The sequence below is a fragment of the Lupinus angustifolius genome, chromosome LG09 (assembly GCF_001865875.1).
Source record: "Lupinus angustifolius cultivar Tanjil chromosome LG09, LupAngTanjil_v1.0, whole genome shotgun sequence".
NCBI classification, from domain to species: domain Eukaryota; kingdom Viridiplantae; phylum Streptophyta; class Magnoliopsida; order Fabales; family Fabaceae; genus Lupinus; species Lupinus angustifolius.
Genome location: NC_032017.1, coordinates 2,300,431 through 2,444,609, shown reverse-complemented (window position 1 = coordinate 2,444,609; position 144,179 = coordinate 2,300,431). Strand labels below are relative to the sequence as shown.

Genomic DNA, 144,179 nt, shown 5'->3' with positions numbered 1-144,179 from the left:
GTAACTATGAGGCTATTATTGATGGTCAGTATCTTGAAGTTTTATGGGTTTGAACCAAAAGTTGGCCTTTATTATGAAATCTTTGAACTTGAACCAATAATTTTATAACCTATAGTTTTCAAGCTTAATTTGCTTCACTTCACCCTCATGCTTCTCAAGGGAGCTATGGTAACTGCCCTTTTAATGGCCTTATTAGGGTTTGCTTGCGAATTGGATTATGAAGGATAATGAATGAAAATGGAAGGCTTGAGAGATATGAAATACACTTTTAAGGTGACTCTGAAACCTTCTATTTCCTTTCATTCTCCTCCAAAACTCAACTCGCAAATGAATTTTTGGAGAAGTGCATCCGATGTGGTTAAGTTTGAGGGTGATCATAGAGGACTATTCCTCCTAAGTTAGGGTCACTAGTACACTCTGCATTTTATCAAGACTTGCATAAACATATGTCTATGGGATACAAATAATATTAACCATTAGATTCATTAGTAGTTGAGAGATGTTATGATGTCCATTGTGTTTGGTAAATGCTTTTCTCATTCTCCTAAAGTGAAATCAGCAGCATAGTGGGGAGGGTGGGTATATGCACATTGTTAAGAACTTAAACAACAAAACTCACAAAAGTAAGACAGCAGTAGTATATTTAAGAAGGTAAACAGGGAATAGTGTATTATTTAATGGAAAGATGATAAAAATGTTTACAATAGAAGGTTCTATTGCCACCGAGCAAGGCTCCTAATAGAGAGTAGTACTCTCTATTCCATTCTTAACAGAATGATCTATTCCCAAAAAGATACCCCTCCTTCTCTCTCTTGCCTGTAAGTAACATAAAAGTGTGCACTCAATTACCCCCTCACATTTTGTCCCATTGCTCTTGCCATCTAGCATTTTCATATGTCCCTTTCTTCGCTTGTCTAGTATAGACTTTCTAAATCTTGGGCCCATTTTCCTCATGTGCCAATCTGTTCTGGATGTTAGCCGAGTCCACCTCTGTATTTGCGATTCTAACACACACTGATAGTTTTTGTGCCCATGAACCCTATTGACATTTAGCATGGAAAAGATTAGTCATGGTTATTACCTAGCCTATAACGAGCTAGATTTTTTCTTCTTAATAATAGATTCTTTAGAGAGATGATAGAATGTAAGTTAGAATAATAAAAGTTGAATAATAATCGATGTGTAATCTTATTATTGTTGCAGCAAAAACAATCATTTTACAGAGATCAATATTTGTAATTTAATAAAACGTTGTCCTAATATCATTTTCATGAAGGTATAGGAATGGTAACAAGGCGGGTTGGGATCGGGTTTGTGCTTATCCAACCCTGAACCCGAAAGTCAAAACCCGAATCTGAATTAATTGGGGTTAAAATTAATGCTACTTTACCCAAAACCCGACGGAACCCCACACGAAAATATCAAGATACAAGGATAGAGAAAAAGGGTCGCTGTTCTTGTGTGTTTAGACTGCACATGCAAACCTTTTGAAGTGAACAACTTTCCATCATTGTCATTTTAAGTGCTCAAAATAATATGCACGTTCATTAACTTATATCTTAACAGTAAGACTTTTTTCTTTATAAAGTTTGTCATCAAAGTAAAGAATAAAGATCAATGTGTGTTATTAAAATGGAAGAGTAAGTCTGTGGTCAACTGGTCATAAGTATACCGTCCAAGGTTTAATTAGTCACTTAATTGAACCCAATAACATTAGTTTCTTTTTTTATCAAATGTAACATGTAACAAAAAAATATAGGCTATATATATATATATATATTAAATTTTTATGTTCTCTCTATATATATAGGTTTTATATATATATTTATGTTTGATTTTTTAATTTTACATTAATTAATCGGGTTTGGGGTAGGGTATCAACTGTACCAAACTCGAATCCGAACTCAAAAATTGAATCCGGGTAAAACCTGAACCCGAACTCAGTCACATCGGGTTTTTCCCGTTAATTTCGGTTTAGATTTGAGCGGGTATCCACGGGTTCAGTTTTTATTGTCATCCTTATGAAGGTAAACTTACAACACTAATTGTAAGATTGCATGGGGCATTGTTTTGGCATATATGTTAAATTAATATTTGTTTTATAATGAGTGTTAGCTTTGTATTATATTATTAGATTTAATATGTATGTATTAATAATATAAATATTTTTTTACACTGTTGACATATTATTAACATATTAATTATTATTGATTTTTAAATAATAATAATACAAATGGAATGAATAATAAATAATGTAATGATCATGGCGTAAAAAACTATGCTAATATCACATAGGAGGGGTTCACCTAAATCATAAGAGTTTACCAATTGTCATTGACAATTCAATTGCTTAAATATGTAAATTTATAATACAAGTAGATAAGAATATTGGACTGGGTAATATGGAATCTCAATCACAATGAAGAATTGGGCGAATAGATCCATCTAATTAACATGATGGAATCTCAATCATTCTTTAGCTTTAATTGATGTTTAAGTTTTTTAATATAAGTAAAGCTTTTTATGGGGATGGGAATTGTGTAGCTACTGGATTTTATATTTAAGTGCACATACTTTATGTCCCACAATTTTACCAATTGAACTGATTCTCTAAGAAATATATATGAATCAAGACGATCATTGAATAATGTGTCAATTGTGAATATAAAATGACACATTCTGATCAAAATAATTAATAAAGTTAAAGACTAAAACAAACAACAACAATCACGTCTTTATTTCACTAGGTGAGATCGACTACATAGATCGAATGATGTCATAATGATAAAAGAGTTCTATACATATTGGATTGGGATTCTATTTTGAAAGAGTTCTATACAAAAGCTGATATCATATAAGGAAGATAGAGTACATATGACCAAAATCTATTTTGTAACTGGCTGCCACTTACACATGACCAAAATGAAAGAAAGAAATAAGTATAAATATAAGAATAGGGAACAAACCAGAAGAACATGGTTGGTCCAATTCCTCCTTAATCATGTCAATTTTGTCCAAACCTCTCAAGGTCTGATTCAGAATAGCCTGCTTCTCGAAGGATCGGTTTCTATCACTGTTGCTGTCATCCAACAGCAATGAAACTGAAAACACTTACTAAACCAAAACAAAATGATAGGAATCAAGAAATACTACCCTAACTCAAGTAAAATGATCATGTTGTGAAATCCAAGTTGAACATCAAATTGGAAGATATCATATTTTAAGTTTAAATAATTAAGTTATCTGGATTAAGTGATTTATATATAATTATATATAAATGTGATGAACTCTCGATATTGTCCAACCTATTTATAGAATAAAAAAACATATATGTTGTCTCACAAAATATGTGAATCCATGTGTCATTTGTAATTGGTTAAAACATTATTTTTAAATTAAAAGTTTAATAATTAAATATTATTTTAATCTATCACATTAAATAACATATGAAGTGACATATGTATGACAGATGTGGTTCCAATTTGAATGTTGCTCATTATTCACATAGTAACATAGACCAACAAGACATTAATCTAGTATTGTAAAACTCCACTAGATCCTAAAATGACTAAAAAGTCAATAGTTCAATTCCTAAGACGAACACTTATTGGGAAGGGATACACTTGGTAGTACCAAAAAATCATAGTAACAAAATGCCAAGGGGGTGCAAAAATGACTGAATATGATCAATGACAAGAAAAACAACTACAAATTTGATCCCAAAGCCAATAATAATCATGATGCATTTAACTTAACCAGCAAGACTTAAAATAATATAGATAAGGAGCAATCAGAATAATAAAAGGAAGAGAGAAAATGAATAGAGATATTCAATAGAGTCATGCCCTATCATATATTCAAACAAGGTAGGTTTGTTTGGGTATAGTGATTAATTTAGAAAAGGACTATTTGAAGGCCTTGTACAAGATCAGCTCACAAATTTATCAGTGCCTTTGCAAGTCTTCATCTAAGCTATCCGTCTCGAAATTCGATTAAAACTTAACTGTCAAACAAACACCAACTTCAGGAACATAAAGGATTTCTTCATTGCACATTACTCTACTTCACCCAAGTAATCATCAATCTCAGCTGGTGTCAATACCCTGCAAAATGATTAACATGTTATCAAGCCACCCAATTAAGTAATCCTAGCATGTAAGGATGATTTTTTTAGTTTGAAGCAGGTAATTTGTGCTTGTGTCATGTTCACTGATTCATGTGATCTAATGGGCCAAAGATAAAGAGTGGACGTTGAAAAGTGTGTATGAGCAAAAGAAAAACTCTGCTTCTTATAAAATGTATTGAAAAGCATTTTTTTTCTTTTGCCTTCATGAAAATGCAAAACATACACAATAGACACTATAGTTAGGGGTGGAAATGAAAGTCAAGCTCGGCTAGGCTCCACTCGCTAAGGATTGGCTCGAGTCGAGTTCAATGCGAACTATTTTTCCAGCTTATGGTCGGCTGAATTAAAGTTCACAACTTTCAAGTGAATTACTAAGTTCAAATTTATGCCTCATGATGATCATTCTTATACACACAAATATATGTGTGTGTATACATATATAACGAGAAATGAAACTTTTAAATCAATTTATATGAAAATATTGATTTTAATATATATTATATTCATATATTAATATAAAAAGTATACTTATATGATTTTGAAATATTTGTGACTTAAAGCCTATTCCTCAAGTACTACTCGTTTGGTTCATGAACCAAGTTTATCGAACAAATGTCGAGATGGTTCAGTTCATTGTCAGCCTTAACTACACTCTTAATTCAAGTTGCTAATTTTCATTCCTAGTCCCCACCCATCCACTTCACAACAGCATTCCTCTTGGCCGCACCTTTTTCTTTTGCTCTAATTTTTTGAGATGCAACTTATTTTGTATTTCAAAATAAAAGAATTTGATAAAGTCACAGATTGGACAATCCAAAAATCAGCTCAGATTGGACAGAAAGCAGGAAGCAAGGTTCTAAAATTAAATATGGAAAGTTGAAAAACAAGACAAAAAGGCAACCAAACTATGTAACAAGCATCATAGGATAAAGATTTTAAGGAAATAGATATGCACCTGAACTTTTTGTCAGCACCAATAATGCCAATTTCAATATTTTTCCCTGAGATCTGTCCCTCAAATCTGGAAAACACACATAGGATAAACAGAATAGTTCCATAGACCAATACAAGGTAGGTTACAAAATACAGTATAGACTATAGAGTGAACAAGAATAAAGGGAACAATACAATTATCAAAAATGGGGTGTGCCTATTGCCACTTCTATACTTAATTTTAATTAGTAATAAGCTTAGAAGAAAAAAATGTTAAAAATTTAGATAAAGCAATGTAAGTAGCGTAGAAGTGGCCAAAAAAATTCTTAAATTGCTTTAAAATGTTGGGAGCTTGGAAGTGGCAAAAGAAACTTACTGTGGTCATTTTCAAAATTTTCAATGTAAGAAGCTTGGAAACTTCCAATAATAAAGCCAGCTCATGCCTCAGAAAAATATGTCATCAGTAATTGTTAAGATCATTACTTAAAAAATTGTTTTGTCAACCTTAGATAGAATTAAGATTCAGTATTTCCTCACTAAACCTAACAAGGAAATCTTTTAAAATAAATTACTTCTCCAAACCATAGTTTTGAAACGCTAGGGCGGCCTAGTGCATGAGGCTACAACCAAGTGGGTCTGGGAGGGTAGATGCACGGAGCCTTACCCTTGCAAGAGAATAGGCGTTTCCAGGATTTGAATTCATGATCTCCAATGACAAGGAAAATAACTTTATCGTTCGCCAAACCATAGTTTTGAAACGCTAAAGCTATCAACTATCATGCACTGCTATATTCATCACATGAGAAACATATTTTTGCCAAACAAAAGGGAAACAACCAAATGAAATAAAATGACTTTTGGGCCTCCTAATGGATAGTAGTAATAAAAAAATATACTTCCATTAATGTTTTACTAGCACATAAACATGAGAGGGCATGATCCTACCCTTCCTTTAGTGTCAATATTGCTGTGTGGACTGCATCATCAAGCTCCATATCATCTGTATACCTGCAAGTGGACAATCAAGCCAATCACTAAAATTATAGGGAAAATAAGGTTTGACTGTACCAATAAATATGTCAAAAATAATCACTACAGTCTTTAAAAAAAGTGGCATACCACCAACTGAAAACTTGTGAAAACGACACCACAGTTATAGATACACGACATCTACTTATAATTTCTGAAGCACAAATAGTGAATCAGCCACTTCTAATTCCATGAACATGTGTACCAGTGTATCAAAACACCGTCTTTAAGAGGAAACAGCAAGATAAAGACCTTAATCAACTAGGCCTCCCATAAGAATTTGGCTAACGATCAGGTTTGCAGTTTTCTCATGACAATCAATTACAATACGTATTTAATTTTATCTAGTCAAGCCACTGAAGCCAGAGACAAAAGATGTAACTATTCCAGAAAGGAGAACTAACATTTGCAAGCTAAGACAAATTAACTTTTTCACTTTCCATCAGAGTTCAGGATTAATATTTTTTTAGAAAAAATAAATTATCAGATAATATTTTTCCATTCAATATAATATAAAACAGGTCTATTTTAGGAAATGAAAAACATAATGAAAAGTTTCAACGATATAATGTCAAAAATCGTTGCATTTCTTGGATAACAGAAATCATGAAATAATTCAATCATGATAAAATACCTATATGAATGAGGTTAGTTTACATAATCGACAGAACATACATACACATGCATATTTTGATACACCCCATATTTTACCTACAGCACTGCCATTGATGTCAAAGCATACCTCTTCTCAAGAAATGTCTTTGCATTAGAAACATTTTTCCCCATAGCTGAAGCTTTCCATGAAAAGTATGAACCTGACGGATCCACCTACACAAGACACAAATCACACCAAACCAAAACCTTCAATTGTCTCCTCTCATTCTACTGACTCTGCAGTAGAAATTTTAATAAATTCCAAGTGCAAGGACAGATATCCCAGTACAATCTCATCAAACACAGAAATATGCAGAAGCGTAGAGACAAAGACCACCAATTCTCTAAGAAAACATTTAAAATTAAAGTAATTAAATAACCAAAGAGCATTTTTACTCTGAAGCGAACAAATTCAAGCAAAGAACATTATATGTAATAAAAATATTAGCTTTTTAAGTTTTCAATTTTTCATAGGATACAACATCATCTTCAGAGAATCAAAGGAGCACTGATTCATTTCACCAATGAGTGAATGTTTGTTTTGAAATCTAGAATTGTTACATGAACAGGTAGTATATGTCACAGTTAAACTTATAGACTATAGAGTTCAATTTCCCATCAAAGAGTAGAGGTGATTTTAATAAAAGTAACAGTAGCAAAACATGCATGATAAAAAGCATATTAGCATACCTGATATAATTGTGGTCCCTTATCATCAAACCCAGCAACCAGCAGGGACACTCCAAAAGGCCTAACACCACTGTCAGAAAAAAATATATAAGAATTCAAAAGATAATGAAGGGGAAAAAGAATGTGAATAAAACAGATTTGTGTTAGTACAAAAATAGGCAAAGGATCCTCAATTGAGTTCTAGACATTTTAGGTTCAGGTTGTTATCAAGGATTTGTTCACCATAAAGATATGCCTAATTTGATGTATAGAATTTCTATAGGAATCTTTATGATTATCTAACATAAACCTTCAAAAGCAAAAGCAAAAACCATCAGACTCTAACTGCTGCATAAAAAATAGCCCACGCTGAAAATGGCTTCATGAAAACTAGTTCATTGAGAAAGATATTGCCATGATTTTAGGCAACACCTTATTTTGGACATATTCCAAACTGCTGACATCCCCAGAATTAAAAATTAGTTCAAGTTTCCGGCAGCAAATGATGATCGAGGCTTTGGCAAATCAATGCTCAAAATATAATTACAACAGTTAATCTCCCACAAATTTGAAAAGCATCTCAAATGGGTACTTCATGCTCATTTAAATGGTTAATTTTGACAACTTTAATTTCTTAGCAGTTAGCAAAAACTCGTGAAAAAGTTAACCGGTTAATGGTAGTTCAAAAATTCATGAATGGGGAGGAAGACAAGTGATGATATAAATGCATAAAATAAAATTCTAAAAGCATGAATAGATAAGGTAAAGGCCTGCACTCAAAATATATATAAAACAGATAACTATTAACGAAGTAATTAATAATCACCCAGACTGAGTAAATTCCTGCATAACAGCGGCAACTTCCCTTACAAGTTGAGTGACAGGGATTGGTTCCTGCACTTACATTTTAAAAATATCAGATATCGCCTATATTTAACAAAACAAATCATGCTAGAATACCAAAAGCAAACAGAAAGGAGAGAACAATAAGGCCAGGTGTTTATTTATAAAGATTATCAATACTACATAATAATTATTCTATTTTTTTAATAATGACAGTCTCCATAGAAAGTACACGAGACTCCAGGTAAAAAAATAACTCTGAAGGAAACATCCTATCCATAAGCAACAACCAACATTCATAAGAAATTCATGATACAACAATAAAAGCAAGGTGGTATAATGAAAATGGTAAATGTGACTCAGAGCAATGGAAAACATTCGACATAAATTGACTATTTTCTCTCATAAATAAAAATAATACATTGGCTGAGTTGTAATCTCTGTTACACCAACACGGGTACGTATAGGCATAGTAGTTAAACTCGCAATTTAACTCGTAGGATTGGTAGATCTTATGAGTTTTCAAGAGGTAATGAGTCGCGTGCCAACTTTGAATGCGATGTCACCACTGCTGGTGAGATTGTCGGGGAAGAGCATAGGATCGTAAAATCGCCCAAGATCTTGATATCCACTTGCGTGATTTGATTTATTGATTTAGATATTAAGTTCTGATACTTGCTGGTCTTTTTTCTTGTCAAATACTTTAATTGATTGTGTTGACATGTTAGTTTTGCAATTATGTGAGACATAATATTTTAATATGCATATATTTTGATGTTGAAGTTTAAGTTTTATCAAGTGCTATTGTTAATTTTGTTATTTATAACAATTAAGAAAGCTGAAGTTTTTATTATTTTGTGTATATGTATATATATAAAAAATCAATATTTGGTAGGATCTTACGATCTGTGTTACGATCACACATTTTACATTTTCATCTATCCCTTCCGATCTTACGTAAGATCTCGATCTTGCCAACTAGGCGTGTAGGGTTCACCTTCTTTGAAGTACCTAGGCAACATAGGTTGTGATGTTCAGAAGAAAAAAGAAAAGAGTTTGAAGTTGAAACCCATTAATAAATCCTTGTAAACATGATTAGCACTCCAATGGCAGGTACTTCATCAGAGATATTAAATCTAGAACGTCTTATCTATTCTTTTTTAAAATACTTCCTTCTCCCCTCCAAATGAGCAACAAAAACTGACAGTTCGTAGAATATAGGTGACTTGAGCATGAAGTATTTTTCATATTTGGAGGGAATAGGTAAATTCTCCAGGCAGATGGTAACACCCAGAAGGCCAGAACAGCAATTTATGATACTACGGATAAGCTTTGCATGAGAAATAATGAACACTACATTTAGACGTGTTACCCAGTGACAAAATCGAAACCATGGAAATAAATAAAATCCCAATTTCGAAATTCAAAAGTAATGCTGACGACATTATAACTGAATCCTATTTACCAAGTATATGCAGAATTCAAGTAAGAAAAAGATATAGGAATGGAAAATGAAGATATACTGTACTTGATATAGTTGCTGATACTGCACAGCCTGTTTCCTGCTTTTTCGAACCAAAACTCTGAAATCGGGACCCATGCCACTAAACAGAAAAGACAGAAATTAGGTTTAAAGCAATAAGATACTTGGTAAGGAGGCATAAGCACATCTATTTACAAAAAAAACCCGAAATCAATGAGAAAGGTACGCTGGCTAAGAGCCTGTTATATGAAGTTTGAAATAAAAAATAAACATAAGGAAATAATTTAGTTTGATGGTTAATTTCATACGAAAGTTTAAAAAGAAAACAGAAAGAAAGTGACTTATTTCATAATGTGAAGCAAACATCGAACTACAAGGAACTAATGATGTCATGGATATATATCTTAAAATGATTCAAACATGTGGAAAGAAACAAACCTGTAAACAACGCCTATATTTGGTGTTAATAACTGAATTTTTTGGACCTGCAACCAAATATAGCAAAGACCCAGAACCAGTAAAATTTCTAATTTATTGAAGTAACATTTAACCAAATAACTTGGAAGTTTTCTTACAAAGGAAAAATGACAAAACATGAGTACTTGCAAAAACTGCATAGTTTTATCAACCGCCATGTACCAACACATCCTTAACTCCAAAAAACATAATAAGAACCTAGGTTGTATGGGTATGGATATAGTACCGGAATCCAGTACAGGGAGCAGAAGTTATTCCAGGATCTAGGATGCAGGTATGGCACACGGATATATATACATATGTATGTATGTGTGATTGTGTGTATGTATCTTTAGTTAATTAGTTAAACAAATCTCTAACAGAATCAGTTTTGTTTATTTTTATAGAAGGAATGTTCAAGATGGTGTGATTGAAGTAAAGCGGGTGTGTTAAGATCATGGCTCAGAGTTGAGTGGATAATGGAGGGTTTAGGGAAGTTAAGCTCATATTTTTCAATCTTTTTATGTCTTTCCTGGTACCTGAGTTCTATAAATTTATTTCTAATTTTCCATGTCTACAAGCTCATGGAAATTGTCCATTCCACAAAATTGGCTCTGCCATTTCAAAACCAAAATAAAGCAGACCCAACCAAAATAAAACTACATCTTCACAATAATATTTCTTCATATAAGCAAGTAAAAGTCATTAGAAACAGACAAGACAGATTTAATTCAAAGTGTAAGAATGATGAACTAAGGGAGAGAACAGAGAATAAAAATAGTAACTGGATTCTGTAACCGGATATGAATCTATTGATAATAATGATCAATCTGATTACAAGGGAAGCTAGTCTATATATAGGCTGTTAGTTAATACAGCTGCCAACAAAGCCTAACTGCCTCTGCTGACTCAGCAGAAGCATGTGCAGAAATACTACACACTAGAAATTACATGATTCCCTTTTCACTGCAAGCTTAAACTAAAGTTCTAAACCCCTGGCTCTGTTACAAAGGCATGCATCCTTCACCCTGGGAAAAATGATGGCTTTGCCAGTGCAATGACAACCAAGTAATTTTAGCAAAATCTATTATTTCTTGGGGATGGGAAAGGGGCACTAACGCAAGACGAAAAAGATAGCAGAACTAAGGTGAGCAGGACCTCAGATAGTAAAAGTTTATAAATTTATGACATCAATGATGATTGTAAAACAACCCAAAGAAAAGGAAACTCACTGATGCTTCATCAACCAAAATAGATGGTAGTTTCTTCTCTGTTGCAATAACAACTCCATTTGCAGCTGCAACAACCAAACAGACAATTGCAATAAACAAAAGCCATAGCAAATACATTACAAGATCCAGATTATGTACATGACATGAGGCCACAGGAACAATGAGTAAACAGTACAAACAACAGCTGAAAATAAGATTCACATCTTGCCAAAACTTTACCAAAAAACATGATAGTGTCCTCCAAAACATATTCTTACCCATAGCTTGACTTACCCTCTACATGTTGCCAAAATCAATTATAGGTTATAAGGCCTCATAAGAACAGTAAGCCTTTCCACACCAGCTAGACAGGACACAACCCCACACTGTAAGAAATCAACCTTTCGCCCATCTATTAGATAACAATCATTTAATCTGACCCTGCCTTTATAAAAAACCCTCCAAGACAACTGAGATGTCTACTTAGCATTTCTCAAACTTGATATATAATTACACCATTTCCCAAGTCACAAATGCTAACTAGTTACCAGCATCCACAACCATCTTACTCTTGCTAAATTTCCTGAAATGTAGTATTGTTGTGAAATTAAGGCATCCAATTTGAAACGTGTGGTTCAAGTATTCTATGTATCTGATTGAACAAGCCAAATATTGAAACTCAGCTCCCCTATAGCCCATTAATTTCAAGTTAGAGAAAACTACCCGAAATTCAAAAACAACTTTCCCAATCAAGAGTCATTTATTTCACTTTCTCACCACCTATCAGCAGGAATAAAAACCTCACCAATCAACAAATAAAACATCTACCATTCCTATCCTAACCATATGGCATTTAAGTATCCCATAAACCATGAGCTGTTTAATTTTAAAACCAATTACATAGAATCATTTAACAACTAAAAGCCAGAGGCAACATGAACACTAAGGAGTAAAGGTTATAGCCAGATGCCCAGATCAATAGGTAAAGATAAACTCACCTTTAATTCCCAGAGAGGTTTGTCCGGACCCAACAGCTGTCAAAGCATGTTCAATCTGAACAAGCTTCCCAGAAGGACTGTTGAACAACACACAAGAAAATAAGTTAACACATACATGATAAACCCTCACATTATATTCTTTTGTAAACAAACCAATAAAAGTTATCAACAGTAAGCATACCTAAATGTGGTAAGAGAAAAGGAGTATTGACTATCACCCATGATAACCTACAAATCCTGCACACAACTTCATTTACAATCACACAAAATATTGTAGTAAAAAGGCATCCCACTGGAAAGATTGTTTCGGTATTTGAACCAGTTACATAGTTCGGATATCAGTTCCGCTACATTGCACCCAGTTCCATGCAGTTTATCACTTTTTACATTGCTATTATGAAACTTATTTTATAAGGAACCTAATACGTAGTAAACAGTACACCGAATCCGGTACCCAGTATACAGGATAAATGAGGAGACCATGGACTATGATTTGAACTCATGACCTCATTAAGCAACTAACATTGCACAAAAAATTGAACAAAATAAAGTACTAAAACTAACATTGCACAAAAAATTGAATATAAGTGAAGTTATGTACAAAAAATATTTCAATCAAGGAACATAAAAAACTTCAAGTTATGAACAAACCAGCCCAATGAACAAAATAAAGTACTAAACTTCTCCCTTTGCAACCAAATTAAACACAATTTTTTAAATGAAAAAAGTCACAAATTTTAAATCGGAGTTCAAAATGATACTGGTAACATTTAAACAATTTGATAAGTCAAAAAATGGAAAATGGTGAGAGAGAATCGACAATTTTCAAATCAAAGTGTATATCAGGAAAAAATGCAGAAAATAAATCAAACCCTTTTGTTTAACAAGGAACAGTTAAAAATAAAAATAAAAAGGATTGAAATTTTTCATCAGAAGAATTGATTCTTATTACCTTAACGCAAAAACAATGTTATTGGTAGAGAGAAGAAATCAGAAGTGAGAGATTTTGCAGAATGAATGTTTTTGTATTCTATTTGGTATTCGTCGCGAACAAGAAAACTACTTCAATTGGGCTTGTGGGCCTTCAAGTTTTAATTCGGCCCAAATTCAATATGAACCTTGCTTGTTTTAGAGGAGACACTAGGTCAAGAGTACCACTTGGGTTTTTTTATTTTGGAAAAAAAGAATATATACTTATACTATAAGAAATTTTTATAAGTTTATTATATCATTCATATTTTATTATCATTGACTCTAAAATAAAAATAAAAGTAACATAAATGAATGATAGATGATACACTGATTGTATATAAATCTTTACACTATTAGTACATAGATATTACACTCATTTATTTATTTTTTAAGAACTTTGTATGTAGTTGAAGAAATATATTTTATGATTCTATATACACTAGACAAGAGTTTATATACACCTTGGGTTAAAAATATTTTCACTCATTTGATTTGTTAATCATTTGCTATGAGTTACTTTAGGAGTAATTACTCCTTGAAGTAGAAGTATAAACAAACATCACAAGTAGCGTGCACATTTACAAGCTTTAAGAAAAGAGTTTGAAATTCTTTATATGAAGGAAGGAGAATCTCTAAATGATTATTTTGCTCCGATACTTACCATAGCCAACAAAATGAAGGCTAATGGTGAAAACTAGGGAGATGGTGTGGTTGAAAATTTTTGAGATCCATGACTCCCAAATTTAGTTATATTATATGTTCCATTGAGAAATCTAAAGATACAAACACTTTGTCCATTGATGAATTGCAAAGCAATTTGCTTGTTCATGAACAACACATGATTTCTAATATTGAAGAAGAACATGCTTTGAAGATTACTCACGTGAATTCATATGTAGATGGAGGTCGAGGACGTGGAGGTTTTGGACGACAAGGACGAGGGCGTGACAAACAAAGATTTGACAAATCCATAGTAGAGTGCTATAATTGTCATCAACTTCAGCAATTTAGATGGGAATGCTCAAACCAAAAGAATGAGGCCAGCTATATAGAGACTCGATAAGAAATGTTGTTGATGACTTACACAGATAAGAAAAAATTCATTGAACAACTTGTGTGGTATATTGATTCTGGATGTAGCAATCACATGTGCTAGAGGAAGAATACCTTGCCAATCTTGATGAAATTACAACGATTTTGTTAATTTGAGCAATAATTCCACCATGGTTGTACATTGAAAAATGTAACATAAGGTTAAACTTGAATAGTATAATATATATTGTTATTGGCGTCTTCTTTGTGCCCGAAATGAAAACTAATTTGCTAAGTATTGGGCAATTTCAAGAAAAATGGCTTGGTATTTTGTTTCAATATGGAAAGTGTAAAGTTTTCCATCCTGAAGGTGGAATAATCATGGTGACCAGAATAACTTTAAATTGAATGTTCATGTTATATGTCATATCTCAACCTAAAAAGTCGAATTACTTTCACACGGTTATAGAATATATAATGCATCTTTGACACTATATATATGGGTACCTGAGTTTTCAAGGTTTAAATAAACTTATGCATAAGAGTATCATAAATGGCTTACCAAAATTGAAGTCAACAACAAGGTTGTGCAAGGATAATGTTCAATTTAAGGTGAGATATGTGGTTAATTAATGTGTTGATGGTGATTACTTAGAATTATATAGTTTTTTGTAAAAAATTAAATAATATGAAGGATAAAATAGGAAATGAAAATTACACCATGATAAAAATTACACAATTTTTTGTATTTATATAGTATAAAAGTATAGATATAAATGTAAATAAATTACATAGTTAAACTATCCTATCAAAACATATGATTTCATATATAATTAATAATTATTTATAAATATATAAATGCAAATTTTTATACAATTATTAAAGAGAAAAATGTATAAACTATAACTATATGTCAAATATTGTCACTACATCATCACCATTTATATTTATCATAATTGACACTTTAAAAAATATAATTCAAATGAATGATGAATAATATAATAACAATGTATAAATCTTGACACTGCGTAAATATTACACCCATTAATAACTATGTATAATTACATTAAAGTAATATATTTTCATCTTTTTTGGACCAAATTAAAAGAAAACGTTAGACTAATGTTTTATTTTATTTTTTAATTTTAAGTAAACCATTTGACTCACTTTACCGGTTAAGACTATAATCAAAATCATTTTCAAGTCCGGTGGTAAGTCGAGGATACAACCTTTGGGTGTACCTAAACTTGGTGAAAAGTAAAAACTAAAAAAAAAGGTTAAAAATTGTAGCTGATCAATTCCTTGAAAATAAACCCATTAAAAAGGGTACCCAACACAATATTTTTCTCAAATTAGTAAATTTTCCGCAAAAGAGAGTGTAGGATCAACACACTTTTGTCTGGTTTTGATCATTCGAGTTAACAAAGGCCACTCCTTTTATTATTATAAGGTAGCTCAGTACAATGGCCTCAACTATTTTCACAAAGACTCAATTGGGTCATCGTTTCATTCACTCTTTCTCCTCACTCACCCTTAAGCCACACTTTTTCTCATCTTTCTTCAATGTAAGTATCACCTTTTATGTATCTAGGATTCTGTATTTTTCTTCACTTTTTGTTTTGATTTAATGTATTAGTTTTCTCCTTATGACACTAGTTTTTGTAAAAAAAAAATTGTTATTTGGGTTGTTTCTCTTTGTGGGTATCTGGGTTATGGTTTTTTTTTCAATTAAAGTTTTGATTTTTCACTGGTTTGTTGACTGTGGAAATTAGGGTATGTGGTGGTTCACTTTTTTTCTTTTTGTTCTGGATTCTAGATCAGTAGAGTGATATCATATGCTATTGTGGTAGTTTTCCATGGCATATTTTTCAATCAAGTCCAATTTTTTGTGTTTGGTCTTGAAGTATAAGTGTATCAACTGAAGTGGCATTAGAAAGTTAATAACAAATTAGCTTATATTGCAATCATGCCCCTTCCAGACAATGGATACTGTTATTACAAGTAATTCAAGGGTCAACATTTTTTAGGTTCACTTATATGACTTATAAGTTAGTGATATTGTAAATTAAGTTTCATTGCATTGGTTTTATGAGTGAATCATTGATAATTTGATATAGTTGGTAGTCTCTGCGATACAAATGTGTGCAATTGCTTATTTCTTTTAGGATGCATTGGTCGGATCTGATGTTTTTTTATTCTTATGTATGGAAATTTGATAGAAGCATTGGAATAAGTAATTTATTTAACTTATAGTGTACGTCACATTTCCTTTTGGAGTCTAAATTCTTTAATTTGTTCATGTATTTAATGTATAAAATTAATCTCGATGAGTAGAACTCATTAATTTATTTATGCATTATGTTGTTGACCTTAAGCTGCTTGTTGATCCTCGGTTTTTATTTTTGTCAAGATCTTATTGTATAGTTATTTCTCATTGCGCAGAAACAGCTATTTTGTACACGAGCGGTCCCAGCCTACACAGCCCAAAGCACAAAAAGGACCGGTTGGGCTCCTCATATGGCTTCTTCCATAGTTGGTACAAGAGCTACATACTCGACAAAATCTGCATCCACAAATGAACCAGTTGTTTCTGTGGATTGGCTTTATGAGAACTTGAAGTATCCTGATATTAAGGTACTTGTCTAGTCGTTATTGTTGACGTGAAGGTGCACTCACATAGTTTTTATTTGTTATTTTGTTGCAGCAGCTGCTACTGTTGTTCTTGTTGCTGTTCCCCCAGCACTTTCCATGCACGACAAAAAATATTTATTCATTTCCGATTGCAATTTCCTTTACATTAAATGCAAGGGTATAAGCATTGCTACAAATAGCGGTCATAGTGGTCGCTATAGTGGCAGACATAGCAAAGCATAGTGGTCACCACATTGTATGGGTGTGATAGGGTTGGCATAGGGTAGTAGAAAAGAGGTTAGTTGTTAGGAGTTGTTTGAATTAAATAAAGAGGGAATTCCTAGAATACCCTTATTAGTTAGTTAGACTAGGGTATTATTTGTATAAATAGAGAAGGGGAAGCTTGTAAGAAGGAAGTTTTTTGGGACATTTTGTAAATGTGGAATAACTGAATTGGAGCAATTCGGTTGGGAGGGAAACTGCTGGCAGTTTCCATTTCATTCTTGTACTCTTGTATCTCTTTCTTTCAATACAATTTCATAGATTCAAGATCAAATTGATCTTGGATACATTCTTTCTTCAATCTTTCTACTCTTTCTTTTCGTGATTAATACCAGTTCTAACAGGGTGTCAAAATCCTTAAGTTAATCCCACTTGAAGCCTATCAATCAGCACCGAATTAGGACTTTAGGCATCCGCTTAGGGCTTAGAGCTTCATTTGCACACACAGCCTAATGAATTTCAAGTCTTTAACACTGCACAACCATATTTTCAAACCGAAGACTGATGACCTATCTTTGTTTTGTACTAAATCATCCTAGCCCATGATTACATATCATTCTTGCACTAGAAGCCAATGTTTCACATTTGCATGGCAGTTTCTTCTAGTGTTTTCACAGCTCCCACTCTTGTTTGTACTAGTTCATGTTTCACGCATCTGCAGCCTTGGTTTTGAAACAACTCCTATCCAGAACTGCGGCATCATTCTAGGCAGTCACGGTTACAGCAGTTGGCCACCCTCTATATTTGTTTTACAATTTATTCAAGTCTTCATTGTAATTACTATCTTTTTTATATTGGCTGATCTGCGATGTATTATGCGGCTATTTTGTATTTGGGAATGGGCTCCGTGCCGCAATCTGCTATTAAATACCTTGGGTAAAAGCTGAGAATTAAGCAAACACCCTCCAATAGAAGTGCTAGGTTAAGCAATTTGATCAGAATTGGGAAAATGAACTTCTTTCTGATCTCTTATTGATTGAAACTGCTAATGAATAAGTATTTGTATAATTAAAACTAAAAAACCGTCTCTTTCAATCCACCAACTTGATAATATGAAGATCTGGTCGCTTGTTCAGTCACAATATATCAGGTTTGAGAATATCATTCGTTATTTCATTACTATGTATATTTGAATGGAATCTATAGTAAAATTAGAAAAGACCACACTTCTTGTCACTTAGTGCCCCCCAACTTTTTTATGGATGACTTTCAATATATTGTTTAGGTGATTTTGAAGCTGCCTAGGCAACGCAATACCGCATCAATTGTTATAAATTGAATATGCTTCTATGGTCTTTTTATTTTCTTTTAAATTGGATATTCCATTTAATACCAACTCTCTTAATTGTCTTTTCTATTCAGGTGCTGGATGCATCCTGGTACATGCCGGATGACCAGAGGAATCCAATTCAAGAATATCAGGTATGGACATTATATTGTATGACTTAACTATGTTCTCTTGTACATGCTTAGTTTTATGATTTACTTTTTTATCCTACCATTTTCTGTCAATATTTACTTTGTGTTATGTAACATAACATGGAACAGGTTGCTCACATTCCTGGGGCCCTTTTCTTTGACGTAGATGGAATTTCAGATCGATCTACAAATGTGAGTTGATCCTCTCTTCATTTATCCATGCTGACGATGTTTAATTGATATCTTAGATGCTATATGTACTTTTACGTTGAAGGCCTGAAGCTTTTCTTGTATAAGAATCTTCGCTTTCATGTTTATTATTAGTAATCTGCTAAACTTCTGATCTTGCACTACTATGTTATGCATATATTATAAACAAGATGGAGGGGATAAAAACGGAAAAAAACTACTGAGTTATTTAATCACTTTTCTGGCATGGAAGTGCAAGAGGATAATTTGCTGCTCAAGGGGTCATTAGAAGAATGATGGCTGATATTCCTTCTTCCTTTTGCTGGATACTAGTTTAGTATTTGGATGCTTGTGACTCTTTCATTGCTGGTTATATGCTTTTTAGGAGTCTTATTTTGTTGGCTGTCTTATTTGTTATGTGATTGTTTTGTAGATTTTTTTCGCTTGAATTTCTTTTGTTCTTGTCAATAATTTTTGCTATATCTCTTGTCTTTCAATGCTATTCACTTTCTCATCATAGCTAAAATGTGAATGCTAACTTGTATTTCTTGACCAGTTACCACACATGCTGCCATCAGAAGAAGCTTTTGCTGCTGCTGTTTCAGCTCTTGGTATACAGAATAAAGATGACTTGGTTGTTTATGATGGCAAAGGACTATTTAGTGCTGCTCGTGTTTGGTGGTAAGCAGCGGTGATGTGTACAAAATACATATAATGAGTGAATTGTGGGATCATAGATCTTTGCTAAGTAGTTTAACTAATAGTTCTTTTCTCTGTTCATTGATTAAAAGGATGTTCCGAGTGTTTGGTCATAACAGAGTTTGGGTATTAGATGGTGGCCTGCCAAGATGGCGTGCATCGGGTTATGATGTTGAATCTAGTGCTTCAAGTGATGCTATTCTTAAAGCCAGTGCTGCAACTGAGGCAATCGAGAAAACATATCAGGGACTATCAGTGCGTTTGGAACCTGTCCATCTAGATTAATTCAATTCCTTTTTTTCCTCGAGTTGCTTTTATGTTACTTGGATTAAATGTGGTGAACTTGAATTTGACATTTGCATTTTGTTCTAAAGTCTTGCTTCTGTCACGTGCATATTTTTGTTGTCAGGTTGGCCCAATCACATTTCAGACTAAATTTCAGCCACACCTTGTTTGGACCCTCAATCAGGTTGGTTTCGCTTTTATCATTGTCATTTGAAAGGCAAACTCTGAATATGCATGTCTTAATTGCTGAAAGAAGTAAATGTACTATGACACGAGAAGTTCCATTTTAGATATGTGTCTGTTGATACTCAGATAATGCTAACATTACTTAAGCAATTCATTAAATTATAGTGACAATGTTGGTGGTTGTTGAACCATCAAAGGTTGCTTGCTAGAGTTCCCAAAATCAACTTCTGCCTGGTTTGAAGTAGTTGCTGCATTATTCGGCAAGACCCTTGAGTAGATTGAACCTCTGTGCCCATTTTTTTAACTAACCAGTTTTCTTGATTGTGCCGTATAATATTTTAACATTTTAATCACTAGTTAGCTGGTGTTGTATGTCAGCATGCTATCGATAATTGAGTAGATACTAGGGTCTAGACCCTAGAAAACATTTTATAGAAACAATTGAAGTAGTGACAAAATCACATGGGCCTATTTTGTCATTTTGAAGAAATATTTAGCTTAAAATGACATTTTCATGATGTATATTGGAAAGCTCTATATGAATGTCGGTGCTTATAATGACCAAGGCCCTAGTACATAAACTTCGATAACAACTCTTCTTTTGGTACAAAAATGAGAAAAAAAGTATTGAACCTGTTTTATGGAACTGAGCTCTGTATATAACAAACAACTTCAATAATGGTCATAACTCAAAACTTTGACATCTTCATGTAGTTAGAGAATAATGATATAGAATAAAATTGGAAGTTTATAACCAAAAAATATTCATATAAGTTAGAGCTCCATGGTTCATGCAGACATTATTACGAAGTAGAACAAATTTATGAAATATTGTTCCTAGTATCGTGTTTGAATACTATAGTCTCATGAAATTTTTGGTTTATTCTATCAACTATCAATATGAACCAGAAGAGGTATCATATGTAACTTAGACACCTGCAATATATTGTAAGTTAAAAGTTCCCTTATTTCTTTTGTTTCTTTCTTCTCTAAGGTAAAGAGAAACATTGAGGAAAAAAGACACCAACATATAGATGCTCGATCAAAGCCCAGGTAATTTACATTCCTTTTGTACTGCTTGTATACGTCATCACATTATTGCATGCATTGAAAATCTATGCCTCGGCATTATGAATATATAAGTTTAATATGTGAGCAGTTAATTGTAAGCATGTTACTTTGTTTTATGGATGTTGTCTTCCAACTTGAATAACATCAGTTATAAGCATGTTACTTGGCTTTTTTCTATTTTCTTCGGGCTTTGAAAACCTTGGTTCAATTGCTAAAGATGGGAAATGATTTTGGGATATACTGTAAGCTTAATGTGTCATCATTCTGCATGGCATCTCTCCTATGTCGCAGTTGCTCCCTACAGACAAGGTTTTTCAATGACATGCAATCATCTTAACCACTAACCGGCTACCAAGCATTCTATTCTTCTTATGGCTAGATTCAATCTCCCGGTCCCTGCAGAAAGGAAAGATAATTTCACGTTCTTCCTTTTGAGAATGGAGGATTAGGAAAATCCTATTGATTGCAATTTTCTCCCGACCCTTGGGAAACGCATGAAAAAAGGCTCGAATGGTAGGATCCCGCCATCACCCCAAAATGAAATAACTAAACGGGTTGTTGTAAAAGAAGTATAAAAAGTATCATATCCACATAGACTTGGTTGATATTAAGTTAATTAATTGGAAAACTCAATTAAATTGGGTAATAAGAAGGTTGCTTTGGTACTTACCATGAGGTGAAAATTTGTCCATTTAGTTTTTATTGGATTGGGCGTCTAGTTAGGAGGCCAAGTGCACGAAGCTCCCACCTAGTGGGGTTTGGAGAAGGTAGATGCATGCAACATTACCCCTGCAAGCAGAGAGGTTGTTCCCAGGATTTTAACTCTTGACCACTTGGTCACTAAGCAACAACCTTTCTATTATGCTGAGGCTCACCCTCATATGTAGCCGACCCCACCTGGTAGGATTAAGGCTTAATTTTTTTTTGTTCTTGGGTGTGTGGTTGTTAACATTCTAAGTAAACTTACACCTTTGGGTGTTCAAAGTGATTGAAAGTTCTTATGGACTGAGTCATGTTGGTTTGATCTTCCATAACTGGTCACGTCACATGCACATTCTAAAAAGTTGTGTGAATTTTTGAAATAAAATGGTAATGGTTGTTTAAGTTTTTATTTAGACAATCATATATGATGGGCATGCAATCAATAAGTGATACTTTAATTTTGACCTTTCATGCAAGATCCATATGTTATGATCACTTCTATCTGAGATTAATCCTTTCCACTCTGGATATTTTCTTTTTTTGTTGTCTTGGTAGATTTCTTACTAATTGACTTTATTTTCCATGGATTTATAAGTTTCCTCTTTAAATATAATTTTTTTTTACTAAAGTGACTGTTTTATATGTGCCATTCTTGGATTTATGGAGATTTTATCCTTTGCCAGGTTTGATGGAGCTGCACCGGAGCCCCGAAAGGGAATAAGAAGTGGCCATGTACCTGGCAGCAAATGTATTCCTTTTGGCCAGGTACAGCATATATGGTCATGTCCATTTTATCATGATTACCCAGAGAAGCAATTTATATTTCCTGCATATAGTACCGTCTTTTGCTAGCTACTCTTAGCTTTATGCCTATGTATCATCTTTCATCACGCGTTGGCTTCCTAAATTCAATCTATTCTTATACTTTTCTCTAGGGAGATAGCAGTTTTCCCACTATTTTTTGTAAAATCACAAGCATGTCTATGCGTGTGTGTGCTCGACTATTTTACCAATGCTTGATGTATTTACCTGCAGTTGTTAGATGGTGATTCTCATACACTATTACCGGAAGATGAGCTAAAGAAGCGATTTGATCAAGAAGGTATGAACCTCTTGTTATGGACATTTTTTATAAAGCTGAAATCAGTTGCATTACTTTGTTCTTGACGCCTTTAATATCATATGTGCTTATTGATCTGCAGGCATCTCTTTGGAAAGCCCAGTTGTGACTTCTTGTGGGACTGGAGTAACTGCTTGCATTCTTGCATTGGTACTTCTCTCTCTATATCATATAGTTTTGATGAATCTAATGATATTCCTTGCTTTGGGAAAAGGAAAATCGCTATAATTACATCCTTTACGGATCGAGCATATGACCTATTTCTCCAAGGAGATGAAAAGGAAAACAAATTGCTTAGACATGGTAGTCACTAACAAGTACTTTTGCTTTGAGGGTAGTCAAAGTGATAGTTTCCCCCCCATTTTTCTGATTATAAGTCATATAGCTTTTCCAATTCTTTCATCTGTTACTCACTTTTCAATATCCTTTATTTTCTGAAAGTGAAACATATAAGTGCAATGCATCATATTATTCTTTTGTTTTATTCAAAGTAAATTGTTACATAGGATAAGGTTGCACTTAATTTAATCTTCTATTGAGCAGTAGTTTTTGCTGCTTCTGAATGAGCCTACTACTGCTCAATAGAAAAAAGGGTGGTCCAGTGCACGAGGTTCTCACCTAGTGAGATTTACCCTCCCCAAATTCCATTAAGTAGGAGCCTCGTACACTGAGCTGCCCTTTTTCTTTTGAGCAATAGTAGGCTTACTCAGAAACAGTACAAACATGTTATTAGTTAACTTAATGTCATGGAAATTACTTTTTGATTATTCACCACCTCATTTTCATTTTCAGGGTCTGCATCGTCTTGGAAAGTCTGATGTTGCAGTTTATGATGGTTCTTGGACTGAATGGGGAGCACAATCTGATACACCTGTGGAAACTTCAGAAACTTAAAAGTAACTACATTACCATGGCACCATTTACCACATTCAGCTTTGCCCAAAAACTATCAGCAACATGACAGGCTGTACCAGATTTTTCTGTCTTTTTACTCTCTTTTAATTTATTGTTTAGAGGGTGAGTTTGGCGCAACAATAATACTGTTTCTTAGTGATCATGAGCTCATAGATTCAAATCATGAAAACAACTTCTTTGCTTGTGGGGATAAGGCTGTACACATTTATCCTCCTCTAACCAGTGGGAGCCTCATGCACTAAGCCACCCTTTTAAATTATGGTTTAATTGTGATTGAATTACCAATGTGATCCATGTGAAATATTATTATAATTAAACCTTTCACGTGGCTCATATAAAATAATGATAGGATGGTGCCAAGGTTTTAGTTTGTGTCATGAATAAAAATCATAAAAAGGTAAATCTAACATATTTTATTCATTCCTAATAAACATTAAAGATTCAAGACATATAGTTAGTTACATAGAAAATCATAACTGTTTTTAAAGATGTTAAGTAGATCACTTTTCAAAGCAAAGTTTTTGTCTTTGACCATGTTTTTAGGACACTATTTAACATTTTCATTTTCCTTGTATATCCATTTCCATTTGTTTCTTCTCTTTTCTTTCTGCAATCTTCTTTCCCCTTATGCTAGATTCTGTTTCACCAACTTGTAAACGGAAAACATATGATCATAAGGCTTTTATGGTCTAAAGGGAATGCCATTTCTACATAAAGCAGTTTATGATGTAAGGCTTTTCACTTGAGTGTAAACTTGGTTGGCTATAAGAGCTTTGGTTTAGTTGACATAACTTTCTCCATTTTCTTCTTCCAAATTTGATTCAAAGCCTTTTCCTATTCTAGAGTCATCAGAAATTTCTCAAGAATACATATTTCGATAACATGGATACTAGAGTTGTGAACTCCAAAATTTCTTAATCATGGTGAGAAAGATAAGTGGAGGTGGCACTATGCTTCAATTGTAAATAGAAGTGCCACAACACAATTTAAAGAAGCTAGTGTCCCAAGATCTAGAATTTGTGAGCAATATCTTAAAAGATTTGGAGATAAAGATGAAACATTGATTTTGTTAGCAATTTTATATTAATTTATTTGTAGCCATATTATGAATTTGGTAACTATTGATTCTATCTTCTCTATCTTTTTAATTTATTTATGTTGTTTGAATGGTGTCACACCTCGATTTTTAACTGCACAACCTTATTTAGAGTCGCCACTATATTGGGCTTTGGATTTTTGATATTCAGGATCGGGAGTTGGTTACAGGATAGAGAATGTATTAACACCCTATCCGTCTGCATTAGACAGTACCCTTCACTAAAATATGTGACTTTTTATTATTATTTTTTATTATTAAATTATCTGGTTAATTAATTAATTTAAATGAGCAAAAATATTTATTTTTTTAGTTATGCCTTACAAGATGTACCTTGGTCCTACGTATCCCCATTAAGGGAATCAAGACTTACATAGTTTTTTAGTAGAAAAACATTTGTTGGTTGAGTGTATTTTAATTAAATAAAATATATATTTAGTCAAAATGTTTATTTTGCATGTTTATTTATTCGTGAAAAAAGTTTTTATTTGATTAATTTTTGTTATTTATTTAATTAAGAAAATAAAATTTAATCGATTTTGTGATTTAATTGATTGAAAAGAAGTGGCGTAGCGCGACTTTTCGAAGATGATTTGAGAAGAAAGAGGCCTCCAGGGTTACATTATCTCAATCTTTGATTAATTCTCAAAATTATTTTATAAGCATATATAATTAATATTCTTAAGTATACCTATTTGTAAAAAAAATATTTTTTATGAATGATAATTTTAATTAGAGCAAAAACATTTTGGTTATTTTTAGTTGCCAAAATTTCTATTTGAATTTCAAAAAAAAGAAAAGGAGTTTGTTGATTATTTGCTATATAAAAGAGATTTTTATTTTTTAGTCAATTGTTATTACTATTTATCCACAAAAAGATTTAATATTTATTTTTATTTTATTTATTGAATTTATGTTTGTTATTATAAAGAATATTACAATATAGTTATATGTTATTTATTAAATGGTTATGTTTAATCGTGTAGTATTAACATATACAAAAAAAACAAAAAACATCAATAAAATAAAAAAAAAACCTGATAGATATTGTGATCCATTGCGGGTAAGACTAGATAAGCTGACACATGATGTAGCAAGGAAGACGCCATGTGGCAGTCTCCTGTTAGATATATAGGTAGGCGTACTGTGTCTACAATACATGAATTATTCACCAGTAGAAGGAGCATGGATCCGGTGCAATCAGGTGCAGTATAATTGGCGAAGTTTCGCAGCCTGATTAGCTCTTCTTGAAGTCAACACTTGGAAAAAAAAATATGTGCATCAAATGGCAGATGAGAGCATGAAACTGAAATATGATATATGTTATAACATTCAAGTTAGAGAAAATTTCATAAATACAATTTCCACATTTAGTTTTTTTCACTCTTCTTAAAAGATATTATGTAAAAATATTTTCAATATAATTTCCTATTTTCAATAAAGATGAAGTCATTTTGGTAGTTTTATTTTTTTCTATTTAAAAAGTTCCTTCTAAACTAAAAGTTCCCTTTTTTTACAAAAAAAACTTATTTATCTATATAAGGAGAGTTCAACAATATCTTAAATTGTATTAAATTTTAAAAAAGCAGATGGTTAAAACAAAGCCATGGGGTTGACAAAGCCATGGTCTTGATGGTATCTTCCATTCGGGCGTGAGTTTTGAAGTGAGGTCCATGAGTTTATGCTTTAAATCCACAAGCCTATCTGCTGTTATTATTTGGTCAGAAGATTAGGTTATGTTTGAGAGAAGTGAGATTGGGGAACACGATGAAGAAAAGAGTTATGAGGAGGGAGACTCATTTCCTCACGACTCCAAAACTCACGTAAGAATGCTTCTTTCTTTCTTTCTTTCTTTCTTTCTTTTCTAATTAGGATTTTATTAATTGATGATAATAAACTATGGCAGAAGCGTGCATCTCGTAATCGTGGGTTTTATCTTTCATTTGTTAGAGTTAGCTTTTGCATTTCATTAGTTTTTTATGATCATTGAATAATATTAGGGTTGCAGTCGATTTCGTACCGGCGCTTCTGGATTTGTTGCTAAAAAGCTGAGTTTGATGTGGATTTACTTTATTCAACAAAACTTCTAATCATTTGATGTTGTTATGAACTTTTGAGGTCAAAGGTATAAGTACTGTTTCTGTTAAGCTTGAATGATTCTGTCCAGTAGCGATTGTTAGAAGCTAGTTATTATGTACTTCTATATAAACAATTTTACTGTTGTTATTAAATATATGTATGTGTTTAAGTAATAGTTTACAGTCTTTGCCGGGAGGTTATTATTTCCAACGTTTTTGAAATATATAATAGACCTTTTGTTTGATTTAAGGAGACAATTGTGGTGGATCCATGGTCAAGTAATCTTGTCTCAGCTCATTTATTGTTCAACATATTCAACTCTGCCTATTTGCCTCTAGATTTCCTACGGGTTAGAATTGTGTTTATGATTTGACCCTGTAGATTTGCTCATGATTGTTTCAAGGGAGTTTTAATTTCCTTTGGGTTAGATTTACCACATTTTTGAATTTTTTGTTTTGATGTATATTATATTGACCCACAATTGTATTTTCTTCTTTTCGCTTGCATAATTTTTTTATATCTATCCTTTTAGTTATATGTTTTGTACTTATGAGAAATTAAGTAATTATTCTTGTGTTATATTGGATAAAGACCAAGCTGTGGTTCCCTGGGTGAAGTTCTTGTTGATTTTGAAGACAACGGGTCTTCAAAAATTGGAGTTAGGTTTGACAAATCAATCCAGGATGGAATGATCTTGGAGGTCTTTGTGAAGATGATCAGGGATTCTTTTGTTGAGAAATATTGATCTGGTAGTATGAATTGGGTTTTGAGTCACACATCAACATGAAGAGCTTTTCATATGCATACCTTTGTCCAATTGTTTTTCATGTTTATCAATAGTTTTTAGTAGCTTTCTCTGACATCACCTAAAACACTTTTCCCCCTATGTAATTCATAATGAGAAATAACAATTACATCCATATTGTACAAACACCTAGTGTGATAGTAAAAATATGCTTAGACTATTTTACCACTCTACTTTACACCATAAAGAAAGTAAGAACAAGCACATAGAAGCAAAATTTGCACACAAATCCTTTTGTAATAGAAGTTGCATTGTTTGCTGCATTATTGTTTTGTCTTATTCTTTTCCATCACCATCCAACTTGCATTTCAATATTTCACTCTTTTACTTTATTAGATCTTCAGCCTTGATAGGTTATGGTACCTTCACACAAGACAACCAAACCCATGTGTCATTGTTGTATTATGTTGCTTTGTAGTGTTCAAGATAATGATCCTTTTCAATGACTTTTGTTCTACTCTAAAATGCATTAGTGCCTAAAGTGTATCTATAGTTGACAATATTATCCTAGATTTCATGCCAATGACATGCCTCTGATTTTATATGATTGGTACGTGGTTCTCAACTAATGCCATGCATCTTTTTCGTTGATCACTATTAATATGTTTGGTACTTGGTCCTCAACTAACGCTCTGCATCTTTTTTGTTGTGCAGAGACCATAAATCAAGAAGAATCTAAGTTCGAATAAAAAAAGGTTGAAAATCATCAATTTTTGGTCCAGGTTAGTGTTTCGGTGAACTTTACATTTTTCTGCAATTAAATTGTTGACTTAAGACGATTATTGATGTATGAATTTGACTAGGATTGATGTTCTTAATTTCCATCACAACACCATTAATTTTATATATTATATGAGTCGAGTTTATTTATGGCAAAATCTAATTTCACCTGTTTCTACTAGTAGTATCCTCATGCTTAATACTCTTTATGCCTCCGAGAAACAACACGTTCAAACACTAAAGAATGGTTTGTGTTGCTTTCTCTTTTGTATTGCAATTTAGAGTTTTATGACTGAGGGTTATTCATTAGCCTATCATATCCAAATTATCTGCTTTATCTTATGTCTATTAATATTAATCATAGTGTAAAGATCTATACATAAATAATATATAATCCATCATTCATTTGTATTACTTATATTTTAAAGTTAATAATAATTAAATATGAATAATAAATGATGCAATGACAGTGTATACACATTTTTATCTTAGTGAATAAGTAATATAACACATTTTTATATTACTCTAAGCCATATGTTTTGGATTTTCCTCCATCATGCTATTCTATTATTTTAATATATTCCATATGCATATGATATATTTTATTATTTTAATATTACAGTTTAGGTGTGAAATGTGTCAATGTTTCCTTGCTGTCTCATTTTATTTTACTTATTCAGGTTGAATAGGAGTTAAGTCAACTCTCAATTAATGCACTTCCGGGAATAGAGCATGTTTTACAGCAGATGTTGAAGAAACAGAAAGTTCACACTTGTGGGCAATTGCAAATGATTTCCAAGGTTGTACTATCTACTCACTTACTATATAGTTTCTTTGATTAGTTATGCTATTCTTAAAGTTCAGTTGCTATTTCTTCTAAAATTTGTGCTTTTTGCTTTCAGTCTGTTATCAGTGTTCTTGTTTTGGTCTCAACTAAAGAGAATACACACATAGAAGAAAATATTTGACTTGTTGAAATTTTGGAAACTACTTAGAAGTTAGAAGACAATAATCATTGAAAATGAGAAGCTCATTGAAGCAATAAAATATAAAGGTAGAATGTACGAAAAAAAAAACCTTGGAAGTGCTTCAACCAATTATATTGCTACTGAGTTGATTTAGAGATCAATGCTTTGTCAATGGACATGATTCATGATAGAGCATAACGACATCGTTCGGCCCATGTAACCGATTCCACTTATTAGGACTAAAGTTTGGTTGTTGTAAAAGCTCATTTACTTGCATACTCTGTAGTTATGTCCCACTTTCATTTTGGGCATGTAGTTGAATAACATTTGTAATATTCAAGGTTTAGGGTTTCGGTTTCAGGGTTCTGCGTTGAGATGGATGTAGGGTTTTGGCGTTTTGCAGTTTTGTCTTTTAGTGGCGTTTTTGGTTTTTTTTTTGCGTTTTTTGTGTTGTAGCGGTTTTAGGGTCCAGGGTAGTTATTGGACTTGTATTTTGGCTATTGAGCAATGTCCGTTGGCCTTTGCTTCGGTGCGTCAATTTCAGGCATCAAACTTGTCATGATATGTTTTATAATTCCGTCAAGCAACTTCATTGATTCACATCATAGAGTTGGGCTGTTGATATTATAATGAACATGCTTACTTCGAAGCCACAAAAAAATAAAAGCAGATCTATCGCGCTCAGCGTCTATTGCCACAACCTTCAATCAAATAAAAGCAAAAAAATATGAATATGGACCTTATTGCCGTTCCCAGCTTAAGCGTTTGCACTTCACAATAAAGTGAATGTAGGTTAACAGATAATTGAGCCTGCCATGATATTGTTAGGATCTCTTACAAACCTTTATGACCTTGACCTGTAATTGAACCTTTATGGACTTCTGAAATATCTTTTATACATTGACCAATACCCCAGTTGGTCCTATACATGTGATCAAACAAATATAATCTGATCGTGAATAAATCTTGATCAATTTATTCACATTCAATTCAAGGCTTTTAATTTCAAGTTCAACCAAGTCATTTTTTAGATATCAATATCAATTGGCAGAAATCTTTCAAAAGTCTTTATGGTTTTGGGGTCGTCTAGGGCTTGTATAGGTCTTGTCAAGGGCTTGTCTAGGACATGTCTGGGACATGCCGGAGACACGTCGAGGACACACGGGGGACATGTCTTCGACATGTCTGGGACATGTCTTCGACATGTCTGGGACATGTCTGCGACTTGTCTGCGACTTGTCTGCGACATGTCTTGGGCATGTCTGGGGCATGTCTGGGGCTTGTCTGGGGCTTGTCTGGGGCTTGTCTGGGGCATGTCTTGGGCATGTCTGCGACATGTCTGGGACCAAAATACCTCAGAGCTAATTTTTGGTTGATCCGTCGTGCAACTGTTTGTTGCCTATGAGGTCTCAAATTCAGGAATACCCACTCTCTGACTTCAAACGACACATTTCTTCGCTTGCGATCAACATATTTCTTCATTTGTTGTTGTGCATGGAGTAAATGATGTTTCAATTGTCACAAGGCCTCATCTCTATCAATTAATTCTACTGCCACGACCTCAACTCTTGTTCCAATGGACCCATGGTAAGAAGAATTATACCACAATTCCGCCCAAGACACCCAGTAAGACCAATTCTGGGGCTGTTCTGATGCGAGACATCGTAAATAGGATTCAATATAGCGATTCACTACCTCCGTCTATCCATCCGTTTCTGGATGATAAGACGAACTCATCTTCAATACTGTCCCTTGCAATCGAAACAATTCTTTCCAGAATAGGCTTATGAACAAAGGATCACGATCACTAACAATGGATTGAGGCACCCCATGTAAACGAACAATTTCCTTGGTGAACACCTCTGCTATTTTTCTGGAAGTATAAAGGTGTTTCAAGGGAATGAAATGCCCATACTTAGACAATCTGTCCACAACGACGAAAACAGCTTCAAATCCTTTTGATTTAGGGAGGCCCGTGATGAAATCAAGTGAAATATCTTCCCATATTTGACCAAGAATAGGAAGTGGTTGCAATAGGCCTGCTGACGAGGTTGCAGAATATTTATGTCTTTGACACGCATCACAACTTCTCACAAAATTCTGCACTGTTTTCTTCATTCTTATCCAGTACAAATTGCCTGCCATTCGTCGGTAAGTGCGGAAGAAACCAGAATGACCTCCTGCTGGAGAAGAGTGAAATTCGTGCAGCAACAAAGGTATCCAAATTGAGTTTGAAGCGAGAACGCCTTACTAAACAAAGGTGTCCATCAATTCTTTTTCATAAGCTGATTTGGCCAAATTATTTTTGGACAACGCCTTACTAAAAAAAGCAATTGGTCGCTTCTTTTGCATCAATACAGCTCCTACTCCTCTTCTTGATGCGTCATACTCGACCTCAAATGGTTGAGTAAAATCCGGGAGAACCAAAATTGGAGATGTAGTCATCACTCTTTTCAATTCTTCTAATGCTTGCAATGCCTCATCACCCCACTTCAATCCTTCCTTCTTTGTGAGTTCAATCAAGGGTTTTGCGATCTTTCCATAGCCCTTAAAAAAATTTATGTAGTACCTTGTCAATCCCAAAAAACCCCTAACGCCCTTCACATTTCGGGGAATTGGCCAATCCACCACACTCCTTATTTTGGCGGGATCAACCTCTACTCCATCTTCGTAAATGATATGTCCGAGGTATTCTACCTGTTTGCTGCCAAAGGTACATTTTTTTTAATAGCCACAAACCCCTTGTCTTGTAAAACCGCAAGGACTTGGCTCAAATGCTCTACATGTTCCTTCCATTCCTTACTATAGATCAATATATCGTCAAAAAAGACTAAGACAAATCTCCTTAAAAATGGTTTGAACACTTGATTCATTGTTGCTTGGAATGTGGCCGGTGCATTAGTTAATCCGAATGGCATCAATAAAAATTAATAGTGACCTTCGTGCATTCAGAAAGCAGTTTTATGCACATCACGTTCCTTCACCCTTATCTGATGGTAACCCGATTTCAAATAAGTGGAGAGTTGATGATGGGCTTTTCGTCGGTTTCTAGTCAGATAAGTGGTCCTTCTCAGGGTAATTCTAAGGGAGGTTGTAACATCCTTTATCTCTCATATTGAGGAGCTCAGACAAGTTGTAAATATCTATAATCATAACAACTTTATGTGGAACTTAATTTCATCCATTTATTGCCTGCTCATTTTGCAACAGAGATACTTTCCATGCCCCCTCTTGATCCAGATATAGGTCCTCACACTATTACTTGGGATTTTTCGAGTAATGGGCATTTCACATCCAAATCGATTTCTGTGTCTCTTCCACAACCCTATGTTAGGGATTCATGCATTGTTTAGAGTAAGCTTTGGAAATTGGTAAAAAAACAAGGAGATATAAAACTATTCCAAATTTCTTATTTTGACAATCAAGATTGAAAATTAAGTGCACGAATGTTTAGACCTCGATTGTAATATGACTATATTAATATTACAATCTTAGTGCGAGTGCATATATTAATTTATATATGGTGTATACCTATGTACTACGAGAATAATTGAATCGTAAAAATCATAAAAAAAACATTATACATATTTATAAGAAAAGAGACGATGAATAAAGAAAAGAGCACACTAGTTACGGTCCATCTTCAATGTTCTGTAGCTTTCACATAGTGATAAATTGAAACAATACATTTAGAGTTGGATACCACAACAGGAAAGGGGAAAAAATAGACGAACAAACTCGTCACTCTTTTATAAAGAAACATGTCTTGCATCTATTATTGGAATGTCAAGTTTGATTTCAATATTAAGCAAAACTTATCAATTGAGTTGTACATGTTTTAGATATGTGGAAACTGCTATTTGAATAGACTTACTTTCTAAACCCATACTACATCAATTACTCAATCAATTTGTATTTGTTGGGTTTCTTTTCTTTGCAAAAGTCAAACAATAACGATCTTATGAGTTCAACTCATCACAATGTTATAAATGTAATGAATACTTAAAGACCAAATTTTTAGTGTTTGCATTTTCTTCTTCCAATACTCACATAGAAAACAAGTAGGAGGATATAAAAAGACCTACGAATGGAGAAGCATAAAAGAAGCTCATTTTCATTATAAGACTTTTTTTTTAGAATTAAACACTTTCACAAAAGTTAATATTATTAAAAAGATATTAGATTGATAATTGGATAAATGATTGCAATCAGTGTAATCTCTTTTCTTTATATGTGGGTCGAGAAGCGACCTTGTTCATTAGTATTGCCTCTACCATCTCCCAAATTAGGAAGGAGATCTAGAATTTACTTATTATCTTCTAATATCACTTAATTAAAATTAAACCAACTCATTAGCCAATTTTCAACCACAAAATGTATAGTCTTGATTATCCTATTGCATCTAAGATGTAATGCCCCAAAAATTACTCCATAAATATAATCCCCAAAATTGGGTATTTTTTTTTGAATAATGTAACATAAACTTATCATCTTTATATTCGTTGTTTAAATATGGATGTTTTGGGTGCTAATACGTTGTTCGATGCATAATGAACTCCCAAACTTAGATCTCTAGTCCTATGACCGTATTTTCCAAGTTGGACATAAAGATAGTTTCATAAGCCCCAAAATTATGTAGCAGCAACCCTAAATCATTTGGAATAAGGTTGAGTTGCTTTCTGCATCCTCCTAAGTCGTGTTATAAATGATCCATTGAAAATAAGGTTACGATACTCGCAACGCTTCTCAAACCCATTTTTGCGATTTTCAATGTGTTCCCTTGCCACTCACATGCACCCTTTATGACCTACAAATTTCAACCACCAACATGTGACTCATGTTGAGTTTCGTGCATCACCTCCTTTGCTCCTACCATCGACAACTTGCCCTCTTCCTACGACTGCATCATGATTTTTCCTTACCAATTCTTACACGACTATGGTGCCTATATAACCCTCCATTTATGTGCAATGGGGTGAAATTAAACATCTTCTTTCATTAATTTCTAATTTCCATGTTTATTATTAATAGTTATTAGTATAATAATAAATCAATGATAAAATTTGTATAAATAATAATTGTAATATAACAACAATCATAATTTTTAATTATAATACTAAGGTCAATATAAATTAATTAATATATGTTAATAATTAATGACGATTATTAAATAATTAGGTAAAGCATAATTCGTAATTCGTTTATTTATGTGATACTTTTTCATTAAAAAAAGTTCTTACCAATATATAATAAATGATGAAATAAATAATAAAAAGAATCCGTTATAATTTCTCATGCATGATAATTAAAGGATAAATTTTTTAAAATAAATTATAATAAAGATGTAGGAAATATCATGATTTCAATTATTTTTCCTGTACCATTTTTTGAATGATCACGATACACCGCAACTAATAATCAAGACTAAAATCCCAAATTAAGTAAAAAAATAATAATAAATAAAATCTTTTTGTATAATATAAAATTTTTAATATTTAGAAAAGTAATAAGTTTAAAATATTTGGAATAATATTAACAATATTGATACTAAAAATATTTCTTTTCCACAACTCAATATTCGAACATTCTTGATATATCGTTTCTGTTTTTAAAACAATTAAAATATACTCAATCAATCAAACAATTTTCTACCAAAAATTACGTAAGTCTGCAATCTTGATTGCATAAAATCGAGACATGTGAATATTATAAGAACAAACAATAATGTGCATATGATTACAATTAGAATTTAGGTATATAAACTTATGAAAATATTTCATTTCACAATTATGTATGAAAGGACATCAGAAAGTAGTACCATTAAATAAATAATTTTGACAATTAAGATAAATCAATCTTTCAACATTAGGTTTTGGAAACAATAATATTCCACACAAAAAAAATCTAATTAAATGAAATCTTGTATCTTTCCTTTAAGGTTGAAGAAGGATAACAAGTAATCTTGTATCATTCCGATGGACATATACCTTGTATATCCACTATCAATGTCATATCAATGTCATATATATTGCAACCAATGAGAAACAAACACCTCATATACTCTAATAACCTTTGGTTACTTTAATTTATCACGAGCTAGTTGTTTTTATTGGTTGCAATGAAAACATATAATATTGGTTATAGAAGATTGTTTTTCTATTTCGACCTAGCAACATTATTGTTTGTTAGGTTTTCACATTCTATCTAATCCAAAACAACTATCTAATATACTTTTGGGCCCATATTATTCCCAAAGTCAAACTTAATATTAATGCACAACTCAAAGAAAGGTTTTTATGAAATCTTGCATGTTTCGAGCAGGGTGAGTCTCATGTGAAAACTAAATTTACCAAGATGATTGGTATATGTTAAATGGTAAATAAGAAAACTATAAAATGGAAAGCATTTGAATTTTTAAGAGCATAATGAAAATGGGGTCTCTACTTGTCTCAGGTTCTGTTTGTCTTGCATTGGCCATAATATTCTTCAGTTTACCATCTAAAGCAAATGACGTTTACCTTCCATCAAAGTCAAGTCGCAAGAACCCCTATAAACCGCACCCCTCATTCCAATCTCAGTGATCGTCTCACCACCATCATCTCCAGGACAAGATCCTGAGCCCCACTCTCCACCACAACCATCCGAAGCAAATGACATTTACCTTCCATCAAAGTCAAGTCACAAGAGACCCTATAAACCACCCGTCATTCCTATCCTGGTGATCGTCACTCCACCATCATCTCCAGTACAAGAGCACGAGCCCCACTCTCCACCACAACCATCCGAAGAAAATGGCATTTACCTTCCATCAAAGTCAAGTCGCAAGAAACCCTATAAACCTCCCCTCACTCCTATCCCGGTGATCACCTCTCCGCCATCACCTCCAGGACAAGATCCTGAGCCCCACACTCCACCACAACCATCCGAAGCAAATGACATTTACCTTCCATCAAAGTCAAGTCACAAGAGACCCTATAAACCACCCGTCATTCCTATCCCGGTGATCGTCACTCCACCATCATCTCCAGTACAAGAGCACGAGCCCCACTCTCCACCACAACCATCTGAAGCAAATGACATTTACCTTCCAACAAAGTCAAGTCGCATTAAACCCTATAAACCACCCCTCATTCCTATCCCAGTGATCGTCTCTCCACCATCATCTCCAGTACAAGAGCATGAGCCCCACTCTCCACCACAAACATCTGAAGCAAATGTCATTTACCTTCCATCAAAGTCAAGTCGCAAGAAACCATAGAAACCACCCCTCATTCCTATCCCGGTGATTGTCTCTCCACCATCATCTCGAGGAAAAGAGCAGGAGCCCCAATCTCCACCACAACCATCCAAAGCAAATGACGCTTACTTTCCCTCAAAGTCAAGTCTCAAGAAACCCTATATACCACCCCTCATTCCTATCCCGGTGATTGTCCCTCCACCATCATCTCCAGGGTAAAAATATTTTGTACTCTCATCTAATTATTATACTAACTATATGAAAATTAAACTCTAATCCTAATTTGAAACAAAAATTCATGTTATGAGACATCCTTTTAGTATTAAATACTTTAAGTAGTCTACATTTCATGTAAAATCTTTGTAATATTATATTTTATCAACGGATTAGTCATGAAATAAATATTAATATATGTGTCTAATAATACAGGGTCAAGTAGAAAGTGTGAAGATAATGCCATCATCGATTAGCGTCCTTGGGAAAGTTCATCAAAGTATTTGATTATTGTTTAGAGGAACTAAACGTCTGGTTTTGTTTCTGTATTGTGGAATTTTAATAAAGGGCTTAGCCCCCTCTTATGTATATGCACTTGCTTTCATGCATTGTAATTTTGAGTGTGTGGCAGACAAAGCAATATATAAAATAATAATAAATATATAGTCTTTCATACTTGGAACAAGTCCCTCTTTATTTTGTTATGTTGAGTGAGAGTCTTTTTTGTCATTATTTAACTAGTTGAAGGGTGAACATAGTTTTAATTCATCAATAAATATAAAAAAGATGTTGGTGGATATGATATCGAATTTGAAGGTCATGTAATTGTAATAATAATTGTTCTAAATAATGGTTACGATGGGTTGTGGTTATGTAGAATTTTGCGTCATAGCAGAAAGATTATGGGAAATGTAACAAATATGGTCATAATGGTGTTGATGATAATTTTTGCAAACTCCAAAACCGGGATATAACAACCACAATTACATGGTACAACTTTAAACATTTGTTGGCTCATTTAAGTAGCTCTAAAATGTGATATTGTCAAAATTAATGTGAAATTACCATTCCTATTTTGAGATAATACACATACAAGACACTAACTAGTAGTTTAATGATAACACATGATTGTAAAGCAGAAATACTAAGGCCTCTTGGGGAAGGTATTCCCAAAAACTATATGTAATATCATAGATAAAGTTGCCACTAGTTTATAAATAAATATCCAAGGTCAAGGTACAATTTTTTTTGAAACTTTCTAATTTATAAAATTTCCATGTTGAGTTATGCTAATTACAAATATTTAATTTATAGCTTCATGAAGTAACATGCAAAAAGCCAATAGAATGGTTTTTTATGTTTAAGAAGCTGAAGATAATTCTTTTTTTCTAATCTTACCTTTTACTTAAATTGAGACTTAGGTTTTAAACATACAGTGAGAGATGCAGCTAATGAAAGAGCTTTCTGAATTATGAATATTATCATTAATCATATACAAAATTACAGAAGAGATGAATGATGAAATGAATGATTTATTAATGATATATACATTGATATTCTTCATATTATTTAAATTGATAACAACATTGGATATTTCCAAAACATGGAAATTTTGTAGGATCAATTATGAAAATCTATTCTAGATTTTATTCTATATTAAACTTTCATTACTGTGGTACATTATTATTATTGTATAATATTTTATGGACTTTACCTATAGTAAGGGTTGTGTGCCTCTTATACTAACGGTGATGTGAACCTCTTGGATAAAATGCTCTTGAACGATCTATCTTGGTTGGTGTTTGGCCCAAGCTCACGGTTGAGGAGAGCTTCTGAGAGTAAAGTAAGCAGCGAAAATATGAAATTGTATAAAAGAAAATGGAATAGATTTAAGGTGAAGGCGCCACAACACTTGAGGTTTTGACAAGCCAAAGTGATGCTCCCCAAAGAACTTGGTTCTTGATAAGAACTTCCAATCTTGGTTCAGCCAAGAAGGTTTGGACAATACTCTCACAAGGATACAATCCTTTAATTCACAAAGAATTCAACTTAATTTAACTAGTTTATTCCATTGCAAAAGACTTACATTTATAGGCAAGCCACTAGGCTCCCACGGTTGGCTAATAAGGCTAATGCATGGTAATCTTAACATAGGATACCATAAGCCAAATGAATCCACTCCTAAACTAGACTACATTCGGATGGTAAAGATATGATTACATGTATTTCGTGTGCTTTATTACAATTGAAAGACAAACTCAATGACTTAGGCATAGGATGCCTTGGATGTCACAGTTGGATTGTGATGTGCATGGGATTCCATTCTTCCTTAAGTGCACGACTCACAATTAAATCACATGATGAATGAGACTTGATGACTCCATAATTCCCATGGCTAAGCTTTGATGAGCTCCATTGGATTCTTGTTTGGCTTCTAATTCGGCACATGGAATTTGTTTGAAGTTAATGCCTTCTTAATAGTCCTCAGGTGCACTTGTGCATGGCATAGGATTCCTTTTGTCAAGGAATGAAATTCCCTCAGCTTAGTGATGATTAATCATGCACTAAATAGCTTAGGATGCCGTTGGTGCAAGTTGGTAGGCTGCCAACGGCTAGAACATATGCATAATGCACCATTAAGGTCTCCAACGGCCACATGCTAATTCCACACGAGCATCTTTGCTCCAACAACTCTGAAAGTGACTTAGGATTCCTCTAGATGAAATGTGCTCAAATGAATTTAGCTCCAATGGTCCAGACAAGGTGTTTAAGCACCATAAATGCTTCATTAAACTCCTCCACGATCATATTTTGATTCCCCTCGAGCAATTCTCCTCCAACGGCTACAATAGTCTATATTTACCTGCCAAATAATATTATACTAAGTTAGAATAACTATGGTTCACGAAAAATACAAGTTGGTCCAAGCATTAAAGTGTCGGTTACACTTTCAGGCTTGGCTTGTTCATCCACGAGCCATTTTTCAATGTGGACTTTATTTATGGGCAGAAATATGACTAAAAGACTTAAAGTAAATTAAACAAGTGTTGGACAAAAGTTAGCCCACACATTTATTATCAAAATTAGACATGTTCAATGCTAACTAAATTGGCTAAACCTGACTCGGTCAGGCTACACCTAGTGCCTGATGCTGCACGCTAGGTGCATGCGCCTCAGACAGATTTCCTGGCCAGGCCAGTTTGGCCCAGCGCCTGGTTCAACACTTGGTGCGCCAGGGACCCCAACACGGTCAGATTTGTCTCGGTCAGGATTCACGCCTATTGCGTCTAGTTCCGTGCCAGTGCCAATTTTGGCGCCTGAGTCAGACCCGTGGGTTGTCTCGTGCGCATGGCCTGGTCCATCTTTGGCTCGGTCAGAACCATGGACCAAAATGCTAGTGATCATCTTTAGAACCCTTTGGACTATCTTTGGCTCACCATCATGGATCAACATTATGAGTTGTCCAAGGGCATTTTGAGCCCTTTTTGCCCTAGCCCTCGTCATAGGACCACTTATGCTTTCAAGGCCATCAAAATCAAGGTTAATCTCTTTGGGGTTCACATCAAACACTAGTAGTTATCATGTTCGTTATAAAAACTTATTATATTTGTAAGGAAATTTCTAATTTGTGCCATGTGGCACATGTTAAGGAATAGAACTTATTACCCATTATTTAATAAACTGTGGTAGCATACTAGAGGAATGTATCTATCCATTTATATTTGTCTGTTTATTTATTATTTATATTATGTCATGTTAATAAATGTCAATATTAGTTAAGATATCAACTTTGAAATTAAATAATAGAAACCAATACATGAAAACGCGACTTTAAGTTTTGCAACACTAAATTCATGCTTTGTTTTCATAAGTCGGTGTAAGGGGTTTCATTCAATTTATATTTACACTCATTTAGTTAAGAATTTTATCTTTCCAATTAATAAATAGGCTTATATTTCTAATTCAAAATTAGTTCATGTATATAAAATTTTGAAAAAGTCATATAAGAAGAACTTAACTAAACCTTCAAAAGATTTATATAAAATGGATCAGACATTTATTTTATAATATACTACTTTTACTTTTAAATCCTTCCGATTTTTAGGATATTAGTTAACATTTCTCTTTTAATTTTATAGCTATTTTTTTATGAATATCAAGTATACCTCAAAAGTGCAATGTTTTTCCTGACCGGTAGTATTACTCTGAGACACAAAGGTCTTGTGGAAAAATATTTAATGTAGCTATATGAAGTTGAAGTCAACTGTGATGGTTAGGTCCACCTCATCTCATATTTATTTAATCCTTTGACTACATGTATTTATTTTTGTTAATTTTTTATTTATATATGTGCATAGTAAAGATTACTGAGTCTGTAATACAAAAAGAAAGTTAACTAAGTCTCTCAAAAAATTCTTTAATGTTTGTTTAATGACTTTTTTTACACATACAAGATGATTTTAAACTTATAATGTAATTAATAAAATTTGAAATAATTCCGATATCTACAAATAGTATAGAAATTAGTAATTATTAGAAAATAAATTAATATGCATAAGGGTATACACTATGAAAAACATAAAGTTGCTGTCATAAAATTTAGAGTATTACAATTGCCAATAACAAAACTCAATAGCATTATTAGTCTAGCACACCACACTAGAAGTACTCAATAGCATTATTAGTCTAGCACACCACACTAGAAGTTCGCATTTTAAAAACATTCTAAGATTAATTAAATGTAAACTTGTTTCATGATATCTATTTGAAAACATTTTCTACTACCATATGCAAGTTGCGCATCTTCTTGGAAAACATTTGGTAAATTGTGAATTTCGGATGAATCACATAAATTAATTTCCATTTTCAAAAATAGTTTATATAGATTTTAGATGTATGATATCCATATTCAAAAATAGTTTTTCTTCTGTAAAATATTTATTTAACCTTGCGAACATATGTCAATTAATTTAAAAGTAAAGACAAAAAAAAAGATAACATTTTCAAAATTATTATCCTTGAAAATACCTTAGTTGCATAAATGATCCAGGACGAAAAAGGTTGTGGCATTTTTAAAATTATTTTTACATAAAAGACCTTAGTTTTAAAAACAAGGAGATATAAAACTATTCCAAATTTCTTATTTTGACGATCAAGATTGAAAATTAAGTGCACCAATGTTTAGACCTCGATTGTAATATGACTATATTAATATTACAATCTTAGTACGAGTGCATATATTAATTTATATATGGTGTATACGTATGTACTACGAGAATAATTGAATCGTAAAAATCATAAAAAAAGAAATTCCCTCACAAAATAATTGAATCATAAATCTCACAGTTGGATTGTGATGAGCATGGGATTCCATTCTTCCTTAAGTGCAAACTCACAATTAAGTCACATGATGAATGAGACTTGATGACTCCATAATTCCCATGCCTAAGCTTTGATGAGCTCCATTGGATTCTTGTTTGGCTTCTAGTTCGGCACATGGAATTTGTTTGAAGTTAATGCCTTCTTAATAGTCCTCGAGTGCACTTGTGCATGGCATAGGATTCCTTTTGTCAAGGAATGAAATTCCCTCGGCTTAGTGATGATTAATCGTGCACTAAATAGCTTAGGATGTCGTTGGTGCAAGTTGGTAGGCTGCCAACGGCTAGAACATATGCATAATGCACCATTAAGGTCTCCAACGGCCACATGCTAATTCCACACGAGCATCTTTGCTCCAACAGCTCTGAAAGTGACTTAGGATTCCTCTAGATGAAATATTCTCAAATGAATTTAGCTTCAATGGTCCAGACAAGGTGTTTAAGCACCATAAATGCTTCATTAAACTCCTCCACGATCATATTTTGATTCCCCTCGAGCAATTCTCCTCCAACGGCTACAATAATCTATATTTACATGCCAAATAATATTATACTAAGTTAGAATGACTATGGTTCACAAAAAATACAAGTTGGTCCAAGGATTAAAGTGTCGGTTACACTTTCAAGCTTGGCTTGGTCATCCACGAGCCATTTTTCAATGTGGACTTTATTTATGGGCAAATTTATGACTAAAAGACTTAAAATAAATTAAATAAGTGTTGGACAAAAGTTAGCCCACACATTTATTATCAAAATTAGAAATGTTCAATGCTAACTAAATTGGCTAAACCTGACTCGGTCAGGCTACACCTAGTGCCTGATGCTGCACGCTAGGTGCATACGCTTCGGTCAGATTTCTTGGCCAGGCTAGTTTGGTCCAGCGCCTGGTTCAACACTTGGTGCGCTAGGGACCCCAACTCGGTGAGATTTGTCTCAGTCAGGATTCACGCCTGTTGCGTCTGGCTCTGTGCCAGGGCCAATTTTGGCGCCTGAGTCAGACCCGTGGCTTGTCTCGTGCGCATGGTCTGGTCCATCCTTGGCTCGGTCAGAACCATGGACCAAGATGCTAGTGAGCATCTTTAGACCCCCTTGGGCTATCTTTGGCTCACCATCATGGATCAACGTTATGAGTTGTCCAAGGGCATTTTGAGCCCTATTTGCCCTAGCCCTCGTCATAGGACAACTTATGCCTTCAAGGCCATCAAAATCAAGGTTAGTCTCTTTGGAGTTCACATCAAACAATAGTAGTCATCATGTTCGTTATAAAAACTTCTTATATTTGAAAGGAAAATTCTAATTCGTGCCATGTGGCACATGTTAAGGAATAGAACTTATTATCCATTATTTAATAAACTGTGGTAGCATACTAGAGGAATGTATCTATCCATTTATATTTGTCTGTTTATTAATTATTTATATTATGTCATGTTAATAAATGTCAATATTAGTTAAGATATTAGCTTTGAAATTAAATAATAGAAACCAATACATGAAAACGCGACTTTAAGTTTTGTAACACTAAGTTCATGCTTTGTTTTCATAAGACGGTGTTAGGGGCTTCATTCAATTTATATTTACACTCAAAATTAGTTCATGTATATAAAATTTTCAAAAAGCCATATAAGAAGAACTTGACTAAACCTTCAAAAGATTTATATAAAATGGATCATACATTTATTTTATTATATACTATTTTTACTTTTAAATCGTTCCTATTTTTAGGATATTAGTTAACACTTCTCTTTTAATTTTATAGCTATTTTTTTATGAATATCAAGTATACCTCAAAAGTGCAATGTTTTTCCTAACCGGTAGTATTACTTTGAGACACATAGGTCTTGTGGAAAAATATTTAATGTGGTTATATGAAGTTAAAGTCAACTGTGATGGTTAGGTCCACCTCATCTCATATTTATTTAGTCCTTTGACTACATGTATTTATTTTTGTTAATTTTTTATTTATATATGTGCATACTAAAGATTACTCAGTCTCTAATACAAAAAGAAAGTTAACTAAGTCTCCCAAAAAATTCTTTAATGTTTGTTGAATGATTTGTTTTACACATACAAGATGATTTTAAACTTATAATGAAATTAATAAAACTTGAAATAATTCTTATATCTATAAATAGTATAGAAATTAGTAATTATTAGAAAATAAATTAATATGCATAAGGACATACACTATGAAAAATAAGGAGATATAAAACTATTCCAAATTTCTTATTTTGACAATTAAGATTGAAAATTAAGTCCACGAATGTTTAGACCTCGATTGTAATATGACTATACTAATATTACAATCTTAGTACGAGTGCATATATTAATTTATATATGGTGTATACCTATGTACTACGAGAATAATTGAATCCTAAAAATCATAAAAAAAAACATTATACATATTTATAAGAAAAGAGACGATGAATAAAGAAAAGAGCACACTAGTTACGGTCCATCTACAATGTTCTGTAGCTTTCACATAGCGATAAATTGAAACAATACATTTAGAGTTGGATACCATAACAGGAAAGGGGGGAAATAGACAAACAAACTCGTCACTCTTTTATAAAGAAACATGTCTTGCATCTATTATTGGAATGTCAAATTTGATTTCAATATTAAGCAAAACTTATCAATCGAGTTGTATATGTTTTAGATATGTGGAAACTGCTAAGAATATATGTAATATAGTTAGCATGTCTAAAATGTTATTTGAATAGACTTACTTGCTAACCCCATACTACATCGATTACTCAATCAATCTGTATTTGTTAGGTTTCTTTTCTTTGCAAAAGTCAAACAATAACTATCTTATGAGATCAACTCATCACAATGTTATAAATGTAATGAATACTTAAAGACCAAATTTTTAGTGTTTGCATTTTCTTCATCCAATACTCACATACAAAAAAAGTAGGAGGATATAAAAAGACCTACAAATTGAGAAGCATAAAACAAGCTCAGTTTCATTATAAGACATTTTTTTTAGAATTAAACACTTTCACAAAAGTTAATATTATTAAAACGATATTAGACTGAGAATTGGATAAATGATTGCGATCAGTGTAATCTCTTTTCTTTATATGTGGGTCGAGAAGTGGCCTTGTTCATTAGTATTGCCTCTACCATCTCCCAAATTAGGGAAGGAGATCTACAATTTACTTATAAAATAATAAATAAAATCATTTTGTATAATATAAAATTCTTAATATTTAGAAAAGTAATAAGTTTAAAATATTTGAAATAATATTAACAACATTGATACTAAAAATATATTTTTTAACTATACATAATGAATACCAAATCAAATAAGCATAATTCTTTTCTTAATTAATTTCACAAATACGAAAAATATTATCACATCAAGGATGAAGGAAAGGCTGTGGGTACTCACTTCTTTTCTACAACTCATCATTTGTTTTTAAAACAATTAAAATACACTCAATCATTCAAACAATTTTCTACCAAGAACTACGTAAGTCTGCATTCTTGATTGCATAAAATCGAGACATGTGAATACTATAAGAACAAACAATAATGTGCATATGATAAAAATTAGAATTTAGGTATATAAACTTAGGAAAATATTTCATTTCACAATTATGTATGAAAGGAAATCAGAAAGTAGAACCATTAAATAAATAATTTTGACCATTAAGATAAATCAATCGTTCAACATTAGGTTTTGCAAACAATATATATATTCCAAATAAACAAAACAAAATCTAATTAAATGAAATCTCGTGTCTTTTCTTTATGGTTGAAGAAGAATAACAAGTAATCTAGTACCATTCCGATGGACATATACCCTGTATATCCACTATTAATGTCATATATTTGCCACCAATGAGAAACAAACACCTCCTATACTCTTATAACCTTTTTGTTAACTTAATTTATCACGAGCTAGTTGTTTTTATTGGTGGCAATGAAAATATATAATATTGGTTATAGAAGATTTTTTTTCTATTTCGATCTAGCAACATTATTGTTTGCTAGGTTTTCACATTCTATCTAATCTAAAACAACTATCTAAAATACTTTTGGGCCCATACTATTCCTAAAGTCAAACATAATATTAATGCACAACTCAAAGAATTGTTTTAATGAAATCTTGCATGTTTCGAGCAGGGTGAGTCTCATATGAAAACTAAATTTACCAAGATGATTGGTATTTGTTAAATGGTAAATAAGAAAACTATAAAATAGATAGCATTTGAATTGTTAATAGCACAATGAAAATCCACTCTCAATTGAAGTTGGGGAAAATGGGGTCTCTACTTGTCTCAGGTTTTGTTTATCTTGTATTGGCCATAATATTCTTCAGTTTACCATCTGAAGCAAATGATGTTTACCTTCCATCAAAGTCAAGTCGCAAGAAACCCTATAAACCACCCCTCATTCCTATTCCAGTGATCATCTTTCCACCGTTATCTCCAGGACAAGATCCCGAGCCCCACGTTCCACCACAACCATCTGAAGCAAATGACATTTACCTTCCATCAAAGTCAAGTCACAAGAAACCCTATATACCACCCCTCATTCCTATCCCGGTGATCATCACTCCACCGTCATCTCTAGTAGAACAGCACGAATCCCACTCTCCACCACAACCATCCGAAGCAAATGACATTTACCTTCCCTCAAAGTCAAGTCGCAAGAAACCCTATAAACTACCCCTCATTCCTATCCCAGTGATCGACTCTCCACCATCATCTCCAGGACAAGAGTAGGAGCCCTAATCTCCACCACAACCATCCGAAACAAATGACGTTTACCTTCCATCAAATTCAAGTCGCACGAAACCCTATAAACCACCCCTCATTCCTATCCCGGTGATCGTCTCTCCACTATCATCTCCAGGACAAGAGCAGGAGCCCCACTCTCCACCACAACCATCCGAAGCAAATGGCGTTTACCTTCCATCAAAGTCAAGTCGCAAGAAACCCTATATACCACCCCTAATTCCTATCCCGGTGATCGTCACTCCACTATAATCTCCAGAACAAGAGCAGGAGCCCCAATCTCCACCACAACCATCTGAAGCAAATGATGTTTACCTTCCATCAAAGTCAAGTCGCAAGAAACCCTATATATCACCCCTCATTCCTATCCAGGTGATCGTCACTCCACCATCATCTCCGGGGTAAAAATATTTTGTATTGTCATATAATTATTATACTAACTATATGAAAATTAAACTCTAATCATAATTTGAAACAAAAATTAATGTTATGAGACATCCGTTTTGTATTAAATACTTTAAGTAGTCTACATTTCATGTAAAATCTTTGTAATATTATATTTTACCAACGGATTAGTCATGAAATAAATATTAATGTATGTGTCTAATAATGCAGGGTCTAAGTAGAAAGTGTGAAGATAATGTCATTATCGATTAGCGGTCTTGGGAAAGTTCATCAAAGTATTTGATTATTGTTTATAGGAACTAAACATGTGGTTTTGTGTCTATGTTGTGGAGTTTTAATAAAGGGAATTGCCCCCTCTTATGTATCTCCACTTGCTTTCATGCATTGTAATTTTGAGTGTGTGACAAACAAAGCAATATATAAAATAATAATAAATATATAGTCTTAAATATGGAACACTACAAACCATCCCATAATAGCAGTCAGCAACAGATACTAGTACTACGTTTACTAAACTTTAGTAGTTGAAATTTGCATGTTATTGCTACATGATCAAAGGATAAAATGAACTCAGTTTTATAGGTCAGAGATACACAAGTGAAGGAAGTTGCATGCTTCGAATGACTAACTGTACCGAATACTTAAACTTGGATTTTTACGCAATATATGTACGACATCCACTTTGTTATTGCTTTAATCTTTGTAATATCTATCCACTATCAGTGTAAAGATTTATAAATAATTGATAAATTATCTACTATTCATTTATATTAATATTTTTGAGATTCAATAATAATTAAATATGAATGATAAACTAATAGTGTATAAAATTCTTACACCATCAGTATATACATATTTTTTCACTACTTTTTTTGAATCCTTAGCAATTAATACGATCAACATCAAATATGGCTATAATATATATCACAAGGTCGGATATGGTGTTGCAAGTGACTCCGTACCACTCACAACAATGTATACCATTTTTTCATAATAAGATATTTGGAGGACAAATATGGCGAGTTGAAGTGTTGATGAGAGTATGGTTTATTGAAAATCATTAGTGGAAACTTTTGAGTCTGAAATCTAAAAAATTCTCAAGTCCCACATAGAAAATTGTGAAAAAACAACTTTCAAGTCCCACATTGGAGAGATGAGGAACATGGAAAAAATCTCAGGTTATATATAGAGACTTTCTCCCCTCATTATAATTTACCCCAAGTTGAATGCATTTTCATTCAACTTTTTCTTTCTCCCTCATGTTTTTCGCTGATGCATTTCCGAAAAATTTCTCCAGCCATATTCTGCACATTTCGAGAACTGGCACTGGTAGATAGTTAATAATTATTAATTATATTGATAAAATAGGTAAGTAGAAATTATGCTACGTAGATAGTTACAATATGTTTTGGTTTAATATATAATATAAAAGATATATATTACAATATAAGTTCTCCCCATTACATCAGTATGGTCATGATCATAGTTTAGTTGTTGCTCAACACCGTCAAATAAAATCTCCATCTGATTAGGATGTGATGCTCAGATAAAGTCGACATATACAACTTTATTTCATATATAAATTATATCATTATAATTATGCTTACTTCTTTGGTTTAATTGGGAAATGGGGTGTTTGGTGTTTTGTGACTATATTTGCATGAAATCTTCTTTGATTTTAGAGTGGACCTAATTGGCATGTGGGCTAATAATATTGTGCTATAGACAATGAAGAGATAACATAAAAAATGTCCCAATTAAAAAAGTTAGATAACTTTTAAGTTGCTTGGAGTTGTCCATTCTTAAATATGAAGTTAATGTAGTGTGGACTTATGGGTAGTTTATAATTATATTGTCGGTAAGATGTAAAACATTAATTGGGAATTGTTATGGGATTCCCGTAGATATGCAGCATTATGTGGTTAAGCACGCTCTCAGCTCATATTTTGTATAGCAATATTATATCTTCTAACTAATTTTATACTCACAATAAAGTGATATATGTCACTTATAAATCAATCATTAATAATAAATAAGGTATCATTTTATGACATATGTCATTTTTTAATAGGTATAAGAATTAGTAGGAGAATATATTATTTTCCTCTTTTATAACATGCTTTGGTTATTTTAGATGTAGTTCTTTAAATTATCTTTTATTAATTGATTGGGTTCTTTTTTCATTTCATTCAATCAAGTATTGTAAAAATGGTTTCATTCCGGCCAATTCAACTAGTAAACTGGTCCTAATATCAGTACGGTACAATAATTATATCGGTCATATAATCATATTGATCAAAATTGGCCAAAAATGATCATACCGACTGGTTTTTAATTGAACCGTACCACTCATATTGACCGGCTTTTATTTAAAATTAATTTTTAATGAAAATAAAAAAAATTATTGGTTTTTATTGATTTTTCAACTTTAATGTTAATATATTATATAGGCATATCTAATTTTACGGGTATACAATTTAATTGATGAATCACCAGTTGAACTAATATACTATTATATTAATACTTTAACCATTTTGATAACTAGTATCTTATTAATAAGACTGCATTCAATTAATAAATTTCTCTTTCCAATAAATTAATGTAAATGTACTGGTAATTTTTTTAATGAATATACATAAAATGATCAAACTAATTATATGCTAGTGTAAAAAAAATAATTTAATCGGTGATTCATTAATTATTGATGAAATTAAATTTTAATATATATATATAATAAGATTGATGTGGGAAGTTGACCAATTTTCACCTTTTCTAATTATATGGGAAATTTGATTGTATATCATAATGTCAGCAAAATACAAACGGAAAATTGTACGTATAATCAATTTTGATTAAAATGATTATATGGTTGATATAGTGATTACATTATATAATTCTCAGAATGATAAGAAAAAGGAAACATTTTTAAAATTTCTCTGGCATTTGATTTTAAAACCTTACCACAAATGATGAAATTGATTATAAATTGAGTTAATTTGAGCAAATATACTATTTTTCATTAATAATTACTTTTAATTTCAATTATTTAAACACAGGAAAGCTTTTTTTTTATACATTTACAATTACTTATTATTAATTATTTTTGGATTACACCAGTTTTTAAATACTATCTATGTTCGAAAATCACTATAAACATTAATTAATTCCAAGAAAACTTATTTAATAAAAAGAGAAATTCTCTCGAAACCATTTTTACTTATAAAACTTCAGAATTAGATCCTCTTTGAATGTGAAATATTAGAAATCAACGATTATGTTTACCACATCTCCATATTTTTGTAAATATGTAAAAATATATCATCATAATCTGCATTCTACCTTCCAATAAGACTAAGAATTCGACTTTAAACAAATCTAATGTTAGAATTACATTTATGCAATTCACATATAAAATAATATATATTTTAAAATTAATAATATTTCAAATATGATTTGATCATAAAATAAATAGGTCATGCTTATCATAATTCATTGTTAATATTTTCGAGTCTAATTTTTGAATTAACTTCAACCTTAGACTCGATGAAGCCATATTATATTCGGCCTGATCATGATCAAACAAAATCGAATGAATGAATTTGATTGAGTCCTATTCAGCCCTGATAAGATTACGATTTTGTCTGGTTTGACTAAAAATACAGAAATAAAAAATGATTAAAGCTATTTTGGGAAGAAAAGAAAACGGAAAGGACGGTGCAACTGGTAGAGAGAGAGAGAAGTAGCAGAAAAGATTGAACTTGAAGCACAAGTTGATGTTGATTTCATACACTCGTTGTGTAACAAATGTTAATGTGATACTCATTTCACAAAGAAGAAAGAAAAGATAAGGGTTCATTTGGTGTAACCTTAGTGCTTTCTATTTCTGTATAAAAAGTGGTTCTTTCTTTGATCCCTTCATCAGCCATGGCTTCAATTTTTGATCTGAGAACAATGGGTATGATAAAGTTCGTTTCTTTTCTTCATTGGGTAGCTAGATTCATTTTCTATATTTTCTGTCTTTTATTTTTGGTTTTGTATGCTTTATTGTGAAGTTTTATAGTAGGAAATGTTGAACCCTAGATTGGTATTTTTGGGTTTTGTATGTTTTTTCTTTATTTTTTGTAATTGGGGTCTCATATTTTGTGTTGTTAATGCTCTTTTTTTGTACTACCAAGGGGATCGCCGATGCATGGCTATCCCACTCAACAAGTGTCACTCTAGTGGGGCCTTACACTATTAGACCAAGGCCTTGTTGGATAATTTAACCCTGTTGTTAATGCCTTTGATTTGCTGCCACTTGAAACTGTCTTTGTGAATTGGATAATTTAACTCTGAGGGTGATGGCTTGTAAAGTTTCTTTCTTTTATTATCATTGATTTCAATAGATTAAAAATATCCATGTGATTAGTTAAGTGCTCCCAAGTTTCCATAAATTTATTTGCTGGGCTAGATATGTGTTATTAATTTGAGAAATTACCGAGACATTCACGACCTTGTATATCTCAGTGATTTATACTCATTCTACTGATTCTAGCCATGGGAGGTTAGTTAGAGTTGTCCACTACATAGCATCGCTCCACTGCTCCATATCCATTATTCGTTTTCAAAGTTGTTTATTATATTAAAACTTTTAATTTTTTATAGTTACTCCGACGTAGTCTTGGAGTCCATGAAGGACCAAGCCGGTCATAAGAGGAAGAGGTTCCTCCTGTGTTAATATAGGATGTGGGTTCTGGAGAATCACTGATATGGTCTGTTTTGATGATTTGTATATGGAAAAAAGGGTTTCAGGGTTAGAAAAAGTAGCTGACCTCTTATGTCACGTGCCATCCTTCCATTATAAGCGTTTACACTTAGCGTGTGTCCAACACCTTCTCTCAACCGTTCTGCGTGAGTTAGTTAGCTTGGTGGGTCCATATTTCTTGTGCCGTTAGCAAGATCCTTGGGATAGCCTGATTCATTGCTTCTGCAGGTGTACCAATGTCTCCCTCTTCGTGATCTTTCCTGAGGTCTAAATAGCTTCATCCCTTAATGAGCCGTTAATTACTTTGGTCCAGGGATCCGATACCATCTGTGTGTGAGTCGGCCTCAGTTTTTATTTGGCCTCTAGCACTTTCAGTAAGGGCCGAGTTGGGCTTATGGTGATAACGGAAGTCCTCCCAGATTCATGTTAAGGGTGGCAGAAGTTTATAAGAAATATCCTGAATTCTGGTAGATCTCTCTATTTACTCAGTCTGGGCCGGGACGGCCCTTTGGTGATAACTATAGTCAGAGGCCCATGCTGCCATTATCGTTGTCTTTATAGTTTTCTTTTTGTAGCTCAACCTTTATAGTTGTCTGCAATTATATTGTACATATTTTTCCATCTATGGTGACATTTTATTGCATCCTAATTTGTTGCTCTTGATTCCATCATTTTGACAGGGAAATCACTTCACATTTAAGTTGCATTTTGGAAAAGAGGAAAAAGTCAATTGGTCTTGAGGCTTCCCAAGATTGCTTATGTTTCATCAAATTTCTTTAGGGTGACTAAATTTGGTTAGTTACTGAAAGTTCAGAACTGTTTGACTCAGACCTTTAACGAGTTCATTATAATTTTGAAAAACAATGTTGTGATGGAACAATCAAGATTCCAAAGAACGCTCCCATTCAACAGCATGGAACCTGGAAATGAAAAGTTTCAGCCTGGATCACAGTCAGTAATGCAAGACCATCTCGATGCCATGCATGCTAGTAGAAGACTGCCTGACCTTGGTACATCAGAAGTTAAACCTGTACTTAATTACTCCATGAACACAGGTGAGGAATTTGCCCTCGAATTTTTGAGAGATAGGGTGAATCTCAGGAAGCCTGTATTTTCTAATGTTGGCGATACCAATTATACAACGGGTTATATGGATCTTAAAGGCATTTTAGGCATCGGTCATCCAGGATCCGAAACTGGATCAGACATTTCTGTGCTCTCAATGGTTGATAAATATCCAAAAGAGTATGATAGAATGAATGCACCCTTACATGGCGACAGAGGCAATTATGGGTCAGTTCGATCAATACCAGAATCTTCATTGGATCATGACAATAGACAATATGTGCATGGGTATGGCTCTTCCCGAGGTTATGATAGCTTATCAACAATGATGAAGTTTCTTTGCAGCTTTGGTGGTAGGATATTACCACGACCCTGTGATGGAAAGCTCAGGTATGTTGGAGGCCAAACACGTATTCTTCGTATAAGAAAGGACATATCTTGGCAGGAATTCATGCAGAAAGCATTATTGATCTATAATGAGGTTCATGTAATCAAGTATCAGCTTCCTGGGGAAGATCTTGATGCTTTGGTATCTGTATCATCTGACGAGGATTTACAGAATATGATGGAGGAATGCAATCCTCTAGAAGATAGAGAAGGATCACAAAAGCTTCGGATATTTTTGTTCTCAATGAGTGATTTGGAGGATGCTCAGTTCGGTCTTGGCAGCGTCGGTGATGATTCTGAAATCCAGTATGTTGTTGCCGTTAATGGCATGGACTTGGGGTCAAGGAAAAACTCAACCATATTTGGTGTCAGTTCTTCAGCAAATGATATCCATGAGTTAGACAGGCAAAATATTGAGAGGGAGACAAGTAGAGTTGCTGTGGAATCTATAGGTGTTAGCAATGCTCCCCTGACTAACAAATTCGACTCATCAATGAATACTCAGTCTTTGCAACCAGTGCTACCAACTTCCTCAAATTCTTATGAAACCCATCCACTGTTTTACGGTGACCAAATGATGCGCCATGGGGATCCTAGTGGTCAATATCTTATTAATCATGGCTTTAATCCTTCTCATGTACCTGTTATTGGAGAGATTCCTTATACAATGGCTCCTCATATGCCGATTAATCAACAAGGGATTTTACATGAGGGCTATCCACATTGTGGTTTACAAATGCAAAATTCAGAAATACCGGCAATGCTGGCTAAAAAGACGGAGGATAGTTCAATTCAACAAGGAGGTGACCCTGGGAAAGTTGTATCCTTCCAAACATCGTCCCCAGCTCCTGCACAACTGTTTGATGATTACTATAAAAGTAATTTCCCCGAGGCATCAGTTGTTATTACTGTGCCAGAGGGGCATTCAATGCCTCCAACAAAAAAGAACCAGCTTCCGGATTATGAAGAAGCTTCTTCCACATCTAGCAGTGCATTAGGTCCTGCTTATGTTGATTCCCAATCCAATGCAGTTGACTTGAGTTCTCTTCACCCTCCTCCTCTTCCCAAAAGGGTTTACTATTCAGAAAGAATTCCCAGGGAGCAAGTAGAGTTTTTGAATCGATCCTCGAAGTCAGATGATGCACACAATTCGCAGATTCATGTTTCAGATTTAATTTCTGATGTCAACCCGCCGGATTCAGTTAGAGAATTTGGTGACAACTTGCAAGATGGAAATATGTCTAATCTAGCTGAGGAATCGAGCATCACAGCCAAGCCCTTGCATGCAGATGGCTATGCCATTGAGAATGGGGCTGTCAAAAATCAGATACACCAACAGTTGCCTGATGCTAGCAATCCGATCAAGTCAAAGCCTATTGAGCATTTGAATCCTGAGGCACGCAGTAACGATGTCATAAATAAGGACAATGCTGTTAGTTTGGAAACTGAAATTTATAGTAAAAATAATCATAATAAACCACTGCTTGATGAGTCAAAAGACGGAAAATCCGAGTTTCCTACTTCACACCAGGTTCCCTCTGTTAAGCACCATGATGATCCAGCATGCAATCTTCCAGAGATTGATTGGGGTGATACTGCTGCAATGGAATCTAATGACTATTATAGTGTACAAGCACTACCTGTTACTTTAAATGGGAACACAACTATGAAAGATGATTCTCAAGATTTTCCTTCAAATGTTGTTTCCAAAGAAGCACAGGGTGACATTCTTATTGATATCAATGATCGGTTTCCGCGTCAATTGCTCAGTGATATATTCTCTAAAGCAATACTTGAAGAAGACCCCTCTAGCCTTCATCCATTAACCTCAGATGGAGTAGGTCTAAGTGTAAACATGGAAAATCATGACCCTAAACGATGGTCGTATTTTCAGAAATTGGCCCAAGGGCTCGATAATGTGTCTCTTATTGACCAGGATCATCCTGGTTTTTCACCCACACTAAGAGAAGAGGACAATAGAACTCAACATGTCACACCTCTAACAACTGATGAAGAAAATCAGAAAGGTTTGTATGGAAGGAATGGGACCGAAACCACTGCTCTGAAGTCAAACTATGATCAATCCGAAGTTAAGGACACTGAAAGAATGCAGTTTGATGCTATGATAGAAAATGTAAGAGCACATGAGTCAGAATATGAGGTATGATTTTATGAACTCTTTGGTTTTAGAATCTGTATAAATATCCTGATCTGCTGACAAAGGTTCTTATCGATTTAACTTAGGATGGGAATTTCGAAACAAGAAATAATGGTGTACCTCCAGTTGATCCTTCCTTAGGAGAATTTGATATGAGTACCTTGCAGGTAAGATGATCATTCTTGCACGTGCAATATTTTTTCGCCTTTGGTGCTATATGCTATGATATTTGTTATGGGTGGAGGGGAATTAACGGATTTCTTTCAAAAGGAAAATCTGTTACCTATATTGCTGTCTTAAGCATCAATGAATCTAATAAGCTTAGGTTTGAGAATGACATGTTTTTTCAGTCCCATTTTTAATTTATTACTTTATAATGGATGCTTGTTTAAGTTGGCATTAGATTGGGGTGCTTGCAGAATAGTGATGAACATGACACAGTGTTAGTTTATTCCGCCCACATATTTTCATTTAAAGCACACCAATGCTGTTGATGTTGCTACGACAAGAATTTGCCTCCCTCAACACTCAATGTTCTAACTCTGCCTTTCTCCGACATTTGAAAGAATGTAACTCTAAAAGTTCCTTTAAGGCTTAACACTCCATGGACCATTCCTTTCTGTTCCGTCATTGGATGGACATGTGTTAATTTCTTCTTTTTTGAAAATGTTTTGAAGTTTTCTTAACAAAACAAGATGTATAAGCATCAAATTTGACTGATAATAGGTTTAGAAATACTTCATATTTTGCAATCTGGTGCAAGTTGTGTCACGTAGAAGCAAAAAGGTGGATGAAATCTGGTCACTGGGTCAGTCAAATTGCCTTTGGAAGTGGGCTCAAATGTAGTATCACAATGAAAAAATTGTAATGATGTGAAGCAAGACATAGACAATGCATGAAGCCTCGTGCATTGCATCATTTTCAAGAGAAATTGGCTCTCACTTTTCTTTACTTCATCGTGATGCAACAAAGAATGTTAGAGATCGTATGCAAGGCACATATCTCTTTAAATTATTTTATCAAAAACAAAATCTCTTTTAGTTAAAGACTTAATACTTGGTTGTGCTGAGACTTCAAAATCCATAACAACATCTTAACATTTTTAGGAGCGCTTGAAAGGAAAAGTATATTTATGGAGAATTTTGGAAATCGGTTGCTGTCTCTCTCTAACTCATTTATTTGAAATTGAAATAGGAGGTTTGCTTTATAGGACCAAAAATCAAACAAATGGAAATTAGGGTTGTATCTGGACTAATACTGTATTCAAATACATTGTCAATTATCTTTCTTTTGTTTTCACTACTAACTGGTGCACCTTAAAAGTTCCTTTTGACAAATTTTGTCTTCTGGAAATTAATTCGAAATAAATTTTTAAGGTGGGGGTAGGAAGTAGAAGTTACGAAAATCGTTGGTGTCCTCTGTCTGTTAAAATTCTTTGGTCAGGCATTTCTTTTAAATATTTTGTATCTCTGATATTTTGGTTAACAATACATTTTATGGACAACTTAACAACTCTATAAGTTCTTTGTTATGGTATGGTGTCTTCGATTATTTTCCTCTCATTTTATTTGACCTTGTTAAGTATAAGCATGTCTGATCATTTAGCTGTTTTTTTATCTTTACACGTATTCAGAGACTTCACCTGTGCATTCACTGTCTTGCTTGAACACTAGCTTGAAAATCTTCACTGTTTTTTTTCATTATTCTGATGCATTTTGTAGGTCATTATGAATGAAGATCTCGAAGAGCTGAGGGAACTGGGTTCTGGCACCTTTGGGACTGTGTATCATGGAAAATGGCGAGGAACGGATGTTGCTATTAAAAGAATAAAGAAAAGCTGCTTCACTGGTCGATCATCTGAGCAAGAGAGACTGGTAACTTATAATTGATTTTTCTCTCTTACTTTTTCCTTTCTACTACGCTTATTGTGAAGTGCAAGGGCTTCAATGATAGTGATAGATTTTGAGGCATGTGAAATGATATTTGTTTCTTCTCTCAGACTATAGAATTCTGGCGGGAAGCAGATATTCTTTCCAAGCTTCATCATCCAAATGTGGTGGCATTTTATGGTGTGGTGCAGAATGGACCGGGAGGAACAATGGCCACTGTTACTGAATTCATGGTTGATGGTTCTCTTAGGCACGTTTTACTTCGCAAGGACAGGTAATGCACCTAGAAAGAGATTTAAATTTCTATTATTTAGTTTCTTTATTCAAACCATGTCCTGTAAAATTACTTTGTTTTTTTCAGATGGTTGTTAATTCAAACCAAACTAGTAGATGTTATTTATATGATGCAGGCTTAATGTTGCCCTTTATTTGATGAAACACTTCCTCTCTCATATTAATTATATTTGTTAACTTTTATAGTTCTGTAGCACGGCTAAAATTTATCGAGTCATAATGAGTGTTCAGTGATAAATCTCATGTTTTCGTCATGGATTTCGCTCTAAAGATCCTAGCATGGTTTCTTATTGCAGGTATCTTGATCGTCGCAAGAGACTGATAATTGCAATGGATGCAGCTTTTGGGATGGAATATTTACACTCAAAAAACATTGTGCATTTTGACTTAAAATGTGACAATTTGCTTGTGAACTTAAAAGATCCTTTACGGCCAATATGCAAGGTATTTATGCCGGATTTTTTGTTCAATGTTAAATGTTCTCAATTTATTTAAGCCTTGAGAAGACTAAGGAATTTGCTTTCCCAGGTTGGTGATTTTGGCCTGTCAAAAATTAAACGGAATACCTTGGTTTCTGGCGGTGTGCGGGGGACTTTGCCATGGATGGCACCAGAACTGCTAAATGGTAGCAGCAATAAGGTCTCGGAGAAGGTAAGATTAAGTTGTATCTACTAAAAAATGCTTTTTTCTGTAGTCAAATGATGAAGAAATAAATTTTAACCAAGAAGCTGATTCGTATTGATCTATCCTCTAGATGTTAAAACTGCCTTATCTCACTCGGCAAAACTCTGTTTTCTAGTTGAAACTGCTCCTTCGCATCACTTTTGGAACAGAAATTCCTATAAAATGTAATTTTTTTAGCATGTTAAACATGCAAAATCTCCTATTTATTTATTTTTCTACTTTTGAAAATCTTCTATTCATAAGGGATGTTTGTAACTTTGACCTCAATAATTTTTTGGTTTGTCGTATTATGGCATCGTTCGATCCATGTAGCTGACCTCGCCTAGTGATAAAGGCTTGGTTGTTGTTGTTGATGTATTATATCTCTTTTTTACTTTGTCATTTGTTGTTTTCAGTTATTGGTTGCTGAAGTTGAATTTTGATTTTGTAGGTTGATGTGTTCTCTTTTGGCATTGTATTGTGGGAGATTCTCACTGGTGAGGAGCCCTATGCCAATATGCACTATGGTGCAATCATAGGTGTGATCCTTTTCTTGTAATCTCTTTTTATCTTATCAATGGTTGAGCCAGTTTTCAATTACATTTTCTTGTTTTTACCATTTCCGTCACAAATTTGAAGAAAGAAACATAATAAATACAATGCCGCATTTTTGTAATTATCTACGAAAACATAACAACTGAAAATGAAAGAACATAAAGGATACACGATCAATGTTTTAGGTACATCGGTACGAGATTAAGAACATGACAATGGAATTTTGCAGTATTTGGTCACTTCGCTATTTGAAGTTTGTGATTAGTTATTTATTTATCATACAAGTCCTTATGTTCTTCCATCTTCTCATGCAGGTGGGATTGTTAATAATACTTTAAGGCCAACAATCCCAAGTTATTGTGATCATGAATGGAGAACACTAATGGAGGAATGTTGGGCACCCAATCCTTCAGCTAGGCCTTCCTTCACCGAGATTGCCAGTCGGTTGCGCGTAATGTCTGCTGCGGCTCTCCCAACCAAAACACAGGGTCACAAGGCTTCTAAGTGAATTATGATTCATATAAAAACTGCTTTTGGATTTTCCATCTCTTATACTAATACTCAAACAACTATATTATACCAATGGCTTTGCTCTATATTTATAGTCTTTTTTGTTGTTGAGAATCCAAAACTAGCTCATGCATAAGTTTTGTTGCACATTAAGCTGCTTTTAGTGGATCTTCCAAATAGTCATTTTCGTTTTCTCATTTTGTTGGTTTCGAATTCATTATCACTCTTGGAATTGATAACTTAGTTGGTATATGTTAATTCCGTATTGCTCATCAAAACGGTTAGGGTATTGGTATTATGGTTCAACTTTATTGCTTAATCGGAAAGTGCATTGAGTTTCACAAGTAATGGAATGTGTGAATAAGAATTGTCCTAAAGGATTATGGTTATCATATACCAAATTCACCATGCCAACAATTAACGCAACCAAATGTGCCATAAAATTGTACACAAAAAAATGTGCCATAAAAGCAAAAATTACTTAATGTTAACATTGAAAACAATAACAAGAACCCGTTACAACGAAGTAAAAGTATAATTCTTATGTCACTAATAATGTTTGAACAATATAAAATTAATCGAATTGGGGGCGAGTCTAGTATAACAGTGAGGATTATGCTTATTTCCAAAAGGCAATATTTTCAAATTTTAAAACAGATATTATGCACATTTAACCTCTTCAAACCTACAAGTTGGAACCTCAATTAATCCGTCATGGTTGGATTAGCCCACTTCTCTGTAGGTTATATATTTACTTATGCAGCTTTCTTGATTGCCTCTACATATATAAAGAATTCTTCCAATAATTTTTCTGAACCTAATCTTTTCAAAAAAAGCATGTACAGTACTTTTGTGTTTACAAGCCAAAGTTTTAATACATGAAAGCCGAAGTATATATTTTACTCGATACAAACTCTTTTTTTTTGAAGATCCATTGTAATAATGAGAAAGATTTCTACATATACATTGTAAACCTATATATATATATCATCTTTGAATCAAAAAAATTTCCGTCATCATTCCATCCCGGTAATCACAGAAATGCCTCGAATGATTAAATAAATCAAACTAACTATTGGATTAAAACTTCATTATGTAAGATTAATATAATATATGTTTTTAAATTATACCAAAATTGGAAGTCAGTAATATAATATATGTTTTTAAAGTATACAACTACATGAAGAGCTTTTTCACTTTTAACGATTCTACCCAACTCAAGTAAAATTACTTTATATATGGACAATACATGTGATCCAACCCAAAAACACAAGCTACAAGAACATGAAGATATGTGCAAAAGAAATATAAAATGCTTTAAAATATGATTAGAAGTGTTCAAAAATAACTAATACCAATACATGGGTGGCCATGTTTCTTTGGTTTTATTTTACAATGTTACATCTCACAATAGGTTACATGGGTACAATATCTTAAACATAGAGTTATTAAAAATACCAAAGAAACACAGAGTTATTAAAACTAGAACTATTTTCAAATTTGGGTTGATATAGGATTTTGATTAAAAATGCATAGAATGTCCAAAAACATATATCAAAACACAAATAGTTACTTACAAACCATTTTCCAGAATCATGATTGATTTCAACTCTGGGCAATAATGCAGGCATATACAAAAACTTTTGCAATGTTCAGAGTTACTCAGAATATGCTACCATTTTCACAATCACTTTGTCTCCACTGGTATTTAGTATCAGAAAATGATCATCTCCCACCTTTTTTCCAACATTTTTTACACCTATTTTATATCTGTTGATCATTCTATCTATTGCTACTTCCTAATATTTTGATCTATAGACAAAGTAGGTCTAAAAAGGGATGTGAGGGGAAAATTATGTAAGAATAATATCATTGTTGGTAAGTATTATTCATGTGGAGTGTATCTTGAGACCAGGTCATGTCTGAACAAAAAGGTCACTTGTTGAAGCAGAAACCATTCATTTGATTGCTGTTTCCTATGGTAGGCAAGGTGCAATAGATTAGCATCTGCAAAATATGCAATAGTACATAAATAAAATTTTCAGATCCATTGACATAACCCTGTTCCGGAGAAAATGAACATAGCGAAATACTTGAAAGATGGGAAAAATACAGCACACTCAACTCCATAACAAACAAAGGAGCAAACAAGATGCTAACCTGTAAGGAACTTCAAGAAAGAAATTTATCTTCCATATAAACTTTTAAGGCTCACTTTTCGAAATACAAAGTCTCCTCGATGCTCCTAATTACAACACTCAGACTGCCTCCACTTTCCAATGCTTTAACGGCAGCTCGGTGGGCAGCCCTATGCCACTTGAGCAAATTATAAGATTGCAAAACTGACCATCTTGCTTGATTAGACATCTGCTCAATGCAAGAATATGAAGGCTCAAATTTTAATATAACAGAATAAAAAAGAGAAAATCAAATCAGAGGCATCAGTTATGAAGAGACCTGAGCTACAGATAACGGAGGCTCAAGAAGAAGACATATGCTTCTAAATAGATTTTCATCATTTTCTCCACCCTCTGCCTCACCATAAACAAGAGCTTCGGCTGCAATGCCAGAAAAGAGTACCATGCAGTACCTAAAGCGTGGATTACACAAAGCATCATTATTACTTGAATGGCCCGCACAGAGAAAAGAATAGCAGATGATCACTTGGTTTTTCAGATAGGTACATCAAGACCGTAATTTCTCAGATATGTGAAAACAGAGATACTGACAATAATTGAAAGCACCAGCTTAAACTTTTAGCAATTCTAACACATACAATTGAAAAAATTAATTGGTAAGTGAAGCTAGATCTAAGAGTAAATTCATTCAAATTCACTTATAGTTCTACTAACATAGGAAATTGTTCTGGAAGATGTACAGGCACAGGCCACACCTTCACTTAAAACCAGGCCATAATCTCTCCTCTAGCTACAGTGGATATCAAACTTTGAAAGGAAGAGACGAAGGATGAATTGGAAACTGTGCTTTCTACGTTCTAGAGGCCAAAGAGCATTGTACTACTCAAGTGTCATAGAAATTGAGCTCAATTTGTTTGACTAATTTTATCTAAACATCTATAACAAAGTAAATCCACCGTAATCAGTGCACCATTCAGTCATACAAATAACTCATTCAACACGTATCTTTGGGGAGCACATCTTCTGTCCCAAAGTTTGTGCCACTCCATATACCATGTGTCTCTCATTGGTCAGAAAAGTAAAATATGAATTAAATATATATTAATTTTATATTTTCTGACCAATGAGGAACACATGGTACATGAAGTGGTACAAACTTTAGGACAGAAGATGTGTACCCATATCTTTGTAACTAGTGTTACACTTGTGTTCACCTGTCAAAAGCTGTGCCATCAAGTCGTCCTTCGGCAAGGTCGTTGGCAACTTTCTCATCCCAAAATTGAGTCCCTGCCTAAAAAGCAAGAATTTACTGCAACTAAAATTATGTTAAATACTTAATGGTAAAACAATACTGTTGAAAATAAGGAGGCTTGTAGTGCAACAAAGTAAAATAAAAAGTAAACAAGAATTAATGGTTAATAGAAATAGTCCATTACTGATGAGATCACTGCTTGGCCATGGAATTCATCCATGAACCACTAAATTTCTAAAATACTGTTTTACGAGGCACAAACACGTCCATTTGATGTCATTGTTCTGTACAACATATCGACAATAGCTATCTGATGCACACCAATACATTTCTAACTTCAAAGCAAAAAAATCCAACTAAAACATGGACACTGCATGGATGCAGCCAATCTCTTCTAGTATTATTATTTTTCAACGTACATGTACTTGTACAAGACTAGTTCTGCTAGGACAAGTTAATTTAGGATTTTTAGCCAAGCGTCAATAGAAATGACACTCAATGTTTTCGGAGAGGGGCTTATAATATAGGCTATATTGGCCCATGAGATATATATCAAGATATTAAAGACCTTGAAGCTTATAATTTTTTATCTATAACTTTTAATCCTAACCATCCATGTATGATTATACAGTCCATATTTTTATTGTTCTCAAAATTTTTATGAGAACTTTTCTCACTTGAGTCATTCCCTATATACATATATATGATATTATGAATCTTTTTTCTTAAATTTATTTATGTGTGTGTGATGTGTCTGTGTCACGTGTTAGTGTCCATACTTCAATTTTCAAGAATCAAGGCATTATGTCCTGCTTAAAATAAAAAGGACATTTTTTATCTCTTCTCTCTCTTTAGTCAAATCCAAGGCCTCACTTTACTTGCAGACATATCTTCAAAACTATATTTTGTATTTAAGCTTTAAATCAACAATGTCTCTCTTCCTCTCTCCCCATAAATAAATAGAGAGAGAAAGGAATTTTTTTGGCATAATGGCATATTAAATAAGCGAAGTGTTTTTGTACCATTAGAGATGAGAGCGGTAAGGATTTGGTTCATCTGAAGTGAGATTTTCTCTAAGGGTGTATGTGTCGTAGATTTCTTAATGTGTATTCTGATCTTAATCTTAATTAACTAAATAGTCCAAGAATGGATAATGATATACCCTTACTCACTTTAGAGACAATCTTGCTTTAGAAGAGCTATATCCTTGCAGTACATATAAAAAAGATGAAAATTGACTGTTCACTACTTCAATTAAAAACATCATGTGACAGCATATCACACAATGCCTTTCTTCTCCTTTTCATTTTAATTTCTCCTTTCTCCTCTTTTCTCCCTCCACTCCAGAACATTGTGAACAACAAGTTTTACATCATTGCCTTCAATCTGAAAGAGAATTGGTGAAATGAGTATCTCAGGCTTCCTCGTTGAAGTATACCCATCAGCGACTTCCAGATGATGACTTGCCTTTTACCCACAGCAGAAAAATCAAAGGAAACAACAGCAGCAAGCAGTGTTTTAAATTGTACTCTACAACAGCAATTCCAGCTATAATGTTGTGGTTTTGGGAGTCTCCACAATGGCATCGTAATTGCAATAGTGACTGCATCGGCCACATTTTGCCGCAATTCTCTGCAATTGCGGTAGACACAACGTAACGCAACATTGACTACAATTTAAAACATTAGCTACAAGTACCATTACTACAGTTGACATCATTGTTTCAGTGACGAATCCAGACAGTATTGACTATCGTTCTCCTTCCATGGAACATTCATCAGCCAAAGCTTGGTTAGACATTAAGTTAAATAATCTCATCCATAGTTGCAACAGCATCTCAATCTCAACCCCTCAGGTCATCAACAACCTCATTGCCATTGTCGGCATTAATGGTGATAATATTGTTGTTGCTAGCAGTCGAAACACCATTGGGATTTTGGCTATCTATTAAGCTTTTCCATTTTGGCAATTCAATGGTTGCGTCACATTTAAGCTAATCCATATGTTGGAGAACATTTTACTGAAACAGAACTGTCTAGAGAGAGAGAGAAGAAAAAAGAAGGTGGCCCAGTGCACAAGGCGTTCACCTGGTTGTATGTGGCCTTACCCGCAGGCAGAGAAGTTGTGTCTAGGTTTTGAACCAGTGAGGCAGTGACATCCATATCACAATGTAGCAACTTTACTATTGTGCCCAGGCTCGCCCTTAGAGAGAAGGAGAAATTAAAGTAGAAAAAAAACAATACCGTAAAGAAAGCAATGCACATGAAAAAGACACATATGCTATCACGTGATGTTTTTAACTGGGGCGTGATCTGAATCGAAAATTGTCATCCAATGGTTGATATTAACTCCTCTCATCCTCACCACGAGGGCTGCTAGTGAAGCGGTAAACAAACTTCGCTCAAAATTATGTCTTGCATCACCAAAAGTATTTTAGGGGGTGTTTATTATAATAGATTTAAGGTAATTGAGATTTGAGATTTTTATTATTAAACAAATGTAGGATGAATGGAAAAAAGTGCAAGGGAAGAAGTGAAAAGGGAGAAAGAAAGGAGGGAAAGATCTAGAAATAGGCAGGGCGAGAGGGGAAAAATAGGGAGAAAATAGATAACAACTCAATGGCTCAATAGTCAATAAAAAATATCAAGTGTCACCAAGGGTCAGCTTAATTGGTAAAACTGCGGGACATAAAGGGTTAGCATCTAAGTTCAAACCCCGACAACGGTACAATTCACCCCTCTCCGTACAAAACTTTGTATAAAAAATATCATGGATTTCACTTGAAATTACAAGTGGAAATTGTATTCTAAGATACCACCAATAGGAACCACTGAATCAATAAAATGTTATATTATGAACAAAAGAGTAAACATACCTGTCCTTGAATGCCCATTTGCATTGCAACTATTGGGTCTAAAACCACTCCTCGAATTGGGCAGCCCATCAGGTAAGCTGGAATTTCATTAGAATGGTCCTTGTAACATGTTATAAATGACAGCTACCAATGAAAGGGAATCAAACATGACCCATACAGACCATCCCCAATATGTAACCTCTAAAGTACATAAAAAACAATAGGATTTTGTTAAATACAAGCAAGAAGATATCTAGTCTCTCCCTCTCTTTTCTCTTCTAGGAGGTGCTCTGACCTCGAACTTGAGTTTGTCCCGATCCTTGAAGAGAAAAGAGAGGGAGAGACTAGATAATTTCTTGCTTGTATGTAACAGAATTACCTGTTAGGAGATGTCCTGCTTCATGAATGAGGATTCGGCGTCTATATGGTGGCCAGTAACTCGAGATTTGAGCTAAGCAAGTACCGCCAAGGAATATAGAATCTACAGTGGCTAAACCTAATATAACTGCAAGGTTGGGTCTTAGATCAACTCCTTGTGAAATAAGAAAGGACACCGTGCCAAGAAAAGCAACCAAGACAGTGCTTGAACTGTCTGAAAGACCCCACTTCTTTGGAGCCAATTTAGTTACTGTACAAAAGAAGGAAAAATTATATTTGTATACCCATTTTGCAGCAGCTTAGAATTAGATCGTATAAAATTCTCTTAATTCCAATGTAACATGGCTAAAATAGAGACTTTGAGTAATTTAAGATAAGGGGGAAATATTCTATCAGAAATTCATGTGCACCTTCCAAACCAGTTGAGGCAGTCAAGACATCTGGTGTTACATTCCTCGGCCCCTCCAAAACTACAGAAGATAGACATAAAAAATAAAAATGAAAAGGGAAAAGGAAAAGGGTAAAAATACCAGTTATTGTGAGTAAAAAGTTCATTAAAGTTTACACTATCTATGCTATAACAATTAATGATTGTGGGAAACAAACAACTAAAGAGAACAAAGCCTAACAAAAAACATCAATGCGGTTAAAGTCAAAGCACACATACCAATACCATAAAAGATTGCTTTGATTTATACGTAGAACAGAAAATGCAGTCTGATTGGCCAAACCCAATAAATGAGGTTTTGCCAGGGGAAAACTATGGTTCAAAGACCTGGAGGGTTCATGTGCAGAAAAGGGAAAAAAATAACACTGCTGAGAGTCAGTTGCAGGCAGTTACGACTAGTTATGTTAAACTCTAATGGTTGCAGCCAGTTACCACAAGTTGTATGTTGGATTCTGATGAAGAGAGAGTTACTAAGGAGGTTACCACAAGTTGTGTATTGAGTTCTGATGTAGGGGTAGTTATTAGATTGTGTAGCCATAGTTGGAGTTTCACTGTCAGTTTGAGTGTTTTGTGACTGAGATCATGTTCTCAGTGTTAGGAGCAGTGCCCTGTGTTTGGTGTGTTTGTTCTGTGTGTCATTTGTGTTTTCTGCTGTATTCTCGGCTTACATACACCATTTTAATTGTGACCAATTCAATAAAGTATTGGCAATTTCAGTTCTTACCTGGGTTTCATTATTGCATTCTATTCTATCACAATCCTATTAGATACTGAGAAAAGAAACTCGCATTTTTCGCAATACATAGCATATGTAAAAGACAGCTATGACACTAAAAATATAAGTCAACTGGTCAAGAGAATCCATGAACTCCATATTCACAATAGGTGCAATCAGCTAATAGATCAAATGAAGGTACCATGTCCTATCAAAAACCAAACCTTCCAATGAGCCATTTAAGTTTAAACTCTTTCTAATGGTTTCACCTACAGTTTTTTTAGTTACTATCACTGGGTGGTGCTTTTAATGGTCTTCTTCTCATATGGTCAAACCATCTTAGGTGCAATTCTACCATCTTTCCTCAATAGGTGTCACTCCTACTTTTCCACTAATACATTAATTCTTGACCTTATCTCTTCTTGTATGCTCACAAATCCAACAAAGCAATCTCATCTCTAGTACATTAATCTTATGCTCTTGATTTAAATTTCTCTATTTCTCGATCACTTTGTACGACAGATCCAAGGTATCTAAATTGTGTGACTTGCAGGTTGACGTGTGAAGGACAATTCACAATATAGCAATTATAGAAAATTGAAAATTGACAGATGGTGGTAAACTAGTAATAATAGCAGCACCAGTAGGAAATGCACCAATATAGTAACGGGCATATACACATAACCAAGACTAAGTTATGCACTTTCAAAATATATAAGCTCTTGCATAAACTGGTAAATTAATTAGACGTTGATTTACTGCTGTAGTTAATCATTCATTAATAATGCATTCATACTTTATTCCCCAGGTGCACTAAAACTAGGAAATCAAAATCATGTGATTGAAGCCATGATGATTGCCTTAATCTATGTGCCTATGCAAGGTTTTAAATAGTGGCTGTGGTTTACTCCCAAAACCTTGACATCACGGTTAATTTTGGGAAAATGTGACCGATCAAGCCTCAATTGCGGTCATGATGCAATTTCGAGAACTCACAAAATCTTAACATATCGGCATCTATAGCTCGCAGACCCAGATTAGAAACCTTGTGCCTATGTATATTAAGCAACCCAGGCAACAATCTTTTGACAGGCGTTGATATTTAAATGTTCCAAATTTTGATTTTAGTCACTCTCATAAGTTAAGTTGTGATGCCACTAACATCACAACTCTCACATGTCCTGCTAATTACTAACATGTTCAATTGTGATATTGACACATCATAAAAAAAACAGGTGGCGCGTGAACATCCTACTCAGTAGAGTCTGAGGAGAGTATATATACACAGTCTTACTCCACAAGCAAAGATGATATCTTATGTCCCACGATATTGTGTCACTCCATGTGTCGTGAGAACATGTGATTGGTCAGAAAAATAGTTAATAATTAAAATTTTAACTTAAATATATATTTTTCAAACAATTATAACCGAAGGCACTTACATGGAGTGGTAGAAACTATGGGACAGAAGATGTGTTCCCTAAAACACATCTACTGAATTAAATTCAACTTGCAGAACTGAAAAAGCCTATATTTTAATTCCAAAAAATCATCATAAGCAATAAATAGTTTCTGGAATTTTTATCTCTTGAGCTTAAAAGATGAAGAATATATTAAAACTCACCCATATTCCTACATTTACCAAAATTGGGAAGAAAACCTCTATCCCTAAGGAACTTATAAGCATTCCCAACAAGCTTCATATCATCAGCATTCAAACACGTATCAAGAATCTCCCAATCCTTCTGCGGTCCAAACCGCTCCAACTCGCGGAACCGGGACCGAGTCGACTCAGCGAGTGAAGATAAATAATCTTCGCCGAATGATTCTAGTGTTTTTTGTTCGGTTTCGAGGGATTTGAGGAAGCTGAGAGCTCCAGAGAGGTCTTTGCGCTTCACGGCATCTTCGTATTCTCGCCATTCTCGGAAGGCTCTGAGTTGGTGGAAAGGTTTTCGAGGGTTTTGAGAGAAAGTGGGAGGAAATTGGAGAGAAAATTGAGGGGAGTGAGAGAGAAAGTGAGGGGGAAAGTGGAAGATGGGGGAAATGATGTGAAGAGCCATGAAGGAAAGAAAAATTACATGAAAGGGTTTGCGCTACTGATTCAAGCAAGCCTCACAAAAACACTATTTTTTATGGATGTAATATTTATGCCTTTCCTACCAAAGTAATTTAGATAAAGGAGTAAGAATGACAATGAAAATTGAATTACTCGTTCGAATTAAACCCGAAATTAATGGGGAAAATTCAATGTGATTGGGTTTGGATTCGGATTTTAGTCGGGTTTAATTTTCAGGTTTAGATTTTAGTCGGATTTAATTTTCGAGTTCAGGTTCAGGTTTGGTAGAGCAAAGTCTCTAGTCCAAACTCAGCCCGAAGTAATGTAATTCAATTTAAATTTGAAATTTATATCATGGGTTCATTGCTTTTAATTTTAATTTTACTTTACATACTATTGAATCTTCAAACATAAAAGAAATGAAATAATACAAAAGAAAATAGAAATGATAGAGAAAAATGAAATATATCATATTTTCCTTAGTACATATATAATTTTCGGGTTTTTTTGGGTTTTTTCGGGTTCGGGGATGTTATCTTTATTTTCAACCTCGTTGAGTTCGAGTTTTGAATTTCGGGTTCGGGTTTTGGTATGTGCAAACATGGCCACGACCCATCTCATTGTCATTCCTAGAGGTGGGATCCTCTCGAGGCAAGTATAACCAAAACTTGCCTAGATCAGGCATTTCAAATTCAGACTTGAGGCCTAGCTTTATTTCTTCAATCCTATCTGAGCTGCTACCTGTGATTAATAAATCATCCACATAAAGGCAGATAATCAGGATGTCATGCTTACTCAAATTCTTCACATACACACCATGCTCTACTTCACACTTCTTGTCCTGAACTCAGAAAAAAAATGCATCTATTCTTTTGTTCCAAGCTCTTGGAGCTTGTCTTAATCCATACAAGGCCTTTTTCAGTCTATACACCTTATCCTCATTGCCTTTGATTTCAAATCCTGGTGGCTGCTTGACATATACTTTCTCCTCAAGAGGGCCATTGAGAAAAGCTGACTTAACATCCAACTGCCATATGTCCTAATTGTTCCAATTTGCTGAGGCAACCAACATTCTTACAGTTTCTAGCCTTGCAACTGGAGCAAAGATTTTAGAGAAGTCAACTCCTTCTTTCTGCATAAATCCCTTAGCCACGAGTTTTGCTTTGTGCTTGGTAGTGGTTCCATCTGGATTGAGTTTAGTCTTGAACAGCCACTTTACTGCAATGGGTTTCTTGTCAGTTGGGAATTGTACTAGTTCCCATGTTTCATTCTTGGCAATTGACTTTAATTCTTCCAGCATTGTTTCCTTCCAAACCTTACTATTCATTGCTTCATCAATTGAGATTGGTTCAACATATGCAAATAGTGCAATATATTGAACCAATTCTCCTTCATAAGTTATGCTATCATCAAGAACAATTTGATACTCCCTGAGTCTGGTGGGCAAGTTTCTAGTTCTGTTGGGCCTTCCTGACTCACTCCTATCAGCAAGTGTTTCTACTTGATGCTCATCCCATCTGGATCATTAGTCTCAGTGCGTTGTTCTTGTGCATTTCATTCTAGCTGAATTTGAGTGGTTGGTTCTGATGCTGAATTTACTTCCTTCCAAGAGCTTGACTCAACAAAGTGCACATCTCTACTGAACATGACTTTGAGTGTCTTTGGATTTAGAAGTTTGTAGGATCCTGTTGGATTGTATCCTATAAAAATCATTTGTTCACTTTTATCATCCAGTTTTCTCCTTTTTTGATCAGGGATATGCATATAGCATAGTGACCCAAAGATCTTAAAGTGCTTGATGGAGGGTTTCCTTCCTGGCCAGATTTCTTTAGGTACCTTGAGTTCTAGCCTTTTTGTAGGACAATGGTTTAGAACATAGGCTGCAGTTGTTACAGCCTCACCCCATAGGTTTTGTGGCAGATTTCTTGTCTTGAGCATACTTCTTATCATGTTCAAAATGGTTCTATTCCTTCTTTCAGCAACTCCATTATGCTGATAATTGGTTCTCTAGATAGACTAAAAAGTCAAATATTTGATTTTTACGAACGATGTTTGTTGGAAGGGATAACTACACATCCCAAAAAGATTAATTCATTACTTATAGAATAATCAAATACTTTTCATTATACCAAAAAAGTGAGAATGAAATTCACATTTTTGTAAAGATATGGATGAAAATAAAGCTAACTATAATTATGTAAAGTAATAATAATTTAATAATGTAAACGAAACATAAATAGAAGAAATATTGAAGAGAGAAGAAGAGAAAACTAAAATTCTTGTTATTGAAAGGTTAGTTACAAATATGAGTGGAAGAGATATTTATAAGAATAATTAACTAATCCTCAGGTAACTAATTAATAACTAATTCATCTTCTTCTCAATGTTTTGGATTCTTCTAACGTACCTAGTCCTCATTCCATTTCAATTAGTAAATATGTACCTAGCAATTATTCCACTATTCCTAAATCCTATGTATCTTCTTCTCTCATAAATAAAATAACTCAAGTCTAAAGTTATATAAAGTAACTATTAATTAACAAAGTAACTAAAGTAAAAGCTTATTGCACGGGCCATAAGTAAGACTCCTCTCCATTAATGGAGATGCAAGTTATATTTTGTAGTGTATTTTTAAGGTCAAAATTGTAATTTCAATAAAAAGTAAAGGTTATAAATATCATTGTCTTTTGAGTTTTTAGTGTATTTTCTCACTACTTGTCTCTCCATTAACTAACTCGGCCATATTACATTATTGTAAAAAAAAAGGTACAAGTTTTATTTTTTTTCATATTCTCAAACAAATGGTAGATTACAACTAAGATATGATAAATTGAACTCCTTTTGAGTATTTAAAGTGGATCTTGAATATTATGATTTTATGATTTTGTTTAACCAATTATTAAACCCACATGCTTTATATAAGGTAAATGTATTTGACTTAAGCCTTTCTATATGAAACCAGAAGAGATTGCGTGAAATTATCTTATCATTCATATGTTGATTATAATTATTATTAACTATCAAATAAAAGTGATGCAAACCAATAATAATTAATATGTTGATATTGTAAAAACCTTTACACTGATGATATGTATATTTTAAAATTTTAAACTCTTCTTAATTATGTTAGAAAAATTCCATGCATGGAAAAATGTAGAGTTCTTTCTACAAGGTAGAGTTGTCTAAAACTTCATTATCGACGCCTTAATCTATATTATTAGTATGTACATATACTTCATTTATAAACCTATAACATAACATTTATGTTTAAGAACCAGTTCCAAATAATATATACATATATTAGCCATTGCAAACTAAAGAATAAAATAGCGAGAATGGGTGTTATGCTTTATTCGAATATCCTTATGTGAGATTCTCTCATTTTTTTAAGCTTTATTTTCTTCATTGTTTACCATTAAAGACTAGTAGTATTATTTTGCTTTCTTATTTTCCAAAATAGTAAGATTGTACTATTCCACTAGGTAACAAATGAACTACAAATTCAATAAACTAAATTGGCTAAAAAATGTTCAATTAAAATTAATTGTTTAGTTGAAATTAAGATATTATGGAAAAAATATAAATACTAAAGAAACATGTAAGTTCAATGAAGTATTTTTTATTTTCTCTCTCTATTTTTGTTTCTCACAGGTGCATTTTAATTATTTACAAGCTCTCATATAGTCATATTTATAACATTTACAAGTTGGTTAAATGATATTTTTTATTAAAATCATCAAAAGAGGAATGTAATGGACTTTTAATAAATTTAACATTTGACCAACTAAATTAAAACATATATATAGATACAACTTAAAAATAGTTGTTCACAACTCCTTCTAACTAATAGATAAAAATAAAACAACCAATAACAAAAAAAACAACAACCTGCATAGTCTAAAACCATGGACATAACAAATACTACTTAATTCTTCACATTCTGGACCACAGATTCTGGTTCAGTTGCACCCACAGTCTCCCCCAACTAACTTTCCCAAGATGTGTAATCAATTTTAATGTATTCTACATAAAATTAACTTTTTTCTGTTATAATCAAAGTATATAACTAATTTTTTTTTGAAACCATTAAGTAGTGTTCATAATCAAACTCTTGGACTTTAAGATATACATGACTTCAAAAATACCATTAAACCAATATTTTGTTAACAAATAAACTTATTTATGATTATCATTTATATTACTTTTATTTAATATTGATTAATAATTAAATATAAATGATAAATATGAAGTGATATAAAAATCTTTTCATTGCATAGACTTTTTTCTCATGTTTTTTATAGGACCAAAGATATATTTTCAGCCTTTTAAGTAAGAAACTAATAGAACGTATCACTATCATCTGAATAAGTATTGCTTATAGAAATTGAAACTTATTTTTTTGTATTACAAAAAATATTTCATCATATTTTTAGATAATAAACTAATCTCTTTTTAGGTTTATGAAATTGAACCTAAATTATTAATACATGAAATTGAACCTAAATTATTAATACATGAAATTTTTTCGTGAACTGTTTAAAAAAAAGCCACACACGTGTACTACGAACCAGCGCCACCCTTCAGTCTATAAATATTATAGAACGTTTCTTCACTTTCATTATCTTACAATCATCGATTTCCAATCCCAGATTCACATTGTTAGTTTTTTCACCAAAGTTTGAATCTTTATCCCATTCCCTTTCTTGGGTTCTTAATATTTTTGTTGTTTTTGTATTCAGATTCGATTTGATTTCTTCCAATGGCTACAAAGAGAAGCGTTGGAACATTGAAGGAGGCTGAGTTGAAAGGGAAAAGAGTGTTCGTAAGGGTTGATTTGAATGTTCCTTTGGATGATAATCAGAAAATCACTGATGATACTAGAATTCGTGCTGCTGTTCCAACCATCAAATATTTGACTGGTTATGGTGCTAAAGTTATCTTAGCTAGCCATTTGGTATGATGTTTTTTCGATCTATTTCATTCATTTGGGTTTGAGTTTTTCTTTGATTTTCATGTTTATCATTTCATATATAATCAAGTTTTGTTTTTTCATTGACCTTTGGTTTGTGTTTTTTGCTCAAAGGAAGAAGTATTTTTTATGATCTAAGGTTTGGGAACTATTGATCTAATTTGTGGTTACATTTTTCTTTTAATTTTGAAATGATTTTGTTGTTTTAATCACCAAGTTGTGGTTTTTCATTTTCAGCTAGTAAATTAGGATGTACAATTGTGGATTTTGTTTTTTCTTGTCATTATCAAAGAGTTCCAATTGCATGAAACTGCAATGTGATGTGAATGGCACTGAGTTGAAAATTGATTTTTTCTTGAATATGTTTCTAGGGTCGTCCAAAGGGTGTAACACCTAAATACAGCTTGAAGCCCCTTGTACCAAGATTATCTGAACTTCTTGGAACTGAGGTATACCTTTTACACTTCAATGTGCTTTGTTTTGGCATGACCCTCTTGTTTTAGTATTGAATCATGTTATTGTTTTTTTCATTGATTATAGGTTAAGATAGCAAATGATTCTATTGGTGAGGAAGTTGAGAAATTGGTTGCACAACTTCCGGAAGGTGGTGTCTTGCTTCTAGAGAATGTAAGATTCTACAAAGAAGAGGAGAAGAATGACCCCGAGTTTGCAAAGAAGCTAGCTGCTCTTGCTGATGTCTATGTGAATGATGCATTTGGCACTGCCCACAGAGCTCATGCTTCTACAGAAGGAGTGGCTAAATACTTGAAGCCTGCTGTTGCTGGATTCCTCTTGCAAAAGGTATGTATAGGAAGTAATTTTGAGTTCTGTTAAATGTTGGGTCCAGTGTTTGAAATTGTGGACCGAATTACGTGATATGACCGCAATATTATGGTTGTGGTGACTGCCGCAACTGTATCACACTGCAATTGTAGTATGACTCTAAATCACAATGTGGTCGTATTGGATTACATTTGGCCTGCACCTGACCACATTGAATTCCAAATATCTTTTCAATCACAAGACGTTTACATCACAACAACCAAAATTTGCATCGCAATGGCCACAATCAAAGTAATCTCAATCGTGATCGCAATTGTGACCACCTACACAATTTAAAGCACTTCAGTTGAGTCATTTATGCTGTCGATTGATCTTGTTTTTACCTTTTTTCAGGAGCTCGATTATCTTGTGGGAGCTGTGGCAAACCCGAAGAGGCCATTTGCTGCTATTGTTGGTGGATCAAAGGTGTCCACAAAGATTGGTGTTATCGAATCCTTGTTATCAAGTGTTAATGTTCTTGTGCTTGGTGGAGGTATGATCTTTACCTTTTACAAGGCCCAAGGTTATTCAGTTGGATCATCTCTTGTAGAGGAAGACAAGCTTGATCTTGCAACTTCACTTCTTGAAAAGGCCAAAGCCAAAGGGGTTTCTCTATTGCTTCCAACTGATGTTGTCATTGCTGACAAGTTTGCTGCTGATGCTAACACTAAGGTAGTATCTATTTCTTGGAGTTGCTTAGACAATATTGTTTTCTTTATAATTACACATATTCTTTTATGGTATATTTGGTTTGGATAAAATTAAGGATGAAAGGGAGGGGAATGAAAATATTGTTTTTTTCATTTTGGTTGCATTTAATGAAAGGAAGGACCAAGTCTTTTTGTTTTCTCTCCAATATTAGGAGGAAAATTCAAATGGAGAAGATTAGTGATGGATTTTCCATAACTCCCTATAACTTAAAACATTTGTATTTCGTGTTAGCCACACTTATATGCATTGGCAATTTTCTAAAATTTCAAACAAAGTAAAATACACTACATGTCAAAGTCATTATTAAAAATAATCTTTTCTCTCTACTTCCTTATTATTTTCTCTTATACCAAATAACTAAAAAATCGCCCTATTTTCTACTTTTTTCTATTCTCAACTTTTCTTTCCTCGATTTTTTTTATTTAACTTTATTTTGTAAAGCAAACAAGTGTTAGAGTGCAAACTTGTGAAAGCCTAGATTCATGAATTCTGTGGAATTGCACAATTTATACATTTTAGTACTAATGAAATATATTATTGAGTTAATGGCTATTTTTATAGTTTTATGACCATAGATTTTAATAGTATTTAGAATGTTGGGATATGCATAAAGCTCTTTTCTTATATGTTCACAGATTGTGCCAGCATCAGGCATCCCTGATGGATGGTTGGGATTGGATATTGGACCTGATTCCATCAAATCATTTAGTGAAGCATTGGATAAGACTCAGACCATAATTTGGAATGGACCAATGGGTGTTTTTGAGTTTGAAAAGTTTGCAGCAGGAACTGAGGTATGGAGATTAAACTTATTTAAAGTTCTGAAAGTTCTTGCATGATACTTTACTAGTGTCAATCCATTTTTCTGTTTTGTCGATTAGTGAATGGTCAAATTTTTGTTCCCTTGTACGTACCCTGCATTAGTTCCTTACTCGTAGGGTGAAAGTGTACCGTTGGTTATACCAAAAAAGCTTTGATCGTAGGGAGGGGCTTGAAGATGTTCATTAAGGATCCTAAAAATGAACAATACTTTATTTATGAAGGTTAAGTAATGAAGATTTATATTTTTTATAAAGAAATTACATAACAAAAATTTGACTTCAACCCTGGTCACATATAGTCATAAAATGCTCTTAGAAGCTTATAAATATACAACAACAATCGAGATGTTATCTTATTAGGTGAGGTAGGTTATGCAGATCGAACCATGCCATAATGCGGATTGAACAATGCTATAATGTCGAAGCTTAAAAATATGCTCTACTTAATTTTTTTTATGTTTGATAAGTTTTAAGATTGATGATTATTATTCTCTTTTGTGTATAGACTATTGCTAAGAAACTGGCAGAATTGAGTGGCAATGGAGTAACAACCATCATCGGAGGCGGCGACTCCGTTGCTGCTGTGGAGAAGGTCGGCCTTGCTGACAAGATGAGCCACATCTCGACTGGTGGTGGTGCCAGCTTAGAGCTTCTTGAGGGGAAACCACTCCCTGGAGTCCTTGCTCTTGATGAGGCTTGAACAAAGGACAAACAAACTTGACATTATTTGTATTTTGTGCTATCTTATGGTTGGGTTTCAACCAATGTTAGGTTTTGAGGTACAATAGTAGTGCTCTTTAAGAGGCTTAATGTATGATAGATTTCAGAATAAGATGTTTTTGTGGCTTCCTTGGTGATGCATTGTGATGTATCATTGTTGTTTTATTGTTCATTTCTAAAGGAAGTGTTTGCCTAATTAATCATGTTCTTTTGGTCTTTTTTCGGTTTTCTTTTTCTTTTGTTAGTATTAGTGTTCATTTGATACGTTACTCATTTTTCCCCTCAGGTAATGCAAATCTTCTTGAAAAAGGGTGAGTTTTTTATTAGGTACTGGATAAATAAGGAAGTGTTGGAGAATATCTCCATCCGAAATTCATAGATGAAACACGGAAGTTCTTATGACCATGGCTTTGTTCCCATAACCTAATGTTTATGCCCATACATAAACCCAAATGGAACAACCATGGTCTAGACCGAAGAAACCCCAAATGAGTTCAAGAACATACCTTGTTGAGTCATTTTCGGAATCTCGAAGGTATGAAGGTGAGATGGTCTTCCAGATGATAGAGTGTCGAATGATTTTCCTTAGTTTCTCTCTAGAGGGGAATGAGAGAATTTCTTAGTTCTTCAGTGTTTTTTATTATGGTGAGGATTGTGCCTTATGTGAGGAGAGATGCCTTATATCTTTTATGTGGATGATTAAGATAGTGTTTTATCCATATGGATAATACACTATCTTCATCCACTCTTATCCTCCTCAACCCTACACCCTAAAATTTGTTGCTCTATAAATGGGGACCATTACCCATTTGGGAAAGCAAGAAAGAAAAGAGAAAAGAGAATTACAGGAAACTTACCTTCACTATTGCAGGGAAGGAGAGGAAGAACGGATTTAGGGTTTTTTTTTTGTTTTTTCAATTAAAATTTGAATTATTTTTTGCTACAGAAACATAACCATTGATATGTTTTTCCTGCCACATATCACTATCCTAAAAGGTACTGACCTCTCCATTACTGGATAGGATCCAGACTCCATTAAAACCTATTTGAGATCTCAAGTTATAGGTTCAAAATACTCATTTAAGAGTACATTTGTGAAATTTGAAATTATATACTTCAATCATCTAAATTATTGGATATTTATTCATGTTGAATCATTCTAAAATATGAGAATCCTTTCCCAACATTCATTTATATATTATTATCCAATCAGCCATATAAATTATAAAATATTTGACACTAACAATGAAAATATGTTAGAGTAGACAAGGAATCTGGATTCTCTCTATTACTTGAGAGTCCAATACTGGAAGAAATGATGACACATGACACTTAAGAAATTTCAATAGTTCAGATTTTAAATTATTTTTGATTAAAATATATTTTTAAAACAACACATGAATCTGGGCCTTATATTCTAGTACTAGAGAGGATCCTAACTCGTAAACAACACTAGGCCTCAACTAACATATCACAACCAGATTTATATGTTTGTTTAATTTTTTTCCAATCCTAAACCCAACCTATGTAAAAGCATGACCTTGCTTGTTATCTTATTTAAAAATTTGATATAATTTAAAACATTTAAATAAGTTAATATGTCTTTAAATAAGCTAATAATCTTTAAATAGATTAATAGGTCAACCTTAGTTGACAAATCTAACATCACAAAATTCCAATTCCAAATTGCATATAGGATATTTATTTATTTATTTCATGTATATATTATATGAATGCAATACTTATAGACTATTGGTATAAAGATTTATACACAATCAATATATCATTCATCATTCACTTATATTACTTATCTTTGAGAGATAACGATTATATTACTTATCTTCAAGAGATAACGATGATTAAATATAAATAATATAAGATATTAGGACAATATAAAAGTTCTTACATTATTATTGCATATATATTTTCTCATTAATTAATATAAATATATAATAAATTTATATAGGTCAATATCATATGATTGTTAAGAGGCATGTGTCTAACCTTAGATTAAATAGATTTTTAAAAAAAAATATGAGTCTAATTTATTTACTTAAAAAAAATATAGTAAACCATATACTAATCCCCTAATAGACAATCTAGCATTAAAAATTGTCCAAGTAGTTGAACTCATTGGTTGGCAACTTTATATGACTAGATTAATAGTCCAAACATGTTTGGATAATAAAGATAGCTATACTTCCATTACTTCTTTATATTTTGGACAATCAATTTGAAGTTGACATTCTTCTACTACTTTATCTTTATGCAAATTAATAAGTTCATAAACATATGCAAATATGTTATCAACAACTCCATATTTTTCAGTTACATTTCTATATCAACAACTCCACTTTATCAAAACCTGTCGATGTCATTCTTTTCGGTATTGTAGACAAAAATTTGGGTTTTTGATCTATATTTTTTTCATTTCTTTTAAAGTTTTTTTGTACTACTAATGGTATCTCATCACCTATTCTATCATTTCAACTTTCAGGTAAAAGTTGGTTGGAGTTTTTTTTTTTTTTTAAATGTTATATGAATCTTCGAATGTTTTAAAAACTTAAAATACTATAAGCTTTATTTTCTAATTATGCACGTATTCATTATTCATCATTTTCACTCATATTTATCTATTTACTTTTAATTCTGTTTGGAATGTATATTAAGTAAGATTATTTTAGTCAATTCTTGAGTATATGCATAAATTTAAACGTAAAAAAAGATATGGAAGGGGGTATTTGTTTTGCAAGAGAAATTAAAGAGATTGAAGCTGTGTTTGAAAAGTTGGAACATGGAATGTTTTGGGTAATAATTTGATAAAAACAAATTGAAATGGTCTCGGGTGAAATTGATAGGCTAAATTTGAAGGGGGAATTAGGTTCCTTGTGTGATAAATATTTGCTTAAAAGGAATGAACGTTGTTCTCATTTCTTATAATATTTTATTAGTTTCTAAAACTATGACTTATCACATAGTCAATTAACTTCCAATTTTTGTTCGTATATCTAATCACCTCAAGAAAAATTATTACAAGTAATTGGCCCCTTGTTTGTATCTAATCACCTGAATTTATTTGTTTATGAGTAAATAACCCCTCCAAACTTAAGATCAAATTCTATCCATGTTCCTATTCTAAACTTTCACAAATAATGAGGGAATTTGTACTTCACTAAAAAATCATATCTTCTATACCTGCATCTTAATTTACAGAATTTTCCAAATTTAATGATTCCTTATCCATAAAATGAGAAGATATCATTGGTTATACAAGAGAATTTTGAAATATAAACAAGAACATAAAAACATTTCTCCCACAACACCACCTCCTTTTTTTTCTCTTTATCATTTCATAAATGTTTTAACAATTGGTGCCCCATATATTACAAGATAATAAGAATGGGAAATAAACAAGGACAATCAGACACAATCTTAAGTCTTCTTATCTAACAAAGCATTATACAATAATTGATTATTAAATACATAACACTATGGAATCAGTAAGGTCTCACTACTAATCCCACACAACATAATCTCACAAGTAAATGATGCTAGTGTTTGTCATCAACAATGAGTTTTATATAAGCTTATCAGCCATGTCCTCTTCATTTTTTTGCATTTGGAGTAAACCCCCAATTATTGGTGTGGGAGTTCAATCACATGATAGCACAATTTACATATCACAAGAGAACAGGAACAAGTTTTTTTAAATAGCATTTTAGTGAATGCATCACCATTTTTTACTAGAGTCACTGATCTGATCATTTTTGGATGATGCCAGTTTCATTCAGATACTCAACAAATTCATCAATAAGATATGGCCAAGCACCTTCAGCATCATAATCAGATAAATTTGGGCCCACAGTCTGCATAATGAGCATGACAAATTTAGAGATGGAAAACAATGTGAAAACAATGACACTTTTTATCGATTACGATATAACCATGGCCCTTGGATCCAAAAAAGGATCAATTTTATTGAGGGTAATGCATTTAATTAATAGAAAGTGATGTATTTAATTTTCCAGGAGAAACTCTCCTTTCTTAGTTTCTTAAGGGCAGTTGTTAGCATAGGGTATGTTTTTAATTTTTTTAGTGAAAACTTATCAGCTAAAACTAAAGCAGAAAACAAACCAAATACCTCCTATAACATTTCACATTCAATATCACTTTTTTTGCTACGAATAACAGAAATGCCTTCATTTAAACTGAAGACTGATTAGGAAACCCTACGAACAACAAATGAAATATAAAATTTAAAACCACATTTTTATGCTCCAATAACCCACCATTTTGGAGACAGACAAACACACTTGATGAAAATAACAGCAGAAAAGAAACATGGTCAGATTTCCATTTCCTTATTATCATTACAGATACTGAGTTTATTCATAGATATATTTATGCAACAATAAATCCACATCAAGAAGGGATTATGATGGAAGACCTATTGAACTTTATTATAATGTTTAATAGTTTACCTTTGCAAACTCCAAAAGCTGAGCCCATGTGTCCCTAGAGATTGCTTTATTGTGCCGAGCCTGAGTAAGTAGCACCAAGGTTTCCAACATAAGTTAAATAATCAAGCATTAGGAGATATCTGACCTCCAAGTTAAAGTTATCCTAATAAGGAAGCTTCAAAGTTCAAACAAACTCAAAATGAAAGCTAAAAAGGTGTATAAAGATAACAATTCATATATTACCTGTAAAAACTGGCACCAGTGATCAACCAATGGCCACTGCTTTTCAGCAAATAATAATTGCCACATTCCAATAGCTGTATCCAAGGCTAGAGATTTTTGACCCTGCAGTAGGTAACTTGGCCTCATATTTTATCTTAAAATTACATTATGTAACAATTTTACTATTGCATGATAAATTACATTGCTCAAAAATCAAAGAATCAATGCAATACTAAAATCCACAAATAACTCGTACCCATCCTCAAAATGCTAACATATACAAGACAAATTAGCATCAAATCATTCACCAGAGGAACATCACATGCATCCTACTTTGATTAATTGATGATCTCAAATCCTTACTTTAAAGGTTATAACTATAACCCTCATTGCAGAGAGCACCCAAATTTATAATACTGATTAACACCACCCAAATAAGAACTAAATTCATTATCAGTGCCTTCACATCTCACATGCAAATACAGAAACAAAAAGTAGTGTGTAGTTATACTCTAATCAGGATTACCACAGAACAATCCCAAGCTTATTTTGGGTATGAGTAGCTAAAGAAGAGTGTAGGAAAAAAACTCCAAAATAAGCTGAATGTTGCGTGTTTCAATGCAAACCACATGATCCTCATACAGACTTTTAAGTCATGAATATAAAATATAATACTCTTGTCAGCACATGATAGTAACCAGTGTTCAAATTAATAGAGTGAAAGAAATTTAGTGAGCAGAAAAAGAAGTTCTGCTGGAAAAACAAAATTATTTCTAAAACAAGTTGGCTACTGATTGAACACTAGCTCAGATCCTAATAACAGATGCTTGAGGATTGCACTATGATTAAGAAATCATTAAATAGTGTTAATTGGTAATTTCAAAAAACATCAATTAGTAATAAAATCACATTACTTCACGAAAGTTTCCTTATTGGGAACTGTTGTTTCATAAATGCTGCAAATAATGGGAGCTGTTGCATCATAAATGCTCAAGAGTAGTCGTGATAATGTATTAAATATTCATTGATCTTTCAAAATGGAACAAGACTAAATTCCCAAAGAGTTGGTTACTTAGGAACGAGTAGTACATACTGAACCTCGGAAGCAAGAAAGAACTAGGAATACTCAATGACTACAGTTAACTAGAGGAAAAGGAAGATCCAAAGCCCTCTGTTACAAACTTTCAATATAATCCAACACCGCAAAGTTGAAATTTTAGTCCAAAAAATCCAGGACAAAGAATCCTGTTCAACAAAATTTAAGAATAACTTGAATTTAGTAATTAGTGAGTCAGATTAGCTATGACTTGATCACTCCTGAGAGTTCCCCTGTTCCGTCAAGAGGTGGCCAATTGCATCTTAACTCTTAAGCATGAATAATTAGATTGCATTAGGTATAAATGCATTACTTAAATTGGGCTATGGCCATAGGTCATCACAAATTACCATCCAAATTAGTAAAATTATACAACAGGAGAGAGGATCAACCAGAAGACATCAAGACCTACCTTCTCTTTTGCCCAGCCAAAAGCAAAGTTATATATCTCACGGAACTTCTCTGGACAATAAAAAAAGTGAATATCATTTCAGGGAGCTTCTTCAATAATTGATGGAGATAATTCTTCGTAATAAATGAATTATGAAGTGTATGGTTAAAACTAATATGGAGCTATAATTTGAATGCTACTATCCATACGTTCATCTTTCAGCTCAGAGCGCATGTACGGTATCTTTTCACGGAACTTCTCCAGCGAATCAACCCTGCAATAATTTTATGGCCTTCATGTGGGGTTTAGTCATTATTAGAGAAACAGCATCCTTTAAAAACACTAAAAATTGCATACCCCAGAGACTGTAAACCGTCAATGAATTCCTTCTTGGAAAACTCACACATGGTGCCAGCCTTCATGTGCCATGAAATAACTAACTGCAAAAATTTCAACATCCGATGTTACCTAAAGCATTCCTATTTCATCCACAAGCATTCCCATCGTACAACCAAGTTATCAGCAGGAATTAACAGACATAAACTCCATAGCCAACCATTCTTCATTTAAAATTATAAACATGAAATCTTCATTCACAAATATTATGTATTTCACCATATAGAGAGCAATAATCATAACCCATGTGCATGGAGGAATGAATGCACTATTATTTTGTTTATTTGTTTTTATCTGAACAAGAAGGATTTCATCCTGCTATCTTAATATCCTTTGGAATTAATGAATTTAGAACTTCTATCGAGAAAATGGCTGATTGTGAAACTAATGTCAACATTTTAGTACCTTAGAGAGAAAGAGGAAGAGATATTGTCCTTCCATGTTTAATGTCTTTTGCAGTTCATACAAATTTAGAACTTTTACAATGAGAAAAATGACCGAATTATTTCTGAAATTTAATTACCATGAGCTAATATCTAGGCAGTCAATTGCGGATAGCACAGCATAGCGGACAACCCAAAAACACTATAGTGAGAGAGCGGAATGGCCGCTACAACTATGGGAAAAGATACAAGTAATTTATACTCCAGTAACCTACACATATAAATACACAACAATACTAAAATACATCAAATTAAGGATATAACCAAAATAAATTGGAGGTTGAGTTGAAGCCATGGTTGTGCCTGGGGAAGAAGCTTTGCCAGAGAAGTGGGAATGGGAGAATGGCCGGAAAATACTTCACTGGATAGTGCAGCAGCAGATATTGCTTTGCCTGCTGCTTCTAAACGGGTTTTTTTGCTGCTACTGAATGTCTTCTGCTTCCCAACGTGTTTTATAGAAGGGAAAGAAGGGGATGGTTAATTTAGAAAAAAAACCCTTGCCTCGTATTAAACAATGGCAAAAAAGGCTTTTCCCCTTTAAAATTAGGGTTCCAGTTGCAGCAAAACACGGAGCGGATACTGACCCGCAATTTGGCTGCTATTTGACCCACGATGGCTGTATGTGCTGCTATCCATGGTTTCATCGCGAAGAACGGCCAAAAACCACCACTCCTCAGTTATGACAGCGCTATAATCCACAGTTGACTACACAGGGTAATATAGTTTAACTATGGCTAAAACGTAGCCTAATTACAAAAGCACAATTTTCTTGATTCTTATTATTCCATAGTTTATTTTCTAAGCTCAGTGCTTATTGATGCTCGTCATGCTTTTAAATGTCTGATCAGCATTCAATTGTTTTGATGTTCATAATGAAACTGAAAACAAATATATGATATTTTCTAAAGCTAGAGATAGGTGCGTGTGATTTGTGGGACCTAGTGGGAAACCGTAGAGCTTAATAAACCTCCATTTCTCAAGACTGCAGTAAGAGATTCAGCAAATTAGTAGGTAAAGATAGTTTGGCATAACTTGAGAAAGAATGTTGAACCAAATAGGGTTTTTTGTCTTCATTCAAGAAAATTAAATTGTAATGGCAAAAACCAGAAGTTGGAATTGGTTAATTAGGTGAAGTCGAATGCTCTAGTGTGTACTCTCTTAGGTAAACCTAAATTTACTTTTCAGCATTAATTTGTTTTGATCGTTTACTTTTACTAAGTTATCTTAATTCATTTATTTTAATTATAGAATTTAATTTAACATTTGGCAATTAATTCCACAAAAAAATGATTCTTCGGGTAGTGCTTAAGTCAGTAATTGAAGAATGAGTATGCTTGTGGTATTGACACGCTATTAGTTCACTTGCAACAATTTGCATCACTAACTCAAGCAAAAAATAAACACCTTCGACTTCTATATCATTAGGAAAACATGTAATTACTTCAAAATGAAGTTTTCATCTCATGTACCTACTTTATATATTCTACAATATCTACGTTATTTGCAGTTATTAGATATTTTTCACTGAGATGAACACCATTAAAACAGCAGGTTTTCTAAAATATAATGCATAGGACTAGATTGAAGGAAGAAATAAATAGTCCAAACAATAACAAATGATCAAGAAATGAAAAATAATTTGAAATGCAAAATCATACCATCACTATATCTTGAGGATCCACCTGCATAGGAAAAGAAGACTCGAGTATCAATTACACTATGAACAAGAATGACCTTAACTTTCTAAATGAGTCAAAACAAAGACATGGAAAAATAAATAGGATGATAAAAAAAGATGGCCCATTGCACGAGGCTCCCACCTAGTAAAGTATAGGGAGGGTAGATGTACGAAGTCTAACCCCCACAAGCGGAGAGAATGTTTCCAGGATTTGAACCTGTGACATCTTGGTCACTAAGCAACAACTTTACCGTTGCGTCAAGGTTGACCCTCTTAATAAATAAGATGATGTTAAAAAATATGAATTCCAAATGATGTCATCACTCAAAACTTGCAGATCCCTTCAGCAAAATTCATTTTCATTCTCCATAAACTCTTTCACTGCCCATGCCAGTATTATTTCCTACCATCTTGTTAACACAATAAACTTGGTCTTAAGTTTTAGACTAAATGGCCACCATGTTTTGACTAATAATAGAGTGTAAGCAATTACCCAAGAATAAATGGTATGTTTATTTTTAAGGCAAACTCTAGTTGTCAAAACCTGTCCTGCATATCTAAAGTGTTATGGTGTCGAACCTAGGTTGTATTCTTCCTCTCTTTTTATCTTCACTATCTAATTCTGATAGACTCCCAACAGATTCATAACTCAGCCATATGCCTTAAAATAATCTAGTAAAAAAAACCTAAAGCATTTGACTGCAATAATGCAATTCTACTCCACATCTGATCAAATTCTCTAGAATTATTGTTTGCAAGTACTGCTCACGTCCTTATAAAAGCTTCCATAATAAAAAATAGAGTAAATTATACTGATACCCCCTGAGTTTTAGTGAAATTACACAAACCACCCCTCACTTTACACCTATACAAACTTCCCCTAGTTTTTTATATTTTCGTTACACTGACCACCCCTGCATAAGGGATAAGTGTAATCTTTTAAACAAAAAATGTGATAAATGCAATTAAGTTAAACAAAACATGATATATTGTGTAGACAAGTCCAAATAATATACAAATCAATGTATCTTTGTTATTTTTTGTTACATAATGCATCAACATTTCTAAGGAAATATTGTTTAAATTGCTCTTATAATATAGTATAACGAACCAAAAATAATAAAGAAATATTGCCTCATATTATTTGGACTTGTCTCCATAATATATCATGAGTTGTTTAACTTAATTGCATTTATCACATTTTTTTGTTTAAAAGATTACACTTATTTCTTATGCAGGGGTGGTCGATGTAATGAAAGTATTGGTGTAGGTGTAAAAAAGTTAGGAGTAGTTTGTGTAATTTCATTAAAACTCAGGGGGTGTCAGTGTAATTTACTTTAAAAAAATATAACGACACACATAAAGAATGTAATTAATTTGGGTTCAGAAAAAGCAACCTGTATATCATTGCAAAGGAGAGTGATACCATCTGCCATAATCATATCAACATATGGATCTGCATGGAAATTAGTGCACTAAATAATTAGAACATGGGCATTACGAACCAAGTTTTAATATATGATAGGCATTTATCAAAGGGTAAAGGATTATGCAAATACCGCATATTTAAACTTCATATAAACATCTCAGGGAAAAAATAAAGAAAACACATCATTAACATCTTTAATGTAAGTTTCACATGCAATACGTTATTCGACTTTGAATCCAGCATATCTTCTACACCCCTTATCCTCAAATAAATGAAACTTCCATTCAGTTTACATTGTCCTTTTAAGTACTGTCGCAGTGAGAAAACACAAACTGTGGACAATGCTATGTTAAAGATTCAGAATATCAAGATTTGATATGCATAAAAGCCATGAAGAGGCTCATTCATCAAAAGAATGCTACATAGATACTTAATACCTATCTATTCTATTGTTTCCATAATCATGACTTCATCCAACCACATAAGGTAATCAGTTCTAAAATGTGCAGCCCAGTGCATAGATATAGGGAGGGAAGATGTATGCAACGTTACTCCCACTCATGGAGAGGCTATTTCCAGGACTTGAACCCATGACCTCCAGGTTATAAGGCAAGCAATCATACAGTTGCGCCAAGGCTCACCTGCCTCACCTTCAAGGTAATCAATTCTAATTCCATGATAAAATGCTTCTGTTTAGTTGACAATCCATAATTAATTTGAAATGGGAAAATGAACATCTATGCTCTATCAAAAATAACAATAAAAAATCATGCAGCCAAATTAACTTTTTTTGTGCCAGCTGGTGGATAGAAAAGTTAGTCCAGTGCTGTCACGTGTCAACCATACAATGAACATAATAACAATATTGTTATTGCAATCTTTTCTTTTTTTCATTTCTGCGGACAAACTAATTGTTGTGTTCATTGACTGGTACAATTTACAACTTACTAATATTGTGAAAGCTATCGGTGTCTCAAAAACATTCATCTTTGTAGCTAACCTTTATATCTGTTATATAGTTCCTCCAAGTGTCTAGAATCAGTAAATGTCCTCAGCTGAGGATGGCTGTAAAAAAAATCAAATGCTCCTTCAAGATGCCAATCGCTTGCCTTCAGAGCTTGCAGTGCTGCTTTATCACTGAAAATACAAGATAAGATTTTCAAATTGATAACAGAAGTGACAGCTGCGAGTGATGGGAATTCACAAGTTCCAATAATAACCCACGCAAAATAAATTTGAATATGATAGACCTAAAATTAAGCATGTGTATAACAGAAGAGTGTAAAGAGGCATTATTGGGCAGCAATTACAGCTACTGAGTGGAGAGAGTGAAGAAGGCAATAATTACAGCTAATGGAGATGGGAAGAATAAAAAGGCAAAATGAACAGGCAGTCAGTGTGGATAAATAAACAGGAAATGGGAGGGTTGATTTCGGAACATGGAGCGTATGGGGTGGTTTAGGCCATTTGGAGTTTTGGACAGAGAAAGCATTTTGCTTCCTTAACACTCTTCTTACACCTTCTACTGTTACTTATGTTCCAACATTTTCTGATTTCTATTAGCAAGATTGGAGCTAGGTTCATTGGTTTCCTTGCTTTTTAATACTATTAATACCAGTTCCTATCACTTTGCCTTCCCAACTATCTTCTTAAAACAATAAATAAAAATATATGCAATAAAAGTAGAATACTTAAGCTTCACAAGCAAATAACTCGAATCATTTCGGGCACATAGTGAAAAAACAAATCGATCAAATGTGATAATACCTAGCTCCTGTTATTGTCATGAACTGCTGGATTTTGTCACGATGACCTCTCCCCAATTTGTGCTGTTATAGCAAAATTCAAAACATGCAGTTAGTATTTAGTATATATAATAAGAGTATAATATGACTAATATCTATGCAATGACAGTGTAAAGGTTTATATACAATCAGTGCATCATCCACCACTCATTTGTATTACTTTTATCAAGAGTCAATCATGATTGAAAATGAATGGTGACTTGTAAGTAAGATTAGAAATCTTACTGTGTAAGTACATACATCTTTTTCTCATACAATAATGGAGATAACACATAAAAACATAAATACATTAAATAACACATCTCAACTTGATTTAAATCATCAATCATAAGAAGCAAGTCGTTCAATTCAACAAATACAACAAAAAATCATTCAACCGATTCAATCGGAGGCTCAGAATTATAACAGCAAGCAACCTTTCTTACATATATAAATAACGAAAAGGATACATACTATGAAGAATTGAAAGAAACAAAGCGAGGAACAATTGAATATAAGAAGTTGAAATTTGAGCTAAAAAAACAGGGAAAACCCAACGAAAACGGGGTAGAAGATAAAGCAACTAACCATGGTAAAAGGCGGAGAAGGAAAACCCTAAAATTGGAGAGAGGTTGAAGATTTGGATTGGAAGGGTTGAGAGAGAAAAGGGAAATTAGGGTTTTGGTTGGAATTGAATGAATTTTGATTCGGTTTTGGTTTTGTTTCTACTCTCACTGTAGTGTGGACCCGATAGACCTTTGATGCAGATAGAACAAAGACACAACTTTTGTTAGACATATGTTGTTTTTTTCAAATATTTATGTAATGACAGTATAAAAATATATACAACCATATCATCTATTTTTTTCATTTTGATTATTTTGTACCAAGAGTTAATAATGATAGAGAATGAATGATGGATAGTATAAAACTCTTACACTATTAGTTTATATATGTTTTCTTTATTTTTATTAAGAAGATTTCTAAATTAGAGAAAAAGTTAGGTAGTGATACATTGAAAGTTATATATATTTTGAGTGGATTATTCATTATTTATATTTAAATGAATGGTAAATAATACAATAAATATATATAAATCTTAATCAACAATATATAGATAATATTTATAAATTTGTGAGTGGATATTTCTTTCTTTTTTTATTTTCTACACCAATGTGTTGTAGTTGAATTTTGGGATTTTGCTCTTTATTCCTTTTAAGTAGTCACCGATGGATTAAGTGTTGTACATGAAATTAGAAATTGAAAGTTGAACTTTTAATTAATATGATTGGAAGTTTTTTATAATTGAAATTATCATACTAATTTTTATAGAATTATAATCTAATTAAGAATATATGATTGGTGGATAATATAGTGACAGTATATAAAACTCATAAACTATCAGTTTTAGACTTTTAGTACATATATTTTTTTTATCTAAAATGATTAAGTCATATGTTATTTGAAAACTTATAAGGTAGTTGTATGTTTATAAGTTATGAAGAGAAGTTTGATAAGGTAGTTAATTTAATTTAATATATGATTGGTATGATTGACTAATAAAGTACTTGATAAGTGTAAAATAACATAAATATTTATCTTATAAGTCATAAGTTATTTCAATAACTTTATATATAAGTATATAGCATCTTAACTCTTAGAATAAATCTCATATGCTAAGATTTGGAATCTTTAACTTTGAAACTTGTTGATTTTTCTACTATATGAATATAAATGATTAATCTTGAAGTGTACTAACCAAATGTAGATTCAATATATTTGCAATTTGTTTTATAATTAGTAAATCATATGCAAAATTATTCTCACACAATGATTTCAAGATTACGTTAATTTTTGTGTTAATCAGATGTTACCACTAATAATGTGACAACTCAGTTTATGTGCAACATTTTTCCTCTCCCCTATACAATATCTATAAGCTCTTAGGATATTTAGTTGGTTAATTTTAATAAATAATCATAATTTACCAATTCAGTAATTTAAAATAACTTTTTAATATAAAATCTCTTTCATGAGTAGTTAATTATTTTTTTACGAATCAATAATATTGGGGAATCCCCTTATTAATTGAAAACAATTTTAATATTTAATTGTTAAAAACTTTAATAAAGTAATTAATTAACGACTATGGAAAATTTATAAAAAAAATTTAATTATTAGTGATTAATAAGAAATCTATAATTAAATGAACAGAAAATACTTTTAATAAGTTAAAATATATGTAATGAGTCACTTCACTTATCAAATCTTCCTTTAAAGATAATAATGTATCATTTGTATTCTTTAAATTTTGTTTATTTATAAAAAATAATGATATTTTACCATAAAGATTAAGAAGTACCATGATGAGTGGCAGGTGTATTTGTTTTGATCATTTTTTGTTTTCATTTACAAAAAATGAGGATAAAAACATGTTTGAATTGTTATTTTCATTTCATATTTCCGAAAATATGAGTTTTATTTATGTAAATTTTGAAAAATGAAAAAATATCATTTCCAATATTTTAAATAATGAAGAAATGATATTTTATTGAAAATTTAAAACTTGTGTTGCTCCAATCATTTAATATCTTTTGATGTTTTAATTTTTCCGTTTTATTCCATATTTTTTAATATTTTTGAAACCTGATACACATTTATATTTTACTTTCTCATTATGCTATTAGTTATTACTCATCTTTTCACCACATGTTTCTTGATTTCTTTTTCACTCTAGTTTTCAATGTGCATTAAATGTGTTATTTAATCGAATTGTGTCAAATTTTTATATCATTTAATAATTTATTAAATTATGTGTATACCCTAAAATATCAAAAGATGTAAAATAAGGGGAATGTATTTTTCAATTACTCTATACACTAATCAAAAAAACTCCAAAATCAATTGATGAGTGCATCCCTCATTTAGATCACCACATACATTCATAATGTAATTTATTTACTTATTTATCAACTTAATAACTTTACGTTACCTCTCATATGATATTGCTAAGACAATTCAGCAATGACTATGATAAAATATGATTTTGGGATTAAAAGTCGATGTTTTTGAAGTTATTGTAACCTTAATTAAATAATAGAATACTTGCATGTGAGTTTTTTATTTTAACTTTAACTTTTCTGGAGAGCGTCTGGAAGTGTATAATACTTGTTATGACATTCCTCACGTTTTTGTGATAGCTAATGACCAACTCCAGCAATTAAAGTTGTTCAGTATATTAATAACATAAACTTTGTTGAAATTATTGGTATTACTATTCTAGTGATTAAAATTTAGAATTGAATTAATTACAATGTTATCATAGAATGTGAAGCTTAGAATGAATATTTTAAAAAATGAAAATGATAATAACACGGAGGAAATGAAAACATGAAAATGAAAATGGTTTTTTGAAAATGAAAATAGGAAATAGAAATAGAAAATATTTATTCGTCCCAATTTTTTGATATTTTAGAAATTTAATACACATTTATATTTTATTTTCCAACAATAACCCTATTCACTATTCATTTTTTCATGTCTATTTTTCATGTCTTCTAAATCCAGTTTTCAATGTGCATTAAATTTGATTATTTTAATCAAATGATATCAAATTTTTATATCATTTAATAATTTCTTAAATTATGTGTATACCCTTAAACATCAAAAGGTATAGAATGGGGAGAATATATTTTTCAATTACTCTCTTCATAATAAAAAATATCAAAATCAATCAATGAATGTCTGACTCGTTTAATAATAAATTTTTTCTTTCTCTCTAAACATAACAATTTTTTTTTGTTACTTTAATATTAATGTCAAAATAGTGGCATGTTGAAAATTATGTGGTAATATAAGACTTTATGATGTAAATTGTCACCACTTAAAGTTACTGCAGCCTAAATTAAAAAATAGAGTCGTTGTATGTTATTAATGTTTTTCAATTTTAACATTTTGGTGAGCACTTGCAAGTGCATGATACTCGTTATAAAATTTAACATGTCTTTGTGATAACTAATAACCATGTCCAACAATTAAAGATGTTCAATATATATCATAAAATTTGTTGGAAAAGAAAATACAATTATAGAATATGAAGACATCCTATAAAATTAGTGGCTTGATTATTTTAGTGATTAAAATTTAGAATTGAATTATTTATAAGAATAATTATAACGAATTTCAATGAATAATACCTCTTCTTCTTTCTTATTAACAATGGAAGCCAAAGGCTTAATATATATACAAAACTTTGGATAACCAGATCCTAACTAACTAACTAGATAATAGATTATTAACTGAATAATCGATTATCAAATATTAAATTGAATTTGGATAACTGGATGCTAACTAACTAACATAACCAACCAGATAATCGATTATCAAATGAATAATCGATTATCGAATACAAAAAGAAACAGATCAACAAAACCCAAAAAACTTCCCATCAAACACGATAATTGATTAACTTATTGAATAATCGATTATCGTATATTGGACTTTGAGATTTCAGCAACAATTGAAGTCTACATAACAACATAATATGCAATACCCCCTTCAAGCTGGAGAATGGATATTCAGAATTCCCAGCTTGGATAGTAGGTGATGAAAAGGTACAAGATCAAGAGGCTTTATAAGAATATCTGCATGCTGGTCACCAGTGGAAACATGTGACAAATGGAAGAGTTTATGTTGAAGCCTTTCACGCACAACATGACAATTTATATCTATACGCTTTGTCTTTTCATGAAAAACAACATTGTTAGCAATATGACAAGCAGAAGCACTATCACAGTAAAGAAGGGCAGAAGTGATAAATGAAATAAAGAATGAGTCACGTAGAAAAGTTAACCACTGAATTTCACATGAAGTAGCAGCCAAGGCTCTATATTCAGCCTCAGATGAAGACCTGGCCACAGTTTGTTGTTTCTTGCACCTCCAAGCAATGAGAGAATCACCTAGAAAAACACAATAACTAGAAATGGATTTCCTAGTATCTACACAGTTTCCCCAATCAGAATCAGAGAAGGCTTTAAGCTGCATAGGGGAAGTAGCATGGTAAAATAATCCTGACTAGGTGAAGACTTGATATATATTAGAACTCTTGTTAAATCCTTGTAATGAGTTTGAGTATGATTGGCCATGAACTGACTAAGTTGTTGAACAACATAGGTTATATCATGCCTACTATTAGTTAGATATAGCAATCTCCCAACCAATCTCCTGTAAAGGGTAGGGTCATGGTAAGGCTCCCCATCATTTTGATGAAGTCTTGTGGTTTTCACCATATGAGTAGATAAAGGTTTTGAGGAAAGGAATCTAGTATTAGATAAAATGTCAAGGGTGTATTTTCTTTGGCAAAGACTAATCCCTTGATGGGATCTAAACACTTCCAGGCCAAGAAAATACTTTAAAGGTCCAAGGTATTTTATTTTGAAAAGCTTATGCGAATGATTTTTAACATGAATGATTCCAGCATGATCAGTACCTCCTAAGATGAGGTCATCAACATAAATCAACATAATGGTATACTTATTTTCATTCTTCTTAGTAAAAAGAGAATGATCATGAGGGCATTGTTTGTAGTTTAAATCAAAGAGAGTAGATGACAGCTTGGTGTACCACTGTCTGCTTGCTTACTTTAAACCATAGATAGATTTATGTAATTTTCAAACCTGATTTGGTTTAGGAGGAATCGCACCAGGTGAGAATTCCATGTAAACTTCCTCATGGAGATCACCATGAAGAAACGCATTATTAACATCTAATTGGTGTAATAACCAATCCCGTGAGGATGCAATAGCAAGAAGGAGCCTAACAATGGTTAGCTTAACAACAAGGGCAAACGTATCAAAATAATCCAAACCCTTTGTTTGAGTATACCCTTTGGCCACTAATCTGGCCTTGTATCTCTCTATACTCCCATCTGAGTTATACTTAATTTTATAGACCCATTTGGCCTCTATAGTAGTCTTATCAGGTGAGAGATCAACAGTAGACCAAGTGTTGTTTAAAGTGAGGGCATCTAATTCAGCTGACATGGCCTAAACCCAATGGTGGCATTTGCTAGCTTGCTTGTAGGTTTTAGGCTCATTATTGATAACTATAGGTATAACATAATGTAGTTGTTTGGGAGATAATCTATGATAGCCCAATACTTTAGAAAGAGGTTGATTGATACCTGAAGATGAAGCAAGATCAGTGGAACTTATGAGGCTGCAATGAAAATCCTTTAAATATGATGGGGCATGCCTGGTTCTAGTAGATCTTCTCAGAGTATCAGATGTAGTGAGGTTTGGACCAACAGGATCAAAAGGTTGGGTTGTAGGATCATGGTTTGGTGAATAAGAAATAACATCCCTAGTCTTGTGACTAGTTGTGTGATAGTCAAGAAAGTTGAGATCATTATTGTCCTCTACATTGTGCTGCAGATTGATACATTGTCCAGCAAGGTGAGAATGACCTGCATCAGATGAAGTATATGGCAGAATATGTTCATGAAAGACAATATTTCTTGAAATAAAAGTCTCCCTTTTATGTAGGTCAAGGAGAACGAACCATTTTGTTCCATTTTTGAAGCCCAGAAAAACACATTTTCTGGCTCGAGGATCAAGTTCAAACCTATGTTCAACAAGGCTAGAGGCAAAACATAAACTGCCGAAGACTCTAAGCTCTTGCAGGTTAGGTTCTTGATTGTACAGAAATTAATAAGGAGTCTTGCCAGGGGTAGTGGTGTTAGGCAATCTATTTATCATATATGCATCATGTTTTGTTGCATAACACCAAAAACTTTTGGTTAGTTTGGATTGGAACAGTAGGGATCTAGTGACATTCAACAAATGCCTATACTTTCTCTCAACAATAGAGTTTTGTTGAAGTGTTTCAATACAAGAAGTTTGGTGTATGATGCCAAACTCTTGGTAGAAGGAGGGCATAAGGAACTCAGCACTATTGTAACTTCTAATAACTTTAACCCCTTTGTGGAACTGAGTTTGTGTCATTTTTATAAAATTGTCTATAAAAGAACAGGTTTCAGATTTATTTTTCATCAAGACTATCCATGTATACCTACTGAAGTCATCAATATTTGTAAGGAAATACTTGTAACCATGAATGTAATTGATAGAAATAGGGCCTCAAATATCCATATGCAACATGTCAAAAGGAAAGCTACTTTTATGTTCATTGTTAGTAAATGGCAATTTAGTTTGCTTAGCCATATAACAATAATCACATACCTTTGCGGAATAAAAATTGACATAAGGAAAAAGTTTGCATACATTATGTAAAACTAAATGTGAGGGATGTCCTAGCCTAAAGTGCCGAAGATCAAAGAAAGGTATACTAGGTTCTTTGGTTACAAGTAAACTAGCATTTTGTAGAGTTAAGCATCATAATTGAGGAGTCATGTTGAGTGCATAAAGTCCATTAGAAGCTTTAGCGTGTCCAATTGTCCTCAAGGTAATCATATCATGGATTAAACAATGTGAAGCATCAAAAGTTAAGCTACAATTAAGAGATTTAGCAAGTTTGTTACAAGAAACAAGGTTGTACTTGAAGTTTGGCACAATTAAAACATCATATAAAATCAATTCAGCAGATAGCTTAATAGTGCCACAATGTTTGGTAATCGTAGTTGATATATTTGGCATCCTTATAGTAATAGGCTTAATATGCCTAAAATTGATGAAATTGAAGGCATGTGGACTTATATGGTCAGTAGCCCTAGTATCTAGGATCCATGGCTAGTTTTTACCTGAAATATGATCATTGTCATCCCCATTAGTGGAGCTATCTATGGTGGCCAAGCTTAATTGATTCATAGTGTGTAAGTGGTGAGGTCCCAACATGTTGGAGTATGGATGTCAGCTGAGCATATTGCTCAGAGCTCAGATGTATCTTAGATTCCTTGGCCTTCATGTTAGGTTTGATGATTTCATTGGTATTGCCATCTGCACATATATTGTTGACTGCCTCAGTGGAAGACTTGGAATTATTATAATGTGGAGGGAATCCATATGGTAAGGCTCCCCATCATTTTGATGAAGTCTTGTGGTTTTCACCATATGAGTAGATAAAGGTTTTGAGGAAAGGAATCTAGTATTAGATAAAATGTCAAGGGTGTATTTTCTTTGGCAAAGACTAATCCCTTGATGGGATCTAAACACTTCCAGGCCAAGAAAATACTTTAAAGGTCCAAGGTATTTTATTTTGAAAAGCTTATGCGAATGATTTTTAACATGAATGATTCCAGCATGATCAGTACCTCCTAAGATGAGGTCATCAACATAAATCAACATAATGGTATACTTATTTTCATTCTTCTTAGTAAAAAGAGAATGATCATGAGGGCATTGTTTGTAGTTTAAATCAAAGAGAGTAGATGACAGCTTGGTGTACCACTGTCTGCTTGCTTACTTTAAACCATAGATAGATTTATGTAATTTTCAAACCTGATTTGGTTTAGGAGGAATCGCACCAGGTGAGAATTCCATGTAAACTTCCTCATGGAGATCACCATGAAGAAACGCATTATTAACATCTAATTGGTGTAATAACCAATCCCGTGAGGATGCAATAGCAAGAAGGAGCCTAACAATGGTTAGCTTAACAACAAGGGCAAACGTATCAAAATAATCCAAACCCTTTGTTTGAGTATACCCTTTGGCCACTAATCTGGCCTTGTATCTCTCTATACTCCCATCTGAGTTATACTTAATTTTATAGACCCATTTGGCCTCTATAGTAGTCTTATCAGGTGAGAGATCAACAGTAGACCAAGTGTTGTTTAAAGTGAGGGCATCTAATTCAGCTGACATGGCCTAAACCCAATGGTGGCATTTGCTAGCTTGCTTGTAGGTTTTAGGCTCATTATTGATAACTATAGGTATAACATAATGTAGTTGTTTGGGAGATAATCTATGATAGCCCAATACTTTAGAAAGAGGTTGATTGATACCTGAAGATGAAGCAAGATCAGTGGAACTTATGAGGCTGCAATGAAAATCCTTTAAATATGATGGGGCATGCCTGGTTCTAGTAGATCTTCTCAGAGTATCAGATGTAGTGAGGTTTGGACCAACAGGATCAAAAGGTTGGGTTGTAGGATCATGGTTTGGTGAATAAGAAATAACATCCCTAGTCTTGTGACTAGTTGTGTGATAGTCAAGAAAGTTGAGATCATTATTGTCCTCTACATTGTGCTGCAGATTGATACATTGTCCAGCAAGGTGAGAATGACCTGCATCAGATGAAGTATATGGCAGAATATGTTCATGAAAGACAATATTTCTTGAAATAAAAGTCTCCCTTTTATGTAGGTCAAGGAGAACGAACCATTTTGTTCCATTTTTGAAGCCCAGAAAAACACATTTTCTGGCTCGAGGATCAAGTTCAAACCTATGTTCAACAAGGCTAGAGGCAAAACATAAACTGCCGAAGACTCTAAGCTCTTGCAGGTTAGGTTCTTGATTGTACAGAAATTAATAAGGAGTCTTGCCAGGGGTAGTGGTGTTAGGCAATCTATTTATCATATATGCATCATGTTTTGTTGCATAACACCAAAAACTTTTGGTTAGTTTGGATTGGAACAGTAGGGATCTAGTGACATTCAACAAATGCCTATACTTTCTCTCAACAATAGAGTTTTGTTGAAGTGTTTCAATACAAGAAGTTTGGTGTATGATGCCAAACTCTTGGTAGAAGGAGGGCATAAGGAACTCAGCACTATTGTAACTTCTAATAACTTTAACCCCTTTGTGGAACTGAGTTTGTGTCATTTTTATAAAATTGTCTATAAAAGAACAGGTTTCAGATTTATTTTTCATCAAGACTATCCATGTATACCTACTGAAGTCATCAATATTTGTAAGGAAATACTTGTAACCATGAATGTAATTGATAGAAATAGGGCCTCAAATATCCATATGCAACATGTCAAAAGGAAAGCTACTTTTATGTTCATTGTTAGTAAATGGCAATTTAGTTTGCTTAGCCATATAACAATAATCACATACCTTTGCGGAATAAAAATTGACATAAGGAAAAAGTTTGCATACATTATGTAAAACTAAATGTGAGGGATGTCCTAGCCTAAAGTGCCGAAGATCAAAGAAAGGTATACTAGGTTCTTTGGTTACAAGTAAACTAGCATTTTGTAGAGTTAAGCATCATAATTGAGGAGTCATGTTGAGTGCATAAAGTCCATTAGAAGCTTTAGCGTGTCCAATTGTCCTCAAGGTAATCATATCATGGATTAAACAATGTGAAGCATCAAAAGTTAAGCTACAATTAAGAGATTTAGCAAGTTTGTTACAAGAAACAAGGTTGTACTTGAAGTTTGGCACAATTAAAACATCATATAAAATCAATTCAGCAGATAGCTTAATAGTGCCACAATGTTTGGTAATCGTAGTTGATATATTTGGCATCCTTATAGTAATAGGCTTAATATGCCTAAAATTGATGAAATTGAAGGCATGTGGACTTATATGGTCAGTAGCCCTAGTATCTAGGATCCATGGCTAGTTTTTACCTGAAATATGATCATTGTCATCCCCATTAGTGGAGCTATCTATGGTGGCCAAGCTTAATTGATTCATAGTGTGTAAGTGGTGAGGTCCCAACATGTTGGAGTATGGATGTCAGCTGAGCATATTGCTCAGAGCTCAGATGTATCTTAGATTCCTTGGCCTTCATGTTAGGTTTGATGATTTCATTGGTATTGCCATCTGCACATATATTGTTGACTGCCTCAGTGGAAGACTTGGAATTATTATAATGTGGAGGGAATCCATGTTTGAAGTAACATGATTCAACAATGTGTCCTTCTTTTCTATAGTAGGTGCAGACCTTAGTAGAACCATTTCTTGAGGTTGTTGGCCTATTTTTCTTGTTGAATCTCCATTTGTTCGTCTTGTTTGTGTAATTCATTCTGGTCATTGAGGGCTTCATGCCTTGGCTTTGTTCATTGAAATTGAGTAGCATCCTTGATTCACTACTACTTATTCTTGTAACTTATCCTTCAGCTTGGGCTACAAGATAGAATACCTTATTGATGGAGGGTAGAGGCTCCATCAATAAAATTTGAGATCTTGTGATTTGATAAATGTCACTTAGCTCTTTTAGGAAGCATACGATATACTCAGCTTCTTTGTAGTTCTTTACATTTTACATCAGGTCACATCCACATTGCACTTCACATTTGCAATGAGGTGTTGGCCTCAGGGATTCCAACTCATCCCATAGAGTTTTCAAAGCAGTGAAATATTCACTTATGTCTCTTTCACCTCGCCTTATTGAGTGAATTTCTTGTAAGAGATCAGAGAATCTAAAGTAGTCCTTTTTGGCGAACCTTTCTTTCAAGTCTTGCCACAAATCATGAGCATTATCTATGTAAATTATGCTTTGGACAATTTGAGGGAAAATGGACCTTGTAATCCAAGAAACAACCATGTTGTTGCATCTTTCATAAATGTCATACCCAAGATCATTAAGCTTTGGGACAACAATGAAGTCATCAACAAATTTGATCTTATTCTTGGATGAAAGAGCTCTTCTCATAGCTTTGCTCCAATAATGGTAATTCATTCCTTCAAGAGGTTGGGATACAAGAACTGCCCCTAGACTTTCTCTAGGGTGTAGATAGTAGAGGCTAGAGAGATTTTGAGAATCACCTCTTAAAAGTAATGCTCCTTGATTTTTTGATTCATTGTTAGCCATTTGGAGTTGCTTTGTAGAAGATGATGAATTTGTTGGCTGCAAGGATGTCGAGAAAGAACACGACAATACCTCTAAAAGAGTTTTGGTATTTTCGTGAAGAAGAAGAGTATAGGTGGAAGATTTCTTGATTGCTAGCTCTTGATACCATATAACGAATTTCAATGAATAATACATCTTCTTCTTTCTTATTAACAATGGAAGCCAACGGCTTAATATATATACAAGACTTTGGATAACCAGATCCTAACTAACTAACTAACCATATAATCGATTATTAACTGAATAATCGATTATCGAATATAAAACTGAATTTGGATTACTAGATGCTAACTAGCTAACATAACCAACCAGATAATCTATTATCAAATGAATAATCGATTATCGAATACAAAAAGAAACATATCAACAGAACCTAACAAATCTCCCATCAAAGAAGATAATAGATTAACTAATTGAAGAATTGATTATCTTATATTGGACTTTGAGATTTCAGCAACAATGAAAGTCTGCATAGCAACATAATCTGCAATAATAATCCTCGTTTGTGAAGTTTAGGGTGAAGAGTTTTGAGAATGAAAATGATAATAACAAATATGTTTTGAGGAAATGAAAATTGTTTTTTGAAAATAAAATATGAAATAGAAATAGAAAAAAATCTGGAAAGCATATATCAACCATGTTCTTTAAAATTTATTTTTTTTAAAAAATAAAAATAATAATTTGCATAATGGTGGATGAATGTAAATAGTCATTTTTTTCTTCATAGTCATTTCGACCGTGACTATTGTTCTTTAAAATTATTGTTATTTAAAATAAAAAATGACACATGATGGAGGAAGTGTCACTATGATTCAGCTCATATCATTTGAATATTTGTGATCTGTCATGTTTGTTTTTTAAATTATTTAAAACACACCTAATCAATCAAACATTTTATAGTTTATACCAAAGATCTAAATAGTATTGATTTTTTATTTTGTCAAGGAATACATAAGATAAAAGTAATATAAATTATTTCAAACACAGAAAAATTAAAATAATAAATAATAAAACAAATTTAGCAATTAATCAAGATATCATCTCAATATGGACAGACAAAGCTCTAATCCCTTCCCCGATTCATAATTAACTGTAGGGCTTCAGAAATATATTGACACCTTGCTTTTAAAGATTAGGCATAAAAATATTTTTTTGTGTTTTGTCCACAAAATGCAGTAACCAATTCATTTTTTTGGAAGAGGACAAAAACACCCATCTTCACTTACTGATCTATTGGAGTCGCTCATAGGAGTAAGACTCCTCTCCATTTAATGGAGAGACAAGTTATATTTTGTAGTGTATTTTTAAGGCCAAAATTGTAATTCTAATAAAAAGTAAAGGTTATAAATGTCATTGTTTTTTGAGTTTTTAATGTATTTTTCCACTACTTACCTCTTCACAAATGGAGAGGAGTCAAAGACTGGAGTCATGATTCCATGGACCTAGGTACCCTTTACACCTATTTGTTTTTTAGTCATATATGTGTGATTTTTACTGTTTTTGGAAATAATGTCTACTGTATGTTTTGATTTATATTTTAGTTTTTGGGAGTGTTTTTTATCTTTTAAGCTGGTTTAATGCTTCCATGCATTCATCATGTTATGCGCACTTTTTTGTCGAAGATCCGTAGGAGAAAATAGATGTTCCCATTGTCTTTCAAATAATGAGGTCACAACTACGTTTCTAGGGAAAATGGATAAAACTTTCTTTATGCCCTCTTATACGTAGGGTTTCATATGTAGGAGAAAATAGATGGTACATAAATAAATGCACAATCAACACACATAAAGTTGTTAAGTGGAAGCACGTCTTTTATTTTATAATGAATGTCATTTCATGTGCTATAAGTTTTAATTGGTCAGAAAAATATTTAAAAATTTAATTTTAATTTAAATATTTTCTCAACCAATTAGAAATTCGTGACATATGGAGGGACATTCGTTATGGGACAACGGACGTGCACCCATGTGATGTAAGGTTCATGTAGATGGATAAAGATACTTGTCTCATTTTTGTATCCAATGAAAAATATCACTTAATAAAAAGTAAAATTTTAAAAACACAAATTAATATTTTTATATTACTTAGACTATATTGATTATTGACAAAAAAGATGTATACACCGACAGTGTAAGAGTTATTTACACTGTCACTTCATTATCTACCCTTCATTTTCATTTATGTTTGACTTTTCACAAAAAGTAATTCAAATGAAGGGTGGATGATGCGTTGATTGTGTATAATTCTTTACACTGTCTGTACATCAATATTACACTCTTGATTAATTATAGACATGATGACATAGTGATTTTGAGTATATGTTCCCATGTAGAGATCTAGTTGGATAATGAAAATAAATGTGTGAGATAATAATTGGTTTCAGGAGTTTAACTCATCTCTAGTAATGAAGAGGTCATTACTAAAATATGTGGCTGAAATTTTTTTAAACATTATTTTTTTTATTTTTTATTCAAAAACAATATGAAATCATGACCATTATAAAGTTTTTTATGCCATATTCGAAATCCTATTTAGCATTGGACTCTTCGATACTGAAGATGATCCCTTCTTAGTTTTAGATGGTATAAATGATTATGTTGGCCATTGATACAATTTTTTAGAAACAAATGATTATTTCCTTGATCCATCCATGTATCACATATTTTTAGGGGAAACGTGATTTTTGGTAAAGTGTTGAAATATCTAATGGTTCAAGATCTATTTTATAAATATGTGTGAATTCTATGTGAAATTACTTTTTGCCTTTTTATACATTAATGTGATTTCAGAAGTGTCACCATGTACTATTACTAAAATATTCTTATTCTTTTCATGGAATTTCTTTTAGATAACAAAATGATTTAAATGTCCTTATTTCTTTTAAAATTACCATATACCCATAGTTGGGTAAAAATCATTTATTGACTTTCTATATTTCCTCTGATTAAGTAAAAATTATTCAGTGGCTCAATAAAATCATGAAACTTAGCTGGGTAAAAATAACTTTTTTGACTTTATAGAATAATATAAATATTATATTATCTTTGTTTTCCTTTTCCTTTCTTTTTTCCAAACTTATAACTTTGTTCTCTTAAAGAAAACTTATTGTTAGAGTTGGTACTGCATATGTCTAATATTTGTGAATTTAAGAAAACTTCAAAAATTATTTTTTAGGACTACCGTGAGTTTGAAAAATAAGTGGTAGATGGATATGAACATTTGCTCCTAAAAAATTAAGTAATGTGATTTAATTTGAATTTTTTTCACCAACCCATACAAATTTAGGTGATCGACTAAAAATAACAAATAAATAAAATTATAACAAAAAAATCAAATAAGATTTATTTAGTAAAAAAGTTATTTTATAGAGGTTTAAAGATAATTCTTATAATACTCTTTAACTGATAAATAATAAAAATGTATATGATAAAAATAATGTATAACATATTGGAAAATTTAAAACTTAAAGCAATGTTATGTTATTAATAGCATACCAATTATCAAACGGGTCAGGTACTGATATAATGATATAACAGTTCAATCGGTAGTTCATTAATTAAATTGTATACCGCTAAAATTAGATATGCATATATAATATATTAACATGTTGAAAAACCAATAAAAAAATTAATAATTTTTTATTTACATTAAAAAGTTAATTTTAAATAAAAAATGATGGGTATGACCGATATGATTCACTTGAAAACCAGCTGACATAACCGATTTCGATTAATATGATTGCATGATTTATATAATTTTAGGTTAAGTTTACGGACCAACACGAATCAATTTTTACACTACTAACTTAAAGTACCGAAAAACAATTTCTTATTATTTAATATTTATTCCCTAAAGAGTGTGGTTATTATCATATAATAATTCGTTAACAACTAACAATACTTTTTGTTATGAACTATGCCTAGCCAAAACAAAAAAAAATAAAAAAAAATAGGAATTCGATGCTTAGAATAGAAAAAATCTACGAATATGGTTAAAACAAGTGCCACGTGTCATAGTTTAAAGTGACACGCACGCACACTTTCCCTTCCTTGATTTACGTGATTCCCTATAAATAGGAATGACTGTTGTTTCCACTTTGAACAAATCGAAGCAAAGCCAAAACTGAAAACCCAATCATATTTCTGAACATGGATTCTGGTTGTGGAGGTGACGGTGGCGCCACCGTGGAAAACAGCGTCGGAAGGGAAGAGTGGAAACTTGACATGAAGGAATTTCAACAGCCATGTCGAACTCAGCATGATCATAATCATCAGCTTTCTTTTCCTTTCCGTCTTCGCAAACACAGTGAGCCTTTCATTCTCTAGATATTTTTCTATTTTATTCTCTTCTATGAATAGAGGAATGAGCCATCATGCAGATAAGGTTAGATATCTTTTTATCAGAAGATCACGAGTTTAAATACTCTGTGAATAGTCTCTCTCCTTTCGTAGTATGATCAAATATAATGACAAAGATCATATATACCATCTTGTACACCGTCGCATCCAAAGATAATGAAACAAAAATAGTAATAATAATGAATGTTTTAATAATGGGATATGAATGGGGTATATGTGATCATCATCCATGAAGACTAGGATCTGCTTCTTTTCTTTAGTGTTAATTTTTTTTTCCACACGAAGTTTGTTTTTTCCAATGAAACTTCATTACAAGTTCTTCATGCATATACCATTTTTCTTCTATGAAAACATAGTTGAGTATCGATCTGGGTCCAGTTTAGTCTCACATATGCTCATATATGCCTAAGTGGGAATTCTATGAGTATTTGATAAACTACATGTTCATATATAGATAGATACAGGAGAACACCGAGTTAATTAACTTCATGTAAATAGATCCCCTCTTTATATAGAAATTAGAAATCAGCACATACCTAATTTCTACGTTTGGTTTAACGTGTTGAGTTGAATTATGTAAACCCATCACGCCATTCTATGTCTTATCCACTTTTTGTTCTCATGAATTTATAAAGTATTAGTTCTTGCGTATGGGGTTGTTTTGTTTATTTGTGGTGACGAGTGTAACGGGTGAGCTATTTTAGTTTTTGCCATAATGGTATTTGTTTTTGTTTGTTGTCTATTATATTCTTGATGGAACTTTGTATAAAGGGTGATCTATTTTATCATAGTTGTTGTATGCCATGTTAGTGCTACTTTATTATCACTCAGTATCACCTGCTCAATCCATGAGAGAAAAAGATGTATGGAAGAAGAGTTTTTAAATATTATACTAATTTCTATTGGTGTAATTTAATTTTGTTTTATCAAAAAGTAGATGATGATCCATATATATTTATAATGATCATGCCTTTTTATATTTTAATCTAGTTTCTATTCCTGAATATCCTCCACCAACCACCACTCATATCATATAAATATAATATAGTGCTTCTCGCTTGAATCTAATGTTCTTGATAAGGTACATAAGTGACTCGTACTTGCTTTTTAAGATCTTTATTTGATACCTTTCAATTTCTTTCCTTATCTGTTAAAAAATATCATCAACTTTTAGTTCTTAAAAAAAGTTGACGGTGTAAATTTACTTGTCACATAATGTTTAGGATTTGAAATATCCTTATTGTAAGGGATTGGCTGTTTGAATTTTTTTACACTGATGGTTATTAAGAGGAATATGGGGAAGATAATCACCATTAAAAGTTTCAGCATTGGAATTAGGTAAGAGCTAGAAGCTTATTATAGAAGACAGCCAATGTACTAGTCTCATTCCTAGGAATAGGGATTATCTGAGACTCTTAAGTAGTAGATAGTCCAATACCAAATAAAGATAGTAACATGTAACAAAAAAATTCAACTATTATGATTTTAAATTATTTTTCAATTAAAAATAAAAAAATATTACATTTCTCCTCCTATTTCCAATATTGGAGAGTAGTTGTACTACTCCATTCCTAGTGAGATATAGGAAATGTGGATGTTCTCAGTCTTAGCTTCATAAGCCAATAGACTCCAGTAGGATATCTGTGTTAAGCCAACTTTTGGTTTGTCATATTATCAATCTCTTGACATACTTTTTCAGCTAATGGATTTAATATGTAATCACCAACGTTGTAAGTATTTTTTACACTGTCCGTACATCCAATATTTATACGTTAACTATCATTGATTTGTAGACAAAAGTAATATGAATAAATGATGAGCGATATACTGAATGAACGTGCATAAATATTAAATTAATTTTGCATTCTAATAGTGAACTTAATTTTTCACACATGGATCACAATAATTTACTCCTCAGCTTTTTACCTTTACCCAAATGATTTGAGGACCCATATTGCATTTGCTTTATCTCCTTAACATATATGCTTCACTTAGCACACTTTACATCCTTGTTCAATAACATTTGCTAAACTAACATACATGTTAAGGCCCAGTATACAGAACCTGAGCATGGAATTGGAGTTTCTCTAAGATTGCTTATTCAACATGTTTAGTAATTTAAATGCGTGGCTTCCTAAGTCTAGTTTCTTTAGTGGTTTGGTTTCTTCTTAGGAAATTAAATGATTTGCATGTGCCTTTACCTTATGTTTACCCTAAAATTCCAATGTCTTATGTTTATTTATACATGTCCAAAAATTTTGTTTCAGGGAAGCAACGCAAGGTAGCAGAATATTACAAGAAACAGGAGAGGCTCCTTGAAGATTTTACTGAGATGGAGACTATGACTGAAACTGGTTTTTTACCTGGAAGTCTCACTGAGGTTCATTGTTCTATCTCCTTGATTTATTTACCTATAATTTCTCAAAGATCAAGCTACATTAACCTTAAATCGGTGTTGATTATATTATCATCGACAAGGCGTTAATCTAGTGGTGTAAGACCTTGTTAGCTCCCCAGGATGACCATAAGGTTAATGGTTCAATTCCTAGGAGTGCACTCCGAAAGGGATAAGTTCTTGTCTATAGGGTGAGGGGATATCCTTAGTAGTACCAAAAAAATTGGCCTTGATTACATTATTATTATTGAAATTTCCAATCAAACTTGATAATTTCAGTTCAAACATATGCTGATGAATATTTCAATTAAACCCATAAAGGGAATTGTACTAAATAAAAGTGCATCATGCTTCTCAGGATGAAATGAAGCAACTAGCAAAGAGTGAAAGGATGGCAGTTTATGTGTCAAATGCATGCAACTTGGTGCTGTTTGGCGCAAAAGTTTTCGCCTCGATTGAGAGCAGATCACTAGCAGTTATAGCCTCAACTCTGGATTCTCTCTTGGATCTCTTGTCAGGGTTCATATTGTGGTTTACTGCTCATGCCATGAAAACCCCTAACCAATATTACTATCCAATTGGAAAGAAACGCATGCAACCAGTGGTAAGTCTTAATTTAAACAGTAAGGTTACTAAGTGCAAAATAGATTTTGTAAATGCAATTTATCAATTGTACAAAAAAAGCTGCATATCAATAGAGTGGTCATTAAACTCTGAAATCAACTTTTAAGCTTGTAGTAGTTTATGATCTTAGATCACAAAAATGAATTAACTCACCCTGAGTTCAAGTAAACTCTAATAAAATCGATAAGGCCTTGATTCTATTAACTAGTTTAAGAACCATATATACATTGATCTGGCTTCAAAATATAATTTTTTGATGATGTTTTTCTGTAGTTAGGTAGAATTTCCCTATGCGCTATAATATAACATGCAATCTTTAAAGCTAATTTATGATCTCTATATCATTCTTGTTGTTTTATAAGCTACAGAAGTTTTTGACTCAGTCATATTATATTTGGGTCTAAATTTTGGGTTATATTTGTACTCTATTACTTTACTTTATTATTTGTTTGTCCTTAAACTCATAGTGAAAATGAAAGTAGTTGGTTACTTCAGATATTTTCAAAATAACCTTTGCATGGTTAGTTAGATGCATACTGATCTGGCTTCCTATGCAGGGTATCATAGTTTTTGCTTCAGTGATGGCAACCTTGGGGCTGCAGATTTTGATTGAGTCCGGCAGGGAAATTATTTCCAAGGTAATTGACATAAATTTTTTGTTTCTCTTATTTGTTAAAATGACCCCAAAAATTTGATTCAACTCTTATTTATTATTGATTCTCACTCCATTCATTCATGTGAGGTGTAGCAGACTAGCGGTGTTATATTTTCTTAGATTTTTTTTGCAATTTTCACCATCATGAGTGATACTTCTTTTTAATTTCTCACACATCATGCTTCTTGTAGTCCAAGCCTGAAGTGGATCCAGTAAAGGTGAACTGGATGATAGGGATTATGGTGTCTGTGACTGTAGTGAAGTTCATTCTTATGGTCTATTGTCGAAGATTCAAAAATGAAATTATCAGAGCTTATGCACAAGATCACTTGTTTGATGTCATTACTAATTCAATTGGATTAGCTGCTGCTGTTCTAGCTGTCAAGTTTGTCTGGTGGATTGATCCAACAGGAGCTATTATTGTAAGTTCATCACTACCTCTTAGTCTTTTAAATTATTATTATGGTCATTGTGGTTACTATAATTGTGGCTAATAGGACCAGTATGATGTGAATTTTTGTATGATTAAAATAATATTTTATGAATTTGATATGGTTCAAATGCAATCTGATGCGGTTACGTTGCACTCGATGTGACTGCGATGTGATGCTATTATATGGCAGCATTACGTGATACATTTAATGTTAAATATTGCTACCACTTATACCATACTTGTTTCACATATTCCAACAATATAATTCTAACCAAAATCATATGAAGGGGAGAGAGATAAACATATATATGTTAATAAAAGTTTACACATCTTTACTAAATCTCATGTAATATTTATACAATGTTAGTATAAATATTAATACGCAGTCACTACATCACCTACCATTCATTTGTATCACTTTTCTTGAATAGTCAATATCGATTAATCATAAATGGTGGATGATACATTAATAGTGTATAAAACTCATGCATGGTTAATACATTCACTTCTCTCTCATCTTTTAATAAACATACATGTTTAAGATCTCCTCAAATGCACATGCTATAATATACCGTTTCTTGTTATTTTGAACTAACATCTTGATTGATCTACTAATGCAGATTGCACTGTATACAATTAATACATGGGCAAGGACAGTCATTGAAAATGTATCATCGCTGATTGGAAGAACAGCCCCACCAGATTATTTGGCTAAGCTAACTTACCTTATATGGAATCATCATGAACAGATTAAGCACATTGATACAGTTAGAGCATACACCTTTGGTGCATATTACTTTGTGGAAGTTGACATTGTCTTACCAGAGGACATGCTTGTCAATGAAGCACACAACATTGGTGAGACACTCCAAGTGAAACTAGAGCAACTCCCTGAAGTTGAAAGGGCTTTTGTGCACATAGATTTTGAGTTCACTCATAGGCCTGAACATAAGACCATGGTATGATGACTATGAAGAATGATTGTGGTAATGGGGTGGTGGCTAACTAGCATTTTGCATAACAAGGACTTATGTTTATAGACAAAGTTCACATGTATCGAACAATGTCTCATTCTCTGTCCCGGACCAATCACATATTGTCACTTCAACAAAAGAAATTTAAAAAAAAAAAAAGTAAGTAACATTCTGATTGGTCTAAAACTGAAAATAGAATATCATTCGAAACAGGTGATCTCTGTTATTCTGTTTATCTTTGGTATTTCTACTTTTATTTTGCTTGTTGATGTTTGTTGTTGCTGATTACTGGGATTATATTATATGATCTATGTTTATATGATTGAAGATTGAAGATTTTTATCAAAAACTAAATTTTTAGTCTATCGAAGTTTGAATAACCCCGCTTGGTGATTTTCATAACAAGATGGATCGAATCTTGTTTCTAGAGATTTGGTAAAACTCTCCCAATCTATGAAGGTAACACTACAAAATGAATATTTAAACCAACTCAAGTCCTCGCCTTTCATATAGGAGATAAGGCGAAGACGTTAGTATGGGGAACTTGATAAAGTTGAAGGAACTATTTAGCTTGACATAGCCAGTCAAGGGTTTAGATCCATCAAAGGGGGTGAGCTGGAGTTTTGGTGGCTCTCAATTGGGGGTTTTGTGTTGGCATGTATGTGAAAACTGGTATTACGTATGAGTTATGTGGGCTGAAGAAGGGATACAAGATATTGGTTATAGTTTGGGAAAAAGGCTGGCGATGTAGGTTGGTTAGGTATAGTGGGTATGATATTTGTGGGATTAGGGTTTCAGATGTTAGAGGGACCTGGTTGGGCAGATGGTTTTTCTGGTCGTTCTGATGGTTGAGGGGGTGGGTCAATCATTAGACTGACGAGTTTGTTAGTGATAGTGTAAAGTGCATCAGCAATGGCTTCATGTGTGGAATCCTATTGTTTTTGGTATTCTTTCAATTTGTATGCAAATAGTTGCAACAAAGAATCATCTACATCCTTAGTAGCTGAATTAGGAGGCGTGAAACAATAATAAAAGCATCAAAATGATAGGAAACCAGATCAAACACATCAATTAAATGTGAAGAAACTAAAATTTTGGATCCAATATTTTATTAATTAAGTTGCAGCAATAGTAGCACTCTTAAATATAGCACTCTTAAATATAAGCAACTAGCAAATTAGGATAATCATTACTATTCTTGGGCTAAAACATATAAGACCCGAATTGACATAATTCAACTTAACTAAAATTAAAAAATTAAAAGTCTTCATCAAATTCAGCAAGTCAAGTGGGCATTTGCCTTCTCCTCTTAAACCTTAAGGAGTCTTCCAACTCTTCATTATTAATTGGGCTGCTATTAGAGCACACCAACCATTTCTAATCCTAACCCCTACAAGCAAAGGTCATCATGAAACATAATACATTACAAAAAGAATTTAATATGGGTAAACTAACTGTGTAACTGTTTTTTACATTGTCAACACATCATTCATATTTTAGTCATTATCAATAGTCAAACAAAAGTAATCTAAATCAACCAGAAATAATGTATTATTAGTGTAAAAAACTTTATACTAATAGTGCACATATATTAAACTCGTACAAAAATGTTATTTTATATTTTATCTAAATGCATCAACAATTGACCATCTTGCAGTCCTAATTTTTGTATTCATACCCATCAAATTAATTTATTTGACTTTATTTTACTACACTGAATTTACATTTTATTATCACTGAAGTATTAACTTATAGATGCCGTAGCATATGTATGACCTTGTTTAATTATACTGTTATAGACTTATAGACATTAGTAATATTTTTGGAATTTGGAAAACATCTACTTTTATTCAAATGCTATAAAATTTCCTTTGAAAGTAGAAATGTATAAATATTATTTTGTTTAAAATATTTTGATGTTAAAATTACATAAAATTAGAACCCTTTTATAAGTTATGGGGTCAACTTTTTATTTAACGCACAAGACCCATAAAATATTAGGACCACACTTATTAGTCTTGTTTTGTCAGCTCAGGTTTTAATTATTTTTAAGTTAGAATTCTAAGACGATTGTAATAGAAAGCATTTTGGTGAAGTTTTATATGAGATGAGAGAAGGAATGAGAAAGAAAAAGGGACATGAAAGTTTAGATTCATCCATGTATGCAAAATTGAAAGTATTTTTTAATATCAAAAGTAATGTCTGAACATAAGTTACAGGTTGACTGGAGTAGACACTTATAGCAATTAACAAGTTGTACATATCATCTCTATTGTCTAAGTAAACCGATAAAATATTAATTATATGATTCTTTAAAATAGTAAATTAATTTTGGTTTAAAATTGATGATGTGAGAAAATAATAGTTATTTGGGTCAAATGCCAATAGGGAAAATCTTATATTAGCATTTAGTTATAAAAAAATTGTACTACCAAGAACATTTTTGTTGGGTGATTTATCATTTGTTTGCATAAGCTTCAACTTTTCATCTCTTGCAATTCATGCAAAACATAAACAACAACTTTTCTCCCCTTTTGGCATGATAAAAAGCAATGTGATGTATGAAAGCTTATTGTCAGAATTGTATTTTATATGATAGTTAATTAATTATTGTCTGCTCTTAATCAATTAATACTATTGATATGACAAAATACATTGCAGATTACATGCTATTTGCAGAATGTTTATGTAACTTGATATCTGTTAGTTTTATACACTTGTTTAATACAGATTATGCACACTAAGATCAATGCAACAGATTTAAGACAATTAAGCATTCATTCATTCATTCATTGATCAAACGATTATAAGAATATGATAGCAAGTACATGATTCAAATGAAAGTATAAAAATACAATTATAGCATGTCATGTGTATATAATTCAAATTCAAAGCACAAAACAATCTAACAAGTTTACAATTACAACGCAACGACCAAAACACCATAGACTATAACTCCTAAAACATAAGCCAACTAGGACACACTAGTCGCCCTAAGCTAGACCATAACTCCTAAAACATAACTCAGAATCGGACTCATCATCATATTTCTCCTTTTGATTTCTTGAATATGATTTTGTCACTTTGAATGAGATTTCTTTGACATTCTCCTCCATTTCCTCATTGATTGTCAAACGTCTTAATTCTATCTCGTGTTCTTGAAGTTTTTCAAATAATGTTATGAGCGTTCCAAGTCCTTTGACTCCACGATGGCATTCACCTTGGGTTGCCATTTCCTGTCAAGATATTTCAACACTTTATTTGTTAGTTCATGTTTGGCAAATAATTTATCTAATGCAATGAGATGATTAATAATATGAATAAATTGCTTTTGAAAATCAGAAATAGACTCATGTGGAAACATGCGAAATAACTCATACTCATGCATCAATGTATTCAATCTAGATCGTTTGACCTCACTAGTGCCTTCATGGGTTACTTGTAAAGTGTCTCACATATCCTTGGCACTATTGCACTAAGAAATCCTAAAGAATTCATCGTATGAGAGTGTGGAGGTTATAATATTTTTTGCTTTCAAATCAAGTTGCACTTTTGTCTTTTCCTCGTTGGTCAGGAGACTTCTTGATTTTTCTTCGGTTTCTCCTTCCACCATGTATAGTGGAACAAAAGGTCCATATTCTACGGCATCCCAAATATCTATATCAATGGCCTCAATAAAAATCCTCATATGAATTTTCCAGTAGGTGTAACCCTCTCTACTAAAATTCGGAGGGCGGTTGATGGATGCGCCATCGCCGCTAAAGGATTAGAAGAGCCCATAGTAAAAGTGCCTACGATCAATGATATAAGTGGTTAAACTAGTACGATCGTACTAGCTCTAATACTACTTGTTGGGTGATTTATCATTGGCTTGCGGAAGCCTTAACTTTTCCTCTCTTGCAACTCCTACAAAACATAAACAACAAAATGCTAAAATTGAGGGGCAACAAGAGGAAGAAATGCACATCAACTTACAACAAGAAAATTGCAAAACATAATTGATTATCATCAAGCAGATCCAACAAAGAGTTGTCAGATCCAACAAAGAGTTGTCAGATCCAACAAGTATTTGTCATCATGAAAAATGGGAATATTGAAGATGCAAGCATACATGAATGAGCAAATTATGTATACAAGCATGCATCACATAGATTTCTATGAAGACAAAGGTTAATGAAAGACAGAGTTTGATAAAGACAAAGATCGATAACAATGATTATATATCAAGGACAAGCTTGAAGGGATGAATAAATCAACAAACAACAAAGTCAAGACTCAAGATTCATACAAGATAAAACATTCAAGAAGATCTAGAGGCTAAGTATTTTTATATCCTTATTAGGTCTTAAGATGTTTGCTTAGAAAGAGTCTAAGCTAGGATGAACCCTAATGGAAGTCTCACAAGCTAAAATCAATCATAACTAAAATGAGACTTACATGCAATCATACATGATTTACATCACATGCATACATACATGATCATATGATTTTGGACGCATTTAAAAAGAGTTTTAAATCATACATCATTCAAAATCATGCATCATACTTTTAAAAATCATGTAGGAAATTCATATCATATTGAAATATCTTTTTGTAAAATCAATAATCGATTAAAAGATATTTTAATCGATTAAGAATTGAATTCTTGGGAATCCGTTAATCGATAAGTATGAGTTTAATCGATTAATGGTTGTTACAATTTCTAGTTTCTAGTATTTTAAAGATTCGTTAATAGATTAAATTTAGTGATAGTCGATTAACTGCAGCTGAGAACAAAATTATATATAAACCCAAGTTTTTCATATTGCTTCATAATATAGATAAACATATTTTCATAGAGTTAGAACACATACACGAAAAAACTGATTTTTCACATTGTTTTGAAAATCATTGCTCTTTCACTTTCATATCTTTAGAGAGATTTTCAAAGTATTCTTTTGAAAAAGAGAAAAAGTAGAATCTTTAGAAAGATCGCTAAAGAGCTTCATAGTCAAATCTTTTGTAAAAAGAAACATTGCATCTCACGTTTTCTATATTCAAATTGTGAGATTTGTGGAGAGGTTCTTAGATTCTAGAAGAGTGATTATTCTGCATATTTTAGATGCATCAATAACTTCAAAGATTTTAGACAAGACAATAACACATTCTCTTGGTGTGTCTAGTATCACCGTTGAAAGAGAATTGTTTTGGGAAAACTCTAGCTACATTTAGGTTAGTGTCTTCACGAGAGCAAGATGTCTTGGTTCGAGCGAAACAGAGGTTGGGGCTAGAGTCTCGAAAGATGTGAGTATTCGAGTAAGCAAGCTGAGTAGTCAAACAAGTGTGAGAGGCTCATCGGTTCCAAGAAAGGAGCGTCTTGTGTCTTATATTGGAAGGTTGTTTGTAAACAGACATATAATTTCCACAGTGAAGAAAAATCTCCCAATATCAAAAGGGGAGGCTTAGATGTAGTTTGTAAGTGAACCCGCAAACGAACCAATATATAAGTCTTGTCTTATTCTTCTCAACCCTTAACTCTTTACATTTCCGTATTACTTGATTTGCTTAACTTGACATGCATATTATTATGAGTTAATTGCATATTCTATTTTGTATATTTACTGTTCTTAATCATCTAAAAGAATGCATATAAGTTTGGTTAAATCTTGGTAATTTTGGAAGTCAAAGAAAACTACTTTTCATAGAACAAGAACTGAATAATCGAGTAGGTTGTTTAGTTTATCGATTATCTACACAACTAGTTAATCAATTATAGCTAGTGTTAATTGATTAAACAATGTGTGAATTTGTATAATCTATTTTTTATCGAGCAACAGTAATTGTGTACTGTATCACCTATTCACGCTCCTCTAGGTGAGTTACAGAGCCCTGTGGGACCCAACAAGTTTTTCACTCTATAGATAAGAAAGTAATATCTTTCAGAAATCGAATCATTGACTTTTTGGTTATCATGAAATCTAGCAAAATCTTACATCACTCAAATAATATATACTTTTAGTAACATTTAGTTAATTTAGTATGTAACTTTTTTTAACTAAATACGTTGTTGATAGCATTTGGTTAATTTGATTTAATGTATAGATATCATATTTTGTTTGAGGCTATCTTATTTAATTTTTAACAATATTTTATCTTTTTTTATGCAATCTCTAGTAAAGTAGTTATATTTATTTAAGTAATTTTATTGTAGGGTTAAATTAGTGCAATATAATTTTATTAGCTCGTTGGTTTAATGGTGTAATACTCCATTAGATCTTGAAGGTCAAAAGTTTGATTCATATGAACGACATTTATTGGGACAATCCCCGAAGAAATTAATTTCTTATCAAAAAAAAAAGTAGGATACCTACAAAAAAAAATTTAGCCCAAAAACAAACCTCAAAAATATGTCCATGAGATGAAGAGGAATATAAGAAATCATATACCAAGTATCAACCCAACAAAAAGAAAAGTAGAAACAAAATAATAAATTTTACAGAGACAATAATATACCTAATGGACATGCGCACCAATTTTCCTTATTTTTTATTTGTTTTTTTTATAAACGAAGATTATTTCCTAACAAACTTAGTTTATAAAAGAATCTGGAAACCAACTTAGTTTATACTTTATACAAACCACATATAAACCAAAAAAGAAACAAAAAAATAACATATTGAAGTATAATTATAAACTAGATAGAAGCTGTAGTTTGATCATCAAAATCAAATTTTACTCCAAGTTGCCGCTAAAACAGTATTATTTTGAATACATATCCATTATCTTATTCTTTTGTGTCAAAAGATATAATTGACTAAAAAAATATTTAATAATTACAATTTTAACTAAATAATTTTTCCAACCAATTAGATATGATGATATATAAAATGGGATAACAAATGTGAATGTGTTCCCGTTATTTTGTTGTCATTTTTTGTTCTGGGTTTGTTACTTTTTTGTTTTGGTTTTGATAATTTTTTCTTAGGTGGTAGAGTTTGGGCCACAGAAGAAAAAAAGGCCCAACATTGTTAAGACAACCAATAAAGGCCGAAACAGTAATTTAACCCACCAGAAGAAATTAGGGTTTCACTGTTCTCACTCTCTCAACCTATTTAATCCCTCAATTTTCTGCACAATACGAAGTAATCTTTTGTAACTCAAAATTTTGTTGCATCCCTTGTAGTTCTAACTTGTGTCAGAGAATCATATCTTATCTTTTCTTCCTTTGACAACTTGTACCAATTTATCTTCAACGATTCTACCCTAAATTATTATCCCCAAATGTTTCTCTTCTTTTAATTCCTAGTTGTTTTGAATTGTATGTGTTATAATTTTGAGGCTGAGGCTGTGATGATGAATTTATATATACCATCAAACTATGAAAGCTATTACAGCTTGTTGATGCCATCAATAGTCTGAGCCAACTTTTGTTAATCTTTTCCGAGTTTAATATTTATGCACCGACAATGTAACTTATTATTGGTTATGTTTTATGATGACAATGTATAGTTATTAAACTCATTTTTAATTGATTAAAGTTTTGGCAAATGTTTGATTGTGAGAAAATAGAAGAAAAAAGGCAACAAATTAGAGTCTCTGATTCACCTATTTCATGGTGCTTTCAGTGCTGTACGTTGCCGATAACAATTTGGAACTGATTCTGGCATTGCCCTTGATTTTTTCTCAGGCTTATGCATTCAATATATTCCTACATTGTTATTATTTCTTGTAATCATTCATTTTTTCCATGCTTATGTTTGGAGTTAATTTAATTGTGAAATTTGTTTACTCTAGTTATTGACTTATTCTGTTTTAAGCAGTGGAAATTTGCAATATTGCTGATATTGGCAAAGGTGCTGTGACCTAGGGTGAAGCTATTTTGGCCATGTGGGTCGATTAAAACTCGATCCTATCTGATCATCTGATTTATCCGATCATGATTGGATTTTAAATGGTCTGGTTTTATTAAGGTCGGGTTTGGATTCAAAATTACATTCGATATTTATTAGAGTTTGTGACATGATCTAGACCCGTTATATGGTCATTCCTTATGTTTATGTTTGTTTATTCAATTGTAGACCTGATCATACATCTAAGATTGAGTTAATCTTTGGGTCTAGGGATTTGGCTTTAAAAAATAACTCAACCAATAATATTTGGGATGGATTAAGGGATAAATCTTAATTAACTCAATTCTCACATGCTCACACCCAATGTTTTGTTGGCAAAAGTTTGCTCCAAATATTATTTTGAATAATGTTGAGAATCTAGAACTGGGCTTACCATGTAGTGTTTCCAAACATGAGACGAATTAATAAAAGCAGATATAATATATGTCTTGTCTGTTGCCCTTTTGAATAGCATGAATAATCCTAAGAGTCTGATCTAGAGCTTCAAAACAAAACCTATTTAGTATGGGAGCTTCATCCCAAATAGTAAGTGGTTTGCTTTTCTTAATATTTGAAATGAATTTAATATGTATATATTGATAATATAAGTGTTTTTTACGATATCAAAAGTGATACAAATAATTATATACAGTTAACCATTCATGTTAATTACCGTTGATGTTCATACATAAGTAATATAATGATGAATCATGTTTGACAATATTAAAAGTGGAATACAATATGTTGAATGTTAAAATAATTGAGTTTTTGTTAGTTAGTTTGGTTATGATAGTTAGTTTTTCTATCATTTTATATAAATGATTTAATGTAATTTTGTTTTTTCATCTATTCAATGTGAACAATATTTTCTTTTTTATCTTTCTTATTTCATGAAGAAAATTTTAAGCATGATTCCTTCCATTTTAAGATTGAGTAAGCTATCCTTCCTTAAGTAATTAACAAAGAAGCTATACACTTGACACTACATTAATAACAATTTGTCCTTATGAACAAAGTCCTCTAGATACACTGTTTCAAATGTTTGAGGCCCATGTCCATCATTAACAGAACTCTCTATTTTGCCTGGAAGAGAACTGAAAAAATACAAACTACTGTAGGCCCTAATCTTCTCTTTGAACTTTTTTGGTACTTCTAAGAGTATTTTTTTGTTTCTGGGGTAAGAAATTAATTCATTTTGGGATGTGTGACGATCCTTTTCAACAAGTGCCGTTCATTGAATTCGAATCATTGACGTTTTAGTCATCCTAAAAATCTAGTAGGGTTTTATACCTCTGTTGATTAGATTATAAAGCAATATATGAGAGTTTATAAGAGTTGGTACCTAAACCTTTCCTTCCATACATCATATTGAATAATCAGGTTTACTACTATATTTAGATTTTTCACATCTATCCTCATACCACAACATGTGAATGTCACAAGTCATAATCAAACACCAAAGTCTATTAAGTATGATTTAGTAAGTGGTAAGACAAATCACTAATCCCAATTCATGCTTTTTAACTTGATAAAACGATAGGCTTATGCTTATTAAATTAGGCACCTTCATTGTTAGCTTTAGAATAAAAAAGGGACAGAAGTGCATATGTGATCTCATCTAATTTGATTGAGTATTTCCCGTTACGTAAATATTGTCACTAAATGTCCATAGGAATTTGACAAAGAACACAATAATATTCTTACATTGTCCTCATCATCAACCTTCATATCAAGTTCATGCAAGTCATTGATCACTTGATTAAAATTGTTGAGATGTTGTTGCAAATCAGCACCCTCCTACATCTTCAGACTATATATATAGTCTTTGTTTCAAATACAACTTATTTGTTAGAGACTGGGACATGAATTGCTTCTCTAATGTCTCTCATACCTTTGTTGGTGACGTCAACTCCATAACATAATACACCACCTCATATGATAGACAGAGTCGTATGGTTCCACAACCTTCTCCTTCAACTCTTCCCAATATAGTTTATCCATACTATCTGGTTTATTCTCACACAACGCCTGATAGACCTTGTTGAGCCAACACATCATTAATCGTCCTTTGCCATAATCCGCAATTACCAGTTCCATTGAACTCCCTGCCTCGAATTTGGCACCTGAGATAAGTTATCTAATACTAATTGTTGGGAACAAACGAGCAATCAAATAGTAAAAGAGTATAGAGAAAAGAGAATAATATAAGAGGTTTGGTAATGAGGTTCGACTAATTGTATCTATATCCCTAAGAGCATTGAGAGGCTGCCACTATGTATTATCATAGAATAAGGATTTGTGTGTATAAGAAGTGGTTATATCCCTCAACAATATGAAGTGGCTATATCAAAGAACAATAAGGTGAAGTAAAGTTAAGTGTGTATATGTTTTTTTTTTGTAAATATGCTTTATGAAGAAGAATGTTGCATAAAGAAAAATGTTGTATGAAGAAGAAATAGACTAGTAGAGTTAGGATTGCATACTAAACATATAGAGCTAGAAACCAATCCATTGCCAATTGGATGGGCTAGTATTCTTGCCCTAGAACAAAAATTGAAATTTTATAATGGGATTGTCCAGTTATATTTAAAAAATGAAATTCTACACTAGGGTTGTCGATTCTTGCCCTAGAAAAAAAAGGTTGAAATTTTACAATCTAATTGTCGAGTTACATTATCTTTACTTAACTACCTTTATATTTTCCTATTTTACCCTAATATTTTTAAATTTGTATAAAAAACATATGATATATGGACACGTAAAGGTTACATATATAATCATGCAAAACTTCTTGTCATCTGTTGAGCAAAGTGAATGAGTTGTGGATTTTTACTTGTTGCTTTGATTGCTTGTCTTATTAAATCTGAATTTTGTATTTTCTAATCCCGATCGAATCATATTTAGTATTGATATTTAAGATATGAAATAATTTTTTTAATTTTTTTTCTGGGATTAAATAGAGCCGTTGAGCAGAGGACACCATCTCATCCTTTATAAACTCAAAAACTTTTGAATTTTGTAGACTAAAATATTGTTTACACTTTAGCCCTTACACTCCCATACAAAACAAAAACGCTTTACCGTTTAATAGTAAATTACCACTTGGTTACTAAATAAAGGGGGAAAAACAAAATACCGTAGAGTTTAATATTAATGCAATTTTATTATAGTTTTTTATATAAAGTACACCATAGCATATTTCTTTTATTTAATAGTCAATAATAATTAACAAACTAATAATAAAATATATATTATTTAAAAATTCTTAAACAATTAGTGCAAAAACTATTTTCTTAATAACATATTATGAATAATATTATGATTAATATTAATATTAATCTTAACATTTGTATTAATATTAATATATATAATTTCTTAGTAAGTTATTTATTTTAAAAATATTTATTTATTTAAGAATTGGTGGACCAACCATCAAATTTTTCACTAACTATACATATGTTTTTCTTTGGTATATGGTACATGTTACCAATGATGTGTTAGTTTGGATTTTGAGGAATTGGTGATGCTTCCACGAACCAGCGTCAACTTGGATAGTTGAAATTCAGCAAACCAAGGATGTATTAGTTTGGATGAGAGCATATCTACTATCATACATCTTATGTCACTTCTATGTACTATAAATTAATGATTGATTAAAAGTATATTTAATAATAAAATTTTAATTCAAATATATTTTTTCTGACCAATCACATATTCACATGAAGTTACACAAAATGTTCAAAAAAACAAATATTAAAAGTTGATTTTTGGAAGCAGTTGGAGTCATTAATCACTCTAGTACTATTACCACGACATTACTGGCTCTACTACCGTTACCACACCTAATAGCGGCATTTATAAACCAAATATAAATAGAAAGTTAAAAAAACATTAATCCACAGGACCCTTACTGAACCCTCCTCTCCGCCGCCACAAAAATGGACCTTACGCCGCCACCAATCGAAGATGGTTTCACGGCGGAGAAGCTTTTCAACCAGGGTTTCTCCTACACCTATGACGACGTCATCTTCCTCCCTCACTACATCGACTTTCCCTCCGACGCCGTCAACCTCTCCACTAACCTCTCCCGCAACCTCCGCCTCTCCGTCCCCCTCGTCGCTTCCCCTATGGACACCGTCTCAGAATCCGCCATGGCCGCCGCTATGGCCTCCCTCGGTGGCATCGCCATCATCCACTCCAATACCACCGCCGCCGTCCAAGCGTCCCTCGTCCGCGCCGCTAAGTCCAGACGCGTCCCCATCCTCCACGACCCCGTCTTCCTCCCTCCCTCCGCCGAGATCACCTCCGTCGAGGACTTTGCTGACTCGCCGTTCATTCTCGTCACCGAGTCCGGAAACTCCAAATCCAACCTCCTCGGGTATGTCTCGAGAGAAAATTGGATAACGAATCAAAACAATAAGAGCTGTAGTAGAGTGCGTGATTATTTAGTTGAATCACCTGTTACTGTGCCATGGAGCTATGATTTGGCAAAAATCGATGAAACTTTGAATGAGAAGAAGGCGAATTTCGTTGGTTTGGTGAGGGATGACAGTGAATTGGTGGATTTTGTGACAAGGGAGGATGTGGATAGGGTTAAAGGGTATCCAAAATTGTTGGCCAAGGGATCGGTGGGGGCGAACGGGGAATGGATGGTGGGGGCAGCAATCGGGACAAGGGAAGAAGATAAGGAGAGGTTAGAGCAATTGGTGAAGGCTGGAGTGAATGTGGTAGTGCTTGATAGTTCTCAGGGTAACTCTGTTTATCAGTTAGAGATGATCAAGTATGTGAAGAAAGTGTACCCTGAGATCGATGTGATTGGTGGGAATGTGGTGACAATGTATCAGGCCGAGAATTTGATTCAGGCTGGTGTTGATGGGTTGAGGGTTGGTATGGGGTCTGGTTCCATATGCACTACACAAGAGGTTTGCGCAGTTGGACGCGGTCAGGTATATATTTTTTTCACTTTATGGGGTCTCTTGATGATTTATTGAATCATTGTTTATTTTTGCTAATGAATCTGAAGGGTTGAAATTTGAAACATTGGTTACTTTTATCAGGCTTTTGATTGTGAGTTTTGAATGACTTTCCCATTTGATAAATCGATTAGTTTTGAGTAGGATTGAGTAAATATTATTCAGAGCTCAATAGCCAATGAAATTTGGCGGGCCGCACTACTGGTAGGATCAAACCACTTTGACAGGAAAATCTTGGATTTAATAATTGTCCGCGTTTCTTCATTGGCTGGTCATATACTCACATATGAGTGCCGATGTAAGCTCTCATTAAAGGTTAATGACTATATATATAGTCTTTGTTTCAAATACAACTTATTTGTTAGAGACTGGGACATGAATTGCTTCTCTAATGTCTCTCATACCTTTGTTGGTGACGTCAACTCCATAACATAATACACCACCTCATATGATAGACAGAGTCGTATGGTTCCACAACCTTCTCCTTCAACTCTTCCCAATATAGTTTATCCATACTATCTGGTTTATTCTCACACAACGCCTGATAGACCTTGTTGAGCCAACACATCATTAATCGTCCTTTGCCATAATCCGCAATTACCAGTTCCATTGAACTCCCTGCCTCGAATTTGGCACCTGAGATAAGTTATCTAATACTAATTGTTGGGAACAAACGAGCAATCAAATAGTAAAAGAGTATAGAGAAAAGAGAATAATATAAGAGGTTTGGTAATGAGGTTCGACTAATTGTATCTATATCCCTAAGAGCATTGAGAGGCTGCCACTATGTATTATCATAGAATAAGGATTTGTGTGTATAAGAAGTGGTTATATCCCTCAACAATATGAAGTGGCTATATCAAAGAACAATAAGGTGAAGTAAAGTTAAGTGTGTATATGTTTTTTTTTTGTAAATATGCTTTATGAAGAAGAATGTTGCATAAAGAAAAATGTTGTATGAAGAAGAAATAGACTAGTAGAGTTAGGATTGCATACTAAACATATAGAGCTAGAAACCAATCCATTGCCAATTGGATGGGCTAGTATTCTTGCCCTAGAACAAAAATTGAAATTTTATAATGGGATTGTCCAGTTATATTTAAAAAATGAAATTCTACACTAGGGTTGTCGATTCTTGCCCTAGAAAAAAAAGGTTGAAATTTTACAATCTAATTGTCGAGTTACATTATCTTTACTTAACTACCTTTATATTTTCCTATTTTACCCTAATATTTTTAAATTTGTATAAAAAACATATGATATATGGACACGTAAAGGTTACATATATAATCATGCAAAACTTCTTGTCATCTGTTGAGCAAAGTGAATGAGTTGTGGATTTTTACTTGTTGCTTTGATTGCTTGTCTTATTAAATCTGAATTTTGTATTTTCTAATCCCGATCGAATCATATTTAGTATTGATATTTAAGATATGAAATAATTTTTTTAATTTTTTTTCTGGGATTAAATAGAGCCGTTGAGCAGAGGACACCATCTCATCCTTTATAAACTCAAAAACTTTTGAATTTTGTAGACTAAAATATTGTTTACACTTTAGCCCTTACACTCCCATACAAAACAAAAACGCTTTACCGTTTAATAGTAAATTACCACTTGGTTACTAAATAAAGGGGGAAAAACAAAATACCGTAGAGTTTAATATTAATGCAATTTTATTATAGTTTTTTATATAAAGTACACCATAGCATATTTCTTTTATTTAATAGTCAATAATAATTAACAAACTAATAATAAAATATATATTATTTAAAAATTCTTAAACAATTAGTGCAAAAACTATTTTCTTAATAACATATTATGAATAATATTATGATTAATATTAATATTAATCTTAACATTTGTATTAATATTAATATATATAATTTCTTAGTAAGTTATTTATTTTAAAAATATTTATTTATTTAAGAATTGGTGGACCAACCATCAAATTTTTCACTAACTATACATATGTTTTTCTTTGGTATATGGTACATGTTACCAATGATGTGTTAGTTTGGATTTTGAGGAATTGGTGATGCTTCCACGAACCAGCGTCAACTTGGATAGTTGAAATTCAGCAAACCAAGGATGTATTAGTTTGGATGAGAGCATATCTACTATCATACATCTTATGTCACTTCTATGTACTATAAATTAATGATTGATTAAAAGTATATTTAATAATAAAATTTTAATTCAAATATATTTTTTCTGACCAATCACATATTCACATGAAGTTACACAAAATGTTCAAAAAAACAAATATTAAAAGTTGATTTTTGGAAGCAGTTGGAGTCATTAATCACTCTAGTACTATTACCACGACATTACTGGCTCTACTACCGTTACCACACCTAATAGCGGCATTTATAAACCAAATATAAATAGAAAGTTAAAAAAACATTAATCCACAGGACCCTTACTGAACCCTCCTCTCCGCCGCCACAAAAATGGACCTTACGCCGCCACCAATCGAAGATGGTTTCACGGCGGAGAAGCTTTTCAACCAGGGTTTCTCCTACACCTATGACGACGTCATCTTCCTCCCTCACTACATCGACTTTCCCTCCGACGCCGTCAACCTCTCCACTAACCTCTCCCGCAACCTCCGCCTCTCCGTCCCCCTCGTCGCTTCCCCTATGGACACCGTCTCAGAATCCGCCATGGCCGCCGCTATGGCCTCCCTCGGTGGCATCGCCATCATCCACTCCAATACCACCGCCGCCGTCCAAGCGTCCCTCGTCCGCGCCGCTAAGTCCAGACGCGTCCCCATCCTCCACGACCCCGTCTTCCTCCCTCCCTCCGCCGAGATCACCTCCGTCGAGGACTTTGCTGACTCGCCGTTCATTCTCGTCACCGAGTCCGGAAACTCCAAATCCAACCTCCTCGGGTATGTCTCGAGAGAAAATTGGATAACGAATCAAAACAATAAGAGCTGTAGTAGAGTGCGTGATTATTTAGTTGAATCACCTGTTACTGTGCCATGGAGCTATGATTTGGCAAAAATCGATGAAACTTTGAATGAGAAGAAGGCGAATTTCGTTGGTTTGGTGAGGGATGACAGTGAATTGGTGGATTTTGTGACAAGGGAGGATGTGGATAGGGTTAAAGGGTATCCAAAATTGTTGGCCAAGGGATCGGTGGGGGCGAACGGGGAATGGATGGTGGGGGCAGCAATCGGGACAAGGGAAGAAGATAAGGAGAGGTTAGAGCAATTGGTGAAGGCTGGAGTGAATGTGGTAGTGCTTGATAGTTCTCAGGGTAACTCTGTTTATCAGTTAGAGATGATCAAGTATGTGAAGAAAGTGTACCCTGAGATCGATGTGATTGGTGGGAATGTGGTGACAATGTATCAGGCCGAGAATTTGATTCAGGCTGGTGTTGATGGGTTGAGGGTTGGTATGGGGTCTGGTTCCATATGCACTACACAAGAGGTTTGCGCAGTTGGACGCGGTCAGGTATATATTTTTTTCACTTTATGGGGTCTCTTGATGATTTATTGAATCATTGTTTATTTTTGCTAATGAATCTGAAGGGTTGAAATTTGAAACATTGGTTACTTTTATCAGGCTTTTGATTGTGAGTTTTGAATGACTTTCCCATTTGATAAATCGATTAGTTTTGAGTAGGATTGAGTAAATATTATTCAGAGCTCAATAGCCAATGAAATTTGGCGGGCCGCACTACTGGTAGGATCAAACCACTTTGACAGGAAAATCTTGGATTTAATAATTGTCCGCGTTTCTTCATTGGCTGGTCATATACTCACATATGAGTGCCGATGTAAGCTCTCATTAAAGGTTAATGTGTGCTTAGAAAAAGCTACTCCGAAGTGAGCTTATCTGTAAATTGAGCAAGTAAGGGTTTATCAACCCTTGATTTAATCTTAAGTGCATTAAAATCTTAATCCTCTAATAATCTTAAGGGTGGTTTTGTGGAATTTCAGCTCTGCCTTCCATCAACCAATATCTGGGCTAATAAATCTCAGCTGGTGCTCAATTCTTAATATTGTCTTTATGTTTTTCAGGCAACTGCTGTTTACAAGGTCTCATCCATTGCTTATAAAAGCGGTGTTCCTGTGATTGCTGATGGTGGCATCTCAAACTCTGGTCATATTGTTAAGGCTTTGTCATTGGGAGCATCTACTGTTATGATGGGAAGCTTTTTAGCTGGTAGCACTGAGGCTCCTGGAGCTTACGAATATCAGGTACGGATGTACGGTAGCCTGTTGGAATCTTGTGATTGCCTCTCCGCTTTTATTAGTTTATGCCTTTGTATGTTATCAGCATATATGGAGTAAATTTTGTATGGGTACTGATATAGTAGGAGTGTGTTTAGGAAAAAAATTATACTGAGTAGTTATTTAAGGTAATATGTTGTTTGTTAGAAGTGTTTTGGTTTGCTAGAAGTGAAAAGATTGTGTTGCTTTTATTAATGGATTTTGTTATTAATGTTGACCATTATACCTAAAAGCTGACCATTTTACATGTAATTTGTAAGCATGATAAACTTGACAAAGTTAAAGCTTATAATATTTTTGTATGACGCTTCTAGTTCTAGGAATAATATGTTATTAGTTTGTTACGGTTATGAAAGTGCTTCCCTCTCTCTTTCCTTTTTCTTCCCTGTTTTTATTTCCACTATTTTATGTTGCTGCATTCCTTTTGCCGATGACTTATACATTCTTAAGCAAGAGTGAATATGGTAATAATATGCATAATTTCCTTTTCTTCTCCAGAATGGTCAACGCGTCAAGAAGTATAGAGGGATGGGTTCCCTGGAAGCTATGACTAAAGGGAGTGATCAAAGGTATTTGGGTGATACAGCAAAGCTAAAAATTGCTCAGGGGGTTGTTGGAGCCGTGAAAGATAAGGGTTCTGTGTTGAAGTTCGTACCGTACACTTTGCAAGCAGTCAAACAAGGCTTTCAAGATATTGGAGCTAACTCTTTGCAATCTGCTCACGACCTTTTAAGATCCAGGGTCTTAAGGCTAGAGGTATGGTACACCGACCCTTCTATTTATTTAATGCTTGCTCCGTTATAAGCTAGTGCTGTTTGTTGACGCTTTCCAATCTCCTATTGAACTCGCCTAATTTTGTTTTATTCAGTATTTGCTAATTTTCATGAGTGTTACTCGTGGAAAAGGTAGGAAACTGTAGTTCTCTAAAAATGACATGCATTGTTTATCAATTCATTCTTAAACCAAACAAATGGCTAAAAGATTCCCTGAATTTATTAGGATGGATTTGGGATTAGTTTTCTTCTGCTAGAAGGATTAACCCAAAGGAAGTCAAAAACAGATTTATGCCTTTAATCCAAAAGCATATTGAATTGAAAAACGGATGAAGAAAAAGTGTTGTTTATTTTGCTAAAACTTTAAATTGCTTGAATCGATTCCATCAATGAAAAGGCATCCTATTTTGTTGGTTGTCGGAGGGGACTCTCGTACTTGCATGAATCGGCAATTTGCTGTATTTAGAATATGTAATATTTTGCATGCATGCAACTTTGCTTGAGATTTCATGTAAGTTACATTTGCAGCCCTGATTTGGTCCTGAAAACTAGCAACATCAAATTCGTCCATCAAGTGATATCACTTTTGCCCCATTAAACAATAACACTTGGTTTATTATGATGTCAAAAAAATAATAATCATTCAGTGAGGTACCAAATTCATGTTCATAGTTACTCAATTACGTTGATCTTAATATCTGGTCTATTTTGCCCAGGTTCGGACCGGAGCAGCACAAGTTGAAGGTGGAATTCATGGGCTGGTTTCTTATGAAAAGAAGTACTATTGATGTATGAAACCATCCAAGATGCCAATAAGTTGTGGTAGAAACACTATGGTTGCGGTTATAATTGTAGAAAAAGGGTAGAAACTGTAAATGGTGCAGTCTCAACTTGCTGCCACTGATGTTCAGGGAAATTGAAGTTTATATGAAATGAACATTTTCATAAAGTTTCCATGAGGGTTCTGAAACAAGGCATCTTCATTTTGGTGGGAGTAATCTGTGGTGTTATTTTCAAGTTTTGCCCTTTTTGACTTTGATTCTGTCAAATTTGTCCTAGACTTTCCTAAGTTTGTTTTCATGCTTTTCTTTCTTATTAAGTTAATACTATTCTGTCAAATGAGATTGTAAACTCTTATTTGTCCACTTTAGGGAAAAGCTTATTTTAGAGGATTTAAATCTCATAAGGAAATGTGCTGTAGCTTAATGACGCATAAATAATTAGCAAAATTGGAAGCTATCGTATAAAATCTGGAAATCAAAAATATAAAATAATAATGTAAAAAAAACAATGGTGTGAAAGCTGAGTCAGACATTAAACTGGAAGAAGTCTCGTATTAGGTTTAACTAGTTTAAACAGTTAAACCGTCTAGCTTGATCGAGTAATTTTATATATAATTAATATTTTTATCTATAAATATGCAATTATATATAAAATCAAAACTGTATGCAATTAATAATTATATATAATGATTTAATATTATATGCTGATAATTTAATGGTTTTTTTATACTATTAGTTAATTATTTATCATTCATATGTTAACAATCATTGACTCTCAAACAAAAATAATATAAATTAATAGTAAATAATGCAAAATTAAGTACAGTCAACGATCGGACTGGTGAGACCATCTTAGTTCAATCTGATGCTTACAATCCTAAAAAAAGTTTTGATTGAGAAAATAAACAATCAAATCTTAATTCCAAAAAATAAGTTGTCCTATTATAAGGGATGAGTATTGCAAAACCAATATTTGCCCAATTGGAAATTTAAGAAATGGTTTGGCATAAAAATAATAGGAAAGACGAAAGGCAAATTGTTTAATTTATAAAGAGAAAATATAAAAAGAAAATCTGACCAAAAGCTTAATTTATAATTATATAGAGATTATATAAAACGGAGGAACTTGTAATACTAACAGCTTAACACAAAAAGCAGGGACAGTGAATAATGTTCATATGAACACCGACACCGTTGCCCAAATTGCTTCAAATCCATTCAGAAAACAAAAAAACAAAAAGATGATGGTTGAAAATGAAATACTAACGTATCGCGAGACAAAGCAATATAAGGGAAGTTAGTAGACATTAGTAAAGAAATTATTAGCTATTATTGTATTTTATCACTAAAGTAGTGATATATTTTCCCATAAAATCTTTTTACATCAAAGAAAATGGTATTTATCACCTATAAATAAATCATTAATAAATAAAACATCTAAAAATGTCATTTTTATTGCGATGTGTTCTATTTCGGGTGGAAATCTGCTGTCCCAAAACAGTATATTACTCTTTGTGTCATTGCTTCTCATGAGTCAACAAAATAATTAATTATTAAAATTTTAATTTAAATATATTTTTTTAACCAATCACAACTAATGACACATTAAAGTCAAAAGGGAGACATTAAAGTCGAAAAGGAAGACAGTTGTAAACTTGAAAGGAATGACATATAATGTAAAATGAGTGGGAGTTAGGAGAATACATTCAATGCATGGCTAGATAGTTATCAAAAGAGCTATTTTCTCCTATATAAATAGAGACAATCATTGTCCTCTCCTATTAGAGAGTTGTAATATTTTCTACTTACTAAAAACATTCTATTTTTGTTCGTGATTCTTTCCCTATCATAATTTTGAGAGAGTTTTTTCACATTAGATATTTAGGTCAACTCCTATTTTTTAACTTTATTTTAGTTGTGTGACCTATAAGATCCTGATTCCTGACCCATCACCAAACAAATAATATTTGATCATGCCTAAATGGTTGACCTTATTATGGGAAATGATGACAATGACAAGACAAACTAGTCAACACATGTAAAGCCTTAGAACTTTTCTATAGGACTGGACATGTTGTTTGTGTGAAGAAGATCTTTGTTCTTGATCTTGACACGGTTTTGATGAAGACACCAACATCACCAAAAAGAAGACAAAGAAGACAAAGCTTCAAAACAAATTAGTCTAAGTCTAAATATGTACTTTTATCCTATACTCTCGAATATACAATAGTAGTAATGCTCAAACTATTTTTTAAGAAAATTGAAACACTTCAAGTATAAACAAAATAATTTTCAAAAATAGTGTGTAACATGTTACTGTATCTAAGTAACAGGTTACATAAGTGAGAAAACCAGTTACGCAGCAAAAACTGTGCAGAGTAATCGATTACTCAAATGTTGTAATCAATTACTCTAATTAAAATTTAATTACCCGGTTGGACAGCGTGTTTGAGTAATCGGTTACTCAAAATTGTAATCGATTACTGAGAGATGTTGCACCAGTTTTCAGATTTCAAAATGAATGGTTTTCATCCCAAACGAAATGGTTTCATTCCAATCAATTCCTACCCTTTCAAAGAGGTGTTATGGCTGGTTGGAAAGCCTATTTAAAGGCATTGAAACTCAGAATCAAATATATAACTCTTATACAAACTTTCATACATAATTTTGAAAATTCTTTGAAATATTTTCTGCACTTTTTGCAACTTGTTCTTAAACTGTCAAAGTGAATTTTCTGAGTTGCTTGAAGTAAAGTGTTTCAAAGTTTTACAAACTTATAAGAACATTATTACTCAGTATACAAAGAGTTATCAGATTGCAAACGATATTACATTCAATACTTGTAAAGGTAATCCTACCATTGTTGTAAATTCTTCTTTAACATTTCAGAAATATTTCTTCCAATGGTGTGATAAGAAAAGAAATAGAGTTACTTGAAAACGTGTTTTTCAAGAGTGACATAAGTATTAGTGAGTGTGTAAGGTACGTAGAGATCTCGAAGTGAGATATTATAATTACAACTCATAATATTTAGTGAAAAAATCTCTTGTGCTGCAAGAGTACTGGATATAGCCTTCGGTGGACAAAAAGGTAAACCAATATAAAATCTCGGTGTACTCTCTTCTCATTTATCTCTTAATTTTTTACTTATTAATTTTACTTATTAATTTCTCCGCTACACTTAAACTCTTATTATGCGGAAAAAGTGGTCATAATTTTAAGTCAACTAATTTACTCCCCATCTTACCTGCAATCTTAGTCTTAAAATTGACACCAGATCTATTTTTGAGTAAGTTATTATCAAATCTGATTCTATATCAAAGATGGCCTCAAGATCATTCATAGGAGAAGGTTCCAACATCAACGTCCTCCAAGCTTTGTTGGAGAGTGCTATGACTTTTAGAAAATCAGAATGAGAATCTTCATAGATTCTCAAGACTTGGATATATGAAATGCAATTGAAGAATGACCATATGAACCCTTCACATTTATCAATAGTATAAGGAAAGTAAAGCCAAAATCTTCATGGAATGATGAAGACAAAAAGAAAGTGCAATACAATCTTAAAGCCAAAAACATTCTTGTGTCGGCTCTAGAAGAAAAAGAATTCCTTAGAGTGTCAAGTTGCAAAACGTTGAAATAAATTTGGGGCACTCTAGAAAGGATACATGGAGCCAAATAAGTATAAATGTCTACAACAAATAGTGAAACATCAACATGAAAGCAAAAATCTACATGCTCTATATGCAGAAAACCACTTCATCTTGAATGTGCTTGTCCAACCCTACAAAAACATCATACTTTCAAAAGAAAGAAGGACAAGAAGCGTAGAAGAACAAATGTCATATCAGAAGATAAAGATGATGATTCAAATACAAAACTCAAAATTAAGGAGCAATCACATATTTTCTTGATGACTTCACACAATTCAAATGATGATTATGACGTTAGTAACTCTGAACCTATGATACATTTTCGTATGATGAGTTACAAAATGCTTTTAATGATTTGCATCAAGAATATGTTAAGCTTTCCAAACTTTTCGTAAAACATAAAAATGAAATTTTTATTTTGGAAAGCCATAACAATATTCTAAAGAAAGATATTGAAAAACCTATTTCTTCCTGATGTCAAAAATGTGTTGCTCTTGAAACTAAAGTTTCAATATTAAGTATTGAACTTAATAAATTCAACAAGAGCAGTCACAATTTAGACAAGATCATAAGAATCCAGAGACATTCAACATACATAGAGGTCTTGGCTATGCAAATAGTCATATGGCTAAAAACGAGAATGTCTTAGGAAAAACAATTATGGGACGTACTATAAAGTTTTATAATGAAAGTGTCCATACTAATCGTATTTTTAAAATAAAATCTTGGACACATAAGCATCTACCCACTTGTTCTTAACGTGATAAAATTGGTCACACGCCTAACACTTCTCATATTAGAAAATATAGTGTGTCATCTGGCCAATATAAATGGGAAAAAGGTGTAACCTCACAGGACCCAAATCACATTGGTTCTACCACTTTCGCGGTTTAAACCTATGAAGCACGGATTCGTCAAACACCCTCACGTGTCGGTGTCCGACACGGATGCGCTCGGATTCGCGAAGGATAGGTATCCATAGAGTATCCAAAAATTAAAAAAAATAAATTAAATAAATATTAAGACACGTATCCGATTCGTTTTCAATAAAATATAGGATATATGGATTCGTTTTTAGTAAAGTATATGATATATAGATTCGTTTTCAATAAAATAAGATAAGATAAATTCTTTTCCAATAAAAAAGATAAGATAAATTTGTTTCCAATAAAACATGATAAGATAGGTTCGTTTTCCTTAAAATAGGATAAGATATATTTGTTATGGAGGACAATGATTTTAGGATATATTCGTTTTCATCAAAATAAGATAAGATAAATTTATTATGGAGGGTAATGATTTTAAATTTCCATTATATTTTTTACTTTGAATATTTTGATTTACACTTATAATTTTATCCTATTTTATGTGTTTTTATTATTTTATACGCGTATCCCTGAACGTATCGTATCCTATATTTTGGAAAAAATGCATGTCGACGTATCAAATACGTATCGTACCCGACACACGTATCAGTATCCGTGCTTCATAGGTTTAAACTAAAACCACTTGCATCCGAGATAACATGAAACATAAAAAAAAATAAAAACATGTTGGGCTTACTCTCTAGTTTGAAAACCCCATACAAACAGGCCCATTCGATAGAACACACAACACTGCTCTTTACTCACTTCGCTGTTCCAATTCAGCACCACCCTTTCAACATCGTTGCATTTCCTTCCCTAGATTCCAAAGATCTATACTTGGTTCACGACCTCGGAAATCGACTAAGGTAAGAATTGGGCTCTCCCTTAGGTTTTTCATTCTACTCACGGATTTTAAGCGTTATTCTTTTTCGTACTTGCATAAATTTGAGTAAAGAATTTTGGATTTTTGCCAAAATGATTTTTTCCTCTTTGCCATTTGATTTTTTGTAAGTGAATAATGTTCGTTTTGTATATTGCTGCTGCAAAAATTGAAACTTCCAATTTATTTTTTGTGCCATCTTGTGTTTTTTATTTTTAAATTTTTGCGTGTTCTTTAACATAATGTTTTTCATCTATTTGATTAAAAATGAATGATATTTTGATTCTTTGTTTCCCTTCTCTGTGGAGTTCGTTTCATTACTAGTCACTAATTTGAATGAAATATGATATAGGGTTTTGAAAAAAATATACATCTTCTCGTAAGTAGAATTGGAAGTATTATGTCTTATTTCCCACCCCCATGTCTTAAATTTGGATATCTTTTGAGTTTTAAGCATTTATATGTTTATTGTAAATTATTTGTATTTTATTGTAAATTATCTGTATTTTATTGTAAATTATCTGTATTTTATTGTAAATTATTTGTATTTTATGTTTCACGAGTTCAGATCCTAGAAACAGCCTTCTCATTGGCTAGCTTTTATATAGCTACCGTTCTGTACTCACTAAGTGGGAGCCTCGTATACTGGACCACATTTTAGTTCTATAATTTCGATATGATTCCAGCGGCAATGGACTAAATAACTAAATGTAAAGATGTTTTGTTTTGATTTGCATTCAGGGTATTTATATACTGGAGTAGGAGTTCACATCGTGTGTCATGCTGGGCTGATCTGTAATTAAGAATAAGCAACCTAGAAGGCAAGAATGAGCTTGCTATTAAGAATAAGGCCTTATTTACGAAATGGTTTATATCGACAACCTCTTCATTTAACTTCGGTAGGGCTTCATGCAAGTAATATAAATGTATTGTCAAGAAGCTTTGGCCAAGCTGCTAGGAAAGAGGACGAGGAAGATGTCGAGGAAGTAGAAATTGATCAAAGAAGTCTCCCAGCTGATTTTGATCCTTCTACATTTGACCCGACCGAGAATCGTGGCCCTCCATCAGAGAGAGTCTTTAAGCTTGTTGATGAAATGGCGTCACTTACAGTAGCTGAAGCTGCAGAATTGGGTCCTATTCTGATGAAGAAATTGGGAATTAAGGAGATACCAACTGTGGGATATATGAAAGCAGGATCTGCAAATTTGGCTGGAATGGCAATGAAAGCACCTGTTGAAGTCGAGGAGGATAAAAAGCCGGAAAAAACTGTATTTGAATTGAAATTGGAGTCCTATGAAGCAGCTTCCAAAATTAAAGTCATCAAGGAGGTTCGGGGCTTTACTGATTTGGGTCTGAAAGAGGCAAAGGATTTAGTGGAAAAAACACCTTCTATCATCAAGAAAGGTGTTTCAAAAGAAGAAGGAGAACAGATTGTAGAGAAAATGAAAGCACTTGGTGCAAAAGTTGTTATGGAATGAAGGTAAGGTGATGTATGTTTTTTCTCTTGGAAAAATGTTTTTCCGGAATTTGATTTTTTTCACAAGTTATATGAAATTTTGAAGTTTTATATTGTAGGCTAAGGATAACAGATTTTACTAGTGGTTATGTCTTTATTAGTGCTCATTTTCATCTTAAACTGGAATTTGATTTTGTGCAACTGTTAAGGTTATCTTCATTTACCTATTTACTAATGCAGCAACCTTTTACTATCCTAATTTCTGTTCTTCATTGAGAACTGTTCTATACCCTTGCAGTGTGGGGAGTACATATTCGTGTTCTACTCTATGTGCAATCAGCTGTGATTGGTCGAAAATAATGTATTCAAGTTAAAAGTTTAATAATTAAATATTTTTTTGAGTAACCGAATGGAACATGGAATGGCATATTTTGTAGGACAAGCGTGCTGCCAGGTGTATTGTTTATGTACTGTTTAACTTTGTATGGTATAGGACTATAGTTGATGCCAGTGTTTTAAGTTATAGTTGCGATTACGTGTTTGCAATGCTTATAGTGAATTGAATGATTACATATACTTTTTGGTGCAGTATAAACTGTGGAGCTACCATTGTCTCTTGATTGGTTAACCAATAAGCAATACTTAGAAGTTGAAGATGAGTTTTCATTAACATATATAAGTTTGCTACCACAAATTTGTTTCATGATCCCATTCTCTAGTGTCTTTTGTCCTCTCATTGTGGGATAGGCACAAAATTTATGAAAGAAAATTCACAAATATTGAATGAGTTTGATCATTATATAATTATCCCAATTATGATAACTATTATATATTGAATTCATCGCACTGTTTACCATATATAGATTTGTATACAAAAAATCTCATAAAATTAATTTAAAAAGTAACCAACCACATAATAGTTAATTTAGGGATGGCAAAAAGTAATAGGTTTGTATACAAAGTAACTTATGGGTGGAAATTTATTTTATGATATGCAGCATATTTCATATTTATAAATTTATTTTTAATTAAATTTTATATACATTATACCATTTTATTATTGTTTTTGGATTATATATTATCTATTTTTTTTATTACATAACAAATTGCAATAATTTGACTATATCATATAATTATTTTTATTTATGTAATAATTATTTTTATATATTGATTATTATAAAATATATAAATATATAAATAAAATTAAAATCCGTTGTATACCTACAAATATTTGCTACCCACAAATAGTGCAAATTTAGGAACAATAAAATATTATTCGTGCCCGCTCGACCCTATTATCATCTCTAAGTTAATTATGGGTTCAATAATAAAAAGTAAAAATGCATCTATGTGATTTATATGATTTACAAACTATACATTGGTATGTATGGACTTATCATGTATTAAGCTGAATGTAAAAAATTCAATTTTCATGAGTGACGTTTGTTGGAATGTAAAATCAAACATTCCATGAGTGACATTTTCTTTTTGTGTGTCAAAATGATAGGTGAAGGTTGAAAGAGTTATTATCATGTTCTTAACATACATAATAGATAAACTTAGATATATTTGTGTCTAAAATTATATATAATAAAAAATTGCACATAGAATGCATACCCATTTGTAATTCTTGAATATTTAAAGTTGTTTTTTAAAATTATGAAAACTCTACGTGTATATCCACACTAATATCAATATTTATTATCAATTCTTTGAACAATGGAATAAAAAATAGAACATTTAAAACCATAATTTTTTACTCACAAAACTCTTGTTTATATGAATAGCAAATAAAAAAAAGAAAGAAATTGTAGGTGAACATTATAATTTTGTCTGTGGAGTAAATGTACTATGTGCACAAGAGTATATATTTTGTTTCTCAGGATATCGGCAGAAGAGTCAACCTCTCTTTATCCTATTATAAGGAGCCTAGAGCAAATAATATATATAAATGAGATACATAGTGCCCATAAAAGAAAATTACTTTCACAAGTCACTATTCATTTGCCTCTTCAAGTGACTTGTTGATTGAAATGTTGCAAACCAACTACCACACATCATTTTATCAAAGAACACCATGATTCTTCTTTTATTTTCCAACACAAAGAAATATTTTAGAATGTATTTTCTTTATTATTTAAATCGATGGTCCTAGCAAAGAATTAAAATAATATTTCATCAAATTATTTATTTGATAAAATTAAATTCTCCAATTTAATTATTAAATAATATAATTATTTTCATAAAGATTAGAACACTCGTTAATGTGTCTCACTATAGGTTCAATACTAAATTAATAGCAAATTAACTAAATTAATTTCTTTATTCATTGTAATACACATCCGAAGATATTATGTGTCTGAAACCAAAGTCTAAAAACAACATTAATATGTTAATTTCATGTCAAATGATACTATAAACCATTTTTATTTATTCTTGAGAATTATCTATTGACAATTTAAGGTAATCTTAACCATTAGAAATTCTCAATTAAGTCATTTCAATGCTCATATCCACATATGCATTATCTATATGTACAATTTAATACAAAAGATCCATTAATATTTATCCAATAAATACTATCATGCATATATTGATCTATCCGAGTCATTGATATCCCACTCTCAATGATTCTATGATCAAGAACAATTTAGATTAAAATTTATAAAAGAAACATGTTTCTCATTATTACAATCTCTATTATAATAAGAAGTCTCTAATTTTTAATCAAAATCTTCTCATATAATTATAAGTATTAGATGACAACTAAGATGTGGAGGATGAGGTGAATTAGTTTTCTAGTTAATATGGACAATTTTTCTACTATGAAAATGAGAGTATGTTGCAGCGGAAATAATGTAGAAAAATAACCAATATAAAGATAAAGAGAGTAAGAAGAAGAGAAATAAGTACACTAATGTTTTATACTAGTTAACATTCTTGTCCACCAAAGGCTACTTTCATTATTCTTGCAGGGCAAGAGATTTCTTTAATGATATTATGAGTTCCAATTATAATCTCTCCTTGAGACTCCTTGTACATCACAACTCACTAATACCTCACAAAACTAGAAGACAACCTATTCCAATTATACTCTTCCCCTACCCACCACATGCACCATTGTGATGAAAAGTTTATAACAATGAACGAAGAATAATTTCTAGGGCAAAGATTGCTTTACAAGATACAAAAATGATATAACTTGAAATCCTTTTGCTCTTTTTACACTTAGTATACAATGTTGAAGTAGTGTTTAGGTTTGAAAAACTTTAGACCAAACACTTTTATGCAACTTCAAAATATTATGAAAGTTTAAAACAAGAATTGAATGAAAAAGTGCAGAGAATTGTATATGAAAGTTGTGTAAACTGTGTGAAAGAATGGTTTAACTAAATGGATGTTTCAAGGCCTTTAAATAGGCTTCCAATCAGCCAATATACCCCTATGAGTAGGTAGGACACAATTAGAATGAAACCCATCCGTTTTGGATGAAAACTGTTGGGTTTGGATTTGAAAATATGGTGTAACAACTCTTTGTAACCGATCACTGAAGCTTATTGCCCAATTGAGTAGTCGGTTACCCTATGACAATTTTATTGGGTAACTCTTTACTCAGTTTGGTAACCTGTTACGCAGTCCTAGTAACTTATTACTTACTGCCACATAATCCAAGTAACTTGTTACCTAGGTCCAGTAACCTATTACACACGTCAAATAACTCGTTACTTAGCATTTTAAAATGGTTTTATTTTGACTAAGAGTTTTTCGATTATTTTCAAAATTGCTTGTTCACTTAATGAGCATTGCTACTAAACCTATTTAGAGCGTAAGGATACAAGTACATATTGAAGACTTAAACTCTATTTTGTCTTGAAGCTTAATCTTCTATATCTTCATGATATTCTTCCTTTTATTTCTTTTTGGTGATCTTGGTGTCTTCATCAAAATTGTGTCAATGTCAAGATCAAGATCTTCTTAACAATATCCCCTTTTGGTGATGACAAACCAACATCGTCTTGAAAGATAGTGTTTTCTGATTTTTGAACACTTTATATGATTTGACAAGGTTGATTTGAGTATGCTCCCCCTATCTTGTATACCCCCCTTATTTTTAAGTATGTTCCTAAAAAATGTTAAACATAAAACACAACTTCAACTTTTCTCTCCCTTTTAGCTTCATCAAGAAGAAAGAATAACCAAGTTTCCAGAATATATATATATATATATATATAAGAATAATCAATATAAACCATAAAACATAAAAGCTATAAGATGATAGAATCATATGAAGTAACATAGTATAATAGGCATTAAAATAGGTTCTTACAAAGCATAAAGTAAAGGAAATTTAATCATTACAAAGGCAAATAAAAATCCAACAAGTTCAATACATACATCATCAAAGAGAAACTAGCAAATCCTAGATAACTACTACTCTAAGATTCTGACACATTATTAATCTAAGACTGAGATGACAACTAAGATGAGGGGGTGAATTAGTTGTTTAAAAACTTTTTTAACAACTAATTCACCCCATCTTAGTTGTCATGTCAGTCTTACAGGTGGCACTAGAGCTTGTTTTAGTAAGTTATTCTCAAATCTGATCTTGAATCTAAGATGGTCGCAAGGTCATTTCTTAGAGAAGGTTCCAACATAAATCGCCCACCAAATTTTATTGGAGAATGTTATGACTTTTGAAAAATCAGAATGAGAATCTTTATAGAATCTCAAGACTTGGACATCTAGAATGCGATTGAGGAAGGATCTTATGAATCATTCACTATTATTAATGGTATAAGAGAAGTGAAGCTAAAATCCTCATGGAATGATGAAGAGAAAAAGAAGGTGCAATACAATCTCAAGGCAAAGAACATCCTCACATCAGCAGTTGGCATTGATAATTTTTTTAGAGTATTAAATTAAAAATTTGCTAAAGAAATGTGGGATACTCTAGAGACTACATATGAAGGAACTGGTGAAGTCAAAAGATCGAGACTCAACACTCTCTCCCAGGAATATGAAATGTTTCGTATGAAGCCTGGAAAGAAAATACTAGATTTACAAAAGAGATTTACTCACCTTACAAATTATCTTATTGCACTAGGAAATTTTTTATCAAATAGTGACTTGAACTTAAAAGTTCTAAGTTCTTGAAGCTTTATCCTTATTGTCTTCATAAGTATTCTTCCTTTTCTTATTTTATGTGATGTTGGTGTCTTCATCAAAACCTTGTCAAGATCAGGAGCCAGATCTTCTTCATAACTATCATTGTCTATATCTATGTAGTCCAAATAGTTTGATAATCTTCTAAGTTCAAATTAGACTTGTTGACTCTTAGCATCAAGGGCATCCATCCTAATAGTGATATAACTTTGAAGCGAGAATAACTCATTCATAATAATCTTATTAGTAGGTATGGCAACAGATGACGACGACTCGACATTGAATGTGGAGGGTTGAGGTGCATGAGGGTGAGCAGAAGGATTTTCCATATGAGCAGTCTGTTGATCACTTTGATGCTTGTAGATATTATCATTGGGGTCTCAGAAGAATCTCATCTTGTGGATCACATCTACATTGATCTTGCTATCCCTAGCATCTAGTTCGATCTTGGACTCTCCAGTATTAGAGATACCAAAGTGCTCAAGTATGGCAGTTATGATTATAGCATAAGGTAAAGGGGCTCTGACTATCTCTAAAAATTCACATTTTTTGTATTACCATTAAAGCCCAATTTATCAAAATGTTATGCTTAAGAGCATACATAAGTTGTAGTTCCATATGGCTAACTTATGAATGATTTAAATATTTAGGAACTATAACATAGCTTAAAAGTTAATGAAGCAAATGATCTTCTAGATTGAGATTCCCGACAAATAGAATATCTTCACTCTTATCAGTTTCACCTAAGGCACGCATGTCAATTTCCCTCTTGGAAAATCTACATATAGAGTCGTAGAATTTCTTTCTATCATATCCTTCCAAATGACATTGAAAGACAGATTCCTCTATAGTTTATGTGTATGGTATGTTACGACAACTTGAACTAGGAGATCTCAAATCTAAGGCAATGCCCTTGTCCTTGACAAAGGTAAACAATTTATTCCTTTTAAAGTTCAGATTGTAGTAAAATACCCATACAAGATCAGGATTATAAGCACAATGTTCCTCACAAAAATCGAATAGATTTTGTTGCCTAAGGAAGGTGCGGAAAATGAAACCAGCAGATTCAAAAGAGTGAAGCTTACCATATTTAGGAGCGAAAATAAGTCTATGTAGAAAATGATCATTGAACAATATTGCAAGAAGTCGTGCCAAATCTATTGGGTTAACCTTTGAAGAAGTTGATTGCTTCCTTTGAGACACATTGGTACGTTGTTTCTTGGTTCTTGATGAAGAAGCCATGAAATTGAAGTTTTGAAAGGATTTGAGGTTTTTTGATTTAATGATCTAAACACAAAAATGATGGTTGCAATGTGTTTAGAATTGAAAGTATGATAGAAATCAACACAAATCACTGAAAACAATTACAAAATGAAGTTTTTCAAAGTGATGGGGTGACCACGGTTTAGAGAGGGTTGAAGGAAGAAGATGAAGTTTCTGAAAATGGAGGAATCACTTTAAGTATTGCACAGTGTAATCAGTTACTCAAGGTAGAGTAATTAGTTATATTAGTGAAAAATACCCAATTCCCCGAAAATGAACTTAGTGTAACGAGTTACTCTCCAGGGCAATCGATTACAATTCCTGATTGTGTCATCCAGTAACTGGTTACTCATCAGAGTAATCAATTACTATCCTCACTTTTTAAAACCGTCAGGCATCTGATGGCTGGTAATCGGTTACTCATGTGTAGTAATCAATTACATACCCCAAAATATGAAAATTTAAGAAAAAATAAAGCATGTTTTAGCACAAGTAGGAATAAGATAAACATAATGAAGTAAATATATAAGCATGTAAGCACATTTAAGACATGTTAGCTTCATCAAGAATGCCTAATTCTAATCTAATCTTATAAAAATGTTCTTTAGCCAAAGGTTTTGTAAAGATGTATGCTAATTGATCATGTGTATCTACAATTCCAAGAGTACACCTTTCTTTTGGACATAGTCCCTAAGGAAGTGATTTCTTATATCAACAGGCTTGGTTCAGGAATGCATCATTGGATTCTTAGTGAGGTTTATATCACTAGTGTTGTCACATTTCAAGGGAATGCATCCTAAGTCCAAGCCATAATCTCGTAATTGTTGCTTGAGTCACAACACTTGGGCACAACAACTACCTAATGCAATGTATTTTGTCTCAATAGTACTTAGAGCAACACATGCTTGCTTTTTACAAGACCAAGAGACCAATGCATTTCTTAGAATATGACAAGTACCACTTGTAATTTTCCTCTCAGTTTTACATCCAACAAAATCTGAATTCAAGTATCTCACCAAGTCACATAGGCTTCCTTTCGAATACCACAATCATACATCATGTGTGCCTTTTAAATATTTCATTATTCTCTTAACGACAAGTAGATGTGACTCTTTGGGTTTTGATTGATAAAGTGCACAAAAATGGACATTAAATATGATATATTGTCTACTTTTAGTAATATAAAGTAGGGATCCGATCATACTTCGATACTTTGAAATATCTATGCAGTTTCCTCCTTCATCAGTATCAGTGTATATTCCAGAACCCATCAGAGTAGCAAGCACTTTGTTTGTAAGTATTAGATAGAAACTAAGAGGGGGTAAATTATTTTTCTAGTTTATATCGATAATTTTCCTACTATGAAAATGAGAGCATGTGGCACTGAAAATAATTGCAGAAAAATAACCTATATAAAGATAAAGAGAGTGAGAAGAAGAGCGATAAGTACCCCAAGGTTTTATAATGGTTCATCTTCTTGTCAATCGAATGCTACATTCAGTATTCTTGCAGCACAAGAGATTTATGTACTGATATTATATGTTGCAATTACAATATCTCTCGCTGAGACTCCTTGTACAGCACACACTCACTATTACCTCACAAAATTAGTAGACAACCTCTTCCAAGTATAATTTTTCCCTTCTCACCACACCCTTTACAACAATGAATAAAGAATAATT

The 144,179-nt window shown here is 32.8% G+C and overlaps 10 protein-coding genes and 1 long non-coding RNA gene across 17 annotated transcripts in view; 8 read left to right on the top strand and 3 right to left on the bottom strand.

Annotated features, from left to right (window-relative positions):
* The window catches only part of LOC109356726 (ubiquitin-NEDD8-like protein RUB2), a 3,051-nt gene extending 2,920 nt beyond the window's left edge, over positions 1 to 131 (top strand). The window contains exon 3 of the mRNA XM_019600219.1: positions 1 to 131. This exon is cut by the window's left edge and continues 213 nt beyond it. The gene's annotated coding sequence lies outside the window, so the exon portion shown is untranslated.
* LOC109356725 (proteasome subunit alpha type-2-A) lies at positions 3,728 to 13,483 on the bottom strand. 2 transcript variants are annotated; one of them, XM_019600217.1, is made up of 12 exons: positions 13,355 to 13,483; positions 12,584 to 12,639; positions 12,403 to 12,479; positions 11,426 to 11,490; positions 10,176 to 10,222; positions 9,783 to 9,858; positions 8,238 to 8,305; positions 7,433 to 7,502; positions 6,831 to 6,916; positions 6,005 to 6,067; positions 5,082 to 5,147; positions 3,728 to 4,103 (listed from the first exon to the last, which is right to left on the bottom strand). In XM_019600217.1, exons 2-12 carry the CDS (start codon positions 12,622 to 12,624, stop codon positions 4,055 to 4,057), a joined length of 708 nt encoding a protein of 235 aa, XP_019455762.1. In that variant the 5' UTR covers positions 12,625 to 12,639; positions 13,355 to 13,483; the 3' UTR covers positions 3,728 to 4,054. The 2 variants fall into 2 exon arrangements, with proteins under 2 accessions (XP_019455762.1, XP_019455763.1); XM_019600218.1 differs by having other exon boundaries at positions 12,584 to 12,630; positions 13,355 to 13,427.
* LOC109356723 (thiosulfate/3-mercaptopyruvate sulfurtransferase 1, mitochondrial-like) lies at positions 10,763 to 23,887 on the top strand. 2 transcript variants are annotated; one of them, XM_019600213.1, is made up of 12 exons: positions 10,763 to 10,888; positions 16,855 to 17,040; positions 18,682 to 18,741; positions 18,868 to 18,930; positions 19,484 to 19,608; positions 19,719 to 19,881; positions 20,036 to 20,095; positions 21,092 to 21,150; positions 22,554 to 22,635; positions 22,906 to 22,972; positions 23,073 to 23,140; positions 23,783 to 23,887. In XM_019600213.1, exons 1-12 carry the CDS (start codon positions 10,778 to 10,780, stop codon positions 23,882 to 23,884), a joined length of 1,146 nt encoding a protein of 381 aa, XP_019455758.1. In that variant the 5' UTR covers positions 10,763 to 10,777; the 3' UTR covers positions 23,885 to 23,887. The 2 variants fall into 2 exon arrangements, with proteins under 2 accessions (XP_019455758.1, XP_019455759.1); XM_019600214.1 differs by lacking the exon at positions 10,763 to 10,888 and adding an exon at positions 15,754 to 15,971 and having other exon boundaries at positions 16,849 to 17,040.
* Positions 26,590 to 30,111, top strand: LOC109356128. 2 transcript variants are annotated; one of them, XR_002108712.1, is made up of 5 exons: positions 26,590 to 26,824; positions 27,002 to 27,126; positions 28,540 to 28,607; positions 29,286 to 29,405; positions 29,508 to 30,111. It is a non-coding gene; the product is annotated as an uncharacterized LOC109356128 (long non-coding RNA). The 2 variants fall into 2 exon arrangements; XR_002108711.1 differs by having other exon boundaries at positions 27,002 to 28,607.
* Positions 51,012 to 59,783, top strand: LOC109356752. The gene is made up of 9 exons (XM_019600259.1): positions 51,012 to 51,287; positions 52,757 to 55,689; positions 55,773 to 55,853; positions 57,408 to 57,560; positions 57,686 to 57,849; positions 58,166 to 58,313; positions 58,398 to 58,520; positions 58,984 to 59,071; positions 59,402 to 59,783. The coding sequence occupies exons 2-9, from the start codon at positions 52,948 to 52,950 to the stop codon at positions 59,593 to 59,595; spliced, it is 3,693 nt and encodes a 1,230-aa protein (XP_019455804.1). The 5' UTR covers positions 51,012 to 51,287; positions 52,757 to 52,947; the 3' UTR covers positions 59,596 to 59,783.
* Positions 61,369 to 69,483, bottom strand: LOC109357285. 3 transcript variants are annotated; one of them, XM_019601133.1, is made up of 8 exons: positions 69,007 to 69,483; positions 66,630 to 66,689; positions 66,221 to 66,469; positions 65,863 to 65,939; positions 62,950 to 63,026; positions 62,055 to 62,187; positions 61,758 to 61,964; positions 61,369 to 61,658 (listed from the first exon to the last, which is right to left on the bottom strand). In XM_019601133.1, the coding sequence occupies exons 1-7, from the start codon at positions 69,440 to 69,442 to the stop codon at positions 61,809 to 61,811; spliced, it is 1,188 nt and encodes a 395-aa protein (XP_019456678.1). In that variant the 5' UTR covers positions 69,443 to 69,483; the 3' UTR covers positions 61,369 to 61,658; positions 61,758 to 61,808. The 3 variants fall into 3 exon arrangements, with proteins under 3 accessions (XP_019456678.1, XP_019456679.1, XP_019456680.1); XM_019601134.1 differs by having other exon boundaries at positions 61,369 to 61,604; XM_019601135.1 differs by lacking the exon at positions 61,369 to 61,658 and having other exon boundaries at positions 61,849 to 61,964; positions 62,950 to 63,022.
* LOC109356703 (phosphoglycerate kinase 3, cytosolic-like) lies at positions 73,977 to 77,682 on the top strand. The gene is made up of 7 exons (XM_019600187.1): positions 73,977 to 74,096; positions 74,178 to 74,392; positions 74,779 to 74,856; positions 74,948 to 75,208; positions 75,584 to 75,901; positions 76,576 to 76,734; positions 77,267 to 77,682. Exons 2-7 carry the CDS (start codon positions 74,198 to 74,200, stop codon positions 77,459 to 77,461), a joined length of 1,206 nt encoding a protein of 401 aa, XP_019455732.1. The 5' UTR covers positions 73,977 to 74,096; positions 74,178 to 74,197; the 3' UTR covers positions 77,462 to 77,682.
* LOC109356705 (DCN1-like protein 2) lies at positions 80,800 to 90,157 on the bottom strand. The gene is made up of 11 exons (XM_019600188.1): positions 89,969 to 90,157; positions 89,364 to 89,425; positions 88,597 to 88,733; positions 87,565 to 87,623; positions 86,148 to 86,171; positions 84,008 to 84,090; positions 83,860 to 83,924; positions 83,672 to 83,721; positions 82,185 to 82,286; positions 81,963 to 82,022; positions 80,800 to 81,347 (listed from the first exon to the last, which is right to left on the bottom strand). The coding sequence occupies exons 1-11, from the start codon at positions 89,969 to 89,971 to the stop codon at positions 81,243 to 81,245; spliced, it is 750 nt and encodes a 249-aa protein (XP_019455733.1). The 5' UTR covers positions 89,972 to 90,157; the 3' UTR covers positions 80,800 to 81,242.
* On the top strand, positions 105,230 to 110,903 carry LOC109357498 (metal tolerance protein 10-like). Its single transcript, XM_019601490.1, has 7 exons — positions 105,230 to 105,445; positions 107,766 to 107,878; positions 108,252 to 108,497; positions 109,075 to 109,155; positions 109,364 to 109,594; positions 110,226 to 110,630; positions 110,812 to 110,903. Exons 1-6 carry the CDS (start codon positions 105,289 to 105,291, stop codon positions 110,568 to 110,570), a joined length of 1,173 nt encoding a protein of 390 aa, XP_019457035.1. The 5' UTR covers positions 105,230 to 105,288; the 3' UTR covers positions 110,571 to 110,630; positions 110,812 to 110,903.
* Positions 122,320 to 129,549, top strand: LOC109356577 (inosine-5'-monophosphate dehydrogenase-like). Of its 2 annotated transcripts, none has more exons than XM_019599979.1 (4): positions 122,320 to 123,393; positions 127,449 to 127,628; positions 128,160 to 128,417; positions 129,151 to 129,549. In XM_019599979.1, the coding sequence occupies exons 1-4, from the start codon at positions 122,386 to 122,388 to the stop codon at positions 129,220 to 129,222; spliced, it is 1,518 nt and encodes a 505-aa protein (XP_019455524.1). In that variant the 5' UTR covers positions 122,320 to 122,385; the 3' UTR covers positions 129,223 to 129,549. The 2 variants fall into 2 exon arrangements, with proteins under 2 accessions (XP_019455524.1, XP_019455523.1); XM_019599978.1 differs by lacking the exon at positions 122,320 to 123,393 and adding an exon at positions 125,809 to 126,879.
* LOC109356578 (50S ribosomal protein L7/L12-like) lies at positions 134,450 to 136,293 on the top strand. Its single transcript, XM_019599980.1, has 2 exons — positions 134,450 to 134,601; positions 135,357 to 136,293. Exon 2 carries the CDS (start codon positions 135,443 to 135,445, stop codon positions 136,091 to 136,093), a length of 651 nt encoding a protein of 216 aa, XP_019455525.1. The 5' UTR covers positions 134,450 to 134,601; positions 135,357 to 135,442; the 3' UTR covers positions 136,094 to 136,293.

Excerpts from the sequence above, each read along its gene's own strand:
- LOC109356723 (XM_019600213.1), top strand. The coding sequence starts at position 10,778 with ATGGAAATTGTCCATTCCACAAAATTGGCTCTGCCATTTCAAAACCAA. Across the intron at positions 19,882-20,035 it reads AAACATATCAGGGACTATCA|GTTGGCCCAATCACATTTCA; the intron begins GTGCGTTTGGAA and ends TTTTGTTGTCAG. Across the intron at positions 22,973-23,072 it reads GAAGCGATTTGATCAAGAAG|GCATCTCTTTGGAAAGCCCA; the intron begins GTATGAACCTCT and ends ATTGATCTGCAG.
- LOC109356725 (XM_019600217.1), bottom strand. The coding sequence starts at position 12,624 with ATGGGTGATAGTCAATACTCCTTTTCTCTTACCACATTTAG. Across the intron at positions 9,859-10,175 it reads AATATAGGCGTTGTTTACAG|TGGCATGGGTCCCGATTTCA; the intron begins GTTTGTTTCTTT and ends TTTTCTGTTTAG. Across the intron at positions 4,104-5,081 it reads GGTGCTGACAAAAAGTTCAG|GGTATTGACACCAGCTGAGA; the intron begins GTGCATATCTAT and ends ATCATTTTGCAG.
- LOC109356703 (XM_019600187.1), top strand. The coding sequence starts at position 74,198 with ATGGCTACAAAGAGAAGCGTTGGAACATTGAAGGAGGCTGAGTTGAAA. Across the intron at positions 75,902-76,575 it reads CTGCTGATGCTAACACTAAG|ATTGTGCCAGCATCAGGCAT; the intron begins GTAGTATCTATT and ends ATATGTTCACAG. Across the intron at positions 76,735-77,266 it reads AGTTTGCAGCAGGAACTGAG|ACTATTGCTAAGAAACTGGC; the intron begins GTATGGAGATTA and ends TTTTGTGTATAG.
- LOC109356752 (XM_019600259.1), top strand. The coding sequence starts at position 52,948 with ATGGAACAATCAAGATTCCAAAGAACGCTCCCATTCAACAGCATGGAA. Across the intron at positions 57,561-57,685 it reads CATCTGAGCAAGAGAGACTG|ACTATAGAATTCTGGCGGGA; the intron begins GTAACTTATAAT and ends TTCTTCTCTCAG. Across the intron at positions 58,314-58,397 it reads CTTTACGGCCAATATGCAAG|GTTGGTGATTTTGGCCTGTC; the intron begins GTATTTATGCCG and ends TTGCTTTCCCAG.
- LOC109356705 (XM_019600188.1), bottom strand. Across the intron at positions 88,734-89,363 it reads ATGACAATAACAGGAGCTAG|TGATAAAGCAGCACTGCAAG; the intron begins GTATTATCACAT and ends TTGTATTTTCAG. Across the intron at positions 84,091-86,147 it reads ATCCTCAAGATATAGTGATG|TTAGTTATTTCATGGCACAT; the intron begins GTATGATTTTGC and ends AAATTTTTGCAG.
- LOC109356578 (XM_019599980.1), top strand. The coding sequence starts at position 135,443 with ATGAGCTTGCTATTAAGAATAAGGCCTTATTTACGAAATGGTTTATAT.
- LOC109357498 (XM_019601490.1), top strand. The coding sequence starts at position 105,289 with ATGGATTCTGGTTGTGGAGGTGACGGTGGCGCCACCGTGGAAAACAGC. Across the intron at positions 105,446-107,765 it reads TTTCCGTCTTCGCAAACACA|GGAAGCAACGCAAGGTAGCA; the intron begins GTGAGCCTTTCA and ends ATTTTGTTTCAG. Across the intron at positions 109,156-109,363 it reads GCAGGGAAATTATTTCCAAG|TCCAAGCCTGAAGTGGATCC; the intron begins GTAATTGACATA and ends TGCTTCTTGTAG.
- LOC109357285 (XM_019601133.1), bottom strand. The coding sequence starts at position 69,442 with ATGGCTCTTCACATCATTTCCCCCATCTTCCACTTTCCCCCTCACTTT. Across the intron at positions 66,690-69,006 it reads TGGTAAATGTAGGAATATGG|TTTTGGAGGGGCCGAGGAAT; the intron begins GTGAGTTTTAAT and ends TATCTTCTGTAG. Across the intron at positions 63,027-65,862 it reads AAATGGGCATTCAAGGACAG|GCAGGGACTCAATTTTGGGA; the intron begins GTATGTTTACTC and ends CTTGCTTTTTAG.
- LOC109356577 (XM_019599979.1), top strand. The coding sequence starts at position 122,386 with ATGGACCTTACGCCGCCACCAATCGAAGATGGTTTCACGGCGGAGAAG. Across the intron at positions 123,394-127,448 it reads GCGCAGTTGGACGCGGTCAG|GCAACTGCTGTTTACAAGGT; the intron begins GTATATATTTTT and ends TATGTTTTTCAG. Across the intron at positions 127,629-128,159 it reads CTGGAGCTTACGAATATCAG|AATGGTCAACGCGTCAAGAA; the intron begins GTACGGATGTAC and ends TTTCTTCTCCAG.